Source organism: Artibeus jamaicensis, unplaced genomic scaffold (assembly GCF_021234435.1).
Source record: "Artibeus jamaicensis isolate MK-2021 breed Jamaican fruit bat unplaced genomic scaffold, CSHL_Jam_final scaffold_1964, whole genome shotgun sequence".
In the NCBI taxonomy this organism is placed as follows: Eukaryota; Metazoa; Chordata; class Mammalia; order Chiroptera; family Phyllostomidae; genus Artibeus; species Artibeus jamaicensis.
In genome coordinates this window covers 72,301,747-72,423,642 of record NW_026522030.1, presented here as the reverse complement: position 1 = coordinate 72,423,642, position 121,896 = coordinate 72,301,747, and the positions used below count along the sequence as shown (strand labels likewise).

The window sequence follows — 121,896 nt, the reverse complement described above, 5'->3', positions numbered from 1 at the left end:
CCTGGGCAGCTCAGTTTTAGACAATCACTCTTTTCTTACACAGCTGATCTGTGCCGGTGCTCCTCTGGGGCTGAGCATCAGGGAAGTCCAGGGATAGTATAAAGGAGGGTGGGGTGTCCCCAGCCAGGAATGAGGGGTGAGGCAGGAAGGGAGCCAGAAGGAAGGGACTACAGGAACCCCTTCCGGCTGCTGGGTCGGAACAAAGCTGTAGTCAAATAGTGTCTCCTCTACCTTCTTTATGAGAAAGGGACATCCTGTGGGGGTCTCACCCTGAATTCAGCCCACCTTCTCACCCCCTGCCCTATGTCCCCATCCCTCCTTCCCTGCAGTTGCCTCCCCATGTTCTCTCCCACCATATTCTGGCCCACCTCCCAGCCGGGTACCCCGTCTGTCTTCTTCTGCAAGGGGTCTTCGGGGGAGTGGGGTAGGTCTTTCTTTTTCACCCCTTCCCCACCTCCCCCCGGCGGGTCGCCGGACCCACTTTGTCTCCTGGAGGGTCTCCCAGCTCACCTTCTTCCCTGGAGAGGTTTTCAGGCTCACCTTCTTTCCTGGAGGGAGTCCCTGACCTACCTTCTTACCCCAACCAGGGGTCCCGGAACCACCTTCTCCCTGGCCCACTTTCTCTCTTGCAGGTTTTCGGCCCACCTCTCCCTCGGAGGTGTCGGCCCCTCTGACCCCTGAAGGGTCCCGAGGCCCACTTTCTCCCCCGCAGGTCCCCGGCCCATCTTATCCCTGGGCAGGTCCCCGGCCCGCCTTCCCGCGGCGGGAGCAGCGGCCAGACCGCAGGCGGAGGCGGCGCCACCCGGGGCGCTGACGTAGAGGCCGCTCGGCGGCCGGGGGTCCCTTCGGTGGGGCCGCGGCTCCCCGCCCGCCCGCCGCCCCCGCGCGTCCATTCCCTTTTGTGTCCCGCGCGTCGGCCCCGCGCACACTCTCGCCCTGAGCCCTCGGGCCGGCGGGCGGCTCCCGCGGCCTGCGCGCGTCCCGCTTTGTGTGGACGCGCCGCGGGTGCGCGCGGGCTGTCGTGCGCCCCCGGCCCGTCTCCGGCCCCGGCCCCGGCCCCGGCCCCGGCCCCGGCCCCGGCCCGCCCGGCCCCCGCCCGGCCCGGCCCGCCCGGCTCGACCCGGAGCGCAGCGCGGGCGGCGGGCGGGCGGGCGGCGTGAACATGGCGACGGTGCCGGTGTACTGCGTCTGCCGGCTGCCCTACGACGTTACCCGCTTCATGATCGAGTGCGACGCCTGCAAGGACTGGTTCCACGGCAGGTGAGCTTGGCCCGGCCCCCGGTCCCGGCCCCGGCCCCGGCTCGGCCCGGCCGGTGCGCCTCGCAGGCCCGACCCCGCCGGCCGCCGGCCGCGCGCCCTTTTGTGCCCGGGGCGGGGGCCAGGCCTGCGGGCGCCCCTCGCCACGGCGCACAAAGCGGGCCCGGGGGTCGGGCCGGGAGTTGGGGCGCCGGCGGCCTGGCGACTGAAGGCAGGACGCAGGCCGGCTCCGAGGCCCAGGCCGGCCGCCGCCTCCCCCGCGAAGTTGCAGGAACTTTCCCCGCGCGGCCCGGGGAAGCGAGAGCGGTGGGCTCGGACGCCGGCGGGGTTTGGTGGACGCGGGCCCGGGGAGGGGGAGGCCGGCGCGCCCACTCTGCGCAGCGGCCGGAGCTCCGGGGCCTTGTCTTCGCGGGCGGGACCCCTTCCTGGCCCCGCGGGCTCCTGGACCCGGAGGCCTGCTCGTCCCCTTTGGGAGTGGGTGACAGAATGGTGTCTGTGTGGGCAGGGGTGTTGTGGCTATGCTACCCTCCCCCCTGGCGAGCACGTTTATCCTTTCCACTCTTCTCTGCCCCAGACAGGGACACCCCGGTTTTGACTCTAACCTTATGCTCTCTAAGGAAGATGGGTTTGGGGAGGTGAAGCTTATCCCTTGCCCATGGCCATGACCTGGGCCTGCGCCTAGTTTCAAAAGCCCAGGTCCCTTCCCAAGTAAACGGAGGAGGAGGAAGAAGAGGTGGCACTGCTGTCCAAACTGCTCCAACAGGTTTTCATGTGTTTGGGCCTCGACATGACTGGCTAAGGGCTGGCCAGGGGTTTGCGCCCTCCGAGGCTGCCAGGAACAGGGCTGGGGACATGAGAGGGGTATGTGCTAGCGCGTGGTCTCTGATCCCTGTGGTCTGTGGGGTCTAGTCCTGCCAGTTCACATGTGGCAAGCCAGGCAGCCAGTGTGACAGGGCCTGTTCAGACTGGTCGGTGCGTGACCTGAGTCCCTGTGACAGGGACCCCAGTGAGGGGGGGTTGGGACTCTGTGGAGTGGAAACACCTACTGAAATCTCCCGGGCCTCCCAGGGTTGCACAGACCCCTGCCCCGACCAGAGCACCAGAGCCTTTGGGTGTGAGCACTGGGCTATGCACACCCAGCAGTTGGCATCCTCTTAAAGTTCATAGCTGGACTAAGGGTGAAAGCTCCCATCTGATCCCTCATCTCCTCAGTTCTGCAGATGCTGAGAAGGTGACCCTCAGTGCCCTGAAAGTGGAGGGGGCCACTCCCTCCTCTCTGCCTCCACTTGGGCCTGCAGAGCTCCCAAGGTGCCCAGGTTAAGAGAGGTGTGAGGGCCTGGGAGGACCTTTGTCTGGCTTGCCAGGGGCTCTATCCACAGCACTGGATAGGCAAGGCCAGATCTGTGCTAGACTTTGACATAGGGTGGGTGGGGGATTGGGGATGGGGGCTTGCCTGAGGGGCTGGTGGCATTAACTGGGTCGGCCTGGGCAGAGGCTGGGAGAATTGCATCTTGACACTTTAAAGGGGATATTTGTGGGAAGCCTTATCTTATTTCTCCATCTGAAGGTTTTGATTTGATCTCATGCAGGCAGAGATCATTCGATCAGCACAGATTTGTGTCCACCTGTATGGAATGGCCCTGGGGTCTGAAAGGGGCTTCCCCCCTGTGGAGGGGGCACATCTTCTCTACATTTAATCAAGAGTCACTTGCAGCATTGAGCCCTGAGGCTGGACTGGAGTTCCTTCCCCCTCCACTCACACACACAGGGCCCTCAGAGTCCTAGGCCGGGCTCTTTTCTGTAACAGGAAAGGTGTGTGACATGAGCCTGTGTTTCCCAGTCTCTGGATGTTCCTGGATGACCCGCTGCTCTTTCCAGATCCACTTACCACCTATATTGTTGTTTACTTAGTATTCAACAGCTCAACTCACTTTTTAAAAGTTTGAATATTTTGTAACTTTTTATTTCCAGAGAGTTTTAGACTTACAAAAGAGTTACAAAAATGGAGCAGTTTCTCCATCCCCAGCCTCCCCTGAAGTTAGTCTCTCAGTAGCTCATGCTGTGAGCCTGGAAACTTGAGGCAGAGACTCCAGGCAGTACGTAATCCAGACTGCAGGCCTCTGAGGATGTATGTCCCTAGGTTTCCCCTTTACTGTCCATTTCCTGTTCCAGCACCACAGTGCCTTCCACTCTCATGTCTCCTTTCTCCCCAGAATATTTCTTTTAGAAGGAAGCTTTGCATCATTTTCTGAAGTGGAACCTTAGTATCACTTGCCATAGATATAGTACCTATAAATATAAACATAACTGTAAAAGTAATAGGCTCTGTCTTGTTCCATTGTGATCCACCACATCTCTGTAGCACACATTTTGAGGGGATTGGACAGGGGGTTCTGAGGTTACCCACATTAATGCTAGTAAAGCATGCCAGCCAAGAATTATTGGGACGGCTCTTTAATAGGGGCAGAGCCGGCTCCCAGGGTGTGATCCCTCCAGCACTCTGAGCACCCCTTCCCACATTCTCTGGGGAGGCCTCTCTGCTGGGTTGGGCTAGACAGGTGGTCAGTCAGAAAGCCAGGAATCCATGTTCTACTGCCATAGACCGTGGCTGGCCACTCTTGAGTGACACCTGGTCAGCCCATTCAGCCATCATTAGCACTGACTGCGCCTCGCCCGGGAGTGGGCTTTGACTGGGAAGGGATGGATTTTGCCAGTCACCTTGTGAGCTGTCTTGTCTGTGTGCTTGGAAGGAAAGTATGGCATCATGATGGCCTTGGGGACCTTCCTCCCCAGTTAAAGTGCAGCCGAGCCATTTGGGCCAAGCACTAGATAGCTGCTTGTGTCTTCTACTTGACCCCATGTGCCCCTCTACCCCTGCCCGTGGTAAGGCATCTGGCGACTGTGGACCAGCTGCCCTAAGAAATGACCTCTGAGGTGGCTCATCTTGTTACCACCATGATGTGAAAAGTATCTGCCTGTGGAAAATGGGTGTGATTCTGTTAAAGCAACAGATAGCCTAAAGCTTTCTGGCCCTCTTTTAGTTGCCTGTTTTAGTGAATTTTAGGGTTTTGGGAGGCAAATCAGTAAAATTGATTTTAAAGAGTTTGAAAGCTGAAGTTGCTGTTAAGTCCTTCAGTGATAGAAATTTCATGTATTCCTTGGTAAACGTTTATGGGGCACAGGTTCTGTGTGGGATGCCGTACAGGCTACGGGGTCCCTGGGATAACAAGGTAGATTTCTTGTCTCTTATGGGGTTTCTTCTGTGGAAGTCAGGCTTGCAGACTGGGTGCTACAGACCAGCCTGGGGAGCCCTGTCAGTGTTGTGAGGAAGCCTCGTGGTGGGCAGGAACAGGGGTGGGGGCAAGGAAGCCACATCGGGAGCAGCCTGCATTGTGGCCAGGAGGCAGGAGCCACGTTGGAGCAAAGGGGTGAGGGGAAGGGACTAAGGATTTGGCAAGGTCCCTTTGGCTGCCATGGGGACAGTTGGTGACAAGGGCAGGGACAGAAGCCACTGCCCAGGTAAGAGGTGCTGGGTAGGATGGTGGGGGGAACAGGTAGTGAAAAGGTGTCAGGTTCTGGCATGGATCCCCTCCGATCCCTGTGTGTTCTTCCATGTGTCTGGACTTTGTTTGCCCTTTTTGCTAGGGCCCTGTCTCTGTCCCCCAGGCCTTGCCTCCAGGACTTGTTGGCCTTTGTGGGCTCTCACCATGTCCCCCACCCCACCCTACCCAGTCTTAGTATTCTCGACGCAGAGCCACGTCTGGAGGTGCTTGGCTGTCTCGGGTGCCTGGTGACACAGTGGGGCTCATGGCCAGCTCTGTCGGCCAGTGGAGCATGTGTGTACTTGGATTGAAATAAGGGCCCGCCAGGGGTCAAGCTTCAATGTTGTAATCTGGGTGATCATATCTGACAGTTAAATCCTAGAACCTGAGACTCCTAAATACCGGGGGTAGGGCCATCTACATCAAGATGGAGTTGTGGCGTGTTTGGTGTGTTTAGAGATAACAGTAATCTTAAAAAGGGAAATGCTTACTGTGTGAATTTAAGGAGTTCTGGAGGAGGTAGGGGAATGCCAACTTCTAGAGGGCAGAGCAGCGGTCCCCTGTCCTTGGACCCTTTCCAATGACATGAACCGCCAAGGGAATTACTTAGAGTTAGGCTCATTTCATTGCCAGACTGTTTGCTTTTATTGAAGACATAGGGCTGGAATCTTGCTTGGTGTGAGCCTTTCCCCTGCAGCCCACATTTGTTTGGGGCCACTTGGGCTCAGGTGTGGCTGCTGATGGCCTGAGTTTGGACAAAGGTTTAGGGGTCTTGGTATGGACCCTGTCCTCTGGGGCTATCCCTTCGCCTCTGTGCTCGTGGCACCTGGCCAAAGAGCAGGGCTTTATTCTCAGAGAATGTGGAGTTCTGCTGTTGGGAGTATTGAGCAGGAAATAATGTTCTGCACCAAATGCGCTGGAAGACTCTTAACTTCTAAATTCCTGGTATCGGGAAAGCAGAGTGGTCATTTGGCTTCTAAATGACCAATGTGATAATACTGCTCCAGGGCTTACACTGGGGCTGGTTTGCTCACAGTCATCCTCTTATTGGTTTCCACAGTGACCTGGGTGGTAGGCCAAGTGGGCCACCCTGTCCTCCCACTTGTAGCAGAGGAGGATGCCCTGCTTCCTCACCCTCTGGAGATAGACACTCCTACACCAAGGTGCAGGGGCAGGGATGGCATCCAGCTAAAGTTATTCTGGCTCAAGGGCCTGAAAAATACCAGGTGCTGACACCCGCATTCATGTCTATGGTTTCACAAATGCAATGTGGATGGAAACATCTTTATAGCAGGAAGTGGCATCCAGTGCTAGGTGAAGAGGCTGGGCTCTCTGTAGTGCCCTCTGTGTCTGTGGTGTGCCTAGTATCCCACCAGCTTCCTGCATAGAGTTGTGTCTGTATCTTAGCACCTCTTTGCCTCTCGCTCCATCTTTATTTCTCTACTGCAGCCTGCTTTGGTTCTCAGCTTTTTGGCTTCGTAGGTGACCCTGACCATGCACCCTAACCCTCTGGAATGGGACTTGGCCCTGTGCTTTAAGATTTTAGCATCTGTTCATTTCCCCTCAAACTGATGGGTCATCCATGGAAAAACAGAATTTCAATCAATGGCTGCCTTTGACCTCAGAACATAAAAATTGAAGGTTCTTGTGGTGTTTGTCCAGGCAAATGGAGAAACCATCATTTTATGTCTTTTTTTAATTGGGGTGAAATTCACATACCACGAAATTATCCAATTTAAAGTGCACAGTATGGCATTTAGTGCATTCAGAATGTTGTGCAACCATCACCTCTAATTCCCAAACATTTTTATCACCCCCAAAGAAAGCCCCAAACCCATTAAACAACAACTCTCTATCCTCTTCCCCCAGCCCTGGACAAGCCCATCTGTTTTGTGTCCCTATGGATTTATCTGTTCTGGACATTTCATGTAAATGGAATCACTCAATGTGAGACCTTTTGTGCCTTTGTGTCTGCCGTCTTTTACTCAGCATGATTTTTGTTTGTTTGTTTGTTTGTTTTAATTTGTTTTATCCATGTTGTAGCATGAACCAGACTTCACTGATTTTTTTCTGTGGTGGAACAACACTCCATTGTACGGATAAACCACAGTCTGTGTATTCATTCGCCTGTCGATGGACATTGGGTTTTTTCTTACCTATGGCTATTGTCAGCAGTGCTGCTATGAACATTCATGTACAAATATTTGTTTGAACACCTCTTTTCAATTCTTTTAGGAATTACTGGGTCATATAGTAGCTCCGTTTACCTTTTTGAGAAACCAACAGTTTTCCACAGCAGCCGCACCATTTTACATTCTTACCACCAATGTAGGAGTGATCTGATTTCTCCTCATTTTCACCAATACTTGTTATTTTCCGTTTTTAGAATTATAATCCTCTTAGTGAGTATGAGGTAGTCTCTTATTATGGTTTCAGTTTGCATTTTCTTAATGGCTAGTGATGGCGAGTATGTTTTTATGTGCTTGTTATCCATTTGTATGTCTTTGGAGAAATGTCTACTGAAACATTGTGCCCATTTGTAAATTGGGTTATTTGTCTTTATTTTTGAATTATAAGGGTTCTTTATATATTCTGGACAGTAGACTCTTATCAAATACATGATTTGTAACTATTTTCCCACTTGTACGTTGTCTTTCTACTTTTGTGATAATGTCTACTGACGCATAGAAGTTTTTTGTTTTAATTTTTCTTCTGTTGCTTATGCTTTTGGTTTAATATCTAAGAACTCATTGTCAAACCCAAGGTCATGAATATTTACCCCTTATATTTCTTCTAAGAGTTTTATAGTTTTAGCCCTTATATATAATTTTAAATTTATTTTCACTTAATTTTTGTACGTGATTTGAGGTAGAGATCCAATTTCATTTATTTGCATGTGAATATCCAATTGCCCCCACACCATTTGTTGAAAAGAACATTCTTTCCCTATTGAAATCTTGGTGGCTTCATTGAAAATCATATGAGGCAAGCTCATATATATGAGCTTTGGTCTCTGTTTCATTCCATTGGTCTATACATCTTTCCTTATGCCAGTGCCACACAGATTTAATGACTATATCTTTGTAGTAAGTTTTGAAATCAAGAAGTGTGAGACCTCCAACTTTGTTCTTTTTAAAAAATATTGTTTTGGCTGTTCGGGGCTTCTTGTAACTCCCTTTGAATTTGAGGATTGGCTTCTCCATTTTTGCAAAAGGGGCTGTTGGAATTTTAACAGGGACTGCACTGAAGATTGTATTATAGATTGCCTTGGGTGCTATTGACATCTTAACAATATTATGTCTTCATATCCATGAACATGTGATGTCCTTCCATTTATTTAGATTTAGGCCTTTTTTTTTCAGTAATGTTTTTGAGTTGTGAATGTATGAATCTTTCATACCTTGGTTAATTTTATTCCTATGTATTTTATTCCTTTGGATGCCATTGTAAGTGGGATCATTTTTGTAATTTCCTTTTTGTATTGTTTATTACTAATATTTTTACTCTTTTTAAAAAGCATTACCTTTCAACATGCGGGGACTGAATTTCCAGAACCAGATGTGCAGGGTGCAGGTGTTCATGCACGTGCTGGGGCAGGTGCACACTCAGCTGTACGCCTGGAGATGCCCTGTGACTGGAGTATGTGTCTATGGGCCTGGGGGAGGGGTGCTGCTTTCTTTCTTTCTTTTTTTAAAGATTTTATTTATTTATCTTGGGGAAGGGAAGGAGAGAGGGAGAGAAATATCAATGTCTGGTTGCCTCTCGTGAGTCCCCTGTTGGGAACTGGCCTGCAACCCAGGCATGTGCCCTGACTGGGCATTGAACCACAATCCTTTGGTTCACAGGCCCACACTCAATCCACTGAGCTACATCAGCCTGGGCTTGCTTTCTTTTTTAACCATAAGTGTTTGGTGAACCTTGCCTCTGTCACACCCTGGGCTAGGCATTTTCTCTATATGTTAGGGGGCTCCTTATATTTTATGTGGCTCTCCTCTTTCACCCTGACGATTGGTAAAGCCATGATGGGGCGGACAGGGAGCACTGCTAGGTACGCTGCACATGGGCTCTCTGATCTTCCCACTGCCCTGAGGGCTTGGCGATGGGTTGTTTTGTTCGGGAGGACCAGCAGACTGAGGCTGGAGAGATCAGCTTGTGGAGGTCAGCAGGACAGCATGATGGGCAGGGGTAGCAGTGGTATGTCTGTTCCAGAGCTCTCCCACCAGTGCCACTTCATTGATGAGAGTGATGGTGGGGGAACCAGGGAGCCCACAGGGCAGGCTGGTCCTGGGAGACCCAAACATTGCAGGACGGGTCAGCACTGTTCCCTGGCCTGAGCCGTGTCCCCAGGAAAGCTTCAGGTAACCTCTGGCTGTGTGTACCCCAGGCTGGGTCCCTTAAGTGTGGTACTATTTTCTGTTCCACACAGAGGTGCAGAGTGAACCTTATTCCTTCTTACACCCCAAACACTGTGGACTGGGCATGGGTCCCATGGCGCCAGACAGTGGGACAGTGTGAGCATCTGAATGGGACTTGGAGAGGTCTACGCCCCATCAACACCAATGCCTGGGGCAGTCAGACTTGGCTTAGGTCCCTGACCATCCCCCTACCCCTGTGGCCAACAATCCCAGACCAACATGTGAGTAACCCATAGCCTGGCTGTGTGAACTCTGACACTTTCGCCGCTTGTTATGCTTTCCACTTAGGAACCCCGTTACGGCAGAGTGTGGGTGTAAATCTCCAGGAAACTGGGCTAAATAGAAAGGGCAGTGAGACAGTGGAACATGAGTGTGTCCCAGCAGGGCATGGGCCTCTCCGTCCAGGCCTTGTCTCCTGGACTGTCCTGCCTTTGGCTAGAGGGATGACATAGACGTGGGGATTCAGGCCTTATTTTTCTGCAGGAGAGGCTGAGGCCTGGGGTTCTGGTGCAGTAGGACACTTGGCATCCTGACAAAACCCAGAAACTGCAGCCTGATCCAGTCTGCGTTCCAGATGAACGAGGCTGGGGAGGGGGAGGTAGGGCTGCCTGAGAGCATCCCAGACCCTGTGGGGAGAGGGAACCTATGATACCACACGAAGCAACATAGGGGTGCATGTTGGACAGGAGGTGAGTTCTCCCTAAACTTCCTTCTGCTTACGTTTACAAAACTTGGAGGATTAGTTGCCATTGGTGCTGTGGAGTTTCTTTCCTGGAATTTTCTAACAACTCCGGCTAATCTCTTACCAGCTGTTTTGGAGTTGCAGCTCATAAAAAAAGGGGAAAGGCGGGGGGCATTTCCTGCCACTTGTTTGCACCCAGCACGAGGCACTTTCTGTCATCTCCTCCTCTTCTCTTAGCAGCTCCCAAGGGTGCTAGACCTGGGTCTGCTTAGGAGAATCTGTTTGGGAGAGGGCCAGCAGCTGGCCTGCATCCCCCACTGATAATTGGTCCATGGGGCTTTGCCCAGATCTGGGGAACCGCCCTGCCCCAGTCTCCGCTCCAGCCATAGTGAGCAGCCCTGACGGTTTTGTGTGGTTCCTGGTTGTGATTGCAGACTGTGCTCACATTCAAGGCCTAAACAACTGGGAATCCCTGGTCTGAGAAGGCCAGGGTGTTACATATGGGCCTCTGGGAGTTGGGGGGTTGGCTTCTTACCTGTCAAGTGAGGCAGCCCATCAGTCTGTTCAGCTTAGCAACTTGGGGTGCTGGTCTCCAGTCCCAGCCTCTGGATGAAGCACCCAGGAAGGCACTGGGTCCTTGCACCACTGGGCAGCATATACCATGGGGTGGCCCAACGAGCAGTGCTGGGCAACCTCATGGGCAGCAGGGTGGTGGCCACAGGTGACTTCAGAGGGCAGATGTGTTGGGGATGCACCTGGACTGTAGGCCAGGAGCGGGAGTTCCCCTTTTATCCTCAATGCATCATCCAGACAGGGCTATGGCATTCTCTAGTTGGCCAAATTCTTTCAGAGTGCTGTGTGCCCTGTGTGTAGGGGCAAGGTGGAGAGAAACCAGAGACCAGCTAGGGTCCCTGAGGGGAGTGTCTGGAGGGGGCCTGGGGAATGGAGGGCCAACAGGGGAGTGTGTAGCACTCTGCCTTGCCAACCCCTTTGGAAGGAGCTCTTGCCCTGAGCTCTCTACCTGCCACTGCTAGAGGATGGAAGTATTAACTACTGTTTGGGTTTGAAGTTCTTAGGGTCTGTGTCATCATGGTGACCCTCTGATCCCAGTTGGGGACTTGTGTAGCCAGCCCTGGTCTGGTCCTGGCACTGGCATGGGCCTCAGCGTGGGCCCCTGTCTGCCAGGACCCCCGTACCTGCCTACTGTGCAGGCATCAGGTATTTGTGTTTTGGTTCCTGCCCCAGATGTGGAGGTGAATATGTGAAGCAGTGGTGTGATCATGCACCTAGAGGTTGAGCCACATCTCACCCTTTCTCTGAGCTGCAACTAGGTACAGGACTCGGGTCTGGGGACCTTTTACCTGGCTTTCCACCTCAAAGGACCGGAGCAAATGTTTACTGTCTGATCTCGGGCAGCCAGGCAGGGCCTCTGTCCTCAGGCCAGATCTGCCCAGTGTGTGCTGTGTGGTCCCTTCCTCATTCCCACAGCCCCCGGCCCCAACTGTCTAAAATCTCTGTGGGCTCCTGAAGGCAGTGCTGGCAGTAACCAAAGGGGCTCCATTCGGAAGTCCCTCTGGCCATCTGGGGTAGGGTGAGGAGACACCCTGAAGCAGGCAGCTGTGAGGCCGCTCTCCCAGGACCCCGACTGAGTGCCAGGCCTGCTCCTCTCATGTCTGTCTTCAGCTCCCCAAGGAATGTGGCTTTCCTTTTCTGTCAGTGGACAGTTAAAAAAATATATTTTATTTATTTATTTATTTATTTATTTATTTATTTATTTATTTTTAGAGAGAGGGGAAGCGAGGAAGAAAGAGAGGGAGAGAAACACCAATGTGTGGTTACCTCTCATGCAGCCCCGGCTGCAGACCTGGCCCACAACCCAGGCACGTGCCCTGACTGGAAATCAAACTGGCAATCCTTTGGTTTTCAGGCCAGCACTCAATCCACTGAGCTACACCAGCCAGGAGATGTGGGTTCAGTTTGAGAAATAACTTTAATCATTGACACTGGCCCCAAATCAGGTACATCAGGGGAAATAACATGTGGTTACATCGGGGTTTCTCAGCCGGGCTGTGTGGACACTGAGACTGGGAAGTCTCCTCGTAGGACATGCAGCTCCCCCCTGGCTTCTGCCCACCAGTCCATGAGCGTGTGTTATGCGCTCCACTCTGGCCCCTGTCCTCCAGTTGCACTGTTGGAGCAGGATGTGACAGTGGGACGCCCCAGGGAGAACTTGGGAACGTCCGTCTTTCACAAATGGGAAACGGAGGCTACACACCAATCTCCTCTCTCAGCCTTGTGCTCCTTGCAGACCCTTAGGCATCCCTACAGAGTGGCTGGACCCGCTTCATTGGTTCTGTACTCAGGGAAAGGCCTCCAAGTCCCAAGCAACACACACTGAGCATGGGATCCTTTGCCACCTGTGACTTGGCAAGTGATGTCCTCTCCTGGACCTTCAGTGTGTGGCCTGGCTGCTTCTTGCAGCAGGGGCCATGGCCAGCTGGATAGGATGTTCTAGGGAAAGGAGGAAGCAGCTTGATATCTGTCCAAGTACCCGCCTGCTGCAGTCACCCTACTGGTGTTCCCTTCTCTGCCGGTCTGCTTGTGTTATCCATGGGGCCTCCATGTCACTTAAGGGCCTGGACAGCTCTCAGAGGTCTCAAGGCCTGCTCTCCCATTCAAACTATGGGCCAGGAGCTAGCCTATCACCAGCCTCTCTTGGAGCCAGTTGCTGGAGACCTAAGTGGCCTCAGAGCCATCCAGCTTGTCTCCTGGCTCTCATGTTCCTCCTGATATTCTGGAATTCCAGGATTCAGGTATGTTCTTAAACTCCTGAAAGATCCCTGTGCAGACAGTCCCTGTGCTGGGACCTCTGGTCTGTCCTAGTGGATGCAGAAGGATGTACCTGAGTGTCTGCTTCTGGGGAGGTGCAGTCACAGCATTGGCCTGTCATCATGACCTGCATGCATTGCTAGAGGAGAAAGCTCTCAATGAAGTCACCCAATGCAACATGGCAGTCTGCCCTTCTTACCCACTGCTTGGCAAGAGAATCCTTTTGGCCCTTCCAGGCACATCCCATCTTCAGGGTGGAACTTATGGATGATACATAATTATTCTGCACCCTGCAGTGTCAGTGAGTGCCCCTAGAATGGATGGAGGGCCCTGGTACACCCTGTGCATGAGTTCTGTGTGTGCACCTCATCTTGTTCTCAGATGGCTCCGTGAGCCAGTGGGATCCTGACATAAGCATGGAAATACTGATGCTTAGAGCAGTTCAGTAACCACAGGAACATGCTGCTAGGCTGGAGGTCGTCTGGCACAGCCGATGTCCTTTCACCATGCTTACTGCTCCTTGGCTGGTGCTGGCTGCTATTAAAGTGTCTATAGAGGCCTACCTTGTGCCGTCCGAGCCTCATATCCTTGGTGCCCTTTGGGTTGAGGACCCAACAGAAGGCATTTACCTCTGGGGACCATAGTGCTGCTCCTGCCTCAGGTCCCATATCCTGCAGTTGTGGCCTCTGGGGTACGGGGCAGGGGTTAGCTAGAGCCCAATCAGGTTTCCATATTCTGCTCTTTGCTTTTCTTGTCCTTTGGTCAGGGATGGCGGGAGGCAAAGAACAGATCCAAATTTTCCAGTAGGACAGGACCTTGGAGAGCACCAATCCCTCCTTTCTTGAGATGCAATAGCTGTAAAGAACCAGCCGACCTTTCTTTCCAGGGCTGCCTCCAGGAGGGTTGCAGCATAGAGCTGGTCCCAAGGCCCAAGCCCCAAACACCCACCAGGTTGATGCTCTGAGGGGTGTGGTAGAGCCTAGGGAGAGAGCCCTCACCTCCCTTGGTCTAGAGTCAGTATTTCTGTTTATATGACCTTGGACTGCATTTACTCTGGGTCATACTTGCCTTTCCCAGCAACCTTGTGAGTCTCTCAGGGTTTTTAATCCAGGTGGAAGGCTGTAATTCCCAGAGCTTCCAGATGTAAATAAGAGGTATTTATTTGACATCTGTATACAACTGATTTCCTAGAAACGACTGGAATAAATACTCCAAAATCTGCTTCTGATTTTCAAAGCAACCATGTCTCTATTCAGAATATCTGTTAAAAATCCACTAGATCAGGTTTAAAAACATATAAAGAGACATTTAAATACTTATTTACTATATTAAGGATTTTGGACTCTTAGATGATAGACCTAAGGGGATGATTAAATAAATTATGATATATTCACAATAGAAAATTATGTAGTCATTAGCAGTGATATTTATAACCAGGTTTTAATGATGCATGAAACTGTTTGTTATATGTTGAATGGGGAAAATGCAAGATTCAACATTATCTGTGTGGTATGATAGTTGGTATTAAGTAGTTATAACAGAAAGCATAATGGAAGGAAGGGTGCCAACATGTTAAAAGGGCTAAGAGTATTTTTTCCTACTACTTTTATACTTCACTTTCCAACTTTTCAGGAGCATAAAATTACTTTTATAATTAAAACAATATTGTCAAGAGTGTAGAGGGTATCCTGCCCAGCCTCCCATTTCACAGATTTTTGTGGACTGTAGGTTATATCGACACTATGGCTTCAGTGCCTCCTACCTCACAGCCACCAAGGACAGGAAGGGGATGTCCACTTCAGGACCCCTTAATCTAAAGGTCAGGGTGGGGGTATCTTTGCCCTTCTGGCACTTCCTTTTCTAATGTGACCCTCCAGTAATGCACATTAACCTGGCCTGCAGCCCTTCTGCTAAGGGGCCCCATTAGCACCCATGGCCAGAGCTGCTCTGAGTGTCCCTGTGCAGGTAATAGTTTTAAGGTCCTTAGTGCCCTGCCTACTCAGAGGCCCCTTCTCCTTTGGGACCATCTCAGGGGTGAGACCTCAGGCTCATGGCTTGGGGATGGAGCCACCACCGCACCACTGACTAGGAGGAACTGAGGCCCCATAGCCATTTCCCAGAGCAGCAGAGCCATCCTGTCACCAACTACTCACACGCCCAAGTGTCACACCCTAAGTGGGAACCCAAGTGCACAGCTGACTTGGGAGGACACTGGGCTCATGAGCCAGCCTTCCTCCAGTGTATCCTGACATTTCCCTGCTGCAGACCAGGAGCTAAGCTTCTAGTTACTGCTCGTCACACAAGAGGAGAGCCTGTGGGGCTTCTTGTATAGAATGTGTGGTTTGCCAGAATGAGGAGGTTCTGACCCCAGTGGGGGCCCTTGAGGAGAACCCAGCAGACACCAGCCTTACCAGCCAGGCTGAGGGCATGAACCAGCAAGGGTTGGCCCCAGTCTGAGATGTTAAACACTGCTCTACAAATGGAGCATCCTCCTGCACAGACCTTTAAACCATTACTTATAGATACCAACTGATTACTCATATATCTTCAGATACTTACAGATGCTAAATTATTATTTACAGGTGCTCCCTCTGGAGGCAGAGAATAGGGCAACCTCAGGCCAAAATATGGGGAACCACTTCCACTTGGATCTACTTTAGAATGACAATTAAGAATTCTGAAAATATAACACAAGCCTCGAGAAATTTAGGATTTCGTGTCAACAGAAAATTTTTTCTGATCACAGGGATAGTGTGACCATTCATTTTCACCACACCCATTCTGAAATGCCCTGAGAACACTGCATCTGTTTGTGCACACATCCTCTTGAGTGGGCCAGGCACACTTCGCGCTGCTCAAGGAGGCACGTGGCTGCAGATGCACCACCGGGCACACGTGCTTTATCCTGTGTGTGTCCGCACACTGGTCTGCACCACGTAAATGTGTGTCCAAAGAGGCTCTACTCTTTTCCTTACACAATCTATAAGATTTAGTTTTATTTTCCAGCTGTTTTGAAGTATAATTGACAAATAAAATTATAATACATATGAAATGTATACCATAAAGATGTGATGTCTTTGTACATTATTGAGAGATTTCCATCATTACATTTATCACCTCATATGGTTACCCCCATTTTGGGTGAGAACACTGAACTTTTACTGTCTCGGCAGATTTTGAGTATATAATATATTGTCACAAACTCTAGTCCCCATGCTGTACATCAGATCCTCAGACCTTACTTGTTTTGTAGCTGAAAGTTGTGCCTCTCCTCTTTTCCTGTCCCCACAAAGGTGTCTTGTTCTTGATGGGCCTGGGGTTCACCCAGGGATTCCATCAAACCGAAGGCCAACATTCTGAAGTCAACCCAGTTTCTCTACTTCATAGTAACTTAGTTTTATTCCCACCTCACAGGACTGGGTCATACTGTAATTTCAGATTTGATAACTCACATGAATTTTCATGTGTATAGTGGCCAGCAGGAGTACACATTGTCCAAATGGCTCATTTACCAATCATCCAACCTCTCGTGCAAGCTGTTCTCTGGCCCCGCGATGCTGACCCTTCTGTTTAGCAGGGCTCCCCTGTCCTGTTTTCTGGGTCTGGGGTCTTTGCTGAGAGAGTTATAGGGTACTTGAAGCCCAAGGTCAAGTGGATGGCTGTCCCAGTGGGCAACTTGGGACAACTGTGTCAGGGAGGTTTCCTTGTTTCTATCAAGATTCTGTGGCCAGAGCTAAGAGGGACAGTTGCCTTTAGCACCTGCTGGTGCACCCTCCCCATCTTGGCACCTCCTGTAGCTCAGCTCACTGGCCACTGCACTTCCTGCTCACTGTAGCCCTCAGCTGTTCTTCCCCCTGGGTGGGAGGTCTGCTGCCTGTGGTGACCAGCAACCTGAGGGCCCTAGAGGCATACAGATGCCACTAAGAAGAGACAAGACAGCCTGACTCACCTGCGCATCTCTTTATCTCCATAAGTGAAATCTGTTGTGCCCATGATGACACTCCCCTGAGTGTGGCCCTGTATTTGGTGGGTGCCTGCCAACTTCCTTATCTCTAGAACCTTGAGACATGACTCCCATTCCACTGGAAAAGGCTGTTGAGTATTTGCAAGGGCTGAGTAGTCAACAGAGTGCACAGGGGTTGGACTGAATTTAAGTGAGGGGCAGTGCTGAGCTGGAAAGCTGGAAGTGACAGTGCCTATCAGTGCCAGCCCTTGTGGCCATAACCTCACCTGCTAGATGAAAGTCAGAGGGGCCCACTGCCCTGTAAACTGTGGGAATGTCTAGGATGCTGGCGGCCCTGAGGCTGGGAGAAGGTCTTGCAGGTAGGGAAATGGGTTGGGAATGGCCTTCTGTGGGGCCTTGCGGGATGGGGTGGCTCCACAGTGGGCATGGGTCTTGGCTTCCAGGTGGCTGTTCTCAGCGCTCAGGTCCACTGTGCCCCTAAGAAACAGCACCCGTCTCTCTGGGCACATCTCTCTGTCCCTGGAGTAGGTATGGTCCAGGACAGAGCCTGGCAGGTTTCCTGTTGGCCCCAAGCCTCAGAAAGTGCAGTCCTTGAGAGGGTTCTCCTGATGGTGTGTGCCCTGGGACAGTGTTTGGGTGGACTAGCCATCAGGACCCCCGGAGTGAGTCCATCGCAGCAATCCTCATACAGGGCACTTGAAACCACCTCCAAGGGGACTCAGGAGGGCATTTCCCTGAGAAGCTGGATCTACTTCAGCCTGTTGGCCCTTCCTTGCCCCTGCAGCCTAGGAGTCTGGTCCAAGCCCCCACCTTTCCGACATGTTTGCCCTCGGAAGTGGTTTTTATGGTGCATGTTCTTCATAAGGGATTTCACTACACCAGTTGTTCTGCAGCCTGTTTCTTCCCTTTAACACAGTTGTCAGTGTGCCCACCCTTTGGACACCCTCACTGTTGTAGGGTCTCAGGGGTAGGGTCCGCTGGCCATCCCCCTGCAGGAGTTGGGGCAGCTCAGACACCTTTCTCAAACACCCTGCAGAGGCTCCTGAGGGTAGTTCTAGAAGCACTTGAGGGGCCTGGGCTGTGCTCAGAGTTAGTTCTTATGTCCAGCACATTCACTTACCAGTGGCAGGACAGGCAGGGCTCAGGCAGCGTTCGCCTGGCCTGAGAGTGGACGTGCACCTACCACGGATGTGCAGGTAGGATGTGGATGTGCAGGCATATATGATGCTACCAACCCTCCATGATCCCAGGTTAGCCTCTCCCCTCTGACAAGTCAAGAAGTGGAGAACCCCAAGTCAAGAACCCCTCTGGAACAAAAAGGGGTTACAGATAAATTCCAAACGGTGATGTTGAAGATGGTACAAGAAGATGGGTTGCCTGGAGGTTGGAAGCAGTGGTTTTAAAAAACTGAGTGAAGGGTCTGCTGTGTTCATTGTTTGAAGGTCAGTGTTTTGAAATGGGAGCCATTGCCAGTAAATAGCTATGGGGCACTTGGCTTCCCCTGGAGACACTTAATGACCACTCCTGCATCTCCCCTTTCCTGGACTGTCCTAAAGCATGAAATGTCCTAGCTGGGACAGAAGGTTCAGTCCCTCATTTCACACACTGGGAGAGTCAGAGCCAGAAGAGGAGTTAGAGATGCAGGTAGGGGGACCAGATAAAAATAGTTCAAATTTCTGTTGATCTCAAATTCAAATCTAACTGGGCGTCTTGTGTTTTTGTTTGCTTATTCTAACCACCCTCATTGCAGACTGGCCCTGTGTGTTTGTCAACAAGATGACACAGAGGTGGGACTTCCAGGGTCCCAGTGCTTCTCAGTGGGGAACTTGGCTGCTGGGAAGTCCTATGCCCCTAAGATCAGTTATGAGCAACGTTGTTGCTGATTTCTTATATCTCCCAGGATTCCTGTTGCTTTACCTACAACAGACAAATAATTGTCCAAGTGTTTTTCTTCATGGCCCCCTTCTTCTCCCCATCTTGTTCCATTCTTAACTCTGCCTTCTGGCTTCTGTATGTAGTATGTTAAAATGAGTTAAAATAGATTTAGGAATATCAAATTAATTTTTTAATTGTGTAGACGCCTTTTTCTTTGTTGTTTAAATGTAAACAGATGTGTACCTTTTGGAATAAAAAAAAAGTTGAGTAAAAAAAAAAAGGCCACAAACCTGTTAGTTTCAAAAGTGATATTGCTTGCTTAAAGGTTCTGAAGTTAAGGCTTGTTAACTTTATCTTAGCTTTGATTCGAGGCATCCTGTGTGGTTGTAGTTGCAGAATCCCAGACTAGGCTACATTTCAAAATTTAGCGCTGTTCCAGATTTAAAATTGCAAACGTTAACAGCAGTAGGTGCCACCATGTAAAAGTGAGCTCACATTTCTCTAAAAAACATTTTCTTTAAAAGCACATGGTGGTTGAATTTTAAAGTTAAATTTTAATATGAAAGATCTTTATGAATTAAATAGCTGCAATTTTTCAGGCATCAGCTTTTGGTTCAGGCTGCTTTTTGTGAGGAGAACCCTGCATGTGTGTGTGGTGTGTCATCCATGTGCATGTGTGTTCATGTACTGTGTGTGTTGTGTATGTGGTGTGTGCACATCTGTATATTGTGTTTAGTGCATGGTATTTGTGGTGTGTGTATATATATATGTGCATTTGTATTGTGTGGTACGTGTGTTTGTTGTATGCATGTGAGTGTGATGTGTAGATGTGTGTGCATGTATATATTGTGTATGATGTGTGTACATATGCCCACATATGCATGTGCTTGTGTATGTATTATGTGTGGTATATGTAGCATGTGTGGTATGTATGTAATATGTGTAATGTATGTGGCAGCCTGTGTTCAGCATTTGGAGGAGAATTTGGGGAGGGCCCCCATGAATCCTCAAGGCCACTGGTGCTACGTGTGTTTTCCTGAAAGGAAAGCAGATGCACTGTGAGGAGAGTTTCTAGAGCTTCACCTGTGTGATTCTCTTAATCTGAAATCTGTCCCAGCTGGAAGTCCCATCCCTCCCAGACCCACTGTTATATTAATGTGAGGCTGCCCAGCCTTCCTACAACCTTGTGTCCACCTTCAGCACAAGGCCTAAGCAAGCCCTTCATCTGTCTTAGCTTCTGCCTTCTCACCTGTAAAGTGAAAATGACAGGGACACCTTGTAGGTTGCCATGAGGATTGAGGCCCAGGCCAGTGGCCACTCTGTGCCCATTAGGCCCAGCACTGTGGCAGGAAGCCACTGATTGGGGTACACAGGGTCTCAGTCCTCTGCACCACAGCCCAGAGTGTGCCCTCAGAGGAGATGGCAACAGACTTAGGAGAGCCAGTACCCAGCTCCTGACCGGCTGGGCACTTGGGAGCCAGACCTTCTGATGTGAGCGTTCGTTTGCTGCATTTGAGGGACAGTAACTTGTGTGTTCTGGGATTTATGAGAGAATATAAAGAGTGACCTCAGAAAAGTAATTCTCTTGCAATAACTGTGTATACACACTGAATACACTGGAGGCCTGAGGAAACATTTGCATTCAAATGTTTCTAGAACTTTGCCAAAACCATGCACGCTGGCCAGTGCTAGGCCCCAAGCAGAGCCTACCTGGGTTTGGCTGTCCATTTACACACAGCTCAGGGAAAGAGGTGCTCTGTTGCCAGAGGGGAAGTTGTAAGTAGCACCACCTTGGAAAATAGTTCATTTTAAAATTAAAAAATTTAATTGTAAAATAGCTCAGACCTGAGAGAGGAAAAGAAGAATATCATGACAGAGTAATGCTAAGTTTACAGACAGTCTCTGACTGGTGGAAACATAGCAAAGGTGGTTTAATCCTCCATCTCCCATCCCCATCTTTACTTGGTAAAGAAAAAAGGAGAAATTAGCTGATTGTATAATTAAAGAATTAGTGTTTTGCATTACTCAGCATTTTGTGGAGAGGGTAATTGTGTATTGACTGGAGAGCTTACAGGAGGGCTGGCACCCTGGCAGTCACACTGTTGCCAGGGGGCACTCCATGGCCCTGGGGGTGGGGATGAAGGAGGCAGATCATCCCAGCACTTCATGGACACTCCAGGAAGGTTCTCAGGAGGGTGTGTGCCAGGCTCACACACTGTGCCTGGAGGATGAAGGGGTTGTTCCAAAACTCTCCATGTGGTGAAGCACCCCACCCCCTCATCCCCAGAAACATTGGGGCACTGATGGCAGAAGTGCTGTGGAGAATGGGAATAGGGTCCTGGTCTGAGCACATAGCAGTAAGGTGGTGGTGTGCTCCTGTAGCCACTTGACATCCATCCTGCCTGGCCTGTGCCTCAGGAGCTGTGCCAGGCCTTTCCTCAACTCTGCACTGCCCTTGGCCACCTCTCTCCGCACCAGCTCGAGCTGTTTTTACTTCTGTTAGACCTTCTACATCTCTTTCTTGGTCATTAACTCTGCTTTCACATCTTCTCATCTTTTTCTCTGTTACATTCTGGGTGACTCCAGTTCACCAATTCTTTGAAATTCAGGGAAGTATTACCCAGATGTAGTAAATGTGCTGCTTAAACTATTAATGGAGTTTTAGTTTTTAATGGCATTTTTCATTTCTAGAAGATCTTGTTTTCCAGATTTATCTGATCACTTTTTCTAGTGTATATTACACACATTTGAATCTTTTCCTACAATTATTTAAAGTGATTTTATTTCCTCTATTAGATCATTATTATGTGCTGTACTTGGGGGTTTAGTCCTACGTTTTGTCAGAGTAGATCATCTTGTGCTTTGGAAATCTGAGACTCGGTGGGGAAGACCTGTCTTCTCGCAGCCCTGGGAAGGAGGCCACCTTTCCCACCCAGGTCTGTCCAAGCATGGCTCGCACACACCAGCTCCACAGCATTGCTTCTTGTGGGGCACTGGAGCCTCTGGGATGGCTCCCCAAAGGCCTTCAGGGACTTGGTACCATGATGAGGTGTGTGGGACTGTGAAAGGAGGTATTGATCAGCAAAGCCACTTGTATTGTGGTCAGGGGAAATGAGGCCCAGTGGCATGTCCACCCACAGTCCTCCAGGGACTGCAGCCTGCTTCTCCTTTACAGCATTCAGGTGCACATGTCATGTCCACATAGCTGGAGACATGTCCCAGTGTGCTAAACGTTTCCCACATTTCTCAGATTTCCCAGGGCTTAGCTGCCATGAGTCCTTCGGTTGGTGGCATCCCTGACTCAGGCCTCCTGTGGTGAGATACAGGGTGCACCACAAATCCCAAGAGCCATCCCTTTCTGTTTCTTGGAATCACTGTCTTTTTCTAGGTTGCTCAGGTAGAAGATGAAATTATTGATTTTAGATCTTCTTTTGTAATGTGTGTATTCAGTGTATAAATTTCCCCCTTAAGCATTGCTTTGGCTGCATACCACAAGTTTCTTTGAGTTGTGTTTCATTTTCATTTAGTTAGAAATACTTACCCTGGCTGGTGTAGCTCAGTGTATTGAGCGTGGGCCTGGGAATCAAGCAACCACGGTTCGATTCCCAGTCAGGGCACATGCCTAGGTTGCAGGCCAGTTCCCAGCAGGGGACATACAAGAGGCAACCATACATTGATATTTCTATCCCTCTCTCCTTCCCTTCCCCTCTAAAGATAAAAAAAAAATCTTTAAAAAAGAGAAAGAAATACTTAAAAATTTTTCCTCAAACTTTGTCTGTGTGTTATTTAGGAGTGAGTTGTTCAATCTCTAAGTGTTTTGGGGTTTTCCTGGGATGTTTCTGTTGTGATTTCTAGTGTAATTCAATTGTTATATAATAATATCCTTTGTATTATTTTTACTTTTTAAAATTTGTTATGGTGTAATGCTCAGAATGTAGTCTCTTTTGGTGAATGTTCTTTGTGAGGTAGAGAAGAATTTTTATTTTACTTTTGTTGGATGAAGTACTCTATTATGTCAATTAGGTCAGGTTCGTTGATGGTATGGTTGGGTTAAACTCTGTCCTTCCTGATTTTTTTGTTTGTCGGTATGTAAATTATTGATAGAGGATGTAGAAATCTCCATTGTAATAGTGGATTTGGTGATGATGAACTCCTTTAGTTTTTTATGTCTGCGAAGCTCTTTATCTGCCCTTCGATTCTAAATGTTATCTTTGCTGGGTAGAGTAATCTTCGCTATAGGTCCCTGCTCTTCATGACTTTGAGTATTTCTTGCAAATCTCTTCTAGCCTGCCAAATTTCTTTTGAGAAATCAGCTGACAGCCTTATGGGAGCTCCCCTGTAAGGAAATAACTGCTTTTCTCTTGCTGCTTTTAAGATTTTCTTGGGGGGTGGGCTGGGATGGGAGTAAAAGTCAGAAAACTGTACTTGAACAACAATTAAATAAATAAAATTTTAAAAAAAGATTTTCTCTTTCTCTTTAATCTTTAGCATTTTATTTAGATGTGTCTTGGTGTGGACCTACTTGTGTCCATCTCGTTTGGAACTCTATGCTTCGTGGACTTGCATGTCTATTTCCTTCATGCAATCAAAAAAGTTTTTTTCACTGTTTGTTCAAATAGATTTCCAGTTTCTTGCTTTTTCTCTTCTCCTTCGGGTACCCCTATGATGTGAACATTGGAATGCTTATAGTTGTCCCAGAGACTCCTTACACTACCCTTGTTTTTGTGGATTCTTTCCTTCTTCTTGTTCTGCATGGTTGTTTTTTGTTTCCTAATGTTCCACATCATGGATTTGGTTCTTGGCTTCATCCACTCTATTGTTCATTTCCTGTAAATTGTTAATTTCCATTAGTATATCCTTCATTTTGGCCTGGCTCTTTTTTATGCTGTTGAGATCCTCACTGTGTTCCTTGAGCATCCTTATAACCAGTGTTTTGAACTCTGCATCTGATGGATTGCTCATCTCCATTTTGTTTAGTTCTTTTTCTAGAGTTTTTTTAAAAAGATTTTATTCATTTATTTTTAGAGAGAGTGGAGGGAGGGAGATAGGGAGAGAAACATCAATGTGTGGTGCCTCTTGCATGCCCCCAACTGGGGACCTGGTCCACAACCCAGGCATGGGCCCTGACTAGGAATCAAGGGCCCTGAGAACCCTTTGGTTCTCATGGGCATGGAGCTCAATCCATTGAGCCACACCAGCCAGGGCTTTTTCTGGAGTTTTGATCTGTTCTTTCACTTGGGCCATGTTTCTTTGTCTCCTCATTTTAGCAACCTTCCTGTGTTTGTTTCTGTGTATTAGGTAGAGTCCCTATGACTCCCTGTCTTAGTAGTTTGTCCTGGAGGGCCCAGTAACATGGCCTCCCATATCAAGCAAACTGTGTACTTGAGGTGTGCCCTCCATGTGGGCTGAATATACCTTCCTCTTGTAGTTGAGTCTTGATTGCTGTTGGCAGGTCTATGGGAGGGATTTACCCAGGACAGTCAGCTGCAAGGACTGGCTGTGACCACTGACCACTAACTTGGTCCTTTGAGGAGTATCAGCTTTCCAGGGGCAGGGTGGTAGTACTCCAGCATGGTCTGTAGGTGTCCACTGGGTGTGCAGGCTCTAGGATTTCGGGTGGTGCAGGTCAGGGTCAGTTACTAACTGTATTCTGCCTGGGACCACCCAGCGTGAGCTACAAAGCAATCTGCAGATGGCTGCTACTTGTGCTGGGCTTGGAGGTTCCCAGGGAGAGCCAAACTGTAATCCAAAGCTGGCAGCTGTTAGTGTTGGGTCTGGAGCTGCTTAGCTATAGGTAGGAGGGCTGGTGGCAGATTGTGAGCTGGGTGAGGCAAAGCCTCAGGTAAATGCCAGGGCAGGGCAAACAGTGTTAGCAGGGTTGATAGTCTCACGTATGACTCTTGCCTGCCTGTTCTGTAGCTTTGTGGGGAGAGGGTTCAGAAAAGGCACAGTAGCCTCTGCCCACCTTTCTGTCTGGGAGAGATCTGTCCCCAGTCTTTTGTCCTGATGCCAGACACGTCAGTTCCTCCTCATATGCCACTGGTGCCTTTCAAGTTGCCACTCCGGTGGTGCTGGAGCTCGAGCTCAGAGGGAGTACACCTGAGTAAGTTCTGTGCAGGCGCTTTAAGTGGAACTGCCAGGGAGTCCAGTAGTTTTTTTCACTGACTCAAATCCTGCTGGTTTTTACAGCCAGAAGTTATGGGGGCTTATCTTCCTGACACTGGAACCCTGGACTGGGAGACCTGATGTTGGGCTGGGACCCCTTCATTCCCAAGATATTCCTCTTGAATTTTTATCTAGCACACATGGGTGAGGGGACCTGCCTGTTCCACATCTCATCTTTGCATTCCTTCATCTCCTGCCCTTCTGGATTGATGTAGTCTCTTTAATTCTGTAGTTGTTAGACTTTCATTCAACTCGATTTCTGGTGGCTCTGAGTGACCATTGGTCAGTAATTTAGTTGTAATTTTGATATGATTGTGTAAGGAGGTGAGCTGTGTTTACCTACAGCCTCCATCTTGACCAGCAAAGTCCAAGCTACATGTGTTTATATGTACTGGGTTTCTACAGACAATGTGTAGTTGCTTATTATTTTTTCCCTCACTCTTTTAGTCTCTGTCTTTTAATTTGTATATTTAGACCATCAATAGTAAAGTAATTAATGATGACAGTGCATTAATAGCTGTAATTTGTTTCTGTTTTCTATTTGTTGCCCTTGTTACTTGTTTTGGTTTTGTCTATCATTCTTTTTTTCTGTCTTCTCTGGTTTTAATTGACATTTTATATGATTTCATTTTTCTCCTCTTTTCGTATATCTATTATACTTCTTTTTTAACTTTTGTTTTAATGGTTGCCCTTGAGTTTGCAATATATATATTTATAGCTAAGCCAAATCCACTTTCAAATATACAATACCTCTTATGGGTAGTGCAAGTTCCTTCTAACAAAGTATTCCCCCCAATTTCTCCCTCCCATCTCTCGTGACACTGATATTATTCATTTCACTTATCCATAGGCTATAATCGCCAAGTACATTGTTGCTATTATTATGTTTGAACAAATTATTATATGTTAAATCACTTAAGAATAAGAAAATAAAAGATTTCATGTTCCCTTAATTTATGCCTTCTCTAGTGTTCTTTCTTTCTGTTTGTGGATTGAAATTTATGACCTGTGCTCTTTTCCTTCTCTCTGAAGACATTCTTTTAACATTTCTGCAAACAGGTCTACTGGTGAAAAGTTTTCTCATTTTCCATTTGCCTGATAAAGTGTTCATTTCTCTTTCATTTTTAGAGGATAATTTTGCAGGATATAAATATTTCAAGGTTTGCAGTATTTAAATGTTTCATTTTTGTTTGGTTTCTAAAGAGAAGTCTAATTAATTCTTATCCTTACTCTTCTATAGATAAGGTATTTTCCACTCTGGCTTTTTTTTTTTTTCAAGATTTTTGCTTTGTCTTCAATTTTCTGTTGTTTGAATGTGATATGCCTAGGTGCAGAGGGTTTCTTTTTTGTTGTTGTCATTGTTTGTTTTTATCCTACTTGGTGTTCTCTGAGTCTCTGGATCTATAATTTAGTGTCTGCCATTAATTTTGGAAAATTCTCAGGTATTTATTATATAAAATATATTCTCTATTTCTTTTTCTCTTTTCCTTCTGGTATTCCTATTACACATCTCTTACACCTTTTGTAAGTCCCACAGTTCTAGGTTATTCTGTTCTGTTTTTATTTCTTCTCTTTGCTCTTAATTTTGGAAGTTTCTATTGGCCTATCTTCGGCCTTGGTCACTCTAATGATGAGGCCATCAAAGGCTTATTTCTGTTACAGTGTTTTTGATTTCTGCCATTTCCTTTATTCCCTCCTTAATTTATGCCTTCTCTAGTGTTCTCTCTTTCTCTATGTGGATTGAAATTTATGACCTGTGTTCATAAGAATAAGAGCATCTCTGTACTTACATTTCCCATCTGTTCTCACATGTTTTCCACCTTTTCCATTAAATTCCTTACCACATTAATCAGTTATTTTATTTTATTAAGTTTATTTTTGATTAAAGTTTTTATTCAACACTTTTTTGTGTTAGTTTCGGATGTACAACACAGTGGATAGCTATTCATATAGGTTATAAAGTGTACCCTCTGATAACTCAGGTGCACACCTGCACCATAGATAGTTATTACAATATTTGTAATTATATTCCCCATATTCTACCTTACATTCCCATGCCTATTTGATAACTACCATTTAGTACTTTTTAATCCCATCAACTATTAGCCCGTTCCCTAACCCCCCTTCCCTCTGGCCTTCATCAGATTGTTCTCTATATCTATAAGTCTATTTCTATTTTGTTTGTTTGCTTATTTTGTTGTTTACATACCACATATAAGTGATATTATATGGTATTTGTCTTTCTCTTACTTATTCATTTAACATAATGTCCTCTGAGTTCATCCATGCTCTTGCAACTGGTAAGATTTCATTTTTATGGTTGAGTATTACTTCATTTTATATGTGTATACACCACTACTTTTTTTATCTACTTGTCTGTTCATGGATACTTGGGTTGCTTCCATACCTTGGCTATTGTAAATAATGCCTCAATGAACATGGGTTGTATATATTTTTTAAAATTAATGTTTTGGATTTTTTGGGGTGTATACCAGAAGTAGAATTGTTGGATCATAAGGCAGTTCCATTTTGAATTTTTTGAGGCACCTTCACACTGTTTTTCTTAGTAGTTACACCAGTCTCCATTGCCACCAATAGTGCACTGGGATTCCCTTTTCTCTATATCCTTGCCAACACGTATTGTCTGTTGATTAATTGATGATTGCTTTCCTGGGAGGTATGAGGTAGTATGGAATCTCACTGTGGTTTTGGTTCGCATTTCTCTGATGATTAGTGATGTTGAGCAACTTTTATATATCTATTGGTCTTCTGTATTTCCTCTTTGAAGAAGTGTCTGTTCAGGTTGTCTGCCCATTTTTTAATTGGATTGGGTTTTTTGGGGAGGGTCTTGAATTGTATGTGTTCTTTATCAGTTTTGGATATTAATTCTTATGAGATGTATAAACCCATTGCTGTATATGTTCTCCCCTTCTTGTCTTTTCATTTTGTTAATAATTTTTCTGAAGATTTTATTTATCTTTAGAGAGAAAGGAATGGAGGGAGAAACAGAGGGAGAGAAACATCAATGTGTTTCTCTTTGGGTTGCCTCTGGCACACCTCCTACTAGAGACCATGCCCCCAACCCAGACATGTGCCCTAGACTGGAGATTGAACTGGCGACCCTTTGGTTTGCAGGCTGGTGCTCAATTTGCTGAGCCATACCAGCCAGAGCTGTTAATGATTTCTCTTGCTGCACAAAAACTCTTTAGTTTAATGTAGTCCCATTTGTTAATTTTTTTTCCCTTGCCCAAGGATATGTGTCAGAAAAAATTTCTGTCCATATATTGACTAGACTGTTTTTACCTCATTCTATGTTCTTTCTTTGTCATTGATCAATTGACCATAAAGGTGTGGGTTTATTTCTGGGCTCTCTCTTCTGTTTTATTGATCTATATGTCTGTTTTTATGCCAGTGCCATCCTGGTCTGATTACTATAATTTGATATCAGCTGGCTTGAAGTGATTTTAATCTTTTTAAATTTATCGAGGCTTGTTTTATAGCCTAACATAGGCTTGTGGTCTATCCTGGAAAATGTTCCATGTGCACTTGAAAAAAATGTGTTTTAGCATATAATGCTTTGAAAATATCAGTTAAATCAATCTGGTTTAATGTGTCATTTAAGGCTACTGGTTCCTTGTTGATATTTTTTTCTGGAAGATCTATCCATTGATGTCAATAGGGTGTGCTAAAGCCCCCAACTATGACTGTATTTCTGTTGATCTCTCCCTTTATGTCCATCAGTATTTGCTTTATATATTTAGGTGTTCTTGTGTTGGGTGCATAAATGTTTACAAGGTTTACTTCCTCTTATCAGATTGCTCCCTTTGTCATTATATAATTGTCTTCTTTGTATCTTACTACGGCCTTTGTTTTAAAGTCTGTTTTGTCTGATACAAGTATTTTTACCCCTGCTTTTTAAAAATTTTCATTTGCATGAAATATCTTTCCCATCTTATTACTTTCAGTTCATATGTGCCTTTGTTCTGAGGTGGGTCTCTTGTGGACAGCACCTCAAGATATGTGGATCTTGTTTTCCTATCCATCAAGCTACCTTGTGTCTTTTGACTGGAACATTTAATCCACTTACATTTAAAGCGATTATTGGTAGCTATATAGTTATTATTATTTTATTCTTTATAATTATGTTCCTTTTTTCCCTCTGTCTTATAAAAACCCCTTTAACGTTTCTCATAATACTGGTTTGTTGGTAATGAAGTCCTTTCACTTTTTCTCATCTGTGAAGCTCTTTATTTCTTCTTCAATTTTAAATGACAGCCTTCCTGGGTAGCTGTGCCTTGGTTGTAGTTCCTTGGCTTTTATTACTTTGAATATTTCATGTCAATCCCTTCTGGCCTGAAATGTTTGTGTTAAAAAGAAAGCTTATAGTCTTATGGGAGTTCCCTTGTAGATAACTGTCTTTCATTTGCTGACTTTCTGGCTGGCTGACTATTGGGATCGACCTTGATCACATTGTCCAGGCTGTTGTGTGAGGGCTCACCCTACAAAGTGGAATTTGCCCTAGCAGGTTCTGATGGCTTTTGGGATCTCCCTTTGGATTGGCCACTTGTGGAGCTAACTGGGTCATGCTCTGATTGATTTGAAGCCCACCAACTGGGTGTATTGGTTCTGGGAATTCTTGCAAGGCACTCTAGTGCAGATCACTGTCTGATACTGCCTGTAAGTGGCCTTTGGCTACCTGTGTGGAACTACCAAGTGATCTGCAGTTGTGGCTTCCTCTGCTGGGCCTTGGTACAGATGGAAGAGGCCAGGTGCTTACCAGCTCCAAGCCTGGGGCAGGTTAGCAAAAGGCCCAAGGCACCCCAAGATTAGCTTCTGACTGCCAGCTGCCTGTTAGGCTCAGATTGTGGAAGAGCCTTTGGTAGTAGAGCAAGTTGTATAAGATAGTTTCTCAGTGAGTAACCAGGTAGGAGCAAGTAGTGTTCAGCCAGCTGATACAAATTCAAACTCTGTGCCAGTGCTGGGTCTGAGACTTCTGCCACTCAGCAGAAGTCTCAGGATACACCAAGGCTAGTGGCCACCCACCAGGGATCCATGGACCTTGTGGTGGGGTGGGGTATCAGGGAGTAGTCAGGATGAGGCTAGCAAAGTTCACCGGGCTAAAACAGACCAAGATTTGGCCATATGGAGGAAGGGCTCCACACCATAACAGGGGCACTGATCAGGTGCAAGGAGTAGGGCAGGGAATGTGGCCCTCCCTTCCTGCCCCACAACCCAGTCTTTTCCTGTGTGATTCTGGCCACGTTCAGGTTTGCCTGAACCTCTGTGAGAGTTGCTAAATGAGCTTTGCACTGTGGGTGCAGACTGCAGTCTGCCAGAGATGTCTTTACGAGATTGAATTTGGGCAAGGTATGGCCTCTACCCTCCCCAAAGGAGAGGAGGAGTTAGTGGAGGAGGAGTTAGACTTGCACTTGCAGAGAGGAGTTAGTGCTGCTTCCCAGGCTGATTCAGTGTAGAGGGAAATGCTTGGTTCACGAAAGATGGAATCTGTGGGCAGTGTGGGAGAGAAACCCAACACAGGGATGCTTGCTGCTATTACTCTAGCCCTCTCCCCACAGCCACACCACTCAGTTCCTCCTCTTATGACTCTGGTACACTCCAAACTGCTGTCCCTCTGCTAGAGCCCAAGGTGAGTCCTGCAACTGAGATTCTGTGTCCTGGCCTTCAAGAGTGCTGCCCCCCTTCTCACCAGGACTGGTGAAATATCTGCTGATTTTCAGAACCAGATATTTGTGTAGGGTTCTCTTCCTGGCTCTAGTACTCTGGGCTAGGAAGCCTAGTGTTGGGCTGAAGCCCCTCACTACTCTGGGGCAAGTCTTTGCAGCAAGATATCCCCAAGGATTCTCACCCATTGCTTGTGGGGGTAGGGCCAGACCCTTTCAAATCTCTGCCCTGCCTACTTCTCTCAGTGTGGGTTCCTTTGTAAATTCTTAGTATAAAACTTCTGTTCAGCTAGTCTTCAGATAGTTATTTAGGTTGATTGTTGCATACTTTGGCTGCTACTCTGATATGATTCTGGGAGGAGCAAGTGTAACTTTTACCTACTCGGCAGCCATTTTGCCATCCACTGATCATAATTTTAATTCCTAGTATGATAATTCTGTTGTCTTTGCCATGTCTGAGACAGCATAGCTCATGCTCTCTCTGTCTTTTCAGACTATATTATTTTGTCTTTTAGTATGCCTGTTTTTTTTTTGTTGTAAAAACTATTTTAAAGGCAAGACAACTCTCCCCCTTATATGCTACCATTCAGAGATGCTCACTTGTAACCTCTGTGCATGTTTGCTTTTCTTTTCCGTGTAGATGTTGGGATGACTCTGTGTGCTGTTTCCCATGTCATGGCATGAATGTGTCTCCATCAGTACAACTTTTGGCTGCATGACGGTCTATTAGGTGGATACTGACCTACTAGCTCTCCTATTGCTGGATGGTTTTTGGTTTTGTTTTTGTTTGTTTGTTTTTGATATTTTTTGTCTCTGTTGGCTCAGGGAGGCTACAGGAAAGGTTTTCTTGCTATAGTTTATGGACAAGGAGGCTCAGAGAGGTCCAAAGGGGCAGCGTCCAGGCTAGCTTTCTCCTCCCCAGTCATGCTGATGCTGCAGGCCTGGATAGGACCAGGACTCTGTCCAAGGGAGCCTGGCATCTTAGTATCCCTTGACTGCCTGCCAGCTGTCCTATTGGTTCTGCAAGTGGATGTCCCAGAGCAGCCCCAGTTGTGGAGTCTCTTAGAAAAGGTGTGGTCCCTGGGCCACTGGACTGCCTCTCAGTCAGGGTGTATACAGACCCTGTGTTGGCAAGGAAGGAGGGGCTGCTGCCCCAGACAGCCCCGCTGAGGCCTGGCATGGAGGGAAAAGCTGAAGGCCTCACAGGCTACTGGGATATCCCTTCACTCTGATGCCAGGCTGTGGAGGAGAGCCTTGGTGGGTTTGGCTTCCCAGACAAGAGGGGCTGTGCTGACTGTGGGCAGGGGCAGAGGTTGTAAACTGCCCACTGGCTGGCCACACTGGGCCACAGGCATTTGCTGGGCCCATGATATTGCTTCATACAGGGTTTTCAAAAACAGTTTCATTAGCTACAATATATTAAAATCAGGAGATTTCACTTAAAGATGTGCATTTCCAGGTTTTCTTGAAAATGAGATCTGACAATGCTCAGTGTATGTCTACCATGAGCACTTCTTGGGCCAGTGCATACCTCGGGTTTCCATCTCCTGTCTCCCATTCCTTGCTAAGCAGGGCAGGGGCCACATCTCTGTCCCCTCACACCTGCCTACTCCTTTCCTATTGGCCAAGCACTACATCCCCCGCACACAGACAGTCCATTTGGTGGGTTGTTCTAGATTGTCTCCGCTGTGTGGAAACATTGTGGGTCTCTGAGGGCCTGGCTTTGTGGAGACCTGTGACCTCTGGGGCTGTCCTCATTTTCATCTCCATGTTTCCTTAGAGTGGTGTTAGGGAAAGCCCTCCCTGAGTATTGGGCCCCTCACTTTCTGCTGTGTCCCACAACAGTGTGAAACACCACTGACTGAAGGAGTGAAAGTATGGTAGGCAGGCCTTCCTATCTACTCTTGGTCCTAGTATTCCCATCTCATAAATGAGAGGCCTGGGCAAGATGGGTTTTTGTTCAGAGTCCTTTCATTCTTGATGCTGTGAGAGCCTTAAATTCTTGTCCACTTAAGGCACTTTCAGAAAGTTCTGAGCGCTTACTCTAAATGCTTGCTTTTGACCTGCACTCCATACAGATTTATTTTTGAGAGTCAGAAGAGCATTTTCTTAAAACTCTCTTTATGTATACTTTGAAAAATGCAACTAGCTCTGGTTTGAATCAGTTTATTAGGATTGTAATTGTTCTTTAAAAATTTTGACGGTGGATTGAAATATGTACACATAGGAAAAAAATTTAATGGTCAAAAATTTGTCTCCAGTGACAAGTCTGTTCCTTCTCCTCTGACCACCAGACTTCTCCAGAGGTGGCCATGTGTTCAGGTTTCTGAGTCTTTCCAGAACATTCTGTTCACAGAGGAGCGTGTATATGCATTTCCTTCAGTGCCCCACAAAAAAAGGGGCATGCGCCTTGTACTCTTCTGCAATGTATGTTCTTTGTTAAATAGAACCTCCTGGAGATTATTCCAGATCAGTAAGTGTGGGGCTTGCATTTTTTCTTGGGATTCCATACATTGACCAAGTCTCCCATGGATGGACTCCTGGTTGCTGCTGCAGTAAACGCCCTGTGCACACCTCCGCCAGTGTACCTGTGCATTCTGGGAAGAGGGCCGCAGACAAAGGAGCATGTGTTCTCAAAATCAGTAGCTCCCACCCCAATGGCCATGTGGGAATGCTCTTGTGTCTGCAGTGTCTGCAGACACTTGAGTGTCCTGTGCTAACTGGTAGGTAGAGTATCTTACAAGTGGTGCCGTACCTCTTTTCTGCCCTTTCTGTAAGCTGTTTACTGAAAGTTATGATTTAAATTATGGTCAGGCAGTTTCATTATATTTTCTCTTACAAAAAAGTCTTCCTGCTGTTCACTATGTCTTTCACAGGAAGACAAGGTGTCCCAAAGGCATATAAGACCCTACAAACACAGTCATTGATTTAGACATTTTGTTTTATTTCTTTTGGTGCTGCTGTTCATTGTTTGGATTCTTGTGTGTGTGTGAATCTAGCAACAGAGCACTCTGGCAGGGCTGCTGGGTGTTGTCCCCTGGGCTGTGTCTCCATAGGTACCGGAAGGAAGGACCAGGTCTCTCTCAGGGCCCACAGTCAACCCTGATGCAGACTTGGTTAATTGAAACCACCAGCCTGTGTACTTTCTTACTTCCCTACAATAAACACCTATCTAAGCTAAACATGCACATGGGGTTTTGTACTTTTACATGCTTAAGGAGTAAGATTTTAAGAAGGCAGCCCTTAGGAATGTACTGTTTCAACTTAGTCCACATGAACAACTCACACTCCTTGGGATGCTGTCCCCTCCTATTCTCGTTTGCTCATAGGTGGGGCATCTGCTCTGTTGTGTTCTCCACTGCAGGGAGTGTGCCGATGGGAAGTCATGGGCTTCCATGATTTTTCTGGGATGGGAAGCTCTTAGGTTTCTAGCTCAAGGGGCTGTAGTACCTCCAGGACTTTGGAGGCAAGCCAGGGAGAACCATTCCTTTAGAACTGAGTAATGGGCTCCAAAGATAAGTGACTTCTGTCCCAGCAACAGGAGGCTCGGCTTAGTCTGTGGTTTCTACTGGTCATGCTTAGGTTTACCTTTAGCAAATAATAGTCCAGAAATGCAGCTGAGTAGTGCCCTCCTAGATAACGAGGCAAAGCTGGCACCTCAGCACGGATTGTGGCCAAGGGCCAAGGATGCCAACGAGAAGCAAGTCTTGGACTTGCACTCCACATGTGGGCTACTTTTCTAGAAGGGCTTCTGTGTCCCCCTAAGAAGGATTCAACATTTCAAGGGCTGACAGGGACACAATCGTAGCCCCACCCAGCCGCCCAGGGGCTCTAAAACAGGTCCTGCTGCAGCATTTCCTAGTCCTGGCTTGTGCCTACCTCAAAATCTTCCCAGAAGCTCCCTGCTTCAGTCTTGACCTATTTCTAAGATAGTATAATTGCCAGGACATACTGCTGAATAGAAGTGTCCAAGGGCAGTAACTGATTCTTGCTGGAACATCTCTGGATGCCGAGGCCATAGGTCAAAGGTTGCGGGGACAGCAGAGTGACCCCTCACAGAGTCCCTTCTTCATCACCTGACAGTGGGCTTGCCTTGGCCAAGAGACTGCAGTCTTCGTGCCTGTAGGGGACAGGCTGCCCTGTGTCTGTGATTCACACTAGCACCACTCATGGGGCACCCACACCAGAAACACAGCCCGAGTGAGGTTGTGCACGAATACCAGACAGTCCAGAATGCATCTCTCTAGGAGCCAAGAGCCCACAAAAAGGCAACACAGCCAAAAACAAAACGCTTGTCCTGTTTAAGAAATGCAGAGACCCGGCAGTGGTGCCACACACAACCTTGGGATCGTAACAGCGATAAAGAACATGGGGACAACTGGGGAAATGTGAATGTGTAGACACCTACATTAGGATATGTCTTGGGGGTTAACTTTGTTGCCGTGGTTATCATGCACATGGCTGTTTTGCAGGGACTTCAGTCTGATAAATTAGGGGTGGTGCAGAGATATAAAGCAAAATGAAGCAAATTGCCAACCATTGGAGAATGTGAGTGAAGGGAACACAGGTATCCATTGTACTAATCTGTCAGCATTTCTGTTAATTAAAAAATTTTTAAATAGGAATTGGGTGAGCAGAGCTCTCAGGTGACAGTGACATTGAGCAGAAAACTGTCATCTGTCTACTTTTGCCCAAGTCCCTCATCTGTGCCAGGGAAGACCTGGGTCCTATCTATGCCCAGTGGCACCCACTCGTAGATGCCTCAGGGCTGCACTGTGCCAGACTCGGGACTCATCCTTTGCACCCATTCGGGCTTCCCCCAGCTGCCCCTCTCTTGTCGAGTTAATCCTCATGCTACCCCTAATACTATTTTTGGTGCCCCTTTCCAGTTAAAGGATTGAGACTAGGGTGTGAATCACCTGCCCCAAGGCAGCTGGCAGGAGAGGCACATAGATATCAGGAACCTACTTCCTTGCACTAGAATGAGTGACATCAATTTAGAATCATGACCTACCTTGTTTAAACCATTGAACTAAAAGAGAGGAGCAAACTCTATGTGCCCAACAAGGGTATGTCCATGAGTGTATGCTTTTGTGTAGGTGTGGATGCATATGTTTCTCTTATGAATTGTGATAAATTAAGAAGTTAAAGGAGCATAGACTCCCTGGGCCCTGCTATCCTCACCCTACAACTGGGCTTCCTCCGTATGTCCATGAGCAGCATTCTGAGGGATGACCTGGAGGACGGTACAGGCTCCTTTTCAGCCAGCCTGCCCATGGCTTCCATCTCCCCTGGCTTCTGTCCCCCTGTGGCTTTCATTTCTTCTGGATGCCATATCCTGCTGAAGGGAATTGTAGAGAAGCCTAAAAGAGGTATCATGGCCATCAAGGAAAGAACTGTGGGTGAGCTGATCAGAGGCTCCGAGCCCCTCCATCATCTCCTGGGAGATGGGAAGTTCCTGGGCTGGGGTCCACTTACCTTGGGGTCCTAGAGAAATGAGTGTGGCACATGTGGGAAGAAAAAATGAGTGGATGTTGACATTCTTCCATGCAGATTCTGTGATTCCATCTGGAGTTTTGTTTTTTCCAGCCACTTGCTGCCAGAAATGATAGCATGTGTCATGGTTCATCAGCCCAATAGAAGAAAGTGATGATGATGATGACGGGATTGATGGTGATTGTGATGATAAGATGATGATGATGGTGATGTTGATCAAGGTGATAGTGGTGATAATGTGATGATGATGATGAAGAGGAGAAGGAGGATGGTGATGGGTTTTGATGAAAGTGATGATGATGATGAAGATGTAATGGTGATGGTGGTGATAGATATGACAAGCAGTAAACTGTCTTTGAAAGCCCCTGCTGTGTGCCAGATGTGCTGGGAATTATATATACAACCTGTCTTGAGCTTACCTGTCCCACCAGCAAGGGGACAGGAGAACATTTGTCCTTTGCATTTCAGAGCCTGTTTTCACTTCTGAGCATCAAGTCCTTCCCCATAGTCCTGGTTATCTATGGCTATACAACAGTTACCACAAAACTTAGTGCCTTTTGATGATAATCACACTGCTTATTCCCATGGGTCTGCATCTTGGACTCAGCAGACAGACCTCATCTGGGCCCCTGAAGCCCTGACATCTCTCTGTGGCTGGGTCCCCGTGAGGGCCAGGTGAAAGCCAAATGGTATGTGACCCTGCTGCACTGAGTTCCCAGGCTGGCCACCCTCCAGGAGGGAGTGTGACCCCCTCCTCTGTGGGCAGTGTCACCTGCTATTCCTGGGCTGTGGCAGGCACCCCAACATTCCTGCACACATGATCCCAGGTCTGCCAGGCTCTCCTGGCTGTTTCCTTTTTTCCTTTTTCAGATCATTGTTGTGTTGTGACTTGTCCTCTGAGGGCCTGGCTGCATCAGAGGTCCAGCTCAGGAGGCTTCTTCACAGGGTGCCAGGACCCAGGAAAGACTGAAGGAAATGAACTGCGAAGGGGCACTTGGGGGCTGTTCCAACCTTCAAACTAAAGCACAGTTTTTGTTGCCTGGTACAAAGGGAATACACACCCTTTTCAGTTACAGAAAAGCATAAAGAGAAAATGAACATGTCATTGTCTGGAACCAGCACAAAGCCCTCTGCATGTTGCTCTAGGCCAGGGCTGTAATTTTAGTGTCTATAGATCTTAAATGTCTCAACTCAAAAATGTGTACAACTTGAGCTTTAATGGCTACGTAATATTTCCCCATGTGAGCACAGCATGACCTAGGTATCTGACTTCCTGGCTGGAGGGGTTTGTTGCTCCTAACTTTTGCTATTTTAAGTAAACTTGGGATGGCCCACTTTGTATGCATTTCTACTTTTTGCCTTAGAACAAGTTTATAGATGTGGAATTACTGACTTGTAGGATAAAAACCTTTTAAAGCCCTTGGCACACATGAGTATTTCAGGAGGCTCCTGTCCACATTAGTCCCTCTGTGGGCAGGATGAGCACCTGGTCCACGCAGCCCCATCTGCATCACAACCGTCACTGACAAGTCAGTGTGCAGCCACCGAGCTCCTGGGTGCTTCCCTCTGTGGCTGCAGGGCCAGACCCATGCAGGGAAGCTTTGTCTGTCCACTCTGGAATTGAAAGGGGCCACTTTCTTTTTCTGAGATTCCTCTTATAACTTAAAAGAAATTTTAGAACATTGTGATAAAAGTTGTGATTTACATTAAATCAACACCCTTGACAAACAACAACATTAAAAAAAAAAGTATGATGTAATCTAACTGAGGAATCAGGACATAATCTAACTGAGGAATCAGGACATAATTCCAGCCTTGATTTGCAAATGCTAAGCAGTGGGTGTGGGGTGACCAGGCTGGACCCTGTGGAAGCCTATGCCCTGCATAGGGGAGCATCTGACTTGAAATTCCTTCATGTCTTCCTGCAGGAGAGCTGAGCAGGGATTCCTGTGAGTAGCCATTTTCTTTCTAGCCCTACTCTGGTTCTTTGGTGCCAGGAGGGTCTCACAACCACAGTGGCTCAGAGGGCAGACCCAGGCTATGCACCAGGAACAGGCCTTCCCCCAGGGCAGACAGGCTGCTTGGACAATTCTGATGCACTTTTGTGGCCTTGTGAGCATCTGAATTCTGCGCTCTCCCACCCGTTCAGTTTCTTGTTTCTTGGCCTTTTTTTTTGGGGGGGGGGGTGGCTCATTCCACTACCCCACCCACCTTCATCTCTGAAAATTCTGTTGCCTTTCTATGTGTTCCTGGACTCTGGGCACTAAGCTAGCTTTAAGCTTGTTTGTGGTTGAATCAGTCCCAGGTTCCAGGGTCATCGGTTAGTTGAGATCAAACCCATGTCAGGCCTCACAGACTCTGTGCTCCTGAAAATGCAGTCTCCTCCTCCCCAGTTCTCACCGTCTGGCCTCCTCAGCAAAGTTCACTGAGTCAGCTCACTTACAGGAACACACAGGCACATACACACATGCATGTACACACTTATGCACATATGACACATACCCACATCTGTGTTTTGGGTTTTCCTTCAAACTTGACTTGGGTTGGTGAACACACAATACAGTGTACAGATGTTGTATTATAGAACTGTGCACATGAAACCTGTTTGATTTTTTTAACCTGTTTCACCCTAATAAATTCAATAAAGAAAAGAAAAGGAATTGTACTATACAATTTAACCTCATGATATAGTGTTAAATTCTTTTTGGGTCAGTATGTAAAGATCACCTGCATTTTTATTATTCTGGGATTAGTTTAGCAGGACCATGGCACACAGAGCACTCCACGTGGTGTCCGGTGGCATGTATGTGCTGATCAGACACTTGCTTGATTGCATCTCCTAGTATCTCAGCCATTTAGTGGCCACACACTCAGAGCCACAGGTCCCAGCCATTGTCTCAGACTTGCTGTGTGGGGCCTTATCCTCTGTGCCTGTGATGCACTTTGAGTGCCTTCCCTCTACTTGGGCTGTGGTGTATTGTCCCCACATGTCCCCACATGTGTCATTGGGCCAGCTGGTGGTCTCTACTTCCCCTTCACTGTATGAGGATGGGCCCATCCATGGTTCATTTCCCAGACTCTTCCTCAGCTGTCACACAGACAGTGCCAACCCTGGGACCCTGGGAGGCCCACGTGTTGATGGAAACATCTCCTGTTCATTTAAATCTGCCTTCTATGGCCATGTGGCCACGGGTGCTGGTGACCTGGGTTCTTGGCAGTGGAAAGGGAGGGTAGGGTCAGGAGAGTCCCAAGGACATGTCTTAGGTAGCCTCCATGACCTATGCCCACTCCTGGTGCCCACCACCCAGAGTGGCCATTGCCTTCCACCAGGGATGCTGGGGCTGGGCAGCCTGGATTTGGTCCTGAAAGTCCTATAATCCAGGAAGGTCTGCAGCCAATGGGACTACCGCCATTATCTGGCTGTGTCTTTTTGTTAAAGTGTCAGAGCTGTTAAAATTGTAGTTGTTCTGGAGACTTCTGCCAAGATGGAGGCATAGGTGGAAGCACTGCGCCTTCTTGCACAACCAAGTTTAAAAACAACAAAGTTTTAGCAACAAAAATGTAGCCAAAGTACAGAAAATCGAACTACATGGAAGTCTGACAACAACAAACCCTTCAGCCAAACCGGAAAGAGGGGCACAGCCAGCAGCAGAGCAGGGTCGGGCAGGAAAGATACACTGGACCGACCGGGTTGCGAGACCTAGGTGCACCAGCAGCCGTGGGCAGATCCCAGGTGTGGAGAAGCGGGCGGACCCACTGAGGGCTGATCGTGGTCACACATTCATGGGCAGATAAACCAGTGAAGGAGCCAGCAGTGAGACGGACCCAGCAGGCCCCAGTGGCAGGAAGCTGCAGAGGGAACTGCCATTGTCCCTCTCTGACCCCGCCCCCACATATAGCGTCACAGGGACCTGGGTGGCCCCGCCCTGGTAAACACCTGAGGCGCCTTTTCTCATAAGTAACAGGCACAAACACATCAAAACATGGCTCAAGAACAACTCAGAGCCCAGAGCCAATAAATCTAAGCAATGAAGAAATAGCCAAACTTTCAGATGCACAGTTCAAAACATTGGTGATCAGGATGCTCACAGAACTGGTCGATTTTAGTCACAAATTAGAGGAACATATGAAGGCTAAACTAATTGAAATGAATGGAAATGCACAGGAAACCAATAGTAATGGAAAGGAAACTGGGACTCAAATCAAGGGAGCAGACCAGAAGGAAGGAAAAAATGACCAAACAGAAAAATATGAAGAAACAAGAATTCAAAAAAATGAGGAGAGGCTTAGGAACGTCCGGGACATCTTGAAATGCTGCAACTTCCAAATTATAGGAGTACCAGAAGGGGAAGAGGAACAGTCACGAGTGGAAACCTTATTTGAACAAATAATAAAAGAGAACTTCCCCATTCTGGCAAAGGAAATAGACTTCCAGGAAATCCAGGAAGCTCAGAGAGTCCCAAAGAAGTTGGACCCAAGAAGGAACACACCAAGGCACATCATCATTACAGTACCCATGATTAAAATGAAGGAGAGAATCCTAGAAGCAGCAAGAGATAAGGGGACTGTGACCTACAAAGGCGTTCCCATCAGACTGTCAGCTGATTTCTCAAAAGAGACCTTACAGGCAAGAAGGGGCTGGAAAGAAGAAATCCAAGTCATGAAAACCAAAGACCTACAACCAAGATTGATCTAACCAGTGAAGTTTTCATTTAGAATGGAAAGACAGATAAAGTGCTTCTCAGATAAGATCAAATTCAAGGAGTTCATCATCACTAAGCCCTTACTATATGAAATGTTAAAGGGACTTACCTAAGAAAAAGAAGATAAAAAAGATGAACAGTGAAAGGACAGCAAACTCACAGTTATTAAGAACCACACCTAAAACAAAAGCAAACTAAGAGGACAGCTAGATCAGGAGCAGAACCATAGAAATGAAAATCACATGGAGGGTTAGCAACAGGGGAGTGGGAGAAGGAGAAGGGGGGAGAAGGTACAGAAAATAAGTAGCATAGACAGTAGATAGAAAATAGGGGGGTAAGAATAGTATGGGAAATATAGAATCTAAAGAACTTGAGACACGTGTTCATGAACTAAAGTGGGGGGGAATGGTGGGGGAGGGGTGTGCAGGGTAGAGGGAAATGAAGGGGGGAAATAGAAAAACTGTAATGGCATAATTAATAAAATACATTAAAAAAGAAAAGAAAATTGTAGTTGTTCTGTTTTGTCTGGATGGCTTTCGTCCACTCCTGTCCTCTCTTGTGTCCCCCCAACACACCTTTCATCTCCTGGTCTTCTCCTCTCTGCTCTGAGTTAACTCTCTAGGCTCTATGCCCCTACTTCTCTCTTGTTCTCTTCTCCCCTTTTTTCTCCACATCTTCTTCCTCCCCTCCATTGTCACCACAGTTGTGCTCACCTGGCCCCTAGCCCTTGGCCTTTCATAACCACCTAGGCCACACTTTGTGTGGGCCCATCTTGGGTCTGGACTGCATTGTGCAGATGCAGTGATTTTAGGGACACAGACGTAGCAGGGTCTGGCTGTGTCTAGGGCCTGCCTGGCTGTCGGCCAGCTGGTGTTCCTTATCTTCTGTATGCAGGTAACTTGTAACCTCTGCGTGAGCCTAGAGCATGGGGTGGACTCTAATGCCTGCTCCCCACAAGGGTCGTGCCTACCTTCCTTCCAGAATTCCCTAAGTCTGGGGCCGGATGCCTCAAGGACCATCCTTCCCCCTCCTTGGCACACCCAACTTGTCACCAAGCCTTTGTTTGCACAGTCTTGACACACCACCTGAGGCAGGGGCAGGGGCAGGCAAGGCCATGGCTACCCTGCTGCAGACACAGAAGTATGAGTGGGCTGGGCTAGGTGTGCTGGGCCCTCACATCCATCTGGGGAGGAGACCTCAGATCAGCGAGATCCAGCTGCTTGGGCTCAGGTGGCACTTAACCAGGGTTCCTGCAAGGGGTGTGGTGCGGACATCTACCCGCAGGCATGTGCATGTTTGGGATTTTCTTCAAACTCCCAGATGAAAGAGTAGTGATGCTCTTTCATTACTTGTCCATTGTATTAGTGAGTGTGGACAGCCTTGGTCACATACAGTGCAGGTGTGGGCCAGGGGGACAGTCTCCTCTGAATGGGCAGTATCTGCTCCCAGCTTTAGTGCAGGGGAAATGCTTTCAACTTTTCTGTAAGTGTTGTTGTTCACTTAGATTTTGGGGTAATTTCATAAGTAATTTCTTAAGGGTCACTCAAGAGACCTTCACTTTGCGATAGTAAAATAAATGAGTGATTTCACTGAATGGCCCCCCCTGGCTGCAGCCTCAGCCTCTGATTATGGCCCAGGCCTTGGGTGTCTTTCACATGAGAAGCAGTGGTTCCAAGGTGTCTGGGGCAAGAAAAGGGACCTACCATCCCTGCCTCTTACTTTCCCTCTCAGTCCTGGGCTCTCATCACCCTCAGTGGGTGATGGTGTCAAGAGGGAGCCTTAGGAGGTGGGGGTTGGTATGCACACAGTTATGACCCCTGGGCCTCAGCTTCCCACCTGTCACGTGAGCTGTTCCCCTTTACTTTCCAGAGCACAGTGAGACTTCAGGAACATGGGGGCCCAACAGTGGTGCTTGAGGAGCCTGTTCTGGTACTCAGGTCTGAGGACCACCTACTGGGGGTTTGTATTTTAAAGTGTGTTGATATCCTTTCCTTTGACTGACTTGGAACTCAGTCCCCACGTGGCCTTTGGGTGGGGGTGGCATGTGGAGGCCTGGTGATAGAGCCTGCTGTTCTCCTTGGAAGTCCCCAGGGCTGCTGTGGTGGGGCACAGGGTATATACAGAGCCATGTGTATGCATGGTCTCTGCTGGGATGGACGCAGACCTATCAGAGAGGTGGGCTATCCTGAGTGTGTCTGTCTGCTGTAGGAACTGCCAGGGGAAGGAGAGCCTGGAGCCACCATCAGGTGTGAACTCAAGATGTGGATCCAGGGTGTCGATGCAGGGTGTAGACCTGATGTGTGGACCTAGGGTGGACAGGGAGTATGGATGTGGGGTGTGGATGGGGGATATAGGCTTAAGGTGTGGTCTTGGGTTGTGGACCTAGGATGTAGAGGAGGGGTGTGGACTCAGGGTATGGACCTGAAATGTGGACTCAGGATGTGGACACCAGTGGATGCAGGGTGTGAACTCCAGATGTGGGCATAGAGAGTGGACCTGGGGTGTGTACAGGGGGTGTGGACTTGAGTTGTGGATGTGGGACATGGATTCTGGGTCCAATTTCTGGACCCAGCTGATCCTGACCATGATTCCAGGTGGGTGTGTACCATAGGAGCTGACTGCTTGCACAGCTGTGCAGTGCTCGGCCTCAGCCACCTCCATCCCAGTGTGATCACTTGTGTCATGAGGCCACTTGAGGGATGAGCAAACTGAGGTTGGTAGCCCAGGTTGGTGCTATGGAGATAGACCAGTAATAGTCTCTCAGCAGTTGCTCTCTTCACTGTGCCTTTGCCAACATGGGGTGTCACCAGTGTGATGCTTTTGGTTGTGATCAATTTGTTAGGTAAAAATGATGTGGAGTGATTGTAGTGCACCTTTCATGGGTTGGTGAGGGGAGTCTGTTTCCCACAGTAGCCCAGTGCCCATTCTGTTCTGGCACTGCACTGATCTCTGTGGGGAGAGGCCCTCAGTTCCTGGAGGAAGGGTAGGGACACTCGGTTGTATTTGTTGTGAATGTTTTTCATATTTTGTTCTTGAAAATTTGGTTTCATGATTTGGAACACTTTCAGTCCATCAGTGTTCTGATTTCCTTTCCCATTTTTTGTATGTTTGTTTAGAAAGTTACTTCTATCATGAGAGCAAACATGTCCTCACATCTTGCTTCACAATCAGCTCTTCAGACTGCTGGCACTTTATTTCAGTTATATTTTGAGATGAAGTGTGAACTTAATGTTTTCAAAAATATGTGTCAAGGTCTTTCTGGGCTGCAGGGTCTGTTCCCAGAACTGCGATATTGTGGCAGCTACACAGGGAACGTATTGTCTGGGGCCTTGGTGGCCTGCAGTGGGTCTTGTCTGTTGAGTGTTGGGGCAGTGCCTGGGATGAGGAGAGGATTGTCTCACTGAACAGTGAGGAGACCTTTGGGTCTAGGCATACATCTAACCTCTTGTGCCTCAGTTTCCTCATTGTACAACAGAGCTAGTAATAATCATCCCCATTATTGCAGGGTTGTTCCAAAATAATGCCTCCAGAGCTCTTGCTGCTGCCTGTTAGGGAATGAGTAGTTAGCCAGCATTAACAGTGACAAGGTTTGTGGTGGTAATGACAGGATGTCATCACTCTCAGAGGCCAGGTTCTTTTTAGTTTTTATTGAAATAAAATTCACATAACATCAAATCAACCGTTTAAAGGGAATATTTCAGAACATTTGAGAGTGTTGTGCAACCATCTCCTCTATCTAGTTCCAAAACATTTCATTCTAAAGGAGACCCCATGCCTACTAAATAGCCATTTCCCTTTCTTCTTTTCCCCCTGCCCCCAGAACAAACAGTCAGCCTTCAGTGTAATACGGGCATTTCGTATAGCTGGGGTCATACAATATGTGGTCTTTTATGTATGGCTTCTTTCACTCAGCATAATTTTTTTTGAGGTTCATCCTTGTAGCATGTGTCAGCCCACCATTCCTCTTTAAGGTTGTATAATACTCCATTTATGGATATATCACAATTTGTTTACCCATTTCTCCATTGATGAACATTTGGGTTGTTTTCATCTTTTGGTTATTGTGACTAATGCTGCTGTGAATGTTTGTGTAAAGGGATTTATTTGACCTGCTCTTAGTTCTTTTGGGTATATATGTAAAAGTGGAATTGCTGGGGCATGTGGTAATCCTATCTTTAACTTTTTGAGAAACCACCATACTATTTCCATAGAAACCATCCATTTTATATTTGTAACAGCCATGTGAGAGAGTTATAATTTCTCCACATTCTTACCAGCACTTGGTATTTTCCTTTTTTTTTTCTTGAAATTATAGCCATCCTAGTGGGTAGAAGGTGGTATGTTATGGTTTTGATTTGCTTTCAGTGGCATACAGATGACTAAGGATATTGAGCATTTTTTCACTACTTTATTGGCCATCTGTATCTCATTTTGGGGGGAACTGTCTATTCAAGTCCTTTGCCCATTTTTAATTGGTTTATTTGTTTTTTGTTGTTGAGTTATAATTTCTTTATGTATTCTGGATGCTAGAACCTTATCAAGTATATGATTTGAAAATATTTTCTCCCAGTCTGTCTGTTGTCTTTTCACTTTATTGGTAGTGTTTTTTTTAATTCAAAAAGTTATTAATTTGATGACATTAAATTTATTTTTTGTTGGTGTTGATTGTGCTTTTGGTGTCATACCCAGGGATCCATGCCCACATCCAAGGCCATGAAGATTTACCTCTGTTTTCTTCTAAGAGTTTTATAGCTTTAGCTCTTATATTTAGGTGGTTAATCCATTTTCAGTTAATTTTTATACATGGTGTAAGGTAGGAGTTTAGCTTCACTCTTTTGATATCCAGTTGTCCCTGCACCATGGTGCTACCCCCTGGGAGATTTGTGGCCATCCCCCATGGGGTCCAGAGGGACTCTGCCCATGGCTCTGAGCTTCCCCCCATTAAATGATGCCCTCAGCCTCACTGAGCTCTGTGGAGATAGGGCTTTCATGGAGGCGGGCCTGCTGGACCGCCTAGTCTCTCCTGCACTGACAAAGCCTTCCTTGCCCCTGCTGCCCTCCTCCTTGTCCCCTAACTTGTCTCTGTGGGTCACTGTCCCTACACACACTCTGCCTCATCTCTACTTACACTGCCCAGCCCCTCTCAAGAAGTGAGCAAGAGCTGCCTGGAAGCTTTGCAGGTGAAGCCCTCATGGAATTGTTGCATGCCAGTGATGTCTGTTTCCTGCATTTCAGCTGCGTTGGAGTAGAAGAGGAGGAGGCACCAGACATTGACATATACCACTGCCCAAACTGCGAGAAAACCCATGGGAAGTCTACTCGTAAGTACAGCACCATGCATATGCCTCTGGGATCTGATTTACTCCTGACCTGGCTTGCTGGGATAAAACTCCTTGGGTGGTCACATGAAGCACACCCCTTCTGCAGTGTTTAAGGAGTTATGGATGAGATACGAGACAAATTCACATGGACTACTGAGTCCTGTGGAGAAAAAGGGACAGCATGGCCACTCTCTCAAGAGGAGAGGTCCTCAACCCTTGCCTTGACAGGCTTTTATTGGCTTTCTGGTAGCATACATCAAAAAAGGTTTTCATTCATTATGCTTAGGTTTTCTCTATGTAATTACTTTTTACAGATAGCAATGGAAGGGATGTTACTGATTACTTCTTACGGATTAACAAGGAAGAGTAATTGGTCTGGTTATACTTCAGTCCTTGGGAGAATGAGCACAGACTTCAGGAAGTTACTTTAAAGATATGTAGTAAGCATTTTCTGCCTGAACTCAGGGTGAGGGAGTTTTAGCAAGAGCAAGTCACAAAGCAGCCTAAGTATAATGCAGGCCTGATCTCCCACAGGAGAACTGATCCATGGGTTTGGCTCCTGCATGCCGCAGCACACCTACTGGGTTTTTCAGTAGGGTTCAGCTACAATTGCCATTGCCAGGCAGATCAGTTCCCTACAGTCACACCCTGGTGCTTGGGGACAGCTGTTGCCTCCTTTTCTTCCCCTTATGCCTTTGCCAGCTGCTCTGCAGCCCCTCCTGATTAGCTGCTGCACTCACAGCTGCTGTGCAGAGACTCCATCAGCTCTGAAAGGCCTCAGGAGGGGCTACAAACTCCAGCACCTATAGGGGCCAGGCTCATCTGAGACAGGGACATGGTGCAGGGCTAACCAAAGGGCCACTCAGCCCAGCTCTGCCCAGCTGACCACAGCCATGCTGGGGTCTTGAAATTTGCATCATGTAGGTCTGCTCTAAACTTCCCTTCTCCATCCCTGCAGGGCAATTTCCTTTCTCAAACTGCCTGTTGTTTGCCCGTCTGGAGACTTTTATTCCCCCACTTAGTCTGGTCTTCTTGGTCATATGGAAGTTTCTTTGGGAGCACCCCAGGGTACAGGCTCACCCAGAGTGGCTCCCATGTCAAAGGGGTGCCTGTGTCATGGTTGGGAGGTGAATTCCAAGGCTGAACTCACTGGGAGGTGTGGTGTTATGGTCTGCAGGGATGACGAGAGGAGCTGGCCTGGAGACAAGAGAGATGAGGTGGGAGATGTCAGTGTGGCCTCTGGTTTCCACCCTGGGTCCTAGGCTGCTTACAGAAGGTGCAGGCTGGACACTGGTGTTGGCTGGTGGTAGATCACAGCCCTGCTGTGTTGGAGCATGAAAGACTGCAATTTCTAATTTACCCTCATTCTCCGAGGACTTGGCAGCACTGGCGTCTGCTCTAATTATTTGATTGTTTGTCTTGTCACTGCTTTTCAGCAGATACCAGAGGTGACTACTACCCCATAGGTTAACTGGTGGCATATCTGGCACCTCCTGAACCACTGAAAAGCTCAGGGCCTAAGAGAGATGAACAGGGTGGGGATTTGTGGATTGTGTCATGTAACCCTGGGGGCAGGGCTAGGGACAAAGCAGGGCTGGATTAGAGACCACTCCTGACCCCCCAGCACAGCCCAGGTAACTGGGGAGGCACAGTCTTAGGAGGCTCAGGGAGGTGGGGGTTCAGGGCTGTTTCATGAATTGGGGTGAGGACTGGGTTACAGCAGGGTATAAGGTGGGCCCTGGTATGCACACAGAGTGCATTGCCTCCAGTGCTCCTCTATGTCCCCAGAAACACCCTTCCCTGATGTTTGCCTGCTCTCAGGGATATGTGTACCTTCCTCAGCCAGCCCTTGTTCCTGTGCTCATGGGCTTGGGCAGAGTCTCTGTGGTTCCCAGCTGCCCATTATTACCACTTAAAGTGGCACTTAGAGTCAGCCACCCCCACTGAGTGTGGAAGTGGTAGCCTGGTTGTATATATGTGCATGCGTGTGTTCTCTGTGTGCACACATATGGACATATGTGTGAGTGTGTATGTGTGCTCGAGTATTTGCATGTGTGTACGCATGCATGTCTACTTTCTCTGTTATTGGTGGCCATCTGCCATCAGGGACAAGGATACAGATTCTAGCATCTTCCACCAGTGTGTGTTCCAGATTGGCCATCACTCTTTTTTGAAATGAGTGTGTCTTCTGACTGGAGCCTGTCTGTGACACACCGGTTGGTTTTTGCCACATCAACTTAGTCACACCTTCCACAGCAAGACCCCTTGGGGACAAGAGGCCCCTCCATGTCACTGTGTCTCCAGGATAGCCCCAAACCCATGGGCTGCACTGGGGACCCTCTGAGGCCCAGACCTGCCTTGTTCCCTTTGCATGGGGTTTGTGGCAGACGTGGCGAGGTGAGGAGGGGGAGCTCACAGGTTTTCCTTGTTCACATAGACTTGATGGAGGGCCCGGTGGTCCCCATGGGAACTCAGCAAGAAGTCCCCATTGACAGCTGACACAAAGGCTCACAGAAAGCAGTCACATACCCTAAAAGTAGTTATGATCCCAGTGTTCTCTCTCTTTAGTATTGTGACTGCTTAAGAGGTTACTTGACTCACTAACCTCTCACTTGATTCTCCCTGAGGCTGGTTTTGCTGTCAGCTATCACTCCAGACATTCCACTGGGCAGTTCTCCCCAAGGTGCATCGTCAGAGAGGGATATTGGGGTGCCACAGGCAGGAGGACTCTTAGCCTCTGGGCTTGGGGGCATCATGGGCACTGGGGAGGGAAGGAGCCATTTAGCCAGGGCTGCAGGGGGAGTTTAGCAGAGCTCAGACCCTGCCTCGCAGCTCTGTCTCTGCCTATTGTCCCAGCCCACATGCTCTAGCCATAGCATTAGGTAGGATAGTCTCTTCATGAGCTGCTCAGTTCTGAGTTAGGGTCTAGAAGGCCAGGTGGTCCAGAACTGCCCCAGCTGCTGGTAAGTACCTGCTTCTCAGGCCCACTTTCTGGGGGCACATGGAGGTGCTGCTTTTTTTTCTCCTGCTCACTGTACCCCAGCTTGTCCCCTGTCACTTGGTCCCATGCTCTCTCCAAGCCTCAGTTTCCCCATGTGGCCTCCCAGGACAGGGCACTTAATGCCAGCAGTCTGCATCCTTGTGACTCTGTAAACCCTCCTAGGAGAGACCTTGGCATGGCTGCAGCCTCTGTCTTTTCTCTGGAAGTGGGGCTGCCCTGGGACCACACTGCCTAGCAGAAGGAGGGGCAGATTCAGGTGCTACCTCAGGCATCCTCAGGTTCTTTCGGGAGAACAGCAGCTGGGGAGCATGGGAGACACCCCCACCCTGCCAGCCTGAAGGGACTCACATGGAGTCCCCTCCTCAGCATCTCCCTTCTGCTGCTGGCCTCCACACAGCACTAGGATCACCTGTCTCTTGTCAGTCAGCCTCTGCTCTCTGCAGTGTTCCCTTCTCATCCCACCTCAAATCCCTTCTCATCCCTTCAGATCCCTGAATGCATTGGCCCCCTCATAGGTGGGGACCCCCTTAGAGCCAGGCTTGCCTTCCACTGGGGGCAGGCAGGGCCTCCATTCACGGGACAGCCCAGATCCAGGAAGCTGGATACGTGATTTCCACTGTACTTCTTTGTTACCTCAGGCTGTGGTTGGGGTGGTGTCTTTACCCCAGGGCCTTACTTTTGTCATGGGCACTCTTCCAGCCCCCTGGGCTCTTTGGGAACTGGGACCTTGGGTCATCTGTTGCTTTGTTGACCCCTGTACAGAGCTAAGCTATGCTTGCAAGCTTCTGGGGAAAATGGACCTGAGATGGGGTAACCGAAGGGCAATGAGGAATTATCTGTGGCCCCGACACTGGGCATCGAGGGGCAGGGGTATGGAACAAGCCCTCCATGTCTGAAGTTCATTCACCCACCCCAGAGGCTCTGGATGGAGGGGCACAAGCAGGTGCATGAGGAAGAGCCTGTGGGTCTGCAACAGGCACTGAATTTGCCTGTGGACCAAGCAGCTGTGAGCAAGGGACCTAAGCTTGTTCCCTGCTGTGCTCCCCAAAGCAGGCATAGTGCTAAGCACCATTCCCTTACTACATCTCAGAAAGAGCCCAGGAGGCTGGGACTAGTGTCTCTCTATGAAAGAGAAAAACACTGAGATGCCCCATAACTTGCCCAAGGTCACACAGCAACAAGATGGTGAGGCAAGAAAGATTTGGGCAGGTGACTCCGAGCTCTTTGGATCTCCTGTCTGTGCCTGGTGCTGCCTCTAGAAGTTGCTGCTTGAATCTTGCCAGGTTTTCATGATGCCCGCTCACGCCTTGGCCATAGAGACAGGCATGACATATCAACTGATGTTGGAGATAGTCTCTAACTTGACTTGACAGGAGATAGGGAAGGGTAGCAATTTGGAATGGAGGCCAGCTCATCCACCAGTGTCAGCTCTTTCCCCTTTCTACTGTAGGTAGGCCTTTTCTGAGGTGCAGTATCATTGTCACTGGGCTGTCTTCTGCTGCTCTTATCCCCACAACTTCTGAGACACTGGAGTCCCAGGGTTCAGCCCTGCAACTCCCTCCCCATCCTCATTTGGGAAGGGCAGGCACCCTGGTGGCCCCACCATCAGTCCCTCATATCCAATTTCACTTCTGTTGAGGGTCAATCTCTCTCACATCTGCACCCTGCCCCCCACCAGCAGCTGCCCTTAGCCAGGGACAGGGGCCACCAGGAAATCACTGACCTTCTTGGGGGCTCACATACCAGTAGAGGTATATGTTTGCACATTTTTGCATGTATGCATGTGTGTGTGTGCAAGTATGTCACAGTCCAGGAGGGGTATGCATATCTGTGTGCTTGAATGTGCATGCATGTGTCACAGTCCAACGGGGTGTGTATACATACTCACATGTAAAATGTCTGAGGTGTGCCCTGGAAACATGCGTGAAGATAGGGCTGCCTGAAGGAGTGGACATAGTGACATGGGCCAAGGTGGCTTGCAGAGGGGTGTGAGGTGGGTATAGCCCAGGCTTGGGGAGGGTAGAGGGCACAGCTGCTGAGATAGGAAGGTCCCAGCATGGTGGTGACAGGGTCTGCATTATTTGAGGACAAGTCCAAAGGAAGAAGGTGTCCTGAAGGTTCACCTTGGTAGGATCTCCTCAGGAGATGCTTCTAACAAGTCCTTAGCAGACTGGGTGCTGAGTGTGGGGTGGGCTCTGGGAGACCCTAGCTTCTGGGTGCCATCCACCGAACCACAGGTTTGGGAGATATGAGGTGGGGGCGGAGGTGGAACTAGAGGCTGAGGATGGTGAGGGCTCCTCATTATGTGATAATACAGAGTAATAGGGGGTTTGGAAGGCTGGGTGACTGGGCCTCAGGGACCCCAAGAACTTTGCTGGGGGAGGGTTGAGTCTGGCTGTATTCACAACTCCTTGGCTACCCTCTGGCTGGTCTCCGGAGGCATGGGGAGGGGAATGCCAGGTGGGGGCCCGTGCACCACTGTGCTGACCCACCCCGTCTCTTCCGTAGTGAAGAAGAAGCGGACCTGGCACAAACACAGCCCTGGGCAGATGCCCGACGTGAAGCCTGTGCAGAACGGCAGCCAGCTTTTCATCAAGGAGTTGCGGAGTCGGACCTTTCCCAGGTGGGCATCATATCTTCCTGTTGTCTGCTCACTTCCAGGCCCAATGCACAACCCCCACAGGCTCTGTGGAGCCGTAGGCTTCCCTCCAGGCAGAATGTAGCTCCCTGAGACTCCAGGCTCTGACCTCTCCCTTTCTCAGAACCTCTAGGCACAGGGTGGGAGGCAAGAAACCTATGTCTGCACCAGATATGACCTTCCCATGGAACCTTCTTAAAGGAAAGGCCTCAACTCAATTTTAAGATAAGGAGTGGGGCTCCAGCCTAAGACATGGCAGGTCCTGGCCCCCAGGGTCAATGGGTGACTCTGGTGTCCCCTACGTGGTCTCCTAACCCTCCCTATCCTCTACAGCCTTGTCCTGTGTGAAGGGCAGAGGGCACAATCAGGGCTGCAGGAATGGTTTTCAGTGAGAAGTGGCATGGTGACATGGGAGCTGCTCTGAGCTATTTCTCAGCCCTTCATGCTGGATGACAGTGTTTTTTGTCAGACAGTTCTACTTCTCGGTCATCCTGTTCTCTCCTTCCTGCATGGTTTCTAATGGGACTCCAGTGTCTTCATTGTCACTCTTATCATTCTTACCAAGGATAAGGTAGTTTTTCCCCTCTGCCTTCTTTTTTTCTATTCTGTTTTTTCCACCTTTCTTGAGATATAATTCATATGCCATACAAATCAGCCATTTAGAGTATGATTCAGTTGTTGGTATATTCACGGATATGTGCACCACCATTTATTCAATTTTAGAACATTCCATCACCCCAAAAACCCCCATAACTTTATCACTCCCAGTCCTCCTCCCCTCCCCTCAGCCCTAAGCAGCCACTAATCTGCATTCTGCTTCTGTGGATTTGCATATTGGAGACATTTCATCTAAATGGAATCATACAATATGTGGCCCCATGTGTCTGGCTTCTTTCACTGAGCATAATGTTCTCAAACTTCAACATCGTAGCATGTACCAGTGCTTCATTCCTCTTATTGTGGCAGAATAGTATTCCAGTGTATGGAAACAGCATATTTTGATTGTTCATTCATCAGTTGCCAGGCATTTGGGTTATTTCTGGTTTTTGTGAATAATTCTGTTATAACCATTTTTGTATAAGTTTTCATGTGGACATATGTTTAAATTTTTTTAGGAATAACTCTATATTTAATTATCTGAGGAACCACCAGGCTGTTTTCCAAAATGGTTGCACCACTTTACATTCCTACCGGCAGCGTGGGAGGGCTCCAGTCTCTCCATGTCCTCAGCAGCACTCAGTATTATTTGACTTTTTTGATTCTAATTGTCTTTGTAGGTGTGAAGTGGTATCTCACTGTGGTTCTGATATGCAGTTCTCTAATCATGAGTGATGTTGAGCACTGTTTCATGTGGTTGTTGGTCATTTGTGTATTTTTTTTGGAGAAATGTCAGTTCAGATCCTTTGCCCATTTAAATTATTTTTGTCTTTTTATTATTGAGTTCTAAGAGTTTTTATATATTTTATATATGAGTCCATTATTAGATATACTATTCGTGAATACTCTATCCCATTTCATGGGTGGACTTTTCATTTTTCTCGATGGTGTCCTTTGAAGCATAAACTTTTGTAATTTTGATGAAGCCTAATTTATTTAACTCTTTCTTTTGTTGTTTGTGCCGTTATTGTCATATCTAAAATCCCTTGCCAAATCCAAGATCATGAGCATTTTTCCTATGTTTTCTTTTAAGAGTTTTTTTTTTTTTTTAGTTTTAGTCTTATAGTTTGGTCTTTGATACATTTCCAGTTAATTTCTTTATGTAGTGTGAGGTAAGGTTCTAACGTCATTGTTTTTTTTTTTTTGCTTGCAGCTATCTATTGGCACCTGCATCATTTGTTGAAAAAGACAATTCTTTCATTCTTTTTTCTTTTTTTACCTCTTTTTTTTAATTGATTATGCCATTACATTTGTTCTATTTTCCTCCCTTCATTCCCCTCCAACCTGCACATCCCTCCCCCACCATTCCCCCCCTTTAGTTCATGAACACGTGTCTCAAGTTCTTTAGTTTCTGTATTTCCCCTACTATTCTTACCCCCCTATCTATTTTCTACCTACCATCTATGCTACTTATTTTCTGTACCTTCTCCCCCTTCTCCCACTCCCCTGTTGCTAACCCTCCATGTGATCTTCATTTCTATGGTTCACTGCTGATCTAGCTGTCCTCTTAATTTGCTTTTGTTTTAGGTGTGGTTGTTAATAACTGTGAGTTTGCTGTCCTTTCACTGTTCATCTTTTTTATCTTCTTTTTCTTAGTTAAGTTCCTTTAACATTTCATATAATAAGGACTTGGTGATGATGAACTCCTTGAATTTGATCTTATCTGAGAAGCACTTTATCTGTCTTTCCATTCTAAATGAAAACTTCACTGGTTAGATCAATCTTGGTTGTAGGTCTTTGGTTTTCATGACTTGGAATTCTTCTTTCCAGCCCCTTCTTGCCTGTAAGGTCTCTTTTGAGAAATCAGCTGACAGTCTGATGGGAACGCCTTTGTAGGTCACAGTCCCCTTATCTCTTGCTGCTTCTAGGATTCTCTCCTTCATTTTAATCATGGGTACTGTAATGATGATGTGCCTTGGTGTGTTCCTTCTTGGGTCCAACTTCTTTGGGACTCTCTGAGCTTCCTGGATTTCCTGGAAGTCTATTTCCTTTGCCAGAATGGGGAAGTTCTCTTTTATTATTTGTTCAAATAAGGTTTCCACTCATGACTGTTCCTCTTCCCCTTCTGGTACTCCTATAATTTGGATGTTGCAGCATTTCAAGATGTCCTGAAGGTTCCTAAGCCTCTCCTCATTTTTTTGAATTCTTGTTTCTTCTTTTTTTTGTTTGGTCATTTTTTTCTTCCTTCTGGTCCACTCCCTTGAGTTGAGTCCCAGTTTCCTTTCCATCACTATTGGTTTCCTGTGCATTTCCATTCATTTCAATTAGTTTAGCCTTCATTGTTCCTCTAATTTGTGACTAAAATCGACCAGTTCTGTGAGCATCCTGATCACCAATGTTTTGAACTGTGCATCTGAAAGTTTGGCTATTTCTTCATTGCTTAGATTTATTGGCTCTGGGGCTCTGAGTTGTTCTTGAGCCATGTTTTGATCTGTTTGTGCCTGTTATGTATGAGGAAAGGCACCTTAGATGTTCACCAGGGCAGGGCCACCCAGGTCCCTGGTTTGTGATGCTGTATGTGGGGGCGGGGTCAGAGAGGGAGCAATGGCGGTCCTCTCTGCTTGCCCGGTCCGCCTCACCGCTCACCCCCGCCTGTTTATCTGAGTGCAAATGTGCGAGCCTGCAGCCCTGCGCCAGGGCCAGCATGGTCTGTCTCAATGTTCGTCTCTTCACTGGTTTATCTGTGCACAAATGTGTGACCACAGACAGCCATCTGCGCTGCACCTTTCCTGGGTCTACCTGTAGCTACCCTGCACCTGGGATCCGGGTCAGGGATCTTTTTTGCCCGACCCGCTCCGCTGCTGGCTTCGCCCCTCTTACCGGTTTAGCTGAGCCGTTTGTTGTTTTCAGACTCCGTATTTTTCAATTTTCTGTGGTTTGGTTGTGTTTAGTGTTGTTAAAACTTTATTGTTTTTGGATTTGGTTGTGCGAGGAAGCAAAGTGTTTCCACCTACACCTCCATCTTGGCGGAAGTCCAATTCTTTCATTCTTACATGGTGTTAGCACCATTGTCAAAAATCTCTCGGCCATAGACATATGCATTTATTTCTGGACTTAATTCTATCCCATAGATACTCTATTTATCTTTAGTCCAGTCTTTCACTGTCTTGATTACTGTAACTGTACCTTTGCAGTAAGTTTTGAAATCAAGAAGTGTGAGTCCTCCAGTTTTGTTTTTCTTTTTTAAGATTATTTTGGTCATCTTGGGCCTCTTGCAATTCCATTTGAATATTAGGATCAGCTTGTCTGTTTCTACAAGGAGTTCATCTGACACTCTGATATACATTGTGTTCAATCTATAGATCATAGAATCATAGTATTGCCATCTTAACAATGTTAAGTTTTCTGGCTCCATGAATATGAGATATTTTTCTGCTTAATGAGATCTTTTAAATTTCAACAATGTTTTGTAGTTTTCAGAGTATAAGTTTTGCACTTCCTTTGTTAAATTTATTCCTAAATGATTTATTCTTTTAGATGCTCTTATAAATATATTTTCTTAATTTTATTTGCAGATTGTTAATTGCTACTTTACTGAAATACAATAGATTTTTATATATTGAGCTTATATCCTGCAAACTTGATGAACTAGTTTACTCATTCTAATAGTTCTAGTAGATTCCTTATGTTTTTTTATACATGAAATCATGTCATCCTTCCTCAGCTATGTCCAGTCTATTGCCTCCTTCACTTTTGTTGCTTTTTAAAAATTCTAGCATTTCCTTTTGATTCTTAGAGTTTCCATCTCTCTACATTTCCCATCTGTTCTTGCATGTTGTCCATTAGTTCTCCTAACATGTTAATCATCATTATTTTAAATTTTTTATCTGGTAATTCCATACTCTGTGCTTTTTCTGAATCTTGTTCTGATGCCTGATTTGTCTTTTCAGGCTATGGGGTTTCTTGCCTTTACCATACCCTGTAATATTTTGTTGAAAGCTGGGTAATGGAAACTGAGGTAATTAGGAATTTAGTGCGAGGTTTTATGTTGACCTGACTAGGAGCTGGGCTCTTAATGTTTGCTGTAGCTATAGGTGCCAGAAGCATCACTTTTTTCTAGTTTCCTTGTCTGCCCCCCACCCCTTGTTTTGTTTTCTTTGAGTTTCCCTAAGAACTCCTTCTGAAATAGTCTGTGTCTTGCAGCTCTCTCAACTATACTTCACTATTATTATAATGCTATATGGTGGTAAGGGTTTGGAGAAGGGAAGTGTGCTATAATTTAATTATTAAAACTCAGTGTTTGGTGGGCCTGAGGCTCGTAGCTGTTACCTTCAGAAGTATTTCAAGGGGTTTTGTTTTTCTCTCCTTATGGAGGACAGACAGGCTATGGGACTACAGTTGGCTACTTGTTCTTCCTGTCTGGATTCTGGTAAAGCAGATTCTCCTGAAGGTAAACTTGATTACGGAGAACATTCTGAGTATATTTAAATATAGTTACTTTTCTCCTCCCCGTGCCTGAAATAGGGGCAGATCTTCATCATGAGAACCCACTGGAGTTCCTGGAGGTAAAATCCATGAAAGTGTGGGTTTCCTCTGAAACTGGGTCCTCACGAGTTTTTAACTATCAAGCTAGTCCATACTCAAATTCCACACTTTGTCAAAAATTTCCATTTAAGTACTTTTTTCCTACCAGTTACTGCCTCTGGCAGCTTCTGCTTCAGGTAAGGTTATCTTGGCTGTGATTTTCTATATTTGCCTGTCTCTCCAGATTTTGGGGTGACTTTTTTCTGTGTAACCCCAATTATCTGATGACTCTAAGAAAAGTCTTTGGTTTTCAGTTTGTTCATATTTGCTGGTTGTGAGGACAGGAGTGACAACTTCCAGGTGATTCACATGTGAGATTTGACACTAGAAGTCTGGTTCCATGTTATTTTAATCACTTCCCATTAATTAGATTGTCTTTTTATTGTTAACTTGTGAAAGTCCTTTACATCATGGGGCCCCATCCCCCGGGCTGTGGACCAGTACTGGTCCATGGCCTGTGAGGAACCAAGCCACACAGCAGGAGGAAAGCAGCAGGTGAGTGAACACATTACCGCCCCACATGAGAGCTCTGCTTCCTGTCCCCCCACAACCCATCTGTGGAAGAATTGTCTCCCACAAAACTGGTCCCTGGAGCCAAAAACATTGGAGATTGCTGCTTTACATAATGTGGATACTCATCACTTATCAGATACTTTCTTTCATTCTATGTGTTGTCTTTCTACTCTTGATAGTGCTTCAGATAGTGATCTGAAGCACAAAAATTTGTACTTTTGATGAAGTCTAAATTATCTATTTTTCCTTTTGCTGTTTGTGCTTTTGGTGTCTAAGAAATCAGCGCTAAGTTTAAGTTCTTGAAGATTTATGCTTATGTTTTCTTCTAAAAGTTTTATAGCTTTAGCTTTTGTATGTAGGCCTTTGACTCATTTTGAGTTAATTTTTGTATATAGTGTGGGTCGGGGTCCAACTTGATTCTTTTGCATATGGATATCTAATTCTCCCATGTATCATTCATTGAAATGACTGTTCTTTCTCCATTGAATTTTCTTGGCAGCCTTAATAAACAGCAGTTGACCATAGATGTGTGGGTTTATTTCTGGACACTCCATTATGTTCCATTGATCCATGTCTCTTCTTATGCCCATACCACACAGTCTTGATTAATATAGCTTTGTTGTGAATTTTGAAATTGAGAAGTATCTTTCAATTTTGTTATTAATTTTTAAGACTGTTTTGGTCATCTTGGTACCTTGCATTTCCATTTAGTATTCCAAGTTTAGCTTGTCAGTTTCTGCAAAGTTGTCAACTGGTATTTTGATAGGGAGTATCAGGAATCTGTATATCAATTTATCATTGAGAAGAACTTTGTTTACATTTGCTGCACCCTCAAACCCCAGACCCACCCTGTGCAGGGTCTGCTCACCCATTAAGGGGCTGGGGAGTGGGACCAGAGCCAGGAGAACAAGGTAGGTAGGAGAGGATCTCAGCCTTGGTAGGAGGGATGGGTGCCGTGTGTCCCCATCCCCAACTTACCACTCGCCTCACCCCTGGCTAGGCCTCTTGGGTCTTGAGCTTTCCATCTATGAGGAATATTTAGGACCCTGCCGTCACAGTCCTATAACCCCTGGGCATGACAGTGTGGGAAGTCCTTCACTTGGGGTCATGAGAGATGTGTGACAGGAGCTTAGGTTCCTGTCTCCAGCCCTGTGCCCCTGTCCAGGACTGTCACGGTGCAGGGAGGCTGGGACCTTGGCTGATGTAACCTCTAACTTGCACTTTCCTGCAGTGCGGAAGACGTAGTGGTCCGTGTGCCAGGCAGCCAGCTCACACTGAGCTACATGGAGGAGCATGGCTTCACAGAGCCCATACTTGTTCCCAAGAAAGATGGATTGGGCCTGGCAGTCCCGGCCCCCACCTTCTATGTCAGTGACGTTGAGAACTACGTTGGTAAGTGCCTCTCCACTCACATAGCCATGGGTACCCGGGGCCTGCTGGCCTGATGCCCTGGTTGTGTTCCTGTGCCATGTAGTGGGTGTGACTCAGGGTTTCTGCTCTCTGTTCTGGATGTTCTTGTTAGCATTAGACCCTATGTCCCACCTAAGTGGCATGTGACCTTGGTCCCTTCTCCTCTCAGCTACTCGAGCTGCAAAGTGGGATCTGTCTTGGAGACCCCTTGATTCTGCCAGCTGTGCATTCCATTACTTTAGGGCTCTAATAGCAGTCATGCCAGGAGGGCTTGGCTGGGTGAGTGTACTTCCCATAAGGCTTGTACTTTGTCCTCCTCAACTTGTTCTGGTGGCTGGCCTTGCTCACCAGCCCCAGGATGAACCTTCCCATGACCCAAGGCTGCCTCTCTCCTGGGTCTTTCTCAGTTCTAGCTGATGCTGTCGGCACCCTGGTCTCACGTCTCCTGGGAATTCCTAGCACTGTAGACACCTTCAGTCAGGACACTTCCAGAAGGAGGGAAGTGCCTATGTATGTCAAGTGATTGTCCATGAGGCAGTCAGCATGGAGAGTGTCAGTGGCTACACACACTTGGTAGTGATCCCAACAGGACTGGCAGCCACAGAGCCTTGACTCTGAAGCTCTCATGGTTGCCAGGGCTTGGTGTGTTCACAGGGATGCCCAGGTGTCCAATGGGGGAAAAGGAAAGACCCTGAAATGGCAAATGCCCAAGCTGGCGCTGGCCGTATGCTAGATAGGAGAGGGTGCAGGTACTGGGACTGCAGAGGAATTGCACCATTGCTGAAAGCTTGACCTTTGGTATCTGTACAGCCTACTGTGGGGGCAGGCATGGGGACTAAATGAGATCAGGTGTATGAAAACCAGAGACCACACCCCTCTCTGGAGCTGTAATCCCCAGGGGCTGGCCAACTTATGTCAGGGAGGGAGAGGGATTCACTTTTCAGCCTGGCGATGACTGCTGTCCAGGATGTGTGCTAGGTCTGTAAGAGCACCTGAAAGAACAGCCAGCATCTAGTGGATGTCTCCCAGGAGCCAGGCATGGTCCTACAGGCCCCTGGCTTGGGTCTACCGAGGCCTTGCCCCTGTACCACAATTGTTCCACATGGGGAGACAGTTTAGAAGTCTCAGAGAAGGTTATAGTAAATGTTTTTCCTCTCTTAATTGTTTTATTATGGAACTTTTCAAACACTAAAAAAGAGAGGAGTCAACAGTGAGCTCCCATGTGCCCAGTACTGGTGACAGAAAAATCACCAGCTTTCAGGTCTTTTTCTGTCTCTGCCACTATTTCCTGACTACACCCCCACCCAAGTATTTTAAAGCTAATTTCTGGGACATCCATGATGTCACCCATGACAACTGCACTATACAGCTCTAACAGACAGTATTTTTAAGAAATGTAATCACAATTCTGTTCTTGTACTCTACAACTCAAATGATATTTCCCTAATATCACCTAAGACCCACTGTGATTCTCCCCAGTTGCCTAAAAACACCATTTTACATTTGGCTGTTGAAAGGAGAATCCAAACAAGGCCACACATTGCATTGGGTTTTTATGTTCCTTCAAGTATCTCTTCTTCTGGAACAGCTCTCTCTCCTTTCCATTTCCTTGGTTTGTTAGAGAAATGGGTTGTTGGTCCTGGAGAATTTCCTACATTGGAATTTAGGAAAATTTTACACTGGGAATTTGGCCAACAGCATCCCTGTGGTGCCATGTAGCATGTTCCTCCATGCTCAGCAGTTCCTGCACCGCATGGTGAGAAGCCTGCTCGGGTCTGCATTCAGGTTGTCAGCCTGATGCTTCCCAGTAGGGGGCACTTTCATTTAGCTGGAGGCCTTTGGTGCCTGACCACCCACTTTTAGGCAGTCCAGCCCCATCGTCCATCAGCCTCTCAGCTTGAGGTCCAGTCAGCTGTGGAGGACTGTTAGGAAAAGTCAGCTAATCCTGTACATTTTCCCTCTCTTAACTGTGGGTCTTGCACAAAGTATTTCCCTCATTGGTGACTTGGTTGTGGGGACCTTTCTTTTCATCATCAACAATATTTACCTGTACTTTTTCCTTCATCAGCTATAGAAAACATAGGATAAATGTTTTCCTTTTATTTGTCAATTTTCAGAATAATGAGTTGGTACTCTAGACATGCAGAAGTTTCTTGACTTTTTAATTTTTAAAGTATAAGCGTGTGCCATGCATTATTTGAGACATACACTAAAAACATCATCATTACTTACCTCGAGTTCATATTTACCTGGAGTCCTCTATTTTTTTAATTGCTGATCTGGCCACCTTAGTCAAGGCTGGTGACTCTGCACTGCACCACAGGGTCCTCCTGACAGCCCAGAGGGAGTGAGGGTGGAGAGGGGTTGTTGGGCAGTAGAGACCTGAGCTTCAGCTTGCAGCCCTCCCCTCCATGGCCACCCCTGCTGCGTGTCTAACTTTACTGGAGGCCAGGTCATCTTCCCCTGGGGCACTCACCCCCTTCCACCACTTCCCTAGGCCCAGAACGGAGTGTGGATGTGACAGACGTCACCAAGCAGAAGGACTGCAAGATGAAACTGAAGGAGTTTGTGGACTACTACTACAGCACCAGCCGAAGGCGGGTCCTCAGCCTCACCAGTCTCGAGTTTTCTGACACCAGGTGAGCAGGGTGGGTGGAGCCTGGGGCTGGGTCCTTTGCTCCAGGGAGGCACACAGGTGGTAGGTCTCAGGCTGTTTCTTGTCTAAAGTATGAAGGTTATGCATTGTGAACAATTCAAACAGAAAATAAAAATAGGATACCAACTCCTCCTCTTGGTCTGCCCCATCCTACTCCCCACAGAGAATCATTGGTAACAGCCTGGACTACTTTCCTCCAGAATACACATGCTCATGTATGACACACTTATGGTACACACACCCTGTCTTATGTAGACACACCCATACACAGGTATACACACCCCACCCCTATGCCATACTGACGTGTGCACACATACTTGCGCCCTTACTCATGTGCCTGCACATACTTTAATCTGCACCTTTAGCACAATGGAATCAGGCCGTAGCGGCTGCTCTGCTCCTGCTTTCCCAGCCTTAGCCACCCCACTGTCATCCCCCCACCCCAGCCTCCATGTTGGGGCTCTGCCCTTCTGGCTGCTGTTCTCAGGGACGAGGTTCCTGCACAAGGCATCAGAGCTGTCTGGGCCCACATACTTCCAGGCTTCTGTTGTCAGAGGCTGGTCAGGCTCTGGTTCTGCCCCATGTCTTTATGACCTTGTTCTCTCAGGACCACCTGCTCAGCCCTACCCACCCACAGCTATGGCCCTCTGGCCCCCTCTCAAATCCCCACTGCTCTCCAGCTGGCCCTTGGGAAAGATCTGGTATGCTCTCTACCACAAGGTGTGATTTGATAATGGTTTAGTTTAAGGACAATTTCACTTTTGCATTTTTTCCACCTCACTAATTCTAGAAAGCACCCAAAATAACAAAATAGCCCATCTGCAAAAGGTCAGGTGGAAAAAAATGAGTTATCAAAAACCATATTGAGAAATAGAATACAGAACTACCAGGAGCCATAATGAAATGATATAATTGGATGCTGGGTTTCATTTGCTGAGCTTCTTGACAGTAAAGGCAAAAAGGGAAATAAGATGGATGATTATGGTATCTGGAGAAAACAGCCTCTTTGTGTTTACAAGAAGGATTTTTCTCTGACGCAGAGTTCTGAAGAGTGGGTTCACTTTGGTACCAGAGAACACACTCATGTTGCCATCAATTGGATTGGCCACCTGACCAGAGGAATCTTCAGAGAGTGAAAATAGGATGATGGAGCTAGGCCTGGGGTTTCCCCTTGGGCCTCTCAGATTCACTGCTTTGCTGGCAGAAAAGTATATGGTGCTTCTGGTATCCTCTGGCCCTGTCCAAGGACAGTCAGGGTGGGATGGGAGGCATGTACATTTCAATCCAGGCCATTCATAGTCTTGATGCCAGAGTTACTGAATGCCCTGGAGTCAAGTGCAACACCGTTTGAGGGGGAGGAGGTATGGTCTTTGTTAGCTTGGAGTCGCTCAAGAAACCAGACAGATACTCCGAGCTAAGGATCAGGGTTTATTAGCCTGGAATACGAGGGAAAGTGGAGCCAACCTAGGGAGGATGGGTAGCCAACCAGGGAGGTTAAGACTAGCTCGGTTGTTCTTAGGGCATGATTTTTAAGTGCAAAACCCACCCAGGGTAACTGGTTGGGGTGTCACAGTCTGATTGGCTAAAGCTGGTTACTGGGTGCCATTTCTTGACAATTGTTCTTTATACATCTTGTCAGGCTCAAGTTAAAGCTGCATCCTGTTATGCCAGATAGGCCGACCCCAGACCCCAATCTTAGCCAAGCATCTGTTGGTCCTGGGCAGGGTCAGCAGGCAGTTTCCCAGGCAGGCAGTTTCCCACGGTACAGTTTCTCGCCTGGTGATTTTCCATTCCTCCTAGGCCCACCTAGGTCTGTCAGTCTCTGCTTCATTAGTGCAGTCTGTCCCCAAAGATGTTATCTGGGGCTGCAATGGCTGGGCCCAACTCCATGGACTGGGGCTACATTTAAGGCATGCATGGGGGTTTTGTGTCACCATTCCTTTTCTCTGGGCATCTCTAAAGGACTTCAGGGAGCAGCTGGTATTGGCAGCAGGCTGTGTACCTGAGAAGCCAACAAGCAAGGAAAGAAGGACATTTGGGGCCATGGGGGGTGGCAGTGACCCTGCTGCTATGTATGGTGCATGCAGGGTCGTGAGCACCCAGGGTTGGTGAGGCAGGGGCCCCTCTCGTGGGGCAGTGCTACTCCTGGACTGTGGAGGGTCCGGGAGGTGGACACAGGTACAGATGGGCAAAGAGGGTTCTCATGGGGGATGGAGATTCTAGTTTGGAAAAAACCAGAGATTTAAAGAGGAGGGCCAGTGACGAAGGCCATTGAGCTCAGGGCAGCCTGACCTCTGATTTGTAATAGTATCGTAAGGGTGGCATGGCCTTCAATGCAGAAATATGCAGATTCCATCCTGCCTGAGGCAGTCAGAACAGAGACCAGCCCTTGAGGCAGCTGAGGTATCACTGCACAGGTGCTACTGAGCCAGACATTCTTAATACAGTATTGTGCATTTTACCTCCTGTCCTGCAGGGACATTTAATTGAAGCAAAGGCTGCCTTCACCTTTTTGCACATTCCCTGGAAATAAGTTGGCTGGTGGACAGAGGATGATGTGGTGGAGGATTCCCAGCACCCTGTTGTCAGTGCTGGAGACAAGTGGCTTTTCTTTAGGTGATGCCCTCCTGGATTATACGTGAGAAACGATACTTCCAGCCCATCATGCCAGCATGGTGTGGACCAACCCAGGAAAATTCCCTTTCTTGGTATCTAAGAAGGGTCTCTATCCAGGGCAGAGGGGCCTCAGGCCTTCTCCACACACATCTTTGGGTATGGAGACCAGTGTTAGATACTTGCCGTAGCCAAAGCTAGCATCTGGGCTTGTTCTGCCTTATATGAGCCTCAGTTTGCACATCTGTAAAATGAGAACAATGCTGTGTAGCCAGAAGTAAGAAATGTGTGTGGGACATGTGTCTCAGAGCACTTTCCCTGCCCTTCCTGGGGCATAACAAACATGGTGATACTGTCCCACCACTGCTGACCCCTCTTCTGTCCCTGCCAGAATGTCTAGCTTTGTGGAGCCACCTGACATTGTGAAGAAACTGTCCTGGGTAGAAAACTACTGGCCCGATGATGCATTGCTGGCCAAGCCCAAAGTGACTAAGTACTGCCTGATCTGTGTGAAGGACAGCTACACCGACTTCCACATTGACTCCGGAGGTGCCTCCGCCTGGTACCACGTGCTCAAGGTGAGCCTTGGGGGCTCACCCCACTTTTGCCAGATCACTGTTGGTCTTCAAAAATGTCTGTAGTCTTCACAAGTCCTAATGGTGCCTGACACGTGGAAGGATGAGAGATAAGGTGTTTTTCCCCTTTGAGGTGCGGGGGTTAGAAACACCTTAAGACCAAGCTAACATGCATATGTTGCCTTTTTCTAAAAACTGAGGCTTGTGAGGCAATCAGCAGAGGCCCACCAGAGTGGTGACAGAGTGCCCAGTGCCACTCTTATCTAGAGAAGGGACAGCAGTACAGGAAAGAATTCCTGAAGGGGAGCTTGCCCCACTGCCCCCCCTGCAAAGGAGTGTGAGGGATGGGCCAGGTGGTGGGGTCAGGCTTCAACTGTATCTGAGTGGCAGGGTGGGCTGAGGCCCCCTGGCCAGGGACAGATAGGGAAGTGAGGGGAAAAGGAAGATGTGAAAACAAACAATAAAGGAGACCCTGAGCTTTGGGTTGAGCTGCTTCGCCTAGGTCTCTCCAGACTGAGCAAGTCCATCCTGCTTGTCCCTTAGTCTGTCTGCCCTGAGAGTGGGGAGCTCCATGTCTCCTGGCCCTCGTTTCAGCATAAGGTCTGCCAGGGCCTGGCAGTGGGGCCTTCTACCATCTCCAGCTGAGACACGAACCTCTCCTGTAATTCAGGAACCAATGGGGTCACAGCTTTGTTTCCCCTTGGCACACAGTGTATCTCTATTGCTGCAGTTATGGTATGTGGGTTGACAAGGTGCCCTGACTATGCCTAGAACCTTCTGAACATGCCGACTTCTGAATTGTCAATCACATGTGGCTCCAGTGTTTCAGAAATGGCGGGCCTGGGCAGAATGGTGTTCAAGCTAGGACCCCAGCATCCCCAGGACATGGCGGGCTCTGCCTCTCCAGGATCCCTGGGACATGGCAGGCTCTGTTCCCCAGCATCCCCAGGACATGGCAGGCTCTGCCCATGCCCCAGCACCTTTGGGTTATGGCAGGCTCTATCACCTCATTTGTGGCATGTGGCAAGCTCTGCCAATGGCCTCTCGTTGGCAGGGGGAGAAGATTTTCTATCTCATCAAGCCAGCTTCTGCCAACATCTCCCTGTATGAGCGCTGGCAGTCGGCCTCGAACCACAGTGAGATGTTCTTTGCTGACCAGGTGGACAAATGCTACAAATGTACCCTCAAGCAGGGCCAGACACTCTTCATCCCCTCAGGTGAGTACCTTGTCCCTATGTCACGTCCCCACCACTGGGATCTGCCCTGAAATGGCACATCCTGGCTGTCTGCCGCCTTGTCCTGGGGCAGGCCTGTTGTTCAGTCATTGCTGGGATCACCTCGGGCCAAGAGCCCTTGCAGCCTCCAGCCTGGCTTTGCCCGTAGAAGTTGAGCCAGGGGCATGGGGTTGTGTGGGCACCCTAAGAGCCCAGCCTTGCCATCTGAGATGGCTGTTTGCTGATCTTGACATTTCAGACATAGAAGGAGGAAGCAGGACATGAGTAGATAAATGCCCTTTATATGTGTCACTTTGCTTCACCTATAAATATTTCACCATCTCTGAAAGACTTTCTTTCAAAAATAACATAATTGCAATAGTGTCATCACACCTTGAAAACGAATAGTTGACAAGCCCTTACTTTCACTAAACAGCTGTTTGATGCTCGGATTTTCTTACTGTCACCCCTGGAGGCCTCATGTTTCCATTGACTTATGTGCCTCTGAGTCTTTCTTGATCTAGGTCCACCCCCACACCACACCTGGTTCCCACGGTCAGTTGTTTTCCCAGGTCTGGCCTGGGCTCCATCTCTGAGCATGATGTAGGGATGAACCCAGCTCTCCAGGGAGATGTGACAGCCCTGCGTCGCCATCTTTTGCCCCTGCATGTGGAGATCGGGGGTGATTGGCAGTCTGACCCTGGTTGGTCTGACCAAGTCCCCTCAGCTCGCAGGCCTGAGTTCCCCCGTCTGTACTGTTCAGGGCTGGATTGACCAGGCTGGGCCAGCTCGGACACAGTCTCCTTCCTGGAGGGCACACCCACTCAGAACACGAGGCCAGGCCAGAGCTCCTGCCATGGGTATCAGGTGGACAGGGGCACTGAGCCCATGCTGGCCAGAAACAGGCCAGGCAGCCTCCGAGAGCCTGGCGTGAGAACGCCATGAAGGGCTAGCCACATCTGTCTCCCCCAGGCTGGATTTATGCCACACTCACGCCCGTGGACTGCCTGGCCTTCGCGGGACATTTCCTCCACAGCCTGAGTGTGGAGATGCAGATGAGGTAGGGCCATACCTGCCCCCGGGCTCCACCAGGCAGGGTCTCCACCATCATTATGATGCCACATCCCCTGAGTGGCTGGGCCTCCATCATTGTGGGAAGGAGGAGGAGATGGGCCCTTAAGGTGCCGAGTCTCTGGACAGCCTCCGTGGCCCATGGCGGGTTTGGAGTGAATTGAAAGGCTGAGCTGCCTTTCCCATGGTTACTGACCCAAAGTGATCCCCTGCTCACCTCTCTATGCAGGGTCTAGCGGGGGGACTGAGTGGGCTTGGCCTCGGTGTGGCCTTGTCTGGCCATACTTGGGGTGGGCTCACCCTCCTCTAGTGCCCCCTGCTCAGGGCTCATTGCACTAAGTATTTCTTTGCTGTTGCTTCCAGAGCATATGAAGTGGAAAGAAGGTTGAAATTGGGCAGCCTGACTCAGTTCCCCAACTTTGAAACCGCCTGCTGGTACATGGGAAAGCACCTGCTGGAGGCCTTCAAAGGTGCGGCCTGGCATCTTTGCCTACAGCTTTGGGTCATGTTTGTGTGTGGAGCTCAGGTACTCCAGGAGGGGGACACTCCTCAGGGACACCAGGAGGGGGGACAGTTCTACCCTCATGCAACAGTGCAACTGGGCCCTGGGGAATGCTGACCACCGCCTTCAGGAAGCTCAAGTCCCCTCAGGTCCCAGGCCTTGGTCCCTGTCTGTTCCTGTGGGATTGGAGTGGACTGTTGCCTATAGGAGCCCTCTGGAATTCCAGAAAAAGTGCCGACCATGTGTTTCCAGGCCTGGTGTGGGTTTTGCTTGGTGTCTGTAGCCTCATGTGGGTACTGACAGGGCTCAGTCAGGACATCCAGAGGCCTAGCGGTCTGATTAGCCCTGGGCCACCAGCTGAGGGACCCCTGAGACATCCCCGCCGTAGGGCTGGGTGTGCATGTCAAGGTCACATTGAGGGCCCATGGGAAGCAGAAGGCTTCATAGACTCTCTGACTTCTGAGAACAAGGCACCCTCAGCCCTGGCCCTACTAGTCATGCCTTAGGTATCAGTGCTGGCACCCACCCTAAGGTCCACAGATTTTCCGCAGCCTTGTGAGGAAACCGGAGAAGCTTTGCTTTGATGCTGTCCTTTTTCAGCAGTGCCTAGCTGGAAGCTGCTCTTTTGAGCAGAGTGGAGCCTACCTACTGGGACCCTCTGGACTTTGACTCTAGTTTGAGAAGAGAAAGCTAAAAATGGTTCTTAACCTGGGCTGGTCAGGTTTCAGTGACATTTGTCCACTGAACCCTAAATTCAGAGCTCTGAGCTGTGTCTTGGCAAAGGGCATGCTCTGCGCTGGGAGCTTGGTGGGCACTGGGGTGGGGAAGTGTAGGTGCAGCCACAGTGGACACTGACCTGGGACCTGAGAGTCCAGGGTAACTTCCGGCCAGTCAAACCATGCTGGGGCATCCCAGCAACATTCTGCCTCAGGTCTTCCTCTGGGAAGGATGACAGCATAGTTCTTTGGGGTCAAGAAGACCAAGGGAGCTGCCTCCTGCCAGGCAAACTTGGTTACCTGGTAGTGTCAGAGCTCTTCAGCAAAGGTGGCAAATGCTCTGTCCCTTTTCTACAGGGCTGGCCTTGGCCCCCAAGGGTGTCTTTGAGATGGGCCCCAACAGGAACCAGACCCCTCTCCCCAGAGTCCCTCAGCTGTGCATTGGTGATGTGAGGGTGGGAATCAGAAAGCACCTAGGGATGCATGGGGCAGAGCACCACCCTGACCTCTGGCTGAAGTGGTCCGGGGGCCAGGCAGAGGGGGAGCCAGGCCACTTGTGTGGGAGGCCTGGAGCATGGATGGTGGCAGGGCCAGTTCTGTGTGGACGGGTGTCCACCAAGTTCCAAGAGGAACCGTTGGCAGTTGGCCAGGTGGTGGTGGGTGGAGGCCTCTGGAAAGTCCAGCCCTGACCAGTCTCTTCATTCCTACCCTTACCCCACCCTAGGTGTGAAGTTGCCTGTGGGTGGTGGGTGAGGATGGGTGGGTGCCCACCTGAGGAAACCTTTCTGTCTCTCCCAAGGTTCCCACAAATCTGGGAAGCAGCTGCCCCCTCATTTAGTTCAAGGAGCTAAAATTCTCAACGGTGCTTTCAGATCATGGACAAAAAAGCAGGTAGGGAAGCCTGCCAGGCGTAACCCTGGTGATGGCAGGTGGTGAGCCATTCCAGGGTTTGTCCATCCTTTCATGGGAATTAGTATTTGAAGAGCAGATGGGTGCCACCAGCCCAGGTCAAACACCTGGGTCAGGGTGGGGTGGGGGCACATGGAAGTAGGAGAGCCCTTCATCCTGGAGCCTGGCCTAAAGGGTAGGGGCTGGGTGGCCCGGGGATTCAGTGGGAGGCAGGCTGGTGGTAGAGACATCACTGAGTGAAACCTTAGTGGTCAGGGAGCAGGAAGACTCTGACCAGCTGCTGGATGGATGCCTAATTGTTGGGCTCTGGACAACAGAGTTTGGACACCCTCTCAGCCTTTCCTGGCCCAGACATCAGCTTGACCCAGCTTTGCCCTATGACAAGGGCAGCCCTTCCCCATGTTACCCCTCCCTCCCCCCCGCACCGCAGTAGTACTATCCTGTGCCCCTCGTGTCTCCCTAGTAGCACTGTGCTGTGCCCCTCTTGTGTCCCCTGCAGTGACATTGTCTTTTCCCCCACAGCCCCTGCAGGTGAGTGCTCACACCTTCACTAGCACCCAAGCAGCCATGTTTTTCCCATGGAGGCCCCAGAGAGTAGCTTGAGACTTCCCTTGACATTTTGCCTGGATTGTTGGTACAGAGAGAGGACAGGGGCCCGATCAGCCTCAGGCACTCTCTGGGGCAGTGCCCCAGGCAGGGAAGCCAGCACTGTCTGAGCAGGCCCTGCAGGATTGGGGGCCAGGAGGGGAACACATGTGTGCTTTCTGCTTCTCTCAGGAATGGGCCTGGTGGAGTGGGTTGACCAATACCCTCTTAGTGCTGTCCTCTGGCCCCAAGGCTTGGAGTGAGCAGTGCAGGGTGTCCCTTTCACTTCATTTCACCTAGGGGGCCAGGAGGAGCAGCCTTGTGCTCAGGAAGAACAGACAGCCCACATTCACTCCATAGCTGGTGGTAGCTTTGGGTACCTTGTCCTCTCTAGGACTCAGTTTCTCCATTTATCGAGTGGGGTCATGGTAGAGCTTTCTTGTCAGGGCAGTGTCTAGCTGGAGTGGGCTAATTTCTCAGGACCCCATGCAGCTATTCCATGACCATGGCAGCCCCTGCCCTAAGTCTGTCCAAGTAGCGGTGGGTCCTGGGTCAGTAGACAGGCAGGGCCTGGAGGGAAAGAGGTTAGTCAGGAATCAGAGAGGCTAAGCATGCTTGGGTCCCTGTGGGTGGGAGGGGGAGTGGTGGTGGACGTGGCACAGAGCGTGGGCATCCTCGCCCAGACTCAGTGGCTGACACGTTCACCTTGTGCATGGCTGTCCCGCAGGCTTTGGCAGAGCATGAAGACGAGCTCCCAGAGCACTTCAAACCCTCGCAGCTCATCAAAGACCTCGCCAAAGAGATCCGGCTCAGTGAGGTAGGGCTGACCACTGAGGCCCACTGACCCTGTTTGTGGGAGGCCTCTGTCTTCTCTGGCCCTCCCAGAGCTGCCTGCCAGGGATGGCCACATGGGTCACCTGCAAGCTGTGGACTCAGACTCTTAGGTCCCTGTGACAGGCTGTCATCTCCTGGCAGAAGTTTAAGGAGTGAGAGATTGAATGGAGGCTCCTTGTGGGGGTGGGGGAGGACGAGTCCAGCCCCTTCGGCAGTACCCAACAAGGAGGTAGAGGGGTCAAGTGGCTGATAATGTAGATGCATGTGGCCATGGCTCCTAGATGGTGTATGCAGGTATGGGCAGGTCACACAGATGGTGACAGATGTGAGCATGCCACACAATGGCATAGATGGGTGTGTCTGTGTCACAAGGATGGTATAAAAGGATATGAGTGTTTAACACATGAATGATGTAGGATAGGTGTGCTCATGTCACATGGACAGTGTAGGTTGATGTGCCCATATCACATGGATAGTATAGCAGATGTGATTATCTCACAGATCATGTAGTATAGATGTGAACGTGTCAACAATGGTGGGACGAATGAAAGTGTGTCACACAGTGTAGAAGGATTTGCCCATGCCATATGGGTGATGTAGATGGATGTGCTGTGTCATGTGGATGGTATAGATGGATAGGAGTGTATGACACAGATAGGATAGCATGTCACAGGATTATATAGTTGGATGTGACTGTGTCACACAGTGGTGTATTTAGATGCTCCTTTTCTGCTTGAGTGTCTCCCATGTTCTGGGGCCATGAGCCCCTTCTGGCAGGAAGTGGTTGGTTACTTCTTTCTCTCTTTTCCCCAGAATGCTTCTAAGGCCACCAGACCAGAAGTGACTGCAGCCATCTCCTCGAATGAGGTCTGTTTTGGGGACCGGGAAAAGGAAGAGCCTCCATCCCCCATTGAGGCCAGCCCTCCTCGGTCCTTCCTGGAGAAAGTGTCCAAAAAAAAGACTCCCAAAACCATGAAGATGCCCAAGCCATCCAAAGTCCCTAAACCCCCAAAGCCCCCCAAGTCCCTGAAGTCCCCCAAATCGCTGAAGCTCAAGGACGGGGGCAAGAAGAAAGGGAAGAAGAGTAGGGGATCAGCTTCGCCTACCATCCCCAACTTGGACCTGTTGGAGGCCCACACCAAGGAGGCACTGACCAAGATTGAGCCACCCAAGAAGAGCAAGGTGGGTGTCCTTGACCTTCCCACCTGTAGTCAGTGGACCTGTAGACACCTCTAGGGGCCAGGACTGTGGGGTGGAGCTGGGCTGCCATGTTCTTGTACTAGAGACCCAGGGCAGATGGGTTCTGCCCCAAGACTGGAATGGCGGGCAGTTTGGGAGAGGCCCTCACGAGGAAGTCAGCCATGTCTGTGCTGGGACAGGGTAGCAACACAGAGGGTCACCTGTGGGATGAGCCGGCTGAGTTTCCCTGTAGCCCAGGCATTGGCTGGGATCTGAAGGTGGGTTAGGCACCAAGTGGAGGGCAGTGGAGAAGCAGGAGGGGCCCAGCAATGGGGCCAGGTTGCCTGGGGGATCTGAGCCCTTGTCAGTAGTAAGAGAGGTGGGTCTGGCCATGAGGACCCACCAGTGTAATCAGAGGGTCTTAAATATGGGCTTCAGGGACTATGAGTTTCTGAGACCAGTGCTTGTTGAGTGATTTGTTGCTAGTGGGAGGCCGTTAAGCTTCCAGCAGGTTGGCAACCACCACAGCTAGTGTTGTAGGGCAGCAGTGGGGTATACTGGTTTTCCCTTCCTCAAGGTGAAGAGAGTAGATCAATAAATGAAGAGATAGATGGATAGAAGGGGGGAAGGAGGGAGGGAGGAATGGAGCCTGGAATGAGGGTAGATGGATGGGTAGGTGGATTAAGGGTGGATTGGTGAATAGTGGATGGATGGATGGGTGGGTAGGTGGGTGGATAGATGGGTGTATGGTGAGTGTGTGGTAGAGAGGGATTGGTGTGTAGATGGGTAGTGGGTTAGTGGATGGTGGATGGGTGGGTGCGTGGATGGCTAGCAGATGGTTAAATGAGCTGCTGCACATGGGCCAAGAACAGAGAGGGTCTCTGTGGCTCTTGTTTTATCCTGTAGCCTGAGGTAGCCCTGCTGCCCTCCCATGTCCCCTGTTGGGTCATGGCTGCTGTTTTCTAGGCCACAAAGAGTGTCCTGAGTGTGCCTAACAAGGAGGTAATCAGCTCACAGAATGATGTGGAGAGGCTGGAAATCCGAGAGCAAACTAAGAGCAAGTCAGAGGCCAAGTGGAAGTACAAGGTGAGATGTATGGTTGTGGGTGTGCTCTGCACCTGTGTGTTTGCATGTGCATGCTGGTAAATGAGTCTACTTTCAGGGAATGCTGCATTCATGAGAGAGGTGGTCTGTGGGGCATGTGCGTGCTTGGTATTATGAAGAGAGGTGCACACCTATGCAGCTAGCCGTGTGTGTGTTCTTATAGGGCATGTGCAAGTGTGTGTCCACCTGTCCCCAGTAGGTGGTGCTGTGAAGGTCTAGGTATGTGTGTGACCTTGGAGGGGACTACTTCCTATGGAATTGTGGGAGCATCCTGGCCTAAGAGGCTGAGTTTGTTGCCCTTTGAGTTGACCAATGGCATTGCCCTCCTTCACCCAGTCTTGGCTTGAGCTCACACTCCCAGGCCAGTGTCCCAGGTCAGGTCCTGCAGGCCCATGGAGCCCCAGATGACATGTTAGGAGGGAGGAGGCTGGCTGGGGCTGGTTCCACTGCCTCTGCCCACTGACATTCTGTGCGGGACTTAAGGATGGTCCTGGGTTTGCTTTTCAGAACAGTAAACCTGACTCTCTGTTGAAGATGGAGGAAGAGCAGAAGTTGGAGAAGCCTCCTACATCAGGGAACAAGGACACCAAATTCTCATTTTCCTTCTCCAACAAGAAACTTCTGGGGTATGTGATGCTCATGACAGAAGGGGTTGGTCCCACTTGCATCACAGTTACATACACACACCATGCTCACCCTCCCCAAACACATCACCTACACACAATCTCCTGGGGGTGGTGTCAGCCTAAAGCCCCCCCTCATCATTGGCTGACATCACTAGGAATGTCCCTTGTGGGAGCCACACTAGATAGATCCCTTCTCTGCCTCCTAAGTAAATAGCTTGCGTGTGTGTGGGCGGGGGGGTGGTGGTGCAGACAGCAGTGTGTGGTAGCAGGGACAGGGAGAGCATGATTGGGTAGACGTAAGCCAAGTGGCTGTCCTAGGTTGTCACAGAGGATGTACGGGGGCCAGAGCCCTGGCCTTAGAGCCCAGAAGCCAGTGGTGAGGACCTAGGGTCAGTGTGAACCCAGTACTCTCAAATCCACCTAAAATATGACTGTAACAGGGATCGTGGGTCCTTGTATGTCCAAAGGAGTCAGGAGGGCTTCCCAGAGGAGATGGAACTGAGCTAAGACATTGGAATGCCCAGCCTGGGAGGGGTGTGTGTGTGTCCGTGTGTTTGGGTGCCAGACTGTGGAACGGGTCTGTATCAGCTGACCAGCACGGTGGCTCTGCCCAGTGTGAGGTGTAAGGAATGTGGCCTCACACCCACTGAGAAGTCTCTCACTGGCAATGGTCCCACAAGTTGCTTGCTGAGTTAGAAGTCCAAGTTGGGTGCCCTGAAGCCAAGAGACAGATACATCCCAGTGGGAGCGGAGTAACTTTTCTGTAGTGGGCCTGTTTCCCCATCTGTGAAATGGGAGTTAAAGGCCACTTCCAGGTGGTAGAGGAATGGGGCGGGCCAACATCTGGTGACTAGGCCTGTTTTGCAGGCCCGTTATTCTAAGGAACTCCTGGCAATGTGCTGAGGCTGCTCAGTGAGCAGGTGGGATGGGTCTGGTCTGCGGGCCCTGTTGCCCTGACTTTATGGGCATATTATTGATTCTCCTGAGCTCCTGGAGAGCTTTTAAATGTCATAAACTCTATGACCCACTGTGCTGCAGAGAGTTTAGAAATGAAGGAGAGTAAGGTGGTCATGACTCTGTAACCATATATACCTGTGTGTATGTATATGGGGTGTTCGTGTGTGTTGTATGTCATGTTATCTGGCTCATACCCACATCTAGCAGGCTGATGGTCAGCCTCTGTTTTCTGTGGTTGGGAATTGGACCTGACCTTGGGAATTGCAGACATTTCTGCCCTAGCCTCCTGGCCCCACTGTTGAGCATGTGCCCAGGTCCTGAGCCAATGGGGAAGCCATAGCCAGAACATTGGGGCAGTCCAAAGGAAGACCATGCTGGTCCAGTGGCCAGGGTGGGGCAGTGAGGGGCACACCCTGAAACAGCCCAGGGAGGGGTCTTGCACTGGGGAAAAAGGCTGGGCCCCCACCTAATGGGCTATGTACTGTCCTTACCTGGGTCCATGGCATCTGGGAGGAAGCCATGGGATTGGGATGTGTTCATCATAACTGCTGATTCTCTGAGGCCCATGGCAGGGTGCTGAGGGCACTGGCCAGGCCATGTGGACCCCCACTGACCAGCTCACTTCTGTTCTAGCTCCAAGTCCCTCAAACCGCAGCCAAGCCCAGGGGTGTTTGGGGCCTTGCAGAACTTCAAGGAGGACAAGCCCCAGCCCATTCGGGATGAATATGAGTACGTGTCAGATGACGGAGAGCTCAAGATTGACGAGTTCCCCATCAGGAGGAAGAAAAACGCCCCGAAGAGGGACTTGTCCTGTGAGTTGGGGGGATATGAGGAGGGGCAGACCCAGCCCTGTAGGGCCATCCTGGAGCGGGCAGGTGTCAGGCATGGCTGGCCGGGTCCAACCTCCCAAAGCCACCGCCAACTCCTGTCTGCTCTGGTCTCAGTCTTACTAGACAAGAAGGAGCCACTGCCCACACCCGTTATGAAGCCAAAGCTGGACTCGGCACTCTACAAGGTGAGCACTGTTTGAGTTCCCAAGACTGTGGCCTATATGCTTCCTGCTTGGAGTGCAGAGGGGCATCTTTGTGCCCTACCCTTTTCTTGGAGTTCTTGTGGGAAGGCCAGACTGGGCTCCAGAGTGTGGATATGAGCCCAAGGCCCAGAACAGGAGGGACAAAAGCTGGTTCAGGGTGTGGAGGGTCTGCGGGTCTATGTAAGCGGTGGGACCTCGGGAGTGCCCAGCTAGACCTGCCATGATGATAATGCATCTCCTTGATGCTGAGGACAGGGTGCGGGGGAAAGTGGGGCTGGGCCTGCTGGGGGATTAAGTTAGAAAACCTATTAGGCTTTGTCCAACCAGGACATGTTTGCTGTCTCCTGTGAGACTGGGGGCCTCCATGGGGGTCACATGCTGCCTGGGGAGCTGTGGGATGTCCCCTTAGAGTCACCTGCCAGGGGCTGTTACATGGGACCCTTGGTGTAGATACGTCTTCTTGCCCACTCCTCATCTGACCACATAGGCTCCTTTGTACCTGTGTTCAGTATTGGGCCTTTGGTATAAGGTCCTGGGGACCAGGGTTCCTCTGAGGAACAGTGCTAGGAGTGATGGCACTCTGTGATTTGTATACGGGGCTCCACGATCCCATTGGAAAGCTCCAGCACCCATACCAGGGAGTGTCTGGCCAGCCAGCCTCATGTGCTCATGACAGGACAGGCTCTTAAAATTTTTTTAAACTTTTTTCTTGTCAAGGGGAACAGTCGCGTTGTCCCTCTTCCCCAGCTCTGTTCTGATTGGCTCCCTATCCCCACAGCCGAGTGATGACTCCTCAGATGAGGGCTCCCTTCAAATTGACACGGACACCAAGCCAACCCGTAATGCCAGAGTGAAGAAGGATGGCGGGGGCTCAGCTGCAGGCATCCTGGACCTGCTGCAGGCCAGCGAGGAGGTGGGCGCACTTGACTACAACCCCAACAGGTAGGCCTACACCCCAGGGTGGCCGGGGGCGTTGGTGCTTCCATATGGGCCATGCAGGTATTTGAAGTGGGGCTATATTGCCCATAGTAGTTTTCATGCAGGGGGCTCTGAGGGTCCATGTCCCAGGGACCAGGTAGCCAGAGTAGGACCGCTGCCTGGCAGAGGTGGTTCCAGATAGTCAGAGAGGTGGGTGTTTGCTGGCCATGAAGGTCCTGCATGTCTGCAGATGTTCTAATTGAGGGCACAAAGCTTTAAGGGACAGAGGCTATTCCCCTCCATAGTTCCAGATACCTGGGCAGGAGGCAGCTGAAGAGTGACTTTGGGTGGGAACTGTGGCAAGAGAAGTTGAGGGGGCCCTGTGGGGAAACAGTGCCAGGCCAGGCACATGCCAGGTGTCAGGGCTGCTCCAGGCTGGGACATCCAGCCATGTCTTTTTTGTCACTTCCCAAATGCCATAAAAATAATGTAAGAAAATTTGCATGGTGTGCGCCCCATATGCAAATCAAGGACAGTTGATGAGTCTTTCTGGGACCCAGAGCTTCTTTGCAGAGACATCACCTCTAGGCACAGGAGACAGTGACTTCAGAGCATATGGACTTGAGAACCTGCACCCTGAGGGGCTGGATTGGCATTAATGGGGGTGGAGGGAGGACAGACTGTCCTTGAGACCAGATGTGCAGCCTGTTGAGTTGGGTCAGGAACCCACTCACAATGGTGTGGATGCTGTTCTGCCTTGGAGGCTCTGAGATTCTGGGCAGACATGGTCAAGGTCTGTGGGCCCATCTCAGGCCAGGTGGCCCTCCCTGCCCAGGCCTGGTGAGCTCAATCCCCTGATTCAAGAAAAATGGATTAATCTGGGCTTTGCATTGAATGAAGGGCTGGGGCTTGTTTCTCCCTCAATCCCAGTTAAATTTTGTTTTTAAGCATTTCAGCCAAAATTTTTTTACATGGAATTGCTACAAGTACCACTGACAGAACTGAGGAGTTGTGGCCTGTGCCCCTTGCAGCCTCCCACTCGGACACCTTAGCCACAGTGGGGGTGGCTCCCCTTCTAGTACTCAAGACAGCAGCAGACTTCTGCTGCATACATGAGGAAGCTGAGGCCCAGGCAGCTCACTGGAGGCCACACTGCTAGGAGGCAGCAGAGTGGGGACCAGAGTCTCTGCCTGACGACAGAGCCCAAGCGGAGGGAACTAGGCAGGTTGACCATGCAGGGTGGTGACTTCCTGTCCAGAGTGACTTGGCCTGAGGAAGGTAGGGCTCATGTAACCCGGGTGGTTCCTTCTCTGCCCCCCAGATCTGTCCTCCACACATTCCCTTTTGCCTCCAAGTTTGTGTTTCCAGAATTGAGGTCCCAGGGCTGCATGAGTCCCTGGAGGCCACATGTCAGGCCCGTCTTAGACAGAGGGACTCTCAGGAGGTGGATTAGGGCTTGATTAAAAGGGGCTCTTGCTAATCAAATGGCCATGTTTTCATTCACAAATTACTATTTTTTGTGTGGTGTTACATCCTCTCCTGGGAGTGGGTGCAGGTTCCCTGGGCAGCTTTAAGTGGTTTCTGTGGGTGTAAAACCTAAGCCACTCACTGCAGAGGTGCCCTGGGCCTTGGCCAGGAGGAAAAGTCTAGCTGTGAGCCGCTGTCCTAGAGGGCACCAGTGCCCAGGGTTAGCTCCATGCCCCTTTGGGATACCTTTTTTTGAGGAGCACTGACTGTCCAACACCTCAGTAACTGGTTGACACCCAGACCCAGGAGAGGAGCCCTAGACATCCTGGGCTCCTGCAAGGTCCAGGAAGAGACTCCTGGGAGGAGGACAGACGGGCAGGTGCCCAGGATTCTCATGGAGCTGGAAACACAGGCGCTTCAGCTTGGGCTCCTGACTAACCTGAACAGGCCAACCTCAAGGAGGGCCACTGGTGTGTGGATATACTGCTGACTGCTCTGCAGATGCTCACACACAGGTTTGCCTCTCACGCCCACACACTGCGCACGTGCCTGCCGAGTTGCCCCCCTCAGCCTGCCACAAGCAATTCCTCTGGAGTCTTCCATTTGGAGCGTAGGTCAGTTTTTGATGGTCCATTTGCTCTGTTTTAAGTACTTGCTATTTGGAAAAAAACAGCTGAAGAAAATGGAGGAAAATATGTTAATTTCTTGTGGATGGTTTGCTTAGTGTTTATTGCTGGGGGGAATGGAGAGAATTTTGATATGATAATTGGAGGATTAAGGTATTACTTTCCATGTGCACTGGTTAGACTTTGCTCCTTGATCTGCCCCTGGTATGGACAGACAGCAGCCCCAGACAGTGGCCCTGGGCTCCACAGCCCCCATCTTGGGTTGCAGCTGAGCTGGACCTCAAGGTTCAGTTGGTGTGGGTAGGTGGCTGGCTTCTAGGGGACTCTCAAGATGGGTGTCCTAGCCCCTACCTTCCTGTCCTTTATGGAAGTCTGGTGTCTGTATGGTCCGAGGCTGAGTAAGGGGTCTACACGTTCAGGGCTGGGTCATACGACACACTCTACAAGAGCCTGGTGCAGAGAGTGGAGGGCCAGTTTTGGGCTTGCTACCTCCCATGCTAGACTGGAGAACTGTCCCTGCTTTAGAAAGCGTGGGTGACGATGGTATAGCAGTGATACTGCCAAATGCTGCATGCCCTCGGCAGGGTCTGGTCAGCCCTTTGCTGATGCTTTGTGGACAGGGCAGGTCCTGGGGCTGTGGGGCCAGTGCTGGGGCTGTGGGCACTGGGGCAGACAGAGGGTCCAGCTGGGGATTCTGAAAGAACCAGGGTGGTCTGACTATACTTGATTTCCCCATTGCTTTAGGCTTAAGAATGTAGTCCCATTTGGTTCTTGTGAACCCTCAAACACTTTGGTCTACCGTGGCTTGGGCGAGCAGGGGAAGTCATACTGGAGGAGGACTGCCCAGAGAGGCGCTGCACATCACTCCTCCCTCAGCTTGGCCTGGAGCCTAGCAGTACCTCATGCAGGATGGCTTCTGTCCACACTTGCTGAGGGGGCCCTAGGACTTCAGGGACTGTCCTCTGTATCTGTGCCCTCTGTGGAAGCCCCATCTTTTCATCCCTCTCAGCTTCAGTCTTGGGAAAGCCTTGTTTCTGAGCAGGTACTCCTGACCCCTTCTTGTTTTTTTTTTGTTTTAAAGATTTTATTTATTTATCTTTAGAGGGGAAGGGGGGAAGGAGAGAGGGAGAGAAACATCAATGTATGGTTGCCTTTTGTGCATCCTCTGCTGGGAACTGGCCTGCAGGGAACCAGCCTGCAACCCAGGCATGTGCCCTGACTGGGAATCGAACCACGATTGTCTGGTTCACAGGCCCGCGCTCAATCCACTGAGCTACACCAGCCAGGGCTCCCTTCTTGTTTTAATGCTCTCGCTAAATGTAAGAGCTTCAAATACTTCTTGGAAGTAGAGGTTCGAAAGGGGAGGGGACAGTGTAAGAGAGGATGGTGCAGAGCCCCCAGTGAGGCTATGTGGACACTCTCCAGTGCTACACTGGGGCTACGGCACCCTTGAGGCAGGTTTGTACCCTGGTCAGGGAGCACAGGAGGTGGGCAAGCGGGGGCCTCTACATCAGGCACATAGAGTGGGAGTCCTGCTACCTCTTCCTGGGACTCCTGGGGCTGTGACAGGAGGAAGGAGAAGCGGGGCCGTGGTTTCCCAACTCCATGCCAACCTCCTGACCCTGCCTCCCACAGCCCCAGGGAGCAGAGGGAGAGTCATCTGCCCGCACCGGGCCCTGATGCAATGAGAGGTATGGCTGGGTAAGCTGTCCTGCCCTGGGTAGTGGCCAGAAATGGCCCACTGGGGCCCAGGCCCCGTGGGAGCTGCCTGGCTGAACACTATGCCTTGTGGGAATGTTGAGGGGTGAGCGAGGCAGGGCCCTTTGTGCTGGCTTCAGGGCTACCCAGGGCCCAGGCCAGTGCAGAATCTCCAAATAGGGCCTGAGTATTGGCATTTATACGCTACCCAGGGATTCTGATGCACAGAATCTATAGGACAGAGTTGTCAAACTCATTTCACTGGGGGCCATATCAGCCTCGTGGTTGCCTTCAAAGGGCCCAATGTAATTTTTAGGACTGTGTAAATGTAACTACTGTTTAGGGGCAAGGAACTCAGCACTGCTGCCGGTTGGAAACAAGGTGCTAGACCAGATAAAAGATAAAACTAGGTGGAGGGCCAGATTTGGTCCACAGGCCTTGTGTTTGCCACCTGTGCCCTAGGGGTACTGGCTGTGAGAGATGTGGGCTGGGGCATGGACAGGCTGTGGGGCAGGAGAAGGGCATGGAGCAGAGAAGGCCCCCACCCCCAATTTGAGGAGGCTGGGCAGAACCCTGTGGGAGGGTCCATAGTGACAAGGAGGGGAGGGCAGCTACTGGAGGAATCCAGGACTTAGACTAGAGGGGCCTGTCGTTCAGATTTCTCTGGACCTGGCTCTGTGGGAAGGTGCCGCCCATCTGCCCCTTCCAGAATAAGGACAGCACATAATGAGGTGTCAGGCAGTGGTGCTGGCTGCACTAGGTGTTTCAGAAGCCAGAGGTCCTTCAGGAGGGAGGGAAGCCAGTGCAGCCAGGGAAGACATTAGGGGCTAAAGCATGGAGCAGGGGACAAGAACATAGACAGGAAAACTCAGGCCAGTTCTGAGGAGCAGCACTGCCGAGAGCTGGAGGGCAGCAGGATGAGGTCAGTGAGGGGAAGGTGGCATTGAGAAGTCGCTTCATTTCAGCCTGGGCATCTCGGAGTTAAAAGGGACTAAACTCTGGCTGTCAGGTGAGGTGTAGGTACAGGCCAGGTGGAGGTGCAGATGCAGGTGTAAGTAGCGGTGTAGGTGGAAGTATAGGTATGAGTGTAGATGCAGATGCAGGTAGGGGGTACGTGTAGGTACAAGGGAGTGTGTAGACAGAGGTACTGATGGGGCTGTAGGTGTGGGGTAACTGTAAATGCAGGTGTGGGTGTAGGTCCAGGCATACAGTTACAGGTACGGATGTGGGTATAGGTTGGATGTATGTATAGGATCAAGTATAGATTTGGGTGTAGATATACAGTAGTTGCACGTGCCAGCCAGTCATGGAGAGAGAGTAAGGCCCCTGGAAAAGCATGGGCCCTGGGAGCAAGAGTGCTGTAGTACCACCATGTCAGGGTGCTGGTTTGAAGGGTGCCCTCGAGGGTGCTGGGGGAGGAGTACCTGGCCTGTGTTTTTGGGCAGGAGTCCATCGTGGGGGAGCAGCGTGGGAGGACGCAGGTGTACAGAATCAACTAGAGTGGAGGAGGAGGGCTCCGGGCCTCTGTCTCCCCCTCCTTTCTTCCTTGCACTTCCCTTCCCCGTGTTTCTGCTCGAGGCCTCTCTCTGCCCAGAGGTCTCCAACCCTCCCTTTGGAGTGGGGGGTGGGAGCAGAGGGTAGGATGGCCATTTCCATGGAGAAGTCATCAGCCACCACCATCCATCCCATCCTCCCATATCCTCTGCTGATCGCTGGATGAGAGGATGTGTGGGCTGTGGGCCATGGGCCAGGTCTGAGTGCCTGTCTCTCTGTACCTCCAGCCAGCCCCCAGCCTCCCCCAGCACGCAGGAAGCCATTCAGGGAATGCTATCCATGGCCAACCTGCAGGCCTCCGACTCCTGCCTGCAGACCACGTGGGGCACTGGCCAGGCCAAGGGCAGCTCGGTGGCGGCCCACGGCACCCGGAAGAATGGAGCCGGCAGCAAGAACACAGGCAAGAGGCTGCTGAAGAGGGCAGCCAAGAACAGCATGGACCTGGATGATTATGAGGAGGAACAGGACCACCTGGATGCCTGCTTCAAGGACTCAGACTATGGTGAGCACCACTGCAGGGAGAGCTTTGACAGTGGAGCTGGCCCTTTCTTATGGGAGATAAACCACAGACTGTAAACATTTCCCTTTAAAAGTGGGCTGCTCAGTGGTGTTTAGTATATTTAGAGAGTGTGTCTCCATCACTGCAGCCAATTTGAGAACACGTTACCAGGCCTAGAAGAAGTGCATTTCCCCCAGTCCCCAGCCCCTGGTAACCACTGGTTTCCTCCGTCTTCCAGACATCTGGGTATGTCTTATTCACAGTATCTAACAATGCTTGGGCCTTTGTGTCTGGCTTCTTTTATTAGCATACTCACCAGGGGTCCTCCACATTGTAGCATGTGTCAGCACTTCATTTGGTGGCTGAATAATATTATACAGTGTGGACACACTACATTGCTTATCCCTTCATCCACCCACAGACACTTTGGGGGCTTCCACCTTTTGATGATTGTGAACAATGCTGCTTTGAATGTTGGTGTGTAAGGGGTTTGTGTAGCTTGTGTCTGCAGTGTCCTCAGGTGATACATGGGAAGGACATTGCTGGGTTGAAGGTTATAGCTTACTTTGTGTTCTGAGGACCTGGCTGACTGTCCCCCATTTTATACTAGGAGGTGCACTGAGGCTGTGTCTACCCTGTCTGTCTGTGTAGATGGAGCAATAGGTCCAGAGTGGCTCTGTGGTTTGTGTCTGAGGTGGGCAGTGAGTTGGTGGCTAGGTCATGGGTCTCCTCCCAAGGGCTATGGCCCCTTAATCCCCAGCATGGCCCCTCCAGGCTTCAGCCTCTGGAGGGGCTGCTGTCAGCCTCATGGGAGGGGAGTTGGAAGTAAGATGCTGCCTGGGGATGCATCAGTCCCCATGGGGTACGACCTGCTCTCACAGGCCCACTACAACCCAGGATTATGAGTGTGCTGCCCCCATGCTGTAGGGGCTGCTTTCAGCACCATCCTGCTAGTCCAAGGGCCATGTGTCCGTACCCCTGTGCCCAGATAGCCCTCTGGCAGTGAGGCTGGCCCTGTCCCATCTGGTGCACACATTCATGCTTCACTGTGGGGCCTGCCCTGACTTCACAGACAGTGGAGTGAATTCCGTTTTCTGGGCCTAGGGTAGGTCCTGGGGGTTCAGATGCCACAAGTCTTGGTGGTTGAAGTTCCCAGCCTGTAGTGTGGGAGGTGGGGGTAGCACCTGCAATTCACCTCACATGAAGCAACCATGAGAGGTTCCTTCCTCCAGAGAATCCTTGAGGCCGGGGTGGGGTGTTCAGAGCCATCAATCTCCATGAATGTTTTCTCTTCTGGTAGCAGCAGAGAGTGAGATGTTCCGAGAAGAACTGGGCATCCGGTGGGTGCTGTAGTCAGGCTGGGGTGGGTGAAGCTGTTCAGGTGCCCCTCTCTGAACAGAAAGGGGGCCTGCGCTAGACAATTTCTGGAGCACGGGAGGCCTGGCACTCTGCAACCTGAGGCTGGTCCCACCCAAGGACATTGGTTACCAGGTCTGCTAGCTGCCTGCAGTGCCCACTTCACTCAGCTGTCCCAGCAGCTCAGTCCTTGCTCCCCTTGCCTCTCTAGTGTACCCCTCTCTGGAGTCTGATGAGGACAGCCCGGTTTTCAAGTCCCGGTCCAAGAAGAGGAAAGCCTCAGATGATGCTCCCTACAGCCCAACAGGTAGTTCTGGCGTGGGGCAGGCTCCGTTCACACCTGAAAGGGCAACCGTGGGCACGTTGGCTGTACGCATAGCTCAGAGGGGATGTCATCTGCCTGCTCGTCCCTGGGACCTGGAGCCCAGGTGCTCCTGTAAGGGGGCTGGTGTGTTACCCTCCTCCTTGCTGAGCAGTCCTGAGAGGGCCACCTTTTCACCTGGCTCCCATTGTGGCAGCCAGTGTGGGGAGGCATTGTCCACTTTTCATGTGATCCCTCCTGCCCTCTCCTGTCTTGCTCGGTGGGATCCCCTATCCTGTTGGGCCTCTCACTGACCCTCCCACATTTTGACATGTCCTGGGGACTTAAGGACAGAATGAGGTGGGTCTAGGGGAGCTCAGGGGTGCCCACAGTGGTGAGTGGCCAATTGAGACAGACCGACCTTCTTTCCCAAAGCGAGGGTTGGCCCATCGGTGCCAAGGCAGGACAGGCCTGTTCGAGAAGGGACCAGAGTGGCCTCCATCGAGACTGGGCTGGCAGCTGCTGCAGCCAAGCTATCCCAGCAGGTAAGGAGGGGGGGACCCCAATCCTGTGCAAAAACCATCCAAGCTAAGGGCTGGCACGGGCTGAGGGAAATTGCAATGTTGCTGGCCCCTGTTTCTTCAGGCCCCTAAGTCCCTAAGAGGTGGGGGTGGGAAAGTGGAGAACTGGTGGTATGGGCTCCTGACACAGAGTAGTGTCTTCTTGGTCAGGCCAGTTGTCCTAGGTGCAGGGGGAACCCTGGCCAGCAGCTCTTCAGGGGGGGGCCTCCCCAGTCTTTGGTGATGCAGCATTTTCCTCTTGTCCTTACGGAGCTGGAGATAGGTGTTCCATCCTCTGTCCATCTCATTTGCCACTTCAGCTCCTTCCGGTCTTAGCTCCCTCAGAAGAGTGGGTCTCAGACTGTCAGGTGCCAAATGGACCAGGCCCTACCCCTTCTGGGCAAGTTAACAAGACCAAAGTGAATGGTCTAGGACTAAGAGTCTCAAGGCAGCTCAGAGTGGGATGATGGGAATGGGGGGCTGAGCACTACTGCCACATCGTACTTGGTCCTGTGCCCAAGATATCCCACTGCACACAGGAAAGCATGGTGGTCCTGCCTTGGGCCCCAGCACTGCTCCGAGGGGCTCAGGCACTGGCCCAGCCCTCTCTGCTCCGTAGCACTGTGGCTCAGCTCCACTGGAGAGGTCATGTGCATGGGGACCTGCCTGCCCTCGATCCAAGTTCGTGCTCTGACAGCCCAGAATCCGACAGCCCAGAATCTGAGGCCAGACTGGCCCTGCTGGCTAACTTGCCCACATGGTTTGTTCAAAGGAGGAGCAGAAGAGCAGGAAGAAGAAGAACTCCAAGAGGAAGCTGGCTCCCAACACCACTTCCACCTCTGCCTCTGCCAGCACCACCTCGGCCTCCACCACCTCGGCCTCCACCACCTCGGCCAGCACCACCTCGGCCTCCACCACCCCATCCTCCACCACCCCTGCCTCCACCAGCACGGCCTCCACCAGCACCGCCAGCAGCCAGGCCTCACAGGAGGGCAGCTCGCCCGAGATTCCACCTGAGGCACACAGCAGCAGCCTGGCCGACCATGAGTACACTGTAGCCGGCGCCTTCACGGGGGCCCAGGCAGGTCGTGCCTCACAGCCCATGGCCCCTGGGGTCTTCCTCACACAGAGGCGGCCCTCCGCATCATCCCCCAACAACACTGCTGCCAAAGGTACTGTACCTATTAGCCCTAAGCAGCCTAGATTTGTAGACTGTCCCCGTAGGTGACCGCAGGTTTCCTTTGTCCCACTGTAGCCACTTCTCTGTGTGGCCACACATTTAGTCACACCTTTCAGTGTGTGAAAGAAATGGTCTCTTTCAAGGTTGAGAGCCAGGGTCACACAACAGGGGAGTCTGGTGGCCTCAAAGTTATATCCAGCTCCACAGATCCTGAGGGCTTCAACTTTGGGGCCTAACTTGGAGTCAGGGTGTGGTCAATGGTTTGCCAAGGGTTCTCTGGGAGGGGCCCAGGGTGACTGATCCAGGACCCTCTTTGTGAGTTGGCATCTCCACTGTCAGCCCCCTGGCCCTGTGGCCTGGTGAGTGGTTGGCTCACTTCTCCTTCCTCAAAGGACTTGTGCCCCCAGCAGAGTCCTTCACTCTGGCCACGAGACCCAGCCAGTCGTGGACACAGCTAGTGTGGCTCCAGGTGGCCCTGCTGCCAGGAGGTGGGGCAAGTGCCCTCACTTCACCGTAATGCCATTGTCCTGGCCTGTCCCCATGCTTGCCTCAGCCCCTCCCCTTCACCACTGTCCCCTTGTCCATGTAACCACTGAGCTGGGAGCTTCATTGAAGATCTGTGGTTTCGGAGGGTACAGCGTGCCCAGGTTCTAGTGTCACAGGCCCGCTTTACAGATATGATGGGGGAGTCAAGGAGGGTTTGCAGACTTCCCACCCTACACGCTGCTCCTCTTGCCCTCTCACACATCTGTCTGCCTTTTTGTGTCCCCTCTTCTACCCCCAGGAAAACGTACAAAAAAGGGCATGGCCACCGCCAAGCAGAGGCTTGGGAAAATTTTGAAAATTCATCGGAATGGAAAACTGCTCCTTTAAAGTTTGGAAAGCCAGGATCCTTCTGCTCCGCTCAGGACCCCCGGAGCCCCGCTACAACATCAGCCCCCAGGAGGGTGGCCACGCTGCCTCACCCCCAGGAGGGCCTGGCCTCCTCCCAGCCACTACTCCCCACACATGAGCACGTGTCTGTTGCTTCAGCAGGCGGAGCTCGTCAATACTAACAGATGTCCTTTCTCAAGTTGCTTAGAGTGACCAGTTCCTGAAACTTGGCCCTGCCAGTTTAAGGACCATTCCAATTTCAGGGCAGCCGCTGGGCACCCTGAGCATGGTTGCAATTACAGGGCCTCTGCAGCTCTGCTGGGAGCACGAGTCCTTCGAGGAAGGAGTGAGCCAACCACTCACCAGGCCGAGTCTGAGCCAGCCACAGGCTGGTAGCCTCCAGAGGCTTAAAAAAAGGCAAAGAACACTAGAGAGGAAGAGGAGAAGAAAGCAGGGTGTTTATGTGCCCCACCCCCAGCTCTTCCCAAGTGATTCTCAGACACGTCCAGAGAGTATTCGGCCTGGCCAGGAGAGGGGCCTCCAGGCTCCCTGGCCAGTGGGTGGCAGGCCAGATGGTGGGTGTCAACCCCTGAATGCCCAGGGCATTTTAGGAGTGACTGGGGCTGGCAGCAGGGTCAGCGTGTTAGTGGGTAGGGAAGCCACCATGGGTTCCCCAGCTATGATGTGGGGCCCTGGGGGGCCCAGGCAAAGCCACGTGGGTGGGCCCTGTCAAGCCCTACCAGCCACACTCCCAAAAGCACTTGTCTGCGAAGGCACCCTGCCCCGGGCCTGGGGGTGGGGGGCGGATGGTGGCCAGGAAGCCTGAGGATGAGGGGGGCTTGGCACTTCTGTCTTGTCACCTGTCACTTGGTGTCGAGTGCATGGGTGGCTCCTGGACTGTGCGTCCGCCCATCGACATGGAGGGGCTGGATTTGTTTCTCAGGCAATCCTGTATTTTAATTTTAGATGTACTTCCTGAAGCATATTTTTCATAGAATGTAGCGTGTAAATAGCTTTTTAAATAACTTCTTTTTTATAAGAGTAAAAGTATCTTTAGGAATTTCTTTCTATAGAGTCCTTCATTAACATTTATACGAGTTTTTTGCCGAGTCTGATGAACAGTTGGGTTTCCAATGCTTTTCCTTTTTCTTCTTTTTTTTTTATTGTTATGGTTATTTTTTTTTCTTTTAGGGACTAAAGTATTGCCTGAAAAACAAGTGATGTCTGTGCAGCCTTATATCTGTCTTTACAGAAGCAAACAGTACACAAAAGATCTATTTCAGACTTGTTTGAAGATGAATCTTCAACTTGAATACCAGCTCTTTATTTCCTTCTTGTTGATGAAGGGGGTGGGGTACAGTTATTTTACTAGCACCTTGTGAAGTGTTCTGTGTTTTGTGATGCTGTAATTTATTAATGTTTGTAGCTTTTTATATTTGTACATTTCTTATGAGCTTTGTTTATATGCCCATCCCTGGGTGTTCCATCCACGCGAAGAGGCAGCTGCGCGCAGGCCTTGGCCTCCGGCCCAGCCTGGTGTGGGGACACGGCCGCTGGGCCTGGGGAACGGGCAGGGTGTTGCTCACAGGCCTGACTGGTCCAACCCGGCGTTTTGAAGGTTTCCTTGCCTGTCATTGTTGAACACTTATATAATCTAACCCAGCCATCAAACTGTTCTCTCTCTTATTTTTAAATTTTATTATTTTGGCAACATGTACATTTCTAACAAAGTTTATTGTGACTATTAAAGTGTTTTATTTCCCAATTCATATTACTCTTGTATTGAGTCCATGAGGTCTAAGGCAACTTAAATCAAAGTTTTAAAAGAGTAAAAATATTTCAGGTTTTGTACAGAACCATGTCTGTGTCATTTCTGCCTCATTCACTGCCGTCAATCCTGCTAGTGAGGGTGGTGGGTGGCCTCAGTGGGATTGGAGGGCACTGTGGTCTGGAGGGCAGGTCTTGTGTATTCCAAGGGCTGGATGTGAGGGTGGGCAGTCAGGCCAGGCCCCGAGCCCATGCTTGGGCTGCCAACGTTGCCCTTAGAAATCCCTTGGGTTGCCTGTAGGGCACATACACTGCCCTGCACCCCAAGCCAGCTTGCAGGAATGGACAAAAGTGACCCTTGGGGACAGGCAGCCTGTGAGATCCCCAGCTTTACTGGGCGCAGTCCCACGCATCCTAATAGCCTCTAAAACCTTATGGTTCACAGGCGGACAGTTTAGCTGGGTCCAGTGAGCACAGGGCCAAAACCCACAGGCACACAGGAACAATACAGGATTTCGGTCTAGATCTAATGTTACTCACAGCAAATGGATAAAAGCAGAATCCACCCTCCCTGCATAGACACATTGTTGGCACCATGAGGATCAAGGATTAGGGGGCCAAACAAATACCAGCTGCATGGAGAGACCACTACAGAGGAGCACGAGGCCTGCCTGGCTGCTGGGCACCTCGGGCATCACTGGGTCTTGGGACATGACATTCTCCCCGGGCACCCACAGTTTAAGTCCATCTGCGAGACCCTGCAAGAGGTATGGCCCCTTCACATCCCCAAACTTAAGTACTCAACCTGCCTGGGTAGCCTGCCTGGCCCTTGGCTGCTCTCTGCAGCCCCTCCAGGCCCAGTTCTGGACCCCTACCATACCCAGCTGGCCAGCCACTGAGCCTGCGTCCTAGAGGCTAAGCTGTTTGAGTGCTCCTTGGGTCCTTTGGCTGTTGGTTCTGGACCTCCAGAGGACTGTCAGGGAGTTGGAGGCCTGAAGCCCAGGGAAAGGCTCCCAGAGGCCTCCCAGAGTCTCCCTGGTTCCAAGCCCCATCCTGGTCTGATGCATGCAATTCTGGTGCCATGTGGCCTGGCCATGCCTTGGGACCTCACTGTGGCCCCATGTACAAGGTGTTCGGATGTGTCTCTGCAAAGACCTGAGACATGTTTTTCGGTGTGCCTGCGACAGGGGTAGCAAGGGACCCAGGTCTTCTCTCAGGTCAGGGCTGAGAACCCCCATGCCAGTGAACTGGGAAGGAGTATACTGAGTGATCTCCCAGCTTAGCCCATGGGTGAATAAACTAAGCTCCAACTCCTTCCTCTGTGAGAGTGGTCCCATTCAAAGGGTAAGCTGGGTGCCAACCTGGGGGGCCTGGCAAGCCCATCCCCCAAGGCCCCCCAGGGGATTTTAGTTCAAGCCATCCTTTCATCCTGGTCATCACTGGCTTCCATTAACCGCCTGGAGAAGCCCCTCCTCTGGGGCCTTCTCAAGGTACCATGGACCCATCATGTGCAGAGGCTACTCTCAAAGTCTCAGGATTAAACCCAGAGTTGTGTCCCCAACATGGCAGGTCCATGGCACACTGACGGCAACAGGGCAAGAGGCCCCGAAGACAGAACCAACACCTTTTCACTCCCCCAGGGCCCTACTCACCAGCCTGACTCACAGGTGTCCTGACACAATGCCAGTGACCCTCAAGGGTGGAGGAGACTGCAGTGCTACAGGATCCCTTGCCCATCATCATTTCACAGCACCCTGGGGGCAAATGGTGAATGACGAGGTTGCCCCAGGGGCCACAGGATGCCGATAGTTGGTGTCCTGGAGTTCCCACCGCAAGAAGAGTTGCAAGGCCAGCAGGGGACTTTGCAGAGAAAACACAAAGACCCATGTATTAGGCTTCAGAGATGCACAGTTTCTGTCTGATGGCAACACATGTGTAGCTGCATCCTATGCACTGAACATCACAAAAGTAAATGGTCATTAATTCAGCTTTCCAAAGTTCAGGTGAGTCATTTTCTGAGCACCTACTGTGTGCTGTGTTGTTGAGAATCCTCCAGAGTCTTCATCAAAGCTGACAACAAGCCCACTTTGCTGAGGACATGAAGCTCATCAGAAGGCCTGCTGCCCTGCACCTCATGAACAGCCCAGGACTTGCCAGGTCTGGGACCCCTACCATCACCTGCTCCCTTGGACAGTAGAACATATGGTATCTTTTACACCCTAGATAGAAGGGGATCTGAGAGGTCCCAGGAGCCACCCATAGGAGATGAAAGTGTCTTCAGCAACATGAGCAAAGGCCCAGAGGCAGGTGGTCAGGCTTCAGGGCGCTATGATGGTACACGGTAAGGCCAAAAATGGCTCAGTGCAGACTGAGGGCATCCACACATCAGGGATATGGCAGGCCCTGGGGAGGCCCTGCAGGCTAGTGAGCAGGTCCAGCTTGGGGTGCAGCTTACTGGGAGAGGGCTGAGGACAAGAGCCTCTGCTTCTGGGGGCTCCCTCTGCCCCTTGTCCTGTGCCCCATCAGCACATTCCTGTGGTCTCTGTATGGGTGGGAAACTCACCCATATGTGTAGCCTGATCTGTTTGGCATGCCCTCCCTGTATGGATGGACATATCCTGTTCCAGAACCTGTAGGAAAGGGTCCCTCTGGACCCCTGGGGCAATACTAAGAGTGACCGGTAGGGGTCAGGGGAGGGCCAGGAACGAGCAGTCCTGGGATGGCAGCCACTAGAGCTCATTTTGTGCCTGGTTTGGGGCAGGCTGGAGGGAGGGAGGAAGCTGAGAAATAAAGTTATCAGTGACTGGGAGTGCTGCTAAGGAAATGGTAACAATCTTATCAGTTTTGTCCTGAAAGATGTAAGTGCCAAATGTGCCAGGATCTGTGTTAGTGCTGAGCCACTCTATCTTGCTAATGGAGAAAGAGGCACAGTATCTCATAGCTGGTGGAGCTTGGGTTCAAGTCCAGGCAGGCCAGCTCCAGGACCCTTGGGCTTATAAAACAGACCCTCATAGAGACCTTTTCATAGAATGTGGCCAGGAGAGCAGCTCCCCAAGGCCCCACGAGAAGGAGCTGTGCCAGAACAGAGAGAAGGGACTTGCTGTGCAAAGACCATGAAGTGGGCACAAGATGATGTACCTGTGTTTCAGGAGGCAGCTGGAGTGAGGGGCTGAGTGCAGGGCAGGGGGTGGTGAGGGGCAGCAGGGTAACAGTCCAGGCCACACTTGAAGCTTTTCTAAAGGGCAGCATCTCTTTGCCAGTCTTGCTTCTCCATCCCAGGGATTTCCCTCTTTCCCACTGCACAGAGGCCCTTGAGCTCACCATCTGTCTCCACTCCTTCCCCTCTGGGCCCTGTACCTCCCATGTCTATGCACAGCCCTGAGCAAGGAACCCTTTTGCAGATGTGGATACTGAGGCAGGTTTTGTGCAGGACACATAGCTGCTCTCTCCATGGCACTGATAGTCTGGACAGGGTGTGGGAGAGTCCAGAGGGCTCCCCATCAAGAGTTTTAAAAAAAGGTACTGCTGATGTAAAATCTAGGCTGCGTTCCCAGCCTTATGAGCAAATCTCCTTATCAATAACTTCCAATGATAATGGTGCATACGAATCATGTCAAAGACATTAGACAGCAGTGCTAAATTTCACAGGTTTGTGTAGTGACTACACTGCCAGTGACCACATTCTCTGAGTGCGTATTGTGTGCCGGGCAGGGTATTCCGGCTATCCACCCTGTCATAAGTGGCAGTATTGCTAGCCTAAGGAGCTCTTGGCTGGCTCCTGCCCAGGTTGGCTGTTTGACCTGTTTCTTCATCTGCAGAGCTGGTAGGCTGTGGTCCCAACCCCATACAGAGGTACAGTCTGGCCAGCTCTTCCCTGCAGGCCTGTGTTTCCATCTAGCCCTCTGCTGGGATACTCCCCCTTTTCCCAGACTGCCCAACGGACCTAGTCACAGTGTGATCTCTGGCAGGTCACTTCCCCTCTCTGGGCCACTTCTGCTGTCTGCCTTCTTGGTGATAAGAAGAAGGATAGGTGGGAGGCACCAGTTGGAGCTGAGGGTGGCAGCTCGTCCCACCCAGCCTGGCCCACATCCTTTCCACCATGGCCAGTAGAGGGCTGTCCACCCAGGGGGCGGGTCACAGCAGGCCAGAGCCCTGCCTCAGGAAGCCAGGCCTGGCACGAGAGGTCTTCAGTTGAGCTCTACCCCCTGAGGTGCTGAGGTATAATAAGGCTGCTCCCCACAGCGTGTTTGGTTGTACTGATGCTCAATAAAAGTTTTACTCTTTTCCAGTGTGCCATCTCTTTCTCATATTTTGAAGAGAATTTCACTTTTCACAATTCAGTTTTGTGTCTCCAGAACTCGGTGGACAGTAATGCTGGGTGGGACAGCCAGGTTGAAGAAGAGTGATGGCAGGAGGGGGGTCCAGGCCAGGCTGTCGGGCACCCTGACAAATGGCCTCCCTCCTTAGCTGCCAGCCCGCCTTTCCCAGGCTGAGTCCTGCTGGCCGCCTCATCCAAACATCCCTGGGGATGCCACCTCGGCAGAAAAATGATGCTGTTCCATTAACATCTGACACGGATTTGCAGGCCCCAAACAGATGAGCATGCATGTAAACACCCGGCCTGGCCAGGCCCTCACTGGCTCAAAGAGGGATCCTTATAATTAATTGTCTGCCTGCTGGCCCAGCAGCTTGGGCCTGCACTCCAGCTAGTGTTATTTCAAGATTGCAATTCCTCCTCATCTCACACAAACAGCATTTACCAAACAGCGGATGTGCTGGAGCAGAGAGGGGGTCCTGGCTCTGTGGGTATCAACTTTTTTTTTTTTTTTTTTTTCAATAAAATGGAGCCATCACCCTAGCCACCTGGTGGTTGTGAGAACAGGGTCAACATGCTTGACATGGACCAAACATGAGCATCTCACACCCACGTGCATGCTATCTTGGGCTGTCTGGTTGAGTGGGTCAGGTGCTGACAGAGCCATACGACACTCCCAGCATGAGCTCAGCAGGCCAGCATGGCAGCTTATCATTTCCATGCAGTCTAGTTGTTTTAATAAATGTGTAAGGCTGCCTCAGCATTGTTACATGTGTCTTTTCACCCTGAAGAGTGAGGGTTTGGTCTAGAATGCTATTCTAGAATATCCTAGAGTATTGTCTAGAATCAGTGATACCTCATGTGTATGCATACGCTGATTGCTAAAGGGAATTTTTTTATCCATGGATAACAATTCTCTACCTATTTTGTATAGTAAGGTGGAGAATTTATATTTCTTTGCTCCCTCTTTTTTTTAGAATTTAAGAAAACCACAGGGCCAGCTGTGGTGGCCATCAGGGGTCTCACTGCTCTGCTCCCCCCGCTGGTAGAGACACTACCTCTGTGAAACATCAGAACGGCTACCTTACCCTCACGGTGCCCATAAGGATCACAGATAAACCAGTGCTTATTCACAGATGGGTCACCACAATGTGTATTGGGATCAGTATCTTGGCTCAGAAGTTTATTTATTTCATTTGTAAATCTGAGAAAAAAGAGTCCTACTTCCTGTTCTTTATTTTTTAAATAACCTAACTATAATTCCCCCAAATGTTCTGTAATTCACAGCTGAGAGCTGGGACCCCAAGTTTATCTTCTACCCAGGTGTTTGTGGCCCATGTCACATAGACAGTTGGTGGTGGGTTTCTCCTGATGGCTGTGTTTTAGGCTCTGGTAAAGTTTATCAATATCTTCACTCTGCTCCTCCTGGGATTTCCAGGAGCTGTGTGGGGTGGGGGTTCCTTGAAAAGGAGGGGTTTTAGGCTTGTTGCAGATGTGAATAAGGACACTTTCTGAGGAACTTTTTTCTTTTTGTTTCTTTTTTTCAGTCCTATATTGCTTTCTTGACTGTGGCTTTAGGATACACTTCCAATCTAAGAACTCCTCTGTGTGCTCCTAGAATGGATGTGTCGCACTCTCTGAAGAATTCTATAGGGAGGTAGCTGGGCCTTGTACGCCACTCCATCTAGTCTGCTTAGGGAAGAGGGCACCCTCTTCATCTGCCCAACCCTCCCTCCTTCCTCTGCTCCATTGCAGACATCTTTTGGGCTTAGCTCTTACCACACTGGATCCTGGGCCCAAGAACTCTGGATCCTCCCGTGGGGTTACCCATGGCCACATTCACTCTACTGCTCTGAACTTGCCCTCCTAGTTTCCTTGGACCTTAGGAATTCTTCTCTGCTGCCCTTCCTTGCACAATCCTAGACTGCGTTGGTCTGGCTTTGTCAGTTATCAGGGACATACCAGCACCCTCCAGTCCTCTCTTCCTGGGATCCCCTATCCCAGCCTCTCCTCCCCAAGACCTCCTATACCAGCCCTGCCCTATCTCTGTCACTGATTCTTTTCCTCACGGTCCCCAAATGTAGCCCAAACACAATCTCCTCTGGTCATTCTAAAGTCCAGCTTACTAACTGCCTGTGGCATCCCTGATGTAGACTCTGGCCAGCAATGTCCACGGTGCTATGGATGAGATGAGACAAATTCACACATACCACTGAAGTCCTGTGGAAGAAAAGGGATGGCACAGCCACTCACTCAAGGGGAGAATGCCTCAGAGTGCTTTGGCCACTCTCTCCAGAGAAGAGCACCTTGACCCTTGCCTTGACAAATTTTATTGGATTTCTAATAGCATACACCAAAGAAAATTCTCATTCATTATATTCAGGTTTGATTTAGGTAATTACTTTTAACAGATAGCAAAGGAAAGGTTGTTACTGATTACTTCCTACAGATTAACAAGGAAAAAGTGTTGCAAATGTAAAGGAACGATAAGAGTAATAGGTGTGGTTACACTCTGTCCTTGGGAGATTAAGCACAGACTTCAGGAAGTTACTTTAAAGATGTGCAGTAAGCATTTTCTGCTTCAACTCAGGATGAGGGAGTTTTAGCAAGAGCAAGTCTCAAAGCAGCTTAGGTATGATACAACCCTGGTCTCCCACAGGAGAACCGATCCATGGGTTTGGTATCCTATATGCTTCCATGTCCCTATGGGCCTTCCAACAGGGCTGGGCTACATTTGCCATTCCACACGAATAGGTTCCCTATAGATTCCCATATTCCAGACCCTCTAGTCTCTTGTGCCTCAACTCTGGAAACTCCAACAGGAGTGGTCCATTATGGCCCATTTCACTCCTTAGGATAGTGTCTGCATGACCCTACACTGGGCACTGGGACTATGAGGAGCCCCCAGCTCTGGGCAGGCAAGGGTGCCAGTGGCTGATAGATGGAGAGAGAGCAGGGTGGACTAAAAAATTAGTGATACAGGAGGAAACAGAAAAGAGAGAGGAAAGCATGAGTGAGATCTTGAGAAGAGGTGATGCCCCCAAAGCATGGAGTGATAGGGGATTCCACATAAAGGAAACATGGTGTGTGTGAGGTAGGGCTTGGGTTCCCTGGGCTGTGCAGGTAGAGTCAGGTGTTGGGGGTGCTGCATTGATCTTCACCCTGTAAAGTAGATTAGGTCAGACTAGCATCTGAAGGGCCTTCTGGAGCTTGAGGTTATTGCTGCTTTTTCTTGTGGCTGCTACTGATTCATGGTGAGGGCTTATGGACAAGGGGTCAGAGCATGGCCAGGCCAGCAGAGATGGGGTCTGTCCATTCCGTCTCTGGTGGTCTGGGATGATCTGTCTCTGTAGGCCTGGGGCATCTGGAAGCTCAGATGGCAGACTGAAAAACTCCAGATCTCTCTGCCATAGACCTTAGACATTTCAGACAAATGTCATCAGGCCTCCACCTAATACATCCCCCGATAGGAAGCTCATGACCTCCCAGATGCTGTGTCTCACCCCAAACTTGACTGGCCTCAAAGATCTGGAACTAACTAGGCTCTGTGGGGTCTGGAGAGGAAGTTTCTCTGGGTCTTGGCTCTGAGGCTTAGGTCATAAAACTAGGCCCAAGAAAAGTGGATATGCAGATCGGTGGGTGACTGAGGCTACGTGACAATTGATATGGGTGTTCTCAATGGCTCATTAAAAATCATAGCTCAGCATTGTTATTTCCCCTGTGAGCTGAGCCCATACCACACCCCAACAGGAGACTCTTTTGACCAGTTCTACCAACTCTGCATGGCCCCAGCCCAGCTGAGCTGAGTCTAGCAAAGAGATTGGAGTGCTGCGCAGAGCTGGGAACTTTGGAGCACATCTCCCTGGGAGGTTCTTGTCCAGGACTCAGATGGGCACTAGTTTGTGTGGCTATGGCTGTGAAGTGTAGAGAGAAGGTAATTCTTTTTTAAATGATTTTTTTTGTTCCTCAGTTACAGTTGTTGCCATTTCCCCCCCTTACTCTCTCCTGCTCTGCCCACCCCCACCTCCCACATTCAATCAACCCCACTGTTGTCTTTGTCCATGGGTCCTTTACACATGTTCCTTGATGACCCTTTCCCTTCTTTCCCCCATTATCTCCCTCCCCCTTCCCACTTGTAGGGAACCGCCCTGCCTGATTTCAGAAGTTGTAATACCCACCATGACTGTTACCGAACGAGAGGAGGTCCGAGGGAGGGAGGGGCAATACAATATTTGGCCCACCTAGGGATGCCCAAAACTGCTATACAACAGGGGCCCCTCCCAAGGACAGAATACTAAAATCTACTGGGCCCTTCTGTCCGCCGCCAATTGGAAAGACATCTCTTAAAGCCAGAGATTTGTGAAAAGGAAACAAAATGTTTATTTAATGCTATTCAGGCCTAATGTTTCTACTAAAATATCAAAGTCTTTTAGGGTATACACTTACATTCACACAGCGTTCCCTTCTCCCACTGTCTCAACTCCGGCTACCGTAAATCATGAAAAGAGCACACGTCTGTGTTGCAGGCCGCTGGCACCGTCAGCTGTGTCACTGTGCAGGATCTCGAGTTAATCCAAAGTACTGTGGTACCCTCTCATGGTCCACTGGCAAGAGTCCTTTGTACCCAGTTCTAGTCAAAGTCTCTCTTGCTTTTTTCAGGCCCTGCAGCCAAAGAGGGCACCCCAAAGCCGCGTGGGCCTCTTCTACCAAAGCTGCAGGAGTCCGCACTCTACCAAAAGCATGTGGCTGTCTTCTTCACCTGGCTGCAGGGATCTCCATTCTGGCAAAGCTGCATGGTATTTCCCTTTCACCTGGGAAAGAGGGGGTCCGCACCCTGCCAAAACCACGTGGCTCCCCTCTTTCACCTCACCAAGAGGGGGTCCTCACTCTGCTGAAACCGCGTGGCTCTCTCTCCCAGGCCTTCTCACTCAGGAGCACAGCCCCTAGTTACATCCTGAGTCCAAGCCCTTCTCACTACGGAGAGCAGCCCCTAGTTTCCATCTTGAGTCCCCCAAGTTCCATCCTCAGTCCCTGCTAGTTCCATCTTGAGTCCCCAAGCCCTTCTCACTCAGGAGTCCAGACTTTAGTTACATCCTCCTGAGTCTCAGTCTTTCTCCCTCCGGAGAGCAGCCCTTAGTTTCTTTCTCCTGAGACCCAGTCTTTCTCCCTGGCTCCAAACTTGGCCACTGCTATTTAACATATCTATGAAACCAGTTAAAAGTTATAGATATGTTAAATAACCATTCCTCCAGAGGTTAGTTCCAAAACTGTTGCTATGCAAAATAGCTCTCAATGGCCTGGATCCATTCATCCCTTGGAGGGGGGGGGGTGAGGACATTTTATATGTCTCTCCAATATTCCTATACACTTTGAATTCTGGACACCATTCCAAATCTTTTTTTGGGGGCCCCCCTGGCTGCACCCTGTATCATGACTAAGGTTGAGTGAGTGACCTTTACATCATAAGCCACCGAAGAGACAAAGCTTATCTCCCTGGCAGGGGTCTTTGCTCCTTTTACTTCACCCTGTGGGGCCCCCAATGCTTGATTAGTTAGCCAATGACAGGTAAAATTCCCCAAGTGGGGAATGACCTAAGACAGGCATGATCACGGGGGCCCCCAGGAAAGGACATGGGGGCTAAAGAAAAAAGGGGTGATGGACCCTCACCCCTCAGCTTTGACATCCTCATTCTTTGGTATCCTCATTCTGTCTGCAATAAGTCTTCTAATCTCTTGGCTGTCTTACTTCCCCTGCCTGACTTAAGCCTGAAACAATGCCAGTGGTGGGTGTAGCCCTGTGCTGGAAAGGGTGGGTTCCCTAGGGTGATCAGGCCTAAGAAAGAATGCATAAAATTCTGTGAAGACTACTTTGCTCATACCCTCAATTTAAATAATAAGGGACCAAGCAGGAAGTGAGTTTGTTCCCCAAAGTTTTATGGCCCTTTATCTATCTGACACTGACTCAAAATAAGCCCTCAGAGTTCTTTGAATGTTATCTATTGTTTAATCATTCTGCATGACAATGATTGATTAGTTTAATTCTTGTGCAAATTGAATCCAATAAAAGCTTGTCTAGGCAAGGGTTGGAGCACTCTCCTCTTGAGAGAGTGGTTGAGGTGCTCAGAAGTGCTCTCCCCTGGAGAGAATGGACACACCATCTGGCTTTTTCCTCCACAGTACTTGGTAGCCCGTGTGAATATCTTGTCTCGTCCATAATGACATGGACACTGAGGGCTTGTGTCCGCATCACCCTCTGGTTACTGTCAGTTTATTCTTTATTTCCATGTCTCTGGTTCTATTTTGCTTGCCTATTTGGCTTGTCGATTAGGTTACCCTTATATGGTATTTTTCTTTCAACATCTTGCTTATTTCAGTTAGCATAATACTCTCCAGTTCCATCCATGCTGTCCTGAAGGGTAGGAGCTCCTTTCTTTCTGCTGCATAGTATTTCACTGTGAAAATGTACCACAGCTTTTTTGATTCACTCATTTACTGATGGGCACTTAGTCTATTTCCAGCACTTTGCTATTATAAATTGCACTGCTATGACCATTGGGGTGCATGGATTCTTTTGAATTGGTATTTCAGGATTCTTAGGGTATAATTTCAGCAGTGGAATTGCCAGATCAAAGGGTAGTTCCATTTTTTTTTTCAGGGAATTCCATGCTGTTTTCCATAATGGCTGTACCAGTCTGCATTCTCACCAACAGTGTACTGGGGTTCCCTTTTCTCCACAACCTTGCCAGCACTTGTTGTTTGTTCATTTATTTATGATGGACATTCTGCCCATGTGAAGTGGTATTTTATTGTGGTTTTAATTTGCATCTTTCTGATGGCTACTGATGCTGAGCCTCCTTTCATATGTCTCCAGGCCCTCTGTATATCTTCCTTAGAGAAGTGTCTGTTCAGGTCCTTTGCTCATTTTTCAATTGGGTTTTTTGTCTTCCTGGAGTGGAATCATGTGAGTTCTTTATATATTTTGGAGACCAAATCCTTGTCTGAGGTATCATTGGCAAATATATTTTCCCATATGGTTGGTTCCCTTTACATGTGGCTGGTTTTCTTTAGCCATGCTGAAGCTTTTTAACTCAATGAAGTACCATTTGTTTATTCTACCCTTTATGTCCCTTGCTCTAGGGGACATGTTGGTAAACATATTGCTGCATGGAGTATCTGAGATTTTCCTGCCTATATTCTTCTGTAGGACTTTTATGGTGTTGTGACTTATATTTAAGTATTTTACCCATCTTGAGTTTCTTTTTGTGTGTGGTGTAAATCGGCGGTAGAGTTTCTTTTCTTTTCTTTTCTTTTTTTTTTTTTTGCATATTATAGCTACTAAGTTTTTCTAATACCATTTGTTGAAGAGGCTATCTCTACTCCATTCTATGCTCAAGGGGAGGCAATTCTTATCCCCACTGTGAGGTCAGCTCACAACACTTCTCCATAGAAAACTCATTGGTCCTTTTCTTTTTTTTTAAAAAAATTTTATTTAGTTATTTTTCAAGTACAGTTTCTTTGTCTATTTCTTGCATCCCAGCCTCCCCCACCCCTTGCTCCCCACCTCCCTCCCATCTCCACCTCCCTTAGTTCTCGTCCCTGTGTCCTTCCTATTTGTTCCTCCAAATCCCTCCTTTTTTCCCCCTTAAATTCCATTCCCTCTCCCCTCTGGTCACTGTCCCCTTGTTCTCTATTTCAGTGTCTTTGTTTTTTTTTTTTCTGCTTGCTTGTTTGTTTTGTTGTTTAGCTTCCTGTTAAAGGTAAGATCATATGGTATTTGTCTTTCAACACCTGGCCTATTTCACTCAGCATAATACTTTCCAGTTCCATCCACATTGTTGCAAAGGGTAGTAGCTCCTTCTTTCTCTCTGCTGCATAGAATTCCATTGTGTATATGTACCACAATTTTTTGATCCATTCATTTACTGATGGGCACCTAGGTTGCTTCCAACTCTTGGCTATTGTAAATTGTGCTGCTATGAACATTGTGGTGCATACGTTCTTTGATATTGATGTTTTAGGATTCTTAGGATATAATCCTAGTAGTGGAATTGCTGGGTCAAAAGGCAGGTCAATTTTTAATTTTCCTGAAAAAATTTCATACTGTTTTCCATAATGGTTGTACCAATCTGCAATCCCCCCACGGTGAACTAAGGTCCCCTTTTCCCCACAACCTCTCCAACATTTGTTGTTTGTTGCTTTGTTTATGATAGCCATCCTGACTGGTGTAAAGTAGTATCTCATTGTAGTTTTAATTTGCATCTCTCTGATAGCTAACGATATTGAGCATCTCTTCATGTGTCTCTGGATGTTCTGTATGTCCTCCTTGGAGCAGTGTCTGTTAAAGTCCTTTTCCCACTTTTTAACTGGGTTAGGTGTCTTCTTAGAGTGGAGTCATGTAAGTTGTTTGTATATTTTGGAGATTAAACCTTTGTCTGAGGTATCATTGGCAAATATGTTTTTCCATACAGTTGGTTGTCTTGCTAATTTAATACTGTTTTCTTTAGCCATGCAGAAGCTTTTTATTTTGATGAGATCCCATTTGTTTATTCTTTCCTTTATATTCCTTGCTCTAGGGGACATATCAATAAAAAAGTTGCTGCGTGAAATATCTGAGATTTTTTTGCCAATGTTCTCCTCTAGGACTTTAATGGTGTCATGGCTTATATTTAAGTCTTTTAACCATCTTGAATTTATTTTGGTATATGGTATAAGTTGGTGCTCAAGTTTCGTTTTTTTTTTGCACGTAGCTGTCCAGTTCTCCCAGCACCATTTGTTGAAGAGGCTATCTTTACTCCATTTTATGTTACTGCCCCCTTTGTCAAATATTAATTGACTGTAGAGAGTTGGGTTGATTTCTGGGCTCTCTGTTCTGTTCCATTGTTCTATGTGCCTGTTTTGATGCCAGTACCGCGCTGTTTTGATTACAGTGGCCTTGTAGTACAGTTTGATATCAGGTATTGTGATCCCCCCTACTTTGTTCTTCTTTATCAAAAAAGAAGCTGCTATTCTGGGTCGTTTATGGTTCCATATAAATTTTTGAAGTGTTTGTTCTATGTCTGTGAAATATGCCATTGGTACTTTAATAGGTATTGCATTGAATCTGTATATTGCTTTGGGTAGTATGGACATTTTGATGATGTTAATTCTTCCAATCCATGAACAAGGTACATGTTTCCATTTGTTTTTGTATTCCTTGATTTCTTTCTTCAGGGCTGTGTAGTTTTCTGCGTACAGTTTTTTTTTACCTCCTTAGTTAGGTTTATTCCCAGATATTTTATTTTTCTTTTTGCTATATCAAATGGGATTTTTTCCTTAATTTCTGCTTCTGCTGATTCATTGTTGGTATACAAAAATGCCTTTGATTTCTGGATATTGACTTTGTAACCAGCTGTTCTGCCAAATTCATTAATTAGTTTGAGCAGTTTTTGGGTAGAGTCTATAGGATTTTCCATGTACACTATCATTTCATCTGCAAACAGTAACAGTTTTGCTTCCTCCTTTCCTATTTGGATGCCTTTTATTTCCTTTTCTTGCCTGATCACTGTGGCTAAAACTTCCAATACTATGTTGAATAGAAGTGGTGAAAGTGGACATCCTTGTCTTGTTCCTGGTGTTAGTGGAAAAGCTTTTAGTTTTTTCCCATTGAGTATGATATTGGCTGTGGGTCTCTCATATATGGCCTTTATTATTTTGAGAAATGCTCCCTGTATTCCCACTTTGCTGAGTGTTTTTTATCATAAATGGGTGCTGTACCTTATCAAAAGCTTTTTCTGCATCTATTGATATGATCATGTGGTTTTTGTCTTTGCTTTTGTTTATGGGATGTATTACATTTACTGATTTGCGAATGTTGAACCATCCTTGCATCCCTGGGATGAATCCCACTTGGTCTCGGTGTATGATCTTTTTGATATATTGTTGGATGCGATTTGCCAATATTTTGTTGAGGATTTTAGCATCTATGTTCATCAGCGATATTGGCCTGAAGTTTTCTTTCTGTGTTGTGTTGATGATGCCGGCTTCATAAAAAGAATTTGGGAGCTTTCCATCCTTCTGGATTTTTTGAAATAATCTGTGGAGAATAGGGGTTAGCTCTTCCTTAAATGCTTTGTAGAATTCTCCTGTGAAACCATCTGGTCCAGGGCTTTTGTGTGATGGGAGTTTTTTGATTACCGCTTCAATTTCTTTTGCTGTTATTGGTGTGTTCAGATTTTCTGCTTCTTTCCACTGAATTGTGGAAGATTGTATTTTTCTAGAAATGTGTCCATTTCCCTTAGGTTTTCAAATTTCTTGGCATACAGTTCTTCATAGTAATTTCTTACAATCCCTTCTATTTCTATGGTATCAGTTGTAATCTCTCCTCTTTCATTTCTGATTGTGTTTATTTCTGTCTCCTCTCTTCTTTTCTTGATAAGCCTACTTAAAGGCTTGTCTATTTTGTTTATCTTCTCAAAGAACCAACTCCTGGATTCACTGATCCTTAGAATTGTGCTTTTAGTTTCTCTGTCATTTAATCCTGCTCTAATCTTGGTTATTTCCTTCCTTCTTCTTGCTCTGGGCTGTCTTTGTTGTTGTTCCTCGAGTTCTTGCAGGTGTAGGGTTAGGTTGTTTGTTTGAAATGTTTCTATTTTCTTTAGGTAGGCCTGTATTGCTATAAACTTCCCTCTCAGGACTGCCTTCGCTGTGTCCCATAAGTTTTGGGTTGTTGTGAGATCATTTTCATTTGTTTCCAAAAACTTTTTGATTTCTTCCCTAATTTCATTCTTGACCCATTCGTTTTTTAATAGCATACCATTCAGTCTCCATGTTTTTGGGTGCTTTGTGTTTTTTTTCTTTGGGGTTGGTTTGCAATTTCAGGCCCTTGTGGTCAGAGAAGATGCTTGGTATGATTTCAATGTTCTTGAATTTGTTGAGGCTCATTTTGTGTCCTATCATGTGGTCTATCTTTGAAAATATTCCATGTGCATTTGAAAAGAATGTGTATTTAGCTTCTTTGGGTTGAAGGGCTCTATATATATCAGTTAAGTCCACTGAATCTAGGGTGTTGTTTAATGCCGCAATATCTTTGTTGATGTTTTGTTTGGAAGACCTGTCCATTTTTGACAGTGCGGTGTTAAAATCCCCACTATAACTGTGTTGCTGTCAATATCTTTCTTGAAGTCCTCTAAGATTTTCTCGATATATTTGGGTGCCCCTATATTTGGTGCATATATGTTTACAATGTTAATGTCTTCTTGGTGGATTCTTCCCTTGAGTATAATGAAGTGACCTTCTCGGTCTCTCTTTATGGCCCTTTTTTTGAAGTCTATTTTGTCAGATATGAGAATTGCTATCCCAGCTTTTTTTTCTTGTCCGGTTTCTTGGAAAACTTGTTTCCAGCCTTTCACTTTCAGTCTGTGATGGTCTTTTGTCCTGAGGTGGGTCTCTTGTAGGCAGCATATGTTTGGGTCATGCTTTAGTATCCACGCAGTTCTTCTATGTCTTTTGATGGGAGCATTTAATCCATTTACATTTAAGGTTATTATTGATAGGTACTTATTCATTGCCATTTTTGTACCTGTGTTCCTCTCTGTCTCCCTCTTTTCCTTCCTTCCCTTAAAGCAGTCCTTTTAGTATTTCTTGTAGAGCTGGTTTTTTGGAGGCGTATTCTTTTAGGTTTCTTTTGTCTTGGAAGCTCTTTATTTGGCTTTCTATCTTGATTGAGAGCCTTGCTGGGTAAAGTAGCCTTGGTCGTAGGCTTCTGGTTCTCATTACTTGGAATATTTCTTGCCATTCTCTTCTTGCTTGGAGTGTTTCCACTGAGAAGTCAGTAGCTAACCTTATTGGGGCTCCCTTGTATGTTACTTCTTTTTTTCTCCCTTGCTGCCTTTAAGATTCTCTCTTTGTCTTGGAATTTTGCCATTTTGATGATGATGTGTCTTGACGTGGGCCTCCTTGGGTTCCTCTTGATTGGGACTCTCTGTGATTCCTGGATTTGTGTGATTTTTTTTTTCTAATCCAATTAGGGAAATTTTCTCTCATTACTCTTTCAAATACATTTTCTATCCCTTGTTGTTCTTCTTCTCCTTCTGGTATTCCTATTATTCGGATATTATTATGTTTCATGTTGTCTTGCATTTCTCTTAATTCCTCTTCATTCTTTCTGAGCCTCTTTTCATTTTCTTGCTCTTTCTGTGAGATGCTTTCTACCTTGTCCTCCAACTCACTAATCCTATCCTCCGCTTCATCTATCCTACTTTTGAAACTTTCTACTGTTTCTTCAATTCGGAAATTGTATTCTTCATTTCCTCTTGTCCCTTGCTGATATTTTCTATTTCCTTTTTCATGTTGCTGTAGTTTGTAGAAAGATCATTGTAGTTCCCCTGTAGTTTGTGATAGCTCATTTTGAGCTCTTTGAACTTACTGATAACCAGTGCTTTGAATTCACTATCTGATAGTTGATTAGCCTCTATGTCATCTAACATTCTTTTTGCAGTTTCTGCTTTTTCTTTCATTTGGGGATTGTTTCTTTGTCTTCCCATTGTTTGAGACTCTTCTTGTTAGTGTCAGCTTCTAAAATTGACCTGTTCTGATACCCTGGGTTTATGGTGTGGACTTCTGTGGTATGATACCTGTGATGTTCAGTGGTGCAGACTCCTTCAAGTTTCTTGATGTTCTCCGTCTCCACCTGCTCTCACGCTGGTCCTCACGCTGGTCCCCGTGCTGGTCCCCACGCTGCTCGCCTACCACTGCTGAATGTCCCGGCTCTAGTATCTGCCTCCTTAAGCACCCAGGCCCATTACTACGGCAGCGGCACAGGGGCCACAAATGTCCCGGCTCCTGTAGCTGACTCCTCTGCCGCCCAGGGCCGTCACAGGTATTTGGAGTGTCCCAGCTCCTGTACCTGACTCCCCGGCGTCCAGTCCTGTCGCTATGGCAGCAAGAATGTCCTGGCACCCAGGCCCGTCTCTATGGCAGTGGCACAGGGGCCAAGAATGTCCCAGCTCCAGTTCCTGACTCCTCTGTCGCCCAGGACCGTCACATGGGTTTGGAGTGTCCGGCTCCCCTAGCTGACTCCCCGGCTCCCAGACCTGTTGCTATGGCAGCAGCACAGGAGCCGGGTGTGTCCCAGCTCCAGTAGCTGACTCTGCCACTGTCTGGTGTTTCAGCATCGGTCACAATCTCTGGTCTTTTAATTTCATAAATGCTGGGTAACCGATGGTTTATTGTGCTGTTTCTCTATACATCTGCCAGGATTTTCACCCATGAGTACAGGAGCTAGAATCAGCTCCATCCTACTACGTCGCCATCTTCCCAGCATCCTGGTCCTTTTCTTATGATGCCAAGAGGCCCTGCCCTGCTGAGCTTGTTCATGCAGAGGGACTGGCTGGCTGCTCCAAACTGAACTCGTGGTACACTCCTTCTGGAGGAGCTAAGGTTAGAGACTCCGGCAGAGACTAAGTGGTATGGCTCTGGAGGTGGGACCATTTTCTCCCCATTGTGTACCTGACTTTGCTGCCCTCAAGCAGGATGTTCACTAGGCCCATTGTCCTGACACCAGTTTTCCCACCTTATTGAGTTCATGCCTCGTGGAAAGGTTTGTGGGTTGTGGTCAGCCTGGGCTCACTCCATAGTGTTTACATGGAAGGTTGTAGAGAAAGACCAGGGAACCTCAAGGAGTGGGAGGGTGTCTGGCAGGAGGTAGCAGGCCTCAGTGTGCCTTAAACCATTTACTAATCTGCCCCTGGCTCAGAGCTTGAGTAAGCTGATTCTTGTACATGGCTTGGTACTTCCCACACAGTTAGTAGAGGCAGCTACTAACAATAAACTGCATGGTAGCTCCAGAAGGGAAATCCAATGCCAGTTATATGCAGCATCTGACATTGATCTGAATTGGAATCCTGCCAAAGTGGATCCAGAACCAACACAACCAGTGGAAGCTCTCATACTGCACCAGAGCTTGACACAACTAACTCCAAAAGTGACATCCCAAAGTCAGATGAGTCAGAAGGCAGTGACCACAGAGCATCTTATACACTGTGATCAAAGTATATCTTTATAGTCAGCCAACCTGAGGGTTAAGCCTATCTATAAACATGTCAAGAACATTCAAGACCCAACTATAACAAGAGGGCACACATAACCTACACAAGAGACATTTCAGGAGCACTGAGCTCAGGTGATCTGGAAGATTACATCATGAGCCCCTTAAGATACTTATAGCATAAAACCACCATATCAAATTTGGGAGTCATAGCAGATCTACTTAATACTCAGAGAAAAACATGCAAAGGCAGACAAAATAGGAAGACAAAGAAACATACCCTAAGTGAAGGAACAAGAGCAATCCCCCACTTTAATTAAGAATTAAATGAAATGGAAGGAATCAAGGTACCAAATGCAGGGTTTAAAACAATAGTTATAAAGATGCTCAAGGATGTTACAGAAAGAATGGATGATCTCAGGGAGAACTTAAACAAAGAGATGGTTAGCATGAAAACCATAAAGAAGCACCAGTCAGGAGTGAATAATATAACATTTGAAATAAAGAATACATCTAACAGCAAGCTAGATGAAGCAGAGGATCAAATCAGTTATTTAAACCAGTGGTCCTCAACATTTTGGGCACCAGGGACCAATTTTGTGGAGCACAGTTTTTTTATGGGGGGGCAGGGGGACAGAGAGGAGGAGGTGGAGCTCAGGCAGTAATGCAAGCAAAACTTCACTCTCTCACCTGCTATTCACCTCCTGCTGTCTAGCCCAATTCCTAACAGGCCACAAACAGGTACCAGTCTGTTGCTCAGGGGTCAGGGACCCCTGATTGAGAGGACAAGATAACAGAAAACACCTTAGCAAAGTAGGAAAAAAAGAGAATTTTAAAAAATGAGAGAAGTCTAAGAGAACTCTGGGAGAACATCAAGTGTAACAACATCCATATCACAAGAGTACCAGAAAGATAAGACAGTACTGCAAACCTTTGGGTCCATACAATAATGAACAGGCTTGGAGCCAATAATTGGGGAATGTTGAGAGAGAGAGAGAGAGTGTGAGGAAGAAAGAGAAACATCAACATGAAATAGAAACAGTGATTGGCTGCCTTCTTGTATGCACCCCAACTAGGAATTGAACCTGCAACATGGGTTCAGAGAAAATTATGCCTCAGCATGGGTTGTACCTGGAGACCTTGCAGATAATGATTTACATGATGAGATTTGGCACTTCTGAGCTGGTAAGATTTGTTTGAGATTCTGGTGAGTTGGTGCTGTGATGGATTAAGACATTTGGAGGAGACTTCCGGCCAAGATGGAGGCGTAGGTGGAAACATTGTGCCTCCTAGCACAAACAAGTTTAAAGACAAGGTTTTAGTAACAAAAATGCAGCCAAAACACAGAAAATTGAACTGAACAAAAGTCCAACAACAACAAACCATTCAGCCAGACTGGTAAGAGGGGCGGAGTCAGCAGCAGAGCAGGGTTGGGCTGGAAAGATCGGTGGATCAGCCCAGAAGTACAGGCAGCGGTTAGCAGATACCAGGCGTGGGGTGGCAACAGGCAGACCCAGTGAGGGCGCAGGGTGGCTGGCTGACTGCAGTCATGCATTCGAGTGCAGGTAAACCAAGGGAAGGAGCAAACAGTGAGACAGACCATTCAGGCTAGTGCCCCAGTGACAGGGATTAGAGCCTGAAAGCACCAATTGGAAAGACTTTTGGGGTCGAGGTTCCAGGAGAGTTCATTGGAGAGACCCACAGGGTCCTGGAGGGTACACACATCTGGGAATCAGCACCAGAAGGACCCAGTTTGATTGTGGGAAGTGGCAGGGGGACAGAAATCTGAGAGAGAGTGGAACAAACACCATTGCCCCTCTCTGACCCCGCCCCCACATACAGCATCACAACCCAGCAACCTGGGTGGCCCTACCCTAGTGAACACCTAAGGCTCTGCCTCTCATACATAACAGGCATGAACACACCAAAACATTATAGCTCAAGAGCAGCTCAAATCGCCAGAACCAGTAATTCTAAGTGACCAAGAGATAGACAAACTTTCAGATGCACAGTTCAAAACATTGGTGGTCAGGATGCTCACAGAAGTGGTTGATTTTAGTCACAAATTAGAGGAAAAATTAAGGCTAAACTAATTGAAATGAATGGAAATGCACAGGAAACCAATAGTAATGGAAAGGAAACTGGGACTCAAATCAATGGAGTGGACCAGAAGGAAGAAAAAAATGACCAAACAGAAAAGGATGAAGAAACAGGAATTCAACAAAGTGAGAAGAGGCTTAGGAACCTCCAGGACATCTTTAAACGTTCCAACATCTGAATTATATGGGTACCAGAAGGGGAAGAGGAACAGCCACAAGTGGAACACTTATTTGAACAAATAATAAAGGAGAACTTCCCCATTCTGGCAAAGGAAATAGATTTCCAGGAAATCCAGGAAGCTCAGAGAGTTCCAAAGAAGTTGGGTCCAAGAAGGAACACACCAAGGCACATCATCATTACATTAGCCAAGATTAAAATAAAGGAGAGAATCCTAGAAGCAGCAAGAGATAAGGAGACAGTCACTTACAAAGGAGTCCCCATCAGACTGTCAGCTGATTTCTCAAAAGAGACCTTACAGGCAAGAAGGGGCTGGAAAGAAGTATTCCAAGTCATGAAATCCAAAGACCTACATCCAAGAATGCTCTATCCAGCAAAGTGTTCATTTAGAATGGAAGGGCGGATAAAGTGCTTCTCAGATAAGATCAGATTCAAGGAGTTCATCATCACCAAGCCCTTATTGTATGAAATGTTAAAGGGACTTATCTAAGAAAAAGAAGATAAAAAAGATGAACAGTGGAAGGACAACAAATTTACAGTTATTAACAACCACACCTAAAACAAAAGCAAACTAAGAGGACAGCTAGATCAAGAGTGGAACCATAGAAATGGAGATCACAAGGAGGGGTAGCAATAGGGGAGTGGGAGGAGGAGAAGGGGAGAGAAGGTACAGAGAATAAGTAGCATAGATGGTAGGTAGAAAATAGACAGGTGGAGAGCAAGAATAGTATGGGAAATATAGAATCTAAAGAACTTGTGACACATAGACATAAATGAAAGGGGAAGAATGGTGGAGGAGGGATATACAGGGTGGAGAGGAATAAAGGGGGGAATAGGACAGCTGTAATGGCATAATCAATAAAGTATATTTAAAAAATAAGGGTACCAGAAAAAGAAGACAGAGCAATGGATCAAAAATGTGTTTAAAGAAGTAATGGCTTAAAAATTCTTTAATCTGGTGAAGAAAAATGAAACACAAATCCAGGAAGCACAGGGAGTCTCAAACAAAATGAATCTAGAGAGGCTCACACCAAGACAAATAATAATTAAATGGCAAAGGTTAAAGATAAAGAGAGAATCTTAAGAGAAGCAAGGGAGAGACAGCATTCTACAAGGCAGATCTCATTAGGTTGTTAGCTGCTTTTTCAATAGAAACACTTCAGGCCAGAAGAGATTGGCATAAAATATTCAAAGCGATAAAAAAAAAAAAAGGACGTACAACCAAGACTACTCTAACCAGCATGACTATCATTTAAAATTAAAGGCAAAATAAAGATTTCCAAACCAAAAACTAAACACCAAAAAAGTTTATTACCACCAAACCAGTATTATAATGGTTTTAAAAAAAAAGCAGGCAGGATGTCCTGGCTGGTGTAGCTCAGTGGACTGAGCCTGGGCCTGTGAAACAAAGGGTCGCTGGTTCAATTCCCAGTCAGGGCACATGCCTGGGTTGCAGGCCAGGTCCCCAGGAGGGGACACATGAGAGGCAACCACACATTGATGTTTCTTTCCCACTCTTTCTCCTTCCCATCCCCTCTCTCTAAAAATAAATAAATAAAATATTTTTTTTAAAGCAGGCGAGAAAAAGATAGATAGACAGACAGACAGATAAATTAAAAAAAAAACCATGGGCATAGAGAATAAAGTGGAGAACGTATAAAGTTCCTTACATGTTTTCACACATAAAAAAAATCTTGATGGACATAAAGGGAGAGATCAACAGAAATATAGTCATAGTAGGGGATTTTAACATCTCATTGACATCAAAGGGGAATGACCTTACAGACAAAAATTGAAAAGGAAACAGCAGCCTTAAACCACGTACTAGATCAGATGGATTTAATTGATATTTACAGAGCATTTTACTCCAAAACAGAAGAATATACATTCTTTTCAAGTGCACATGGAATATTCTCTAGGATAGATCACACGTTAGGATACAAAACAAGTCTTAATAAATTCGAGAAGTTTGAAATTTTATCAAGTATCTTCCCTGACCACGACAGCATGAAAATAGAAATCAATTACAAGAAAGAAACTGAAAGACACACCAACACATGAACATTAACTAATATGTTACAAAACAATTAATGGGATATGATGAGAACAAACAAGAAATCAAAAATTATCTTCAGACCAAAAACAATGACTGCACAACCTAAAATCTAGAAGACACAGTGAAAACAGTTCTAAGAGGAAAATTCATAGCAATACAAATGTACCTCAAGAAAAAAATTCTCAAATAAACAACCTAATTTTACACTTAAAAGAACTAGAAAAAGAATAACAAAGCCCAAAGAATGTAGAGGACATAAATAGAGAATGGAAATAAATGTCATAGAGACTAAAAAAAAAAATAGGTCAATGAAACTAAGAGCTGGTTCTTTGAAAAGGTAAAAGATTGACAAACCTTTAACCAGACTTACCAAAAAAAATAGAGGACCCAAATAAATAAAATTAAAAATGAAAGAGGAGAAGTAACACCCGACACCAAAGAAATACAAAGGACTATAAGAAAATATTATGTACAGCTACATGCCAAAAAATTGGACAGTCTAGAAAAAAATGAATAAATTTTTAGAAATATACAATATTCCAAAACTGAATTAAGAGTCAGAGAATCTGAATAGATAGATTACAACAGGTAAAATTGAAGCAGTAATAAAAAGATATTCCAACAAATAAGGGCCCTAGATTGAGAAGCTGCATAGATGAATCTTACCAAACATTCAAAGAAGAATTAACACTGATCATTCTCAAACTATACCAAAAAATTAAAGAGGAAAGAAGACTCCTCAGCTCATTCTACAGGGCCAGCATTATCCTAATTCAATAACCAGATACAGATACTACAGAAAAACAAAATTATAGGCCAATATCCCTAATAAATATAGATGCAAAAATTCTCAAGAAAATATTAGAAACACAGAATCCAAGAAAACATTAAAAATATTATACACCATGATCAAGTGAGATTTATTCTGGGGGTTCAATGTTGGCACAATATTCACAAATCAACAAACATGATATACCACATAAACAAAATGAAGGAAAAAATCACATGATTACATCAATAGATGTAGAAAAAGCATTTGGTAAAATACTGCACCCATTTATGATAAAAACTCTTAGCCAAGTAGGACTATGGGGAACATACCTCAACATAATAAAGGCCATATTTGAAGAACCCACAGCCAACATTATACTCAGTGGACAAAAACTAAAATTGTTTTCCTTAAGATCAAGAACAAGACAAGTAGTCAGACACAGTACTGGAAGTTCTAGCCAAGCAATCAGATAAGAAAAAGAAATAAATGACTTCCAGGTTAGAAAGGAAGGAGTAAAACTTTCATTATTCGCAAATGACATACTGTATTTGAAAAAACCCCAAAGATTCCATGATAAAACTGCTAGAACTAATACATTCAGTAAAATATCAAGATGCAAAATTAATATTCATTAATTGGTGGCATTTTATATACCAATAAAGAAGAATCAGAAAGAGAAACTAATAAAACAATCCCATTTAAAATTGTGTCAAAAAATAAGGTACCTAGCAGTAAATTTTATGGAGCAGGTAAAAGATCTGTACTTGGAAAGTTGTAGACACTGAGGAAAATACAAATAAGTGTAAGCACATACCATGTTCATAGCAGGAAGCATTAACATGATTAAAATGTCCATACTACACAAAACAATCTATATATTCAACACAATTCCTATGGAGATACCAGTGGTGTATTTCACGGAACTAGAAAAAATATTCCAAAGAATTTATATGAAACCACAAAAGACCACAAACAGCCAAAGCAATCTTGAGAAAGACAAACAAAATGTGATGAATCATGCTACCTGATATTTAACAAGGCCATTGTAATCAAAACACATGATAGTTACATAAAAACAGACATATAGAGAGAATATGGAACAGAATAGAGAGTTCAGAAACCAACCTATGCCAATGTGATCAATTAATATTTGATGAAGGGGGCAAAAGCATATGATGGAGTAAAGATAGTCTCCTTAATAAATGGTGTTGGGAAAATTGAACAGATACCTGCACAATAAGAGAAACTAGATCACCTCCTTACATCATCCACAATAATTAACTCAAAATGGATTAAAGACTTAAGTGTTGTTGGGAACTATCCTGCCTGGTTTCAGAAGATGTAACCCGCCCCCCCTAGGGCTAAGGCTGAGTCAGTGACCTTGGGACCAGAAGCCACTAAGGAGACAAAGTTTATCTCCCTGGCAGGAGCTCCGCTTATGCTCCTTTTACTTCATTCATAACTGGCCCCCAATTCTTGATCAGTTAGCCAATGACAGGTAAGATTTCCCAAAGGGGGAATGACCTAAGACATGCATGATCATGTGGAGGCCCCAGGGAAGGACTTGGGGGGCTATGGAGAAAGGGGGTGATAAACTCTCGCCCCTCGGCTTTGACAAAGCCTGAGTCTTCATTCTGTCTGCAAGAAGTCTCCGAAATTTCTTGGCTATCTTGCCTCCTCTGCCTGACTTAAGCCTGAAACAATGCCAGTGGTGGGTGCAGCCCTGTGCTGGAAAGGGTGGGTTCCCTAGGGTGATCAGGCCTAAGAAAGAATGCATAAAATCCTGTGAAACCTGCTTTGCTAAGAATGCTGTCAATTAAATGATAAGGTCCAAGCAGGAAACAAGTTTGTTTCCCAAAGTTTTGTAGCCCTTTAGGTAACAGACCCTGACTCAGAATAAACCCTCACAGTTCTTTGTAGGCTATCTATTGTTTGATCCTTACTGCCTGACAATGATTAATGAACTTTACCTGTATTCCCGTGCAAACTGAAACCCAATAAAAACCTGTCAAGGCAAGGGTCGGTGAACTCTTCTCTTGAGGGAGTAGCCGTGCTGTCCCTTTTCCTCCACAGGACTCAGTCCATGTTAATTTGTTTCATAATTCAACACTGCAGGCTGGTGTCCATGTCAAAGTGTAAAATTCAAAACCATAGAAACCCTAGAAGAAAACATGGACAGTAAAGTCTCAGACATTTCTTGTAATAATATTTTTTTCTGACATATCTCCTTGGACAAAAGAAATAAAAGAAACAATAAATAAACAGACTATATCACACTAAAAATATTTTGCACAGCAAAGAAAACTATCACCAAAATGAAAAGACAACCCACTGAATGGGAGAACATATTTGACAATGATACATCCAATAAAGGTTTAATAACCAAAATCTACAAAGAACTTATACAACTTAACACACACACACAAAAGAATTCATTAACAAATGGGCTAAGGACCTGAATAGACACTTCTCCAAAGAAGCCACACAGATGGCCAAGAGGTATATAAAAATATGTCCAATGTTACTAATCATAAGAGAAATGCAATTAAGACCACAATAATATATCACCTTACACTTGTCAGAATGGCTATCATCAATAAATCCACAAATGGCGAGTATTGTTGAGGATGTGGAGAAAAGGATAACCTTGTGCACTATTGGTGGGAATGAGGGTTGCTGGCTAGTATGAAAAAACAGTATGTAGTGTCCTAAAAAAATTAAGAATGGAACTGCCTTATGACCTAGCAATTTCACAAATATTCTGAAAATATATCTGAAGAATCCCAAAACACTGCTTCTAAGGTATATATGCACACCTGTGTTCATTGCAGCACTATTCACCATAACCAATATTTGGAAGTAGTCCAAGTGCCCATCAGTAGAGGAGAGCATAAAAAAAGCAATGGTACAATTACACAATGGAATATTACTCATCTGTGAAAAAAGACTCTTACCTTTCATGGATCTAGAGGTTATTATGTTAAGTGAAATAAGCCAGTCAGAGAAAGACAAATACCATATGATTTCACTTATATGTGAAATCTAATGCATAAAATAAACAAAAAATAGAAACAAATTCACAGTTATAGAGAACAGACTGACGGATGTCAGAGTGGAGAGAGCTTGAGGGCTAGGTGAAACAGTTGAAGGGATTAAGCCAAAAAATATGCAATGAACAGAGACAACACTATGGTGATACCAGGTGGAAGAGGGCAAACGGGGGATAAATGGTGACAACGGGAGACTAGGCTTTGAAACGTGAGCACACAATGCAATGTGCAGATGATGTACTTTAGAATTGTACTCTTGAAATTTATATAATTTTATTGACAAGTGTAACCCCAACAATTCAATAAAAAATAAAAACAATGAATAAAACCACGGCTCAGGCTAGTAGGGGAGACAAGTTATGCCCTCCTGGGATGTCTCTAGGACTCAGGGTAATGGAAGCATTGCTATTTGAGCAGGTGGTGTGGGAGGAAGATGGTTGGAGTGGAAGCTCCCTCTCAAAGCAGAGGTGGGAAACAAGTAATCCTGGCTGTGAGGAAGCAGAGGGACAAGGAAGAAGCAAAGTAGCCCTAATTTCTGAGCTGTGTCCAAGATCAGGGTCATCCAGAGGACAGGTAGACTTGAGAATCCCTGGTTCCTCTCATGAAGTTTAAAGAAAATGCCTAGCTAAGAGAGATGGGACCAATTTAGAAAAAGACCTCCCACTCCAAGAATAGAGACATCTGAACTTCCAGCCAAGGTGGAGTCATATGTAGATACACTTGGCCTCCTTGCACAACCAAAAGAAGGACAACAACTAATTTAAAAACAAAAAATAACCATAGCTGCCAGAAAATTGAACTGTATAGAAGTCTGACAACCAAGGAGTTAAAGACAAAACATTCATTGAGACTGGTAGGAGGGGTGGAGATGGGAAGCCAGGACAGAGAGGATTCCCAGCAAAGTGGCAGCTGGAGGACCAGGGCAGGCAAGGCAGTGGTTGGCGGACAGGGCAAGGTGGCCCCTGGGAGACTGGGAAATCCCATATTTGTGTGCAGATAAACCAGGAGGAACAACTGGGGAGTGAGACAGATGGTGCAACCCAGGGTTACAGCACAGAGAAATTAAGCCTCAAAACCTCTGAGTGAAAAAACCTATAGGGGTTACTGCAGCAGGAGAAACTCCCAGACTCACAGGAGAGTTCATTGGAGAGACCCACAGGGTCCTAGAATGTACATAAAACCACCATCCCAGGAATCAGAACCAGAAGGGCCCATATGTTTATGGGTAGTGGGGGAAATGACTGAGAGCTGTCCAAGAGTTGAGCAAGCCACATTGATTCATGTCAGACACGAATAACCAAACTGATGCAAGAAGAAATAGAAAATCTGATTAGCCTTTGTGTATATTAAAAAAAAAAGTTAAACTCATAATAAGAAAGCCTTTCCACATACACAAAAATTCCAGTACCAGATGGCTTTTCCAAGTAATCATAGCAAACATTTTTATAAAGGTATAATATATAAATTCTTTTAGAAAATATTGGATGAGACAATATTTCTTTACTCATTTTATGAGGTCAGCATTATCTTGATATAAAAATTAGAGATATTATAAATAAATTACAAAAACTGTAAATCTATATCTATTATGATTAAAAACATAAGATTCTCCATAAAATATTAGTAATCATATCCAGCAATATAAAAAACATCATCATGTTTAAATGAGGTCTAGCTCAGAAAAGCATAGTTGCTTTTCTCAAATCAGTCAATATAACGTACCATATTAAGAAGAAATCTATATGATAATTTCAATAGACTAGAAATAACAACAACAACAAAAAACCCCAACTACTTGGTAAAATTAAATATATATTCAAAACAAAAACTTTCAAGAAACTTGAAGTAGGAGGAAATACCTTCAATCTGATATCTCATATAAAACATCTATTTATAGTGAGAAAACTGGATATTTTACCCCAAGAACAAGATTGAGTTAAGGAAATGAACTCTTAGCACTTGCGGGCAGTGCTAAGAGTACACTTAGCTAATGCAACAAGGCAAGAAAGAGAAACAAAAGGCCTATAAATGACAGTCCCAGATGGCATTATTGTGTACATAGTAATTTCTAAGGGTTCTGCAAGAGAGATACTGGAAATTTAAATCAGATTTAAGTGAAGATCCAGAGCATATATCAGTTTTATGTGTAGTGACCAAAGAAGAGAAGGAGGAAAAAGTGGTAAGACTGGACAGATGGACAAAGGCCAGTTTACCAAGGTCACATGATACAAGATAAGTATTAAAAAAATCAATTGTGTGTGTATATTCTAGCAATGCATGACTGAAAATGAAATTACAAAGCAATACTTTTCACAATAGCATAAAATAGAAAACACTTAGGGGTAAGTTTAACAAAAATATTTGCCAGACTATACACTAAAAATCATAAAAACTGCTGAGAGAAATAAAAGACAGATAAATGCAGAGATAAACTGTGTTTATAGATTGGAGGAACTGATGTTGAGTTGTCAATTTCCCCCAACCCAATCTATTAATTTATGTAATTCTAATCTTTGCAAGCTTTTTGGTGGCAATTGACATGGAAATGCAAAAGACTTAGAACAACCAAAACAAGCAATATTAAAAAAGAACAGACCTGGCTGAGTGGCTCAGTTTGTTGGAGTGTTGTCCCAAACACCAAAAAGTTGCAAGTTGGATTCCCAGTCAGAGTGCATACTAACATGGTCCGGACACTTAACAGGAGGCAGCCAATCAATGTTTCTCTCTCTCTCTCTCTCTCTCTCTCTCTCTCTCTCTCTCTCTCTCTCTCTTCTCTCTCATCTCTTAAATCAACAAACATATCCTTGGGTGAGGATTAAAAAAGAACAAATTTGTACTTAAACTGGTTGGTTTCAAGATTTGACACAAAGTTATAAATATTTGCTATAAAGCTAACTAAACAAAACAATGTAGTAAATATGGAAAAATGGAACTGGATGGAATGTCCAGAAATTAATCTACATGTATACATTCAATCACGTTTTAAAAAAGGTACCAAGGTAATTCAATAAAGAAAAAAAGTCTTTTCAAAAAATGATGATGGAAAAAGTAGATATCAGGCCAGGAAAGAAAAGCCTTGGCCCTTACTTCATTCATATATTGAAATTAAAGTTGAAGGAACCAGAGAACTTCACTTAAAAACTAAACTCCTACATCTTCTAGAGGAAAACATAGGGAAAATCTTTTATGAATGTGTGTTGGTAAAGATATTTTAGAATTGACAAAAAAAAAGAGAACAAAACAAAATTAAAAACTGACAAATTGAAATTCATCAAAATCCAAGGGGGGACCCCAAAACATCAGAATTATCTTTTGGATGGTGGACCTCTTATAGTACAGGCTGCCCCAGCCAGGGTGAGTGTTCTAGGAACCCATCTGTTTCAGTGTCCCAGCTGGTATTGTTGTGAGAGCTGTGTTTGAATTCAGTGAATTTTTTGGAGTCTTTCAACACATTTGTCCATTTCATGATGGGTGACTTATCAGAGCACCTGCCTGCACCACACTTTTTTTAAAATTTTAATTAATTTTATTTAGTTATTTTTCAAGTACAGTTTTTTTTGTCTATTTCTCCCATCCCAGCCTCCCCCGCCCCTTGCTCCCCACCTCCCTCCCATTTCCACCCCCCTTAGTTCTCTTCCCTGTGTCCTTCCTATTTCTTTCTCCAATTCCCTCCCCCTTTTTCCCCTTAACTTCCCTTCCTACTCCCCTCTGGTCACTGTCCCCTTGTTCTCTATTTCAGTGTCTTTTTTTTTTATGCTTGCTTGTTTGTTTTGTTGTTTAGCTTCCTGTTAAAGGTGAGATCATATGGTATTTGTCTTTCAGCACCTGCACCACACTTTTTAATCCAAAATGGCATGAGCCCATTCCCCACCATCCCTATTGACCCGATCTCATCCTGAGCAATTTTTTTGTTTCCCTGGATAAAAAATGTCCTCAAAGGGAAATGCTTTGCCCATGTGGAAGATATGAAACAAAAACTGTCGGAATAACTAAAAGGCATCAAATCAATGTGTTCCAAAACTGTTTCAAGCACTGGAAAAAATGTCTCAAGATGTATTGCATCAAATGGAGAGTACTTTCAAGGTGACTGAACTTTAAACATGTAACAATAAATACACAATGAAAAAAAATAAGATCCACTTTTTGCCCCTTCTGTTAAAAACACTATATATTTGTAAGTGTCTGATAAAACAATAAACAAGCAAACCACATGAAAAACATAAATCTACTGATTCAAAAAGCTGAGGAAATTTCAAATAAGATAAATCCCAAAATATCCACACATCAACTGTGACACATCAAAGTAAAACTTATAAAAATAAAGACAATGAAAACTTCTTAAAATGTCAAAGAGAATTGGCACATCGTTGACAAACATGCACCAGCTCAACTGACAATAGATTCCTATCTGAAACCATGGATTTTAGAAGAAAGGAGTACAGTGAACTTGCAGGAAGGAAAGAAAAGAAATGTCAACATAACATTTTTTTTAAAATTGTTGTTCAACTACAGTTTTCTGCCTTTTACTCACATCCCAGCCCACCCCCAGCCCTCCCCACCACCCTCCTGTTTCCACCCACCCTTGTTTTTGTTCATGTGTCCTTTATACTTGTTCCTGTAAACCTTTCCCCTTTTCCCCTGAAATTCCCTCCCCTCTCCCCTCTGCTCACTGTCAGCCTGTTTTCTATTTCAGTGTCTTTGGCAATATTTTGCTTGGTTGTTTGTTTCCTTGATTAGGTTCCTGTTAAAGGTGAGATCATTATGGTATTTGTCTTTCACCACCTGGCTTATTTTCCTTTGTATAATGCTTTCCAGTTCCATCCATGCTGTTGCAAAGGGTAGGAGCTCCTTTCTTTCAGCTGCAGAGAATTCCATTGTGTAAACATACCATAGTTTTTTGATCCATTCATTTACCGATGGGCACCTAGGTTGCTTCCAACCCTTGGCTATTGTTTATTGTGCTGCTATGAGGATTGGGGTACATAGGTTCTTTTGGACTGGTATTTCAGGGTTCTTGGGATATAATCCTTGCAGTGGAATTGCTGGGTCAAAAGGCAGATCCATTTTTAGTTTTCTGAGAAAATTCCATAGTGTTTTTCATAGTGGTTGTACCAGTCTGCAATCCCACCAACAGTGCACTACAGTTCCCTTTTCCCCACAACCTCTCCAACACTTGTTGTTTGTTGCTTTGTTTATGATGACCATTCTGACCAGTGTAAAGTGGCATCTCATTGTGGTTTTAATTTGCGTCTCTCTGATAGCTACAGATACTGAGCATCTTTTCATGTGTCCCTGGGTCCTCTGTATGTCCTCCTTGGAGAAGTGTCTGTTTAAGTCCTTGCACATTTTTTAGTTGGGTTGCTTGTCTTCTTAGAGTGGAGTCATGCAAGTTCTTTGTATATTTTGGAGATTAAACCTGTGTCTGAGGTATCATTGGCAACTATGTTTTCCCATACAGTTGGTTCTCTTTTCACTTTAATACTGTTTTCTTTAGCCATGCAGAAGCTTTTCATTTTGATGAAATCCCATTTGTTTATTCTTTCTTTGGTGTCCCTTGCTCTAAGGGGACATATTGGTAAAAATGTTGCTGTGTGAAATATCTGAGATTTTCTTGCCTATGTTCTCCTCTAGGGCTTTAATGGTGTCACGGCTTACATTTAAATCTTTTATCCACCTTGAATTTCTTTTTGTTTATGGTGTAAGTTGGTGCTTGAGCTTCATTTTTTTTTTTTTGCATGTAGATGTCCAGTTCTCCCAACACCATATGTTGAAGAGCCTGTTTTTACTCCATTTTATATTGCTGCCCCCTAATGAATATTAATTGACCATAGAGATGTGGGTTTTTTCCTGGGCTCTCTGTTCTGTTCCATTGGTCCATGGGCCTGTTTTTATGCCTTTACCAGGCTGTTCTGATTACAGTGGCCTTGCAATACAGTCAGTGTCAGGTATTGTGATCCCTCCTACTTTGATTTTCTTTCTAAAACTTGCAGCAGCTATTCAGGGTCATTTATGGTTCCATATACACTTTTGAAGTGTTTGTTCTGTGTCTGTGAAATATGCCATTGGTACTTTAGTAGGTGTTGCATTGAATCTGTAAATTGCTTCAGGTAGTATGGACATTTTGATGATGTTAATTCTTCTGATCCATGAACATGGTATATGTTCCATTTGTTTGTGTCTTCCTTGATTTCTTTCTTCAGTGTTGTGTAGTTTTCTGAGTACAGGGCCTTTACTTTCTTGGTTAGGTTTATGCCTAGGTATTTTATTTTTCTTTTTGCTATGTCAAATGGATTTTTTTTCCCTTGATTTCTGCTTCTGTTGTTTCATTGTTGGTATACAGAAATGCCTTTGATTTCTGGATATTGACTTTGTATCCTGCTGTTTTACCAAATTCATTTATTAGGTTGAAAAGTTTTTTGTGGAGTCTGTACACTATCATGTCACTCTCATGTCATCTGCAAACAATGACAGTTTTGTTTCCTCCTTTCTAATTTGGATGCCTTTTATTTCCTTCTCTTGTCTGATCACTGTGGCTAAAACATTCAATATGATATTGAGTAGAAGTGGTGAACGTGGAAAACCTTACCTTGTTCCTGATCTTAGTGGAAAAGATTTTAGTTTTTGCCCATTGAGTATGATGTTGGTTGTAGGTCTTTCACATATGGCCTTTATTATGTTGAGGAATGCTCCCTCTATTCCCAGTTTGCTGAGTGTTTTCTTTAATCATAAATGGGTGCTGTACCTTATCAAATGCTTTTCCAGCATCTATTGATATGATCATGTGATTTTTGTCTTTGCCTTTGTTTAAGTGATGTATTGCATTCACTGGTTTGCAAAAATTGAACCATCCTTGCACCCCTGCGATGAATCTCTTTGGGTAATGGTGTATGATCTTTTTAATGTATTGCTGTATGCAGTTTGCCAATATTCTGTTGAGGATTTTAGCATCTCTGTTCATCAATGATATTGACCTGAAGTTTTCTTTCTTTGCTGTGTCTTTATCTGGTTTTGGCATTAGGATGATGCTGGCTTCATAAAAAGAGTTTGAGGGTCTTCCATCACTTTGGATTTTTTGGAATAGTCTGTGAAGGATAGGGATTAGCTCTTCCTTAAATTCTTTGTAGAATTCTCCTGTGAAACCATCTGGACCAGGGCTTTTGTGTGTCAGGAATTTTTGATTTCTGCTTCAAGTTCATCTGCTGTTATTGGTCTGTTCAGGCTTTCTGTTTCTTCTTCATTGAGTTTTGGAAGATTATATCATTCTAGAAATTTGTCCATTTCACCTAGGTTTTCCAATTTCTTGCCATATAGTTCTTTGTAGTAATTTCTTAAAATCCTTTGTATTCCTGTAGTATCAG

The 121,896-nt window shown here is 47.5% G+C and overlaps 1 protein-coding gene across 2 annotated transcripts; it reads left to right on the top strand.

Annotated features, from left to right (window-relative positions):
• The first annotated feature begins 803 nt into the window (after window positions 1-803).
• On the top strand, window positions 804-88,048 carry PHF2 (PHD finger protein 2). 2 transcript variants are annotated; one of them, XM_037128691.2, is made up of 22 exons: window positions 804-1,260; window positions 45,845-45,930; window positions 51,440-51,554; window positions 58,495-58,655; window positions 61,171-61,312; window positions 64,334-64,520; window positions 65,572-65,734; window positions 66,704-66,791; window positions 67,166-67,272; window positions 68,820-68,911; window positions 70,242-70,331; window positions 71,162-71,530; window positions 72,494-72,613; window positions 73,139-73,257; window positions 74,848-75,026; window positions 75,159-75,229; window positions 76,026-76,189; window positions 81,738-82,012; window positions 83,577-83,672; window positions 84,102-84,211; window positions 84,999-85,398; window positions 87,471-88,048. In XM_037128691.2, exons 1-22 carry the CDS (start codon window positions 1,163-1,165, stop codon window positions 87,659-87,661), a joined length of 3,423 nt encoding a protein of 1,140 aa, XP_036984586.1. In that variant the 5' UTR covers window positions 804-1,162; the 3' UTR covers window positions 87,662-88,048. The 2 variants fall into 2 exon arrangements, with proteins under 2 accessions (XP_036984586.1, XP_036984587.1); XM_037128692.2 differs by having other exon boundaries at window positions 86,191-87,564.
• The last annotated feature ends 33,848 nt before the right edge of the window (window positions 88,049-121,896 follow it).

Bases quoted from the DNA above. Each gene is read 5' to 3' on its own strand.
- PHF2 (XM_037128691.2), top strand. From the start codon at position 1,163: ATGGCGACGGTGCCGGTGTACTGCGTCTGCCGGCTGCCCTACGACGTT. The intron at 75,230-76,025 runs GTGAGCACTGTT...CTATCCCCACAG, and splicing joins TGGACTCGGCACTCTACAAG to CCGAGTGATGACTCCTCAGA. The intron at 82,013-83,576 runs GTGAGCACCACT...TTGCCTCTCTAG, and splicing joins CTTCAAGGACTCAGACTATG to TGTACCCCTCTCTGGAGTCT.